Source organism: Callionymus lyra, chromosome 1, assembly GCF_982586985.1.
Source record: "Callionymus lyra chromosome 1, fCalLyr1.hap1.1, whole genome shotgun sequence".
NCBI classification, from domain to species: domain Eukaryota; kingdom Metazoa; phylum Chordata; class Actinopteri; order Syngnathiformes; family Callionymidae; genus Callionymus; species Callionymus lyra.
The window spans coordinates 39,575,834-39,713,504 of NC_141818.1; the positions used below are offsets into that span (position 1 = coordinate 39,575,834).

Genomic DNA, 137,671 nt, shown 5'->3' on the forward strand with positions numbered 1-137,671 from the left:
ATTATTAGAGAAGTTTTTTTTTTACTATTATTATTATTTTAAAGATGTTTTATCTATATTTATAGTCAAACAGGACAAAAAGACATATTGGCATGTGACTCATGACATGCTGAGATACTATTTCGGTCAAGTTTACTAAAGCAGTGAAAAAGCTGAAACACAAACTCTATACAGGATCTTGTGGTAGTGAAACCTGCCCCGGGCACTTGCTGACTCAGCGTTAAAGTAAGATGTATTTTTATGCACCTAAAGGTTTTTGAAGTTTGTGCCTTTTTATTTTTGTTTCATCTGTGAAAATAATAGCGTCATTAAACCGGTCTGCGGTGAAAAATGGGTTGGGGACCCTTGGTCTACACAGTATCAAAATCACACTTACTTAATGTACTAGAGTAGCTCAAAAGAATGAGGAAACTTAAATCTGACACCACGGACTAGAACCAGGAAGCTTAAGAAAGAACTGCTGGTGTTTATTACAGATGGTTCCAGGAAGAAGCAACACTAACTCTGAATCCAATCTCACAACACATCATCCCCTCAATCGTACAATAGGAATGAAAAGTTTTGCTATTTTTGTTTCCAAACCTCAAACAAAGGCCATAGGCTACTGATAGGAGCTTTAATTTTAGGATTCTATTACAATTATAGTGGCACTGGTCGTCTTAATCGTCGCAACCATACGACTCATATTCACATTTGTACGGGGACAAGTCGACGGAATCTGTTTTAAAGATGGTTTCCCAGATCACGGTTCGGTTAAAAAAAGATTAATGATATATTTGAACTTGTGGTCAGAAGCAGCGCGACAACCAAACCAGGCGCCGGCCGCAGAAATGTGTTGTTGAGTCTCCAAATCAGATTAATGGCGTGTCTGATCATCAGCGTCGGAGGCGGTTGGATCAAAATGGCTCAGCGTGAATAAGATAAAACCATTTGTGGGATTTTAATAGTACATTTAACGCTCAGTACTTTACGGGGCGTGTGGATAAATGCAAGCTTTATTACCGTCGTAGCATCACGCTGAACAGTCCTGACTGGTTCTGACACTAATGGCGTTTTAACGGAATCCAGCACCGGCCGCACGTACACAAGACCTGCGGCTCGGCTGCTAATCCAGAACCTATATTTAGCTTTCGCGTCCAAGCGCTGCTTCATAAATGTCTGCAATCATTGGAAAGAGGAATAATTTTCAGGGTTCGTTTCGCGTGACTCTGGTTTTCTGAGCCGCTGTTGACACGAGGAGATGTGAACTTGTTCGGCCTCAGCCAGATTTGTTGAAAGACGCTTTTGAGAAAAAGTCATTTAGCTTTAAATGACTAAAATATGTTTAATTCGACTCCATCGACGGTTGGAGGCAAAACGTGAAAATGACATTTTAATTTAGCTCAAAGAGTCAACTTTGAGGTGTCGACTGATCAACAACTTCTTTCTCTTTGTACTTTCTCGTTCCATTGATAATAGGACAAGAAAGCAATGATGCAATTTTTGTGGTGGCGTTAATTACCATCTGCTTCTAGGAATCTTTTTTTTTAAGCTTTTATCTTAGTGAATTCAGGACAATTTGACAAATACAAATGTGTATAAAACAGAACACAGAGAGTTGTTAAATAGTTCAGCACCTTTTTTTTTTGGTTCAATGTCTTGTTCTTTTTTGACGTCTGGTAGGATTTAAGTTACATTTGTTTTGACAAATATAATGATTAGAAGAAAAACATATCATAAGGGTTCATTAAAGAGCTGATAGTGAAACATGGTTTTCATGACTTCATAGCGACAAAAACATTGCTTTTAAGCATTACATGTTTCCAGAATACTCTTTTCTAACATGAGTCTGTTGGACTGAAAATCAGACATGAAATGAGAAAATAATAATAAAGTACTTAAAATAGCCTATAGATTAGAAAATCATCATTTAATTTGGAATTTTTTGTGTACACACAATATCAGAAAATAAATTTAAGTTAAATTGTAATGTTAGCGGGCGGGTTTGCTTCCAGGTCGCGGTGTTGCGTGGGTTTACTCCGGGAACTCCGGTTTCCTCCCACAGTCCAAAAACAAACAGAGGTTGATTGGGAACTTGGGGGAAATTGTCTGTAGGTATCAGTGTGTGTGTGTGAATGATTGTGTGTCTTTGTGCATCCCGCGGAAGACTGCCGTCCTGTCCAGGGTGTCCCCCGCCTGTTGCCCAAAGAAACTCCAACTCCCCCCCAACCCCATAAGGGAATAAGCGGCGGAAAATGAATGAATGAATGTAATTTTAGCAAATGTTTATTCCCGTGTGGTGATTTATTTTAACCTAATATTATTTTCCTAGATTTGGTTTAGCTTTTTGAATAAATAAATGACCCTTGTGTTATCTCTGGGTCAAGGTGAAGGAACTTGACCCAGAGACACCACAAGGGATAAAATAAACACATTTGTTTTGGGGCCATTGGTTCAACTTGACCCTGAGATAACACGAGGGATATATTTAAAATAAATAAAAGAATACATAAATGATCATTTTAGTTATGGGTTCAATGGTGCAACACTTTTTTAAGGGGACACAGTAAGGATGCAGTGGTTTGGATAAAGTTTATAATTCTTTTCACCCTTTGATCCTGGGTTCGGAAAAGTCCCTCATTACGGACCATTGACTCATAAACAGCTCTTCGTGGCTGTTCAGGAACTGAACTGTTACTGCCTACAACCAGAAGAAATCCTTCTTTTATTGTTTGCCTGAAAGGATATTGGGACATTGGCAGGGACATCGTGGTCAGAAACCAAGTTGAAAAGAATTGCCGGCGTCCACCGGGCCAGTTTCAAAAATGTTGCAAAAGCTAGATAATGAAACCAGCAACCAAACGTAAATCCTCTGCGTCCATTAATATTTCTTCCAGGCGTTTCCATTTAACAATTTGGACTTTTGAGCAAAGACAAATTCTCAAGGAAAAAAAAGGTTTGGATGAAGGCTGAGATGACAAATCATTTCAGGTCTCCATGTGTTAATCATGTCTACTGCATATCCTGTTTTCACTTGACTCTCTTTGTACAGTCATAGCTCCCAGCAACGCCACTGGTTTCCAAACAACCTGTCCAGTGAAGGACGATCTAACAAAGGGTCCGAAGCCGGGACGGAGATGAAAAAGGCCGTCACTCGCGCTTGACCGAGGAGCTGTGACAACTTCTAATACACAAGCTTTGTTTATCCGATGTGCTTGTCTGCATCTGGGTGAAGTTGTGAGTCCAGCGTTCGAGCTAATAATTGCCATGTGCCCCAATTTATACGGACAAAATCACCGGCTTGACAAATTAGAAATAAACACAAGGAATGACTGGCAGGTCTTGTGAGAGACAGTGGAGATGTGGCGTTCAGGAGCTGCTGGCAAACAAAGGCTTTAATATAAGTCAAAGTGACGTCGTGGTGAAAACTCGAGTCATTTTACCAAACAAACCAACTGTCCACGTACATATCTGTATAAATAGAAGCCGATGATGAGCCATGTGACTGGCAGTACCCAACCAGGAAATCAAGATGGAACAGGAAGTAGTTGAACATCAGGTCACGTGATGAAAACTTTCCCTCAACTTCGTGTTTTACTTCCTGAATTTCAAAATGCAGATTCATTGGGAATTCTCAGTGAAAACACCTGGATTCAAAGGTAAAGTCAAACTAACTATAATTTCAGTAAAAATATAAGTTAACCTTGTTTAAAGTAAAGTAGACATTTTTGTTAGTTAATTGTTGACATGTGCAGCTAGATAAGTTTTTACTTAACCCTTGAAAAAATATGTATTTGCGGTATCCCTTGTGTTACCTCTGGATCAAGTGTTTTCTGGCCTTCGGGTCACCTTGACCCTGAGTTAACACAGGGTTAGGCATTTTTAAACTAATTCAGATGCTTTATGGAGCCAGTCAAGGGCTACTTATCAACTAATGTGTTGATTTAAGTGTGCCTTACATTTATGTTGGACTCTATTGTATCATCAGTATGTGGCTGTTTGTGCAAAACTCTATTTCATTTAAATATTTACATTAGAAAATGATCTTAAGCCCCGCCCACTGAAAACAACGACATCAATCCCGGAAGTCGCCACCTTCGAGGGACTTGCTGTATAAACAAAGTTTGGTGAGATTTCAACTGTAGGAGGAGTCAAGCCATTGTCGCAACCTATTATCATTATGGACTCTGCTCTGGTAACCTCTCGTTTGCTGAGATTTCAGACGGGGTAGAACTTTATAAAGTAATAAGTTCAAAACATGGTCATGATGAGAGACTTACTGCATCTTGGAGAGAAAAACTTCCACATTTGAAACATGCGAGTGAGTATAATGTAACTGTAAACTTGTACCTCTTCACAGCCGTAAACAATTTGAAATAAATATGGTTTTGCATAGATTTAGAAAGAGTGTTTACACACTATATATAGTATGACAGTTTGTATTTACAGTAAATGCTCGACTACTGGAGGTCTCGTCCTCCAGCTAGAAGTCAACAATATTATTAGGTTCATGTTCTGGATGCTTCAAAACTAAAGACCAAAAGACTAAATCGAGCCTAAGGCCCATTTTTCCAACCGAATAGAGTTGGAACAGTTTTGTATTTATATTACAGATTAAAGAACAAGAGTAAACATAGTTGCATTTTTACGCAGATGGTTCACCTTGATGTCAGAAATTAATTTGAAAGGTATTTTGTTAGAAACGGTGTTTGTTTGTTTCTGGGGTAAATTCAGAGCTGATGGAAATAAGGAGAGTTGTTTGCATGAGTGCAATTTTGTGTTTGATTTTTAATTGTCGCGTGCAGACTTTGATGTTTCGAGTTGGTTTGTATTGTGTGTAATGTGAATCCAACAGGAGAATCAGTTTATTGACTTGCTAGTTTTACTGAAAGATAAAACACATTTTAACTACTGTGCCTCGATTTTTGAAATTTTTATAACATATATTTACTTTTCATCTGTCGACAGAGTTGATAGTTTAACTACATAATTTCCTTATTATAGATCATCTTAGCATCTTTATAAAAACCAAAATTGTTTCTTGGCACAAAATCAGGAAAATCCTACCAGAAAATATAGAATCCACATGTCTCAACAAAACTGCTTATTCGTCTTTTGTTGTATTATTTTATCACGTGACGTTTGTCACTCATGGAGTCAAACGTTTGGCGAAATATTTATCCGTCATTTAGTTTTTAATACAACTTTTATTGATAATGTATTTGTGTCAGTGTCAAATTAACTATTATATACGTCAAATGGAAAGGTGAAGGATCGAAGTTGTAAAGTGATTTTCCTGTAAGCTAACGACTATTTAGTGCATCATTTATTAAGTTTATTTCAATTTATTCATTATCTACTAATTATTCCATAACTGGAAGATTTCACTGAGCTAAACATGGGAGCATTATTTTCAAGTCTATAATTCATAAACCCTCTGCTACAGAAGTCCTCCGCTAATAAAGGAACATTAAGAGATCCCGGTGATGACTAAGGATGAGAGGATACAGTTGACTCCAGCATCTTTTAAAGTGGATGTTTGGACATATTTTGTCTCTGAGTTATATTAATTCAACCATAAGAGAGTGGTACGATCACAAGAATTCAATGTCCCCTAAAATCGATTCCAAAAATGCAAGGGGACCAAAATATATGGACTTGTATCATTAGCTAAATCTATGAGCTTTAATTTTTTAGGTCTATAATTCATAGACGACTGAGTGAACCGCCTGCTACAGAAGATACTGCCAGCAGTTGTTCATCATTCACACAGCAGTCAAAATGATTGGGAAATTCAGGATAACTGCGCTGTTTGATGGCTTCCCATAATGCAACGCAAGCATTTTACAACAAAGCTTTAAACAACAGCACCATCCCCCCGGCCACCCGTAACGCTGAATCACTGCCATATTTCAGAGGTTGTCTCAAAACCCAACTTTGATTTGTGGTTTTGTAAAGCGAACTTCAAGTATTTTGAAAAGCCCTATAAAAAAAAGTAAGAATTATTATCATTATCATTGTAATCTTGTCAATTATAAATAACATTTAAAGTTTCATTTTTTTCGGGTGTACATAAATAGCAGTAGTAAGTTGAGCAAGTAATAGTTATTAGTGTAACATAAGTGAAGTGAAGTAATCTGGCAGACGATGATGTTGAAGTTTTGTCTAGAATGACAGTGTTTGCTTACGTTGCTACTGCTCACACTTGAGTCTTTTGCATCCAACGGAATGATTTTGTTTTCTCGTAACTCCTCTGGATGCTTATTAGGGTAGTTGAGACATACCAAGAGCCTGAAGATCACTTTTAAAAAACAACACCCATTTTCTTGTCCAAGTCTCTGCGCTACGAACAACAACGATGATTAACGGCTGCACCCTGGAGCGCTCCCAATTTTATTGTCAAGTACGCTCGAATCAAAGCATCATTCGAGAGAACTGTGCGTGATCGCGATTAAATCACACACATAAATTAGTCAATTAGACTACAAACGTGTTGGAAACCATTTAAAGTGCCAGTAAATCAACAAGCCAATGTGCCTGTCATAGCTTGATTTGATAAAGGCAGCGTGTCGTTATTTTAAGCTGTGTGTCTCTTTGTCAAACAACTTTGTGTTATCGTAAACGTATGTTTTCAAACAATAATGATAGTTGGAGGGGGAAAACATATGAAGCCCATTTTGTGGGGACACCAGCTGGAGTCAAATGTCCTGCGCCTAACAAAACATGTTTCTGGTGTGTTTTGTGTGCAGTTTCAGTCACTGCATTAGCATGGACATACATGTTTGCCTCCTGAGGACAAGAGGATACAGTGGACTCCAGCAGCTGGAAGTTTCAGGACGTTTTGTCGCGTCGATTCCCGCTCTTGACATTTTAATTACTTGAGTTTTTTTTTTTGTGTTTTTTGCGTGTGTTTTATTTGTGTATGCTTGTGATTATTTGTTAATAGCTTTCCTTTAGTTTTTAAATAATTTAGTTTATTCTGTATGATGTATGTTATAATATAATCAAAATGTGTTTACATTTGTATGTCAACAAGGAGCATAATAAACATTATTATCCATCATTGGCGTTCAAAGTGTTGATTTCTACATGTAATATATAGGATGGACAGGAAAATGTACTGGAAAAGAGCGCCACCTAGAATATTTTTCACCAGCAGACACTGGTTTGGACATATACAGATCCTAATCGACGGCCCATAATACACAATAATACGTGTCTTTTATCTTTCTGTTGCATATCCACTTTTTGTTGATTGTTTGGTGATATCGCGTATTTATTCATTTACAGCGTGAAGACGCATTTTACCAAATCGTGTGTGCATCAGTTTGCCAGCACCAGCTAGTTAGACCTGCTTTCCGAGCTGCCAAGTGTTTTTTACCTATTCTCTAACCACAAGCCACACTTGACAGTTCTCACGCTCACTCATTTGTTTTAATGATAATACACGTTGGTCTTCTTTGTGTGAATCTAACCATGCAAAGAAACCACGCAATATTGAAAAAGATCGGAAGCAACATCAGGAGGGTCGATCTTTCATTACAGCGTCACTACACACATGCAGAAAACAGCGTGTTGTTGAGCCATCGTAACTTAATCAACCATAATCATCCTATTCATGTTGAAATGCATAATTGTAATACTGGTACAATAGACTGATCACATGATTTAAATTAAAACAGAAGCCTAGTCGCATAACAGAAAACTAGTCATATGTGTAAGGTTTTCCAGTAAATATTTCTTCGTATAGTTTTTTTATTTAATATCTTTACAGTTTTAAGTACAGATCTGATCATAATGCTCGTGCAATACTATAAACTGTGTCAACTGATATGATCATGATTTTCATATCGCTGTATTAAAGGATATGCGTAGAGCCAGGATTATGATATTATATATAGATCTGATATCAATGTCTGTCTATCAATTTGGTTTGATTAATAAAACTACTATTGAAACTACTTTTGAAAATATCCACTAATGTCTTACTTATTTTCCTTTCCCTCTAACTGAAACAAATGAGGGATATGACCAGAAACTGTTTCCGTCAACTGAGAAAAATCTCTAAATTTAGGAAAATGATGTCACAACATGATCTGGAGTTTATAATCCATGTGTTTGTGTCTTTTCGTTTATACTATTTTAACAGTTTATTTTGGTGTCTAAACAAGAAGGATGTGTCTCGCCTGCAGTTATTACAAAACTCTGCAGCAAGAATTCTGAGCTGCTCTAGTAGAAGAACTCATTTCTCCGATTCTTAAAACTCTGCATTGGCTGCCAGTTCCTTTCAGGATCAATTTTTAAATTCTGCTTCTCACCTTCGAAGCTATTCAAGGTCAGAACTTCCATCAGTGATCTGATCCAGACTTACACCCCAGCTCGGGCTCTGAGGTCTGTTGATCAGAATCTAGTGATGATTCCTGAACATGCTTCAGGACTAGAGGAGAGAAATCCTTCCAGACTGTTGCTCCTAAGCTTTGGAACGATCTTCCTCTCCCTCTGTGTTTGATGATCTACTGACTCCTTCAAGAAACATCTTAAGACTTTTTTATTTGTGCAGGATTTTCCTTGATTTTCTGAGACTCCTGTGTTTGTCTCGGTGTTGTCTTGACCTTTTAAAGTATATATTTTAACTGTGTATTGTGTTTGATTGTTAAAGCGCTTTTTGACCCTGGTCTAGAAAGGTGCTTTCCAAATAACCTTAACTTACTTACTTACTTACTATATGTTATACTATGCTAATGTTTTATGTCCCCTGTTTCTAAAGCTAGTGAGGGATCTGTCCCATATTTTCAAATTTGTAGATTAGGCTCTGATATTTTGGTATTTAGTTGTATTCATTAAATCGATCAAAACATGAGTGTGTGAATCATAAATATTGTATCAGATCTTATCATGAACTGTTTATATCGTATCTTGAGTTTAGTGTATCGCAACAGCCCTATTAACTAGTGATGGTCTGATGAAGCTTCATGGAGCAGTGTCATTATTTTCAGAGCCACTAGATGGCGGCCTTTGCATTATATTCCTTTGTTTTTAACAACTGTTCTAATGAAACATCACATCGTTTTTAATCTGATGGCGCCACCTACTGACCTCTAAACAACATGACACTGCTTCATCAAACCATCACTACTAGTAACCATCTTTTACGTTGCGCTTCGTCGTAACGTATTGTCGATGAAAAAATGTTGTCAGCAAGTAGAAGAGTAAAAATATATACTGAAAAATAATAATGAAATTAATATACTTCAAATATCCACTTCACCAGCTCAATTACACACATCAGTACATTTAGACTAAGACGTTTACTATTGAGATCAATTCGAAACGAAGTCTTTCCTTGTACTTGTCCTTCCTTGACTGTGGTTGAAATAAAAACATGGGCAAAGCTAATTCCCGGACTTAGAAATGTCATGAGTCTTTAAGTTTCACAGCAGCGTTCACTTGAAGAAGACAAGGAGGAATCTATCTTGTTACATGCTGGCGGAGGAACACTCCACATCACAGAGTAATGACCCCCCTTAGGTTGCTCATCTGATACTGTTGCTTTTCCCTCGGCGCGCTCGTGACGGGTTCTACTCACAGATCTTCAGAGCCATGTGTTGCGCAAGACATGTCGCACCATCTCTATGAATCTGAAGATTCATTCGATCTGAAAGTGATGTTTAAACTCTTTATTTTCCCCAGCAGAAATTTTCACAAGAGGAAAATAATGAGGAAAACCAATGCAAAAAAAAATAATAAAAATGATTAGACAAAACATAGTTGGAATGATGTTTCCCACGAAAACATATCAAAGAAAGTCAAGAGTTCAAATAGTCATTTACTCTTCATTTGTAAATCTTAGTCCATTTTTCTTCCTCAGTTTTTATTTTGTGGATGAGAAATTCAATACCGTACATCTAAGATACGATATTGATCCATTCTTTTAGCCACAAACAAACATTATCACCAGGTTTTCGCCAACACATTTTTTCTGCACCAAGGACCGGTTATATTCACAGAGTGACGTTCAGATTGAAAAAAGTAAAAATACAACAGCATGACCTGCAAAAAAACTGAAACTAAGTGCATGAAAACTCACCATAAAGCTGAGTCAGCAAAAGCTCTGGACTGGTTACAAGATATTTTTGTATTTGCATCTATGTATATTTGATTATATGCTGACGATTTTGTTCTGTATGTAAGTATGTAAGTAAGTAATTTATATTTGTATAGCGCTTTTCCAGACCAGGGTCACAAAGCGCTTAAACAATCAAAACAATACTCAATAAAATATATACTTTAAAAGTCAAGATAATACTAACACGTGTTAGTCTCCTAGCTTTTAGAGAGGTTGTGTTTAAGATGTTTTCATATGGAATGAGGACTCATAAACAGAGAAAATCAGTTTTCTTTCTTTCTAAATGAAACACCTTTTAGACAGAACTTCATTTATTGTTCTTTCTGTAGTGTTTGTGTGACATAAAATCGAATTTACCTTATGTTCTTCTAAGTTACATTCACGTTTCATGGACATTTTTTCTTGCTAAATGCCTCTGTTTTTTTTCCTACTTTCAAAATGTGCTGCATTTTGAATATGTTTGTCTGAACATCCTCCGCACACTTGGTTGCTGTTGGTGTTCGCGGCAGCTTCTCCTCTTCCACGCTGTTTTTCCCGAGCGAAGGATAAGGCCTCCAGTAATCACCGCAAGTCTTGATCAAAGTGAGAACAATGTCCAAGACAAACACAAGTGGGGCATCATATAGCAGGGCTTCTGATGATACGCGGGAACCCGAGAGGGCCCGAGTGCTTCGTGCCAGGGCGAGGGTTGAAACCTCATCAGCAAACTTTGTACCAGCAAATGGGGCTGCTAGTCAATCACGGGGCAATTATGTCTTCATCCTCGAGCAGAAGTTGTGAACTCGCAATGAACTGCAACGGGTGATTTATTGCCCTCAGAAGACGATAGGGGTCACCAGAATACAAACCGGATCGTGTCTTATAGAATATAAAGTGAAAATATGAGGAGATCCATAAGCTTGTGAGTCTCTATTCCTCTGCCAAGTTGTGTTTTAGTGCCACTTTGTTCCACTGATATTTGATGGATAGAATTCGAAATGTAAAGAAGCCCCCCCCCCCCCCCCCCTCTTAAACGCAGGTGAATGCAGATCCATCATTAAGATCAAATCTGTATTTTTATCCCCTTTGATCTCAAATGTTATGATATCATTCCAGTCATGGTGAAGTTGAAGTCGGAACAGGATGGTTGTCAACAAGGCTTTTCACTCTTCGTCAGCGGCACCGAAGAGAAAGATCACGGCGTTCTTCAGGATCACGCTTCTGGTTTGAATCTTCTCAGTGGAAGGATTTCTGTTACAGCAGGACAATGACCATACGTGAGATCCATGAGAACGTGTGGCGATGACAGCAAGACAAAGTTTTCACGTCATTTTGTATCAAAGAGTGAAAAGTGGTCGCAGGCGAAGATTTAACGCGTCAGTTTGTTTTGTGTGAACGTTGTTTGTTTCAACTGCTCACGGGGGTGATGGAGATGACACGCTTTCTAGTGTGTATATCAGTTTTGTTTTCTGTTCCGACTGTTGTTTTTGAATTACAGACCACATGACTCTTCGAAAACCAAAACCGTAACTGCTTTCATTTGTTTTTGAAACCAAAATAGGGCCAAACATCAGGTTTAAAAGCTGCTGGAGTTGACTGTATCCTCTGGTTCTCAGACATCGCCACAAATTCCATTTTCTCATGTACGGTAGGTTGGGATTTATCTGTTATGTTGACTCTACTTTAGTATTTGAAGTAGGTCTACTTGAATACTTTTTATAAATATTTTGTCTGAAACCTCCTGGAAGGGCTTTGCTTTAATGGGATTCTTTTTTCTTTTTTTTTAATGGAGACAGAACCCTCTAGTGGTCATATAGCACTCACTTTATGAACCTCCAATTCAATAACCAACTGGTACATTCTAATGTAAAATTTAAGATTCATCTTCTTCTGCTCAATTTCTTAAGAGGAAGTCATTCACTTGTTTTACTTTATTTGCGATATCAATACGGGTCAAATACAACAAAGGAGATGACTTTTTTTGCCAGAGCGATGTGACCCCTCCTGGTTCACTCTCACCGCTATAAGAACTGTCATTCTAAATAACAGATGAGGTGTTTAATTGTTTTTCTTGGAATTTCATGAAGTCATGTTTATAAGTCAAACCTGCTTCACTTGCATACCCTGCACAGCTGTACACTCCAGGGTGAACTTTAGGAACCCACATCGGGTCTCTGTGTGAAGGATGTGACGCATTTCCAGCTCATCTTGACAGCATTTCTGATGAAAAGCCTTGGATTCCATCTTCTTTCAGGTTATGAAACAGATGCTTTGCTTTGATCTGCTTCAAAATCTGTCCTGGATTCTTCTGTCTGATCAGCCCGAGGTGACGTCCTTCTGGCATCCTCGGCGTGAGCTCAAATCACAGGGAGAGTGTGATCCTCTTGTAATGATCCATGTGTGTGGAGTGTGTGAGGGATTCGCACCATTTATTCCGTACGTATCACCAGCGATGTGAGATTAGCTGTCACTTTCCAGTGCATCCGTTTGAGGAGAAAATACTTGAATTTAAGGTACAAAAGTAACATATCGTTATAATTCATACATTCATGATTTTCTTCTAACAGTCACTAAGATAACAACATAAAAATGGGAAGTTTTATTTTCAGGCTTTAGTTGAAAATCAACCAGTAATTGAGTAGTAGAGCAGGATTTGCTTTTGATTGTCTTGTAAACAGCACAAGTTAAATATTATTCAATTTTCAGGATTGTTTTGAAATGGGTTAAAATTGAGGTGTTGTTCTGTTGTTCCATCTGGATAAAGGAAGGTTTTGAGGGTTTCATCGTCGGCTTGTTCTTCGCTCCTGCTAGTTCTAATCTCGATATGGTTTTACTTCAACCGTCAACCGGTGGTCCACTGTATCCTCTCATCCTCAGTCATCGCCAGGATCTACTGGGATTCTTTTTTAATGAATACAATACAAATACAATTTCAAAATGTGCATTGTAATGAATAGTTTGCAGGTCTTTAGGTCATGTGATGCTGGACTGTGGAGTCGATAAAGTTTTGAAAACATAAATAGATAACTACAATGACTCGCGAAGTAAGTAAGTAAGTAACTTATATTTATAGAGCGCTTTTCCACACCAGGGTCACAAAGCAAATCAAATCAAAATAATACTCAGTAAAATATATGCTTAAAAGATCAAGATAACATAGAGAATAACACAGGAGTTCCAGAAAATCAAGGAATAGTCTACACAAATAAAAATGTCCTAAGTTGTTTCTTAGAGTCAGTAGACTCCATCAGTAATACTACGATGGTTCATGTAATACTACTGTGACTTGCTAGGTAATAATATGGTAACTTGCGGAGTAATAAAGAAGTTCAGTGATGCGTAATGAGCTCCTTGGTGGAAGTATTCGCTTTCCCAGTGCTTTTCTAGTTTATCCATGTGAAGTGGTGACCAATAGTTACTCACGGATTCAATGTGGAACCAACTTGTCGCCGAAAAGCCCAGTTTAGAAGGAGTTCTTCCAGCAGCTCATATTTGTGACATATCTAAGTCTCTTTTTATCAGGACTTACAAGCACAATTCAAGCCAGGTGGGAGGAAATTGAAGATGAGTGCAGCTGCAGTCTGATGCCACAGGACCAGTTCGCTCGTTGGTTTGAGACAAATATGTTAGACGGTGTCCAAATATCCATCAGGGTTTTATTGCCCTTCTTCTGCCGAATAAATAATAAAAGCAGGATTTTTTGCGGTTTAAAACCATTAGAGATTAAATGCCCTTTACGAAGGGGAAATTCTCAATTACAGTTGACAGCAATTCATGCTGCTTTGTTTTGTTTTGAGTCAGCGTCCATTTTTTGAAGCAATGTAGAAGAAGAGAGTGAGTGGATATTCGTATTGCGCTTTTCCAGACCTCTTTAAATTGATTTTTAGAAGTATACGACGTCTGAAGAACTCTTAAAATGTTGGTACACTACGTAGCCGCACCAGCAGCCCGTAGTTTTATCCCGCGACTCTCGTAGTATTACTCTTCTATTCTCATAGTATTCTTCTTCTATTCTCATATAATTACTTTTCTATTCTCGTAGTATTACTCTTCTATTCTCGTAGTATTACTCTTCTATTCTCGTAGTATTACTCTTCTATTCTTGTAGAATTCCTCTTCTATTCTCATAGTATTACTCTTCTATTCTCGTAGTATTCCTCTTCTATTCTTGTAGTATTACTCTTCTATTCTCGAAGTATTACTCTTCTATTCTCGTAGAATCCTCTTCTATTCTCGTAGTATTCCTCTTCTATTCTCGTAGTATTACTCTTCTATTCTCGAAGTATTACTCTTTTATTCTTGTAGTATTCCTCTTCTATTCTCGTAGAATTTCTCTTCTATTCTCGTAGAATTCCTCTTCTATTCTCGTAGTATTACTCTTCTATTCTCGTAGAATTCCTCTTCAATTCTCGTAGTATTCCTCTTCTATTCTCGTAGTATTACTCTTCTATTCTCGTAGAATTCCTCTTCTATTCTCCTAGTATTACTCTTCTATTCTCGTAGAATTCCTCTTCTATTCTCCTAGTATTACTCTTCTATTCTCGTAGAATTCCTCTTCTATTCTCGTAGTATTACTCTTCTATTCTCGTAGAATTCCTCTTCTATTCTCCTAGTATTACTCTTCTATTCTCGTAGTATTCCTCTTCTATTCTCGTAGTATTACTCTTCTATTCTCGTAGAATTCCTCTTCTATTCTCGTAGTATTACTCTTCTATTCTCGTAGAATTCCTCTTCTATTCTCCTAGTATTACTCTTCTTTTCTCCTAGTATTACTCTTCTATTCTCCTAGTATTACTGGGCAACCTTCGTAGTATTACTGAGCGACTCATTGTTTTACTCTTCTATACTCATAGTATTACTTGTCTATTCTCGTAAAATAACTCTTTTATCCTTCTAGTATTACTCTTCTATTCTCGTAGTATTACTCATAGTATATTCTCTTTTCGTATGGGCTCAGAACATGATAGTGGGGGAAGAGATAAAACTTGTACCAGTCATTTATTTGCCTCAACGTTTATTATTTGAGATTTAATAATAAACCATGTAGACGTGTTGTTTCCCCGTCCTGTTCTTGGGATGGATTCTGTCGAGTCACGGTCCACATTACGACTCTCGTGTGAGGTCGAGTATCGAGCAGTGACTGAGACACGATCAGCTTGAAGGAAAAAAAGGAATTCTTCTCAACTGGAACTGTTGTGTGAGAAGTCAGCTTAGGTGGCTGAGACGTCTTGTCCACGATAAACGTCTGCACGGTGAGAGATGGAACAAGTGCTGCAAAAATAATCTTCAGCTACAAAAGAACACAACTGTTTGAAGTAGTGCTAAGTTCCCATTGTGATTGCCATTTGAGATTCAACAAGATCTGCTGACAGGTTGAAAAAAATAACTGCTGGCAATTACATGTCATGAGAGAGAGAAAAAAAAGCATCGCGGCGACTATTCGACGGAGCCGCTCCTCCTGCTTCAGCCCTAAATGTTGCACTTTCTCCTGCATCTGGAAGCCAGCTGCTGCGCCGGGCCCTCCTTTACACTCGGGGAGTGTGTCCACGACTGATTGGGGTCACTAGAGGGTCCGATCCAACACACAGCTGATTGACCAACAGGGAGGTCACACATGCCACGGAAACTCAATCTTCGCGAGTGTTAACGGAGGAGATCAGACGAATGGTGACGCAGGAATCTCGCATCTCTCATTCTTTTTTCTCCATCTGAAGGGCATCCTTCACAGGCAGCAGGAGAAGTTCTAAGTAGGTGATGGTGATCACTTCTCTTCTAAAGCCATATGCTCGAGTGGTCACCGAGTGAAACGCAGGAGGAGAAGAAGAAATATGTTTGAAAGAAAACAATCGTTTGATACAAATGGTTTATTGGACAAGGAAGAATTCAAGGTGGCTCAATGGATGGAAAAATCCACTCTTCCAAGATCTCCTAATATATATATTTATATTATTTATGGACCGGCAGAGGGAGGAGACGCAAACTAAAAGCCGTCCAAACAAGTTCGGTATGACAAGAAGAAACAGTTAATACCAGCACTATTGTTAAAAACATGGTAAAAAATAAATACAAAATGAAAGAGTTAAAATTAGCATGACCAAAAAAAAAAACAATGAAAACATTCTGTACCACTTTAATCCAGGGGGAAGTTGTTTTGTGCACGATTGATCCACCACAACGGCAATAGAACCGGGACAGAAAGAGCGAGTCATCATAATCCATCACGTTTTCGAGACAAAAGGCACTCAGAGTTCACGTCAATTTCAGCATAGTTAGGAGGGGGACGCACGAAAGTGCAGCACAAGGTATTAAAAACGGTAATCCAACTCTGTGCTTGTCGCTAATTCAAAGTACAGAACGTTTCGTTAAAGCTCAGAGTTGTGTGAAGAACAAACGGAGTGAGTAACAGGTAAAAGTAACAAAGAGGATCTTCAAAGAGCTAAATGGTCCCAACATTCACCCAAACTATTTGTTGTGTTCCCATTTCTCACGAGCCTTCCGAGAGACACTCAGGCCTTCTCCAGTGACTTGTAGTACTCCTTCAGCACCGCCCAGGCCTTTGGGGCCATGAAGCCATCGGGAGGGTTGAGCCCCTCGCGGGCCATCTTACGCATCCGTGTGCCCGAGATGAAGTCGTAGTCTTGATGCCTAAGAAACGGGCGAGAAAAGAGGTTAAACCTCCGAGTTACGTTTTCAGCCCTTCGTGCCATCATGTCCCAAAACTCATGACCTCGGGTGGATGGAAACTAATCGGGAAAATGCCTCGTGGTGACAGTGCGGCGAAGAGATCCCATTACTGCGCCTGTCTCTTCGGCTTTCTAATTAATCTCTCGTCACCCGGCGCTGCCAGATTTCACGGTGGAGGAAAAGGTCAACAATAATGGGATTTTAAAAGCAATGAAAGCCTTATTTTTCTAGAGAATTGTTTCCTTTCTACAACACAGGTTTCAAGGAAGTGTTTAACAGGTGTTAACGGTTAATAAATTGACATGTGGTCATTGTGTAACCTCAGTTTAAGCACAGCAATTTTGATTGGTTAAATAATATTTTTAACCAATTAAAATGCATGTACTTAAACTAAATAAAAGTTGCCATTTAAGAAGATATACACATATACATCCCTCCCCAGATGCAACACTAATAGACTCAGGGACTCATTCATTTCTCGTGCTATTAAATTGTTTAATTCTGGGTTTGGGGGCAGGAGTGGAGTGAAAAGATGATATATTTCATATATATTATGAAACTTGCTGTACTGTACTGGAGACCCAATTCCCTGAAGGAGATCTCCAGAGGGATTAATAAAGTTCTATCTATCCATCCATCCATCCATCCATCCATCCATCCATCCATCCCATCCATAGTATATAGCCAAGTTGAATTTAATATTTTAAAAAGACTTTGAGATTTAAATGGAAACGTATTGCCTTAAAAGTTGACATCCATCCATCTATATACATGTTTGGATTACATTTTAAGGTCACCCGGGCAGTAGTACAGTCAAAATGTTAAGATGATATATATTTTTTCTACATATAATAAAGTCGTGTGTGATTCATGTCACTAACTGACGGAAAAAAAAACATGGAATTCCTAAAAACACTGGTTTTGTCAGTACAATGTCATTGATAATGATGTGAGAACTTAAATAGTTAATATAATTTAAACCATGTTTGGATATCATCTGTTATATTGAACTTTTATCATCCATTTTCCTTCTTATCATTTCATTCTTTCATCTCAAAAGAATGTAACTCCAGTTGTACTAGACCAAGTACATGGGTGGTCAAATAATTCTTTCCATCACTTTGGTTTCGGAGACGTCACATGCACTCTTTAAAGCACCTGTTAAATAGAGTTTTCCTTTTGGGAGGTTTTTTTTTTTGAAAGCATGTACCACTGTGAAATAGATTTTACAAAGAAAGAGTGCAAACAATCTCTGGAAACTATTTGTGAAAGTCCAAGTTGGGCCTGGATAAAGTCACGCTGCTGCAAATTCCACCCACTCTTCCTTTTTTTGGATGAAGGACTGGAAAAATTAAGTATGTAACAAAGCTTCTTTCCAATAATCAGATTTCCATTTTACTAAATATTTTTATACCATGGTTGAAGGTACTTTTAAGGGAAGCCTTTTCCCCCCACTCTGAAAAGACTGACATATTCCCACTGTTCCGACTTTAAATCTTAGGGAATATTTTCTGGAACATTGAGACAATGTGCTGGAGAGCACTCTACACGTGCGACTGCTGGGGCGAACCATCTCAAGGGCAGGAACTGTCAACATCTCCAACAAGGCAAGAGTGCATCTGATAAACGGAGAGGATTGTTTTAATATATTGGGGTTTGAGCAGCTGCAGGCAAAATTCTTTGGAGACTGAGTCTATAAAATGGCAAATTAGAAACATGTGAACCATTAGACTCAGGAGTGAGGGCACAGGGAACAGATGCCTCTCGGAGTTCAGAGCGAGTCAATCTCCGAATCTACCGACGCTTGCCAAAACAAACCGATATAATTGTTTAAAGAGCAACTAATGTGTTGATTTAAGTACGTCTTAAATTGATCTTGAATTCTATTGTATCATCAGTGTCTGTTTGTACAAAACTAGCTTTTCATTTAATGAAATATCTTTAAACCTTGCCCACTGAAAACAGTTTTTCTGGAGATTAAATATTGTTGACCATAACTACATCCACTCTGCTGCTATTGGTCAAGGATAGTCACCGCACATCATCAATCCTAGTGGTCTCCACCTCCAAGGTACTCGATATATAAACAAAGAGGGGCGTGATTACAGCTGGCTGGAGGAGGAATGAAGACATTGTCATGTCATAATGGAATCCGCTCTCGTAACCTCTTGTTCGCCCAGACTTCATGCGATAGAGAACTTTATAAAGAAAGACTTCAAAACATGGTCATGATGAGAGACTTACTGCATCTTGGAGAGGAAGACTTCCACATTTGAAACGTGCGAGTGAGTCAGGAAAGTTTTTAAATTAGTTTCCCATTAATCTCTAACTTTTGAGGAAAAATGTAATAAATCGGACAAATCAAGAAGTTAACACGAGTACTCACTTGGACTGGTCGTAGAAGTCCATCGCTTTCTTCACCTTGTTGTACGCGGCGACCTTGAAGGGCACAATCTCCAGGGTGATGAGGCCCGGAGCCATGGTGAGGACCTTGGCCCCGTGAGTGGGCTCATAGAGGTCCTTTCCTGTGGCAGGGTGGGGCATCCCGGCTGGGTCGCGGCCCACGATATAGAAGTTCGCGCCGGCCACCATTCTGGCTCTGCAGTGCCATTGTACCTGCGGGCGACATCCGGAGGTAGTTACTTAAGAGGAACCCCGGTGATTAATAGAGTTGACCCTTCATTTTTCAGTTTCTGGGTAAAAAGGAAATTCTATCTGTCATCAAGTCCCCTCTGCGCCGGACCTTTTGGTCACGCTCATGGTCCGGATCAGGCGTCGCCTCGGCCTGTACGTCTTGTTCAATCCTTCATGTCAGGACGCTGCGCAGGTCTGACGACACAGATGTTGTGCATTGACCTCACTCAACGTTTGTCTTTCAATAGTTACTTCCTTTTGGATTCTTTACCACGTACACGACTTTTGCATGAACATATTTTTGAAGATAGCAATCTGAACCGTCCCATGAATACTTCGTTGAAAAGACAAATGGAAACATTTTTATCATCCTTTGATTTTAAAGGCCTATGACACGATCTGTCATGACATGAGTAGAAGAGTTTTAAACCACATGCACTTGGTTTTTTCAATCTGCTCTCAATATCTCTACAGTGTGCGATGATCTTAGTCACTGATTAAAAGACCCTCAATGAGGGTAAAATAAAACCTCTCAAGATGAAACGATGACGTCCCGTCAAGATTGGGTTCTTGGAGTTTACGTGTCATGGGGGTCTTGCTCACGAGTGAGGGAAAGAAGGACTGTGACATCACGAGTCTCTGCATCGTCGTGCTGAAGAAAGAGCTGAGCCAAAAGACAAAGATCTCCATTAACTGGTCCATCTATGATCTTACTCTCATCTAAGAACTACCCAAATGCCTCGTCTCTGCCATAGTGATACAGGGGAGGAGCTCCGTCATTCAGGAGAGACTCAAAGTAGAATGACTGCTCCATCACCTGACCAGGAGCCAGTTCAGGGTCAGCCACCTTTTTTAGGTTTCTCTTTGGAGACCCAGGACATGTTGGTGAGACTATATCTTCCACTTTTTCTGAGAACTTTCACCCAGAATAACTGGAAGAGGTTTCTGGGGAGAGGAGAGTCCAGACCTCTTTGCTGCCCCCACGACTTAACCTCTGGTGAGCAGTAGAAGATTTTTGAATGGATTTCACCGTAATAAAAAATGTATTTGGCATAAACATACTACAAAAAACAACATTCGAGTCTGCTGGTAACAACCCGGCATTACCTCGGTGGGGCCGGCATACATCATGGGCGAGGGAAAGATGGCGACGATGGTCGTGTCGGGGTTCAGGACTCCCTCCTCCAGCACGGCGGCGTGCTGCTTCATCCGCCAGGGCAGCGGCACGTCGTCGTCTTTGGTCCAGCCCCCGAGGGGGTGGAGGAGCAGCACCGGCCGGCGGTATCCTCGCTCGATCAGACGCTTGTGCGTGTCCTGCATGAGGAGAGCGTGGCCGTTGTGGACCGGGTTGCGCAGTTGGAAGGCGAACACCGCATCTGAAACCAAGAGAGTTCATGAGACAAACGAGGACTTTCACCGAGATACGCAGCTAACTGGATGGTGAGACACGCTAACCAAGACTTTAGCTAGCTCTGACTTAAGTTGCATTTAATTAATTTTACATAAATAATTAACGATTAGCTCCAAGTTAACCTTCTTACTCAGGGCTCATGATCTCTGTACGCTTATGACAGAGTATTAACTGGAGGTTACACGTATCGTCACTTGTCTGGAACGTTTAAAGATCTGTTTTTGGAAACTTCTTCTGACTCAAGTATGTCAGATCTGTGAGCTTTGTACATTTTCACCTTGTCTTATCTTGTCTTTAAAAAGAAAAAAAAAGGATTTGGACAGGTCTGCTGAAAGGTTTCTGTGCAAAACGAAGACAAAGTAGGAGCAGAGCAAAGAAAAAACAACAAAAAAAAACAGACAATTCGTTTCTCACACTGCCGGCTTGAATTATATCCCTCCCGAAAAAAATTCTGGCTTCGCACCTGCATTCATCTGCTTGAACTTATGCTTGAGCTCAGTCGGAGTCAGCCTGTACTGGTCGAGTCCATCTTTCCAGTAGATCTTGTCCAGAACTTGCAGGTCTCCGCCGACCAGCCAGTCGCCGCTTTCCAGCACCATCTGCAAGAAGAACCGTTTTGACAGTGAAGATCCAAATATAAGCCAGACTTGACGGTGTGTTCGAAGACTCTGCCAACAACGAAACCAATAAAACTGAACTGCTTTTTTACCGAAACGCCTTCAAGATAAACCTGGAAGTTGATGAGAGAGAAATGAGAAGAAAAATAATTGGCAATAAAGATATAATTAAACAAGCTTTATAGAAGCACAATTATTACTCAATGTGAGTCATATACTGAGAAGATTAAAAATATTTACATGTGTAATATATATAGTTCTTGTTATGCTTCTAGGGACATTTTTCAAGCAATCGTGATCCAATAGCCTTTTACGACTATTAAAAGTCTGTAAGAAAAATCTCTTTGTGCTGAGGTCTGTTTGATTTAAATATAATACAAAATGACAATTTTAAACATGCAAAGCAATGAAGCAGAAGCAGAACGAGACATCAACAGGAGGAGGTCAAACAAAAAGCCTCAAATTCAACCGGAAGTTTTCAGTACTTCCAAAGATGCTGCTTTTGATTTACGAGAAATGTTTACATTTCCTGTATCTGTCTCAATTTTTACTGACTCTCAGAATCAATTATATCTTATCACATAACGGTTTCTATAAAGTTACATTTCTAGATTTGAGTATTATGGCTCTATTGTTTACATTTGGTAAGATTCAAAACATGCGAGGCATTTGTTACTGGACTGCAAAGAAAAAATAAATTCTATTATTCCTCTTCTATTGATCATTACCGTCTGGAGGATGATTTGTTTTGGAAAAAGATTGTTAGTTTTCAGTAAGTTACACTAGCCTGTGATGCTCCTTTCTGTCAAGTTTACTCAAAAATAAACGACAGAAATGAGTTAAACACAAACCTCTGATACGATTAATATTCACTATATTTATCTGAAGGTCTGTACGTGAATATAATGCCGTCATTAAAGCCGTGTTCACTTGTGCTCTTTTACAACTGCACGAGGGAAACCCACTCTGAGCAAATAAACATTTTCCACACCATAAGTTCCGGGTGAGGGGCGCCTGCATGACTGACGGACAGGTAAACAGGAAAAGGTGGATTTAAACAAATTACGTGAAGCACATTGCAAAGAGGCCTTAAAGTCACTGCTACCAGAATGGAGGTGTGTTGAAAGACTGACTCCGGTATAGAGCTTAAAAAACACACTTTTGTATACACACACTTCCCCTACAATGACAGACACCCTAATCACAGCAAGCTGAGCACACACACTCTGCTGCGACAAGTCAGAGTGAATGAAGAACGACAGTTGTGGCTTAAAAGCATCCCGCATTTTTGGAACATCATTATCGGCACATGAAGGATTTAACAAGTAGTTTGCATGCAGAGTGTATTCGTCTACTAAGCTGCCAAAGATGAAGTCGGAATTGCATATGGCCAAAACATTTTTTGCAGAAAAGAAATGGAATCGAATCCCAGATCATGCGCTTTATTTATCCAAATGGCCAAAGTCCAAGAAAACAACTCACAAATTAACCACAGGTGAATCGAGCTAATTCCACTGAGCTACCCAGGATCATGCCTGAACCTTATCTCACCACGGAGTCTACCTGACTCCCTGAGCGCTTAATAGGACGCAGATGCAAGCGATCTGTGTGTTCCACTGAGAGGAACAATCTTGGACCGAGAGGAAAAGAGTGGGAATCCAAATCCAACACTTGCAGGACAAAGCTGAAGCATAAGATAAGCTTGGCAATCAACTCCCCACTTTCCACAAGTCAAATTAAAAGGAACAAATCCATCCCAGGTCGATTAAATCACACACATGGAGACATTAGACGTGTAGCTTTTTTTTTAGGATTTAGAACCACTGACCTTAATGTGGGGATGGTCCTTGCAAGTGGTGCCCCACTGGCGGGCACAGCGCTCCTCTTTGCGATGCTCGTAGAACTCGGGGTTCCGGAGAATAGCGACGCGTCGGCCTTCGTAAACCAGGGCCATAGCAGTAACTCCATCCAGACGCTCCTTATCAGCGGCAGACACAGGCAACACTATTGGCACCGAGAGGTTGATCACACCGCCTGAAAGAGAGATATAAAAGCGGAGGTCCTAGAGGAGTTAAAATTTAAAAATACCCAATTTCAAAATATCTCGATTGGCTTTCTAGCAAAATTGTAACTTGTGTTTTGTTAGGTTGAAACAAGGGGGGAAAGTTGGTGACTCTTTTGCCCCCATTTCTCCACTAGTGTGTTTGAAATGAACAAGTACCAAACAATGGAAATAGATGAGCGTGAGAGATGGTATATTTATCATGTACTACAAGCACAAACATTTATGATACTTGTACATTAAGTTTACCTATGTATGCTCCCAAGTTACCCGTTGGTCTAATCCTTTCCTTAGGTCACCTGTGCAGCCGTTATTATTATTGTGTAATATTATGATTTTGTCAAATTAAACATCATTAATATCAAGAGGTTTTAAACAGTGAGCTACGATTCCCTGTAGAGAGCCTTTCGATGAACAATTGTCTCCATCTAGTGGCCGTTCTTAGTATTGGGTTAACAGCTCACCATCCAGCAGACAGTCGAAGTGAAGGCACTGGAGAAACTCTCGCTCTCTCATGAACCCATTTAGAGGAGTCGCCCAGCCTTCAGCCAGAACCTGCACCCACTGCATGTCCACCTGTAAGACACCAGATCGTTGAACACATCTGGACCTGCGTTAACTTTAATAAAGTTCTAAAGAAGCACCTTTCCGATTTGTACAGCGGGTAGAGTCTCTGCGTCCGCTTTAGCGAGGTCCAGTTTGTTCTCGTGAACATAGAGCTCTTTCACTTCATAGGAGGCGTCCACTGGCACAATATCCTTTAAATATAAATCAATAATGCCAGGTTCAGTGCTTCTCAATAGAACGTACGCCACAGTATTAATGAAGCTCATAAAAACCACGTATTACCTTCTCCTGAAGTAGGTCAATGAGCTGCTGTATGCACTCGTTCACACTGCAGGAGTCCGTCTTCAGAACAAGTTCAGGAGATTCGGGTTTTTCATACTCCGAGTCAATGCCCGTGAAACCTATGGAAAGGTTTATTGTAAACAGATGTGTTACAAAGTTAATCAACAATAGAGATGCATGAATATTGATAAGGAAGGACTGACTTTAATCGATATTCAACAGCAATGCATCGATCGAAAAAAATGTTCATACAGTATATATATATATACACATATATATACATATATATATATATATATATATATATATATATATATACATACATACGTACATACATACATACATACATATATATACATACATATATATATATATATATATATATATATATCCCTTCCTAATTGTATTTTATTTTTATCATAAATATTTGATTTTTTAATTATATTATACATTTCATTATATACAGTCATTATGTCTGCAGCTAAAGGAACCATTCAATCCTGCAAGATCCCGGTGATGACTGAGGACAAGAGGATACAGTCGACCTCCAGCAGCTTTTAAAGCTGATGTTTAGACAAATTTTGGTTCAAAAACAAATGAAAGCAGTTACGACTTTGTCAAGAGTCGTGTGATCTGTTAATTCAGAGAGTCGAGTGTTAAGACAAAACTACAAATATTGTTCCTTCAGTATCACAATATATTGTATCGTTGACCCTGTATCGTGATCAGGGCTGCAACAAACGAATAATGAAATACTCAACTAGTCACCAACTAGCATTGACTTGAATTGTCATATCATTGTTTTAATATATTTTAATAATATTAATTAAGATGGTACTTCAATAAACAATGCATATTTTTGGAACATTGCTCCTTATAGGCTTTCTCTAACAAAAATGTTTTTTTTTTTTTAATTAAAAAATAAATAATCAAATATTAGCAGAACTTCTGCTTTTGCAGAGCAGGCTCTGTTGGGATTTAACCACGACAGTGTAGGTCGATATTAGGGCTGTGTATTGGCTAGAATCTGGCGATACAATCACGATACATGTGTGACAATAAGATAAAGTGCTTCATAAAATATGAACAAAAAATAAACAATGAAGTGCATTATCAGTCTCAAACAACCTGGAGCAACATTCAATATCCAGTATCTGTCAGTGTTTTTTTTTTAACTTTATATTTTGTTTTAAAGCCAAAATGAGTCCAAACATCAGCTTTAAAATATGCTAGACTCTGGTGCATCCTTTCTTTTTCAGTCATTGCTGCCTTTCGACAGTTTTGTTGTCACTTTGGCATGGAGGAAATGGGGAATGCTGCCATCTAGTGGCCGGAGGTTTAAATTGCACCACACATGAACACTGAATACGTGTCAAATGTAAAATAAAACAGTAAATTGTTTGTCTTTTATATACTATTGAAATATAGACTCTAGAAAAACTTTTAATTAAAATAAAAGGTAAATAAAAATCGATACAGCGCTATTGACTATTGATACAGTATTGGGAACAAACATATTGCTATATATTTACATTTTCTTACACCTCTAGTTGATATGGATATTCAGTTTCATCAGGTAAAGATGAGAACTTCAATCCAGTATTGCAGGCACTACAATAATGCTGACATTGTAGAGCGTGAAAAGAAGTGGTTTATGTGATAAAATAGCTCAGTAACATGAAGTGTTACTAGAAACGTATCTAAAAATGAACATTTAAAGAGCACAGAGCATATAGACAGGCCAGTGAAGATAACAAAATATACGATACTGCAGAAAAAGTGAACACAAGTCGTTTTTGCACCGGTCGATACCGAGTGAAAACCACAGCTGATTAGAGAACATGAACAATATTAAAGGATCATTAAACTCGCCTCTGATCTATTTTTGTATATTTTAGTAGCGTCTTTCCTGTTCTCAATGGCAGTTACGTCATTTACGTACGTTGCCAGTCTGCAGTGAGGGGGAGTCTCAACAGGCACTCTTTGTCAGATTGCAGGAATAATATTTAAAATACTTACATCATGCAAAACATTAAAACTCTCTTTTGAAGACAAGATAGTTATGAAATTAATATTCAAGCCTTAACGTTTTATTTAGTGAATTTACTAGCTCAACGACATTCCAACGAAGGGCAGATTATTTGGAAACTCTCCTGACAAACGTTCGATCACAGCAGAGAGGGTGTGGTTATGGTAAACAAGATTTTATCTCCAGATAACTAGTGTTTTCAGTGGGCGGGTCTTAAGACCATTTTCTAATGTCATCAGTGACAAAACTGACAGTAATAACAAAAGCATATCTAACATCAATAAAATGAATAGTAAGAAAAAATTGATGACAAGTGAAAATATGAGACTACAAAAAAGAATAATATAATAATAATTAGTATTATTACTTTGTAGATGATTTAAAACTAAATTAAACTATAAAAGAAATGTTTCACAAATCGCTAAATTACCTCTGATTTCTCCGGCTCTGGCCTTCTTGTAAAGGCCCTTCACGTCCCTCTGCTCGCACACGTCCAGCGGTGCGTCCACGAACACCTCGAAGAACGGCAGCCCTGCAGCCTCGTGGATCTTCCTGGCGTTGAGGCGATCCTGACGAAAGAAACACATCCCATCTTAGTTGCAATACACAATGATTCCACCATTGGATAGCGCCATTACTGTATTATTCTACATTAAACAACCAGTTTTCTTCGTAAAAATTCTGCTTTCCTGCGAGAGAAACTCAACTACCGTATTTTCCGGACTATAAGTCGCAGTTTTTTTTAATAGTTTTGCCGGGGGTGCGACTTATACTCTGGAGCGACTTATGTGTGAAATTATTAACACATTATTACCGGTCTATCATTTCACATGTTATTTTCACATAAACCGCAAGAGGGCGCTCTAGGCCTGTGTTGATAATTTCGACGTAGAAGAGGAAGCGCCGCATCTTCTACCTCCCGAATTACGGGAGTTGTTTAAAAGTGACACCGAGGATGAAGATTTCATTGGATTTTAGTTATTTGGAGTTACACAGATGGTTTGGTAAACTTCTTAGCATGTTATTTATGCTATAGTTATCTGAATAAGTCTTAATATGTTATGTTAACATACCAGGCACGTTCTCAGTCGTGTCATGTAACGTAAGCATACCGTATTATTCAGCCTGTTGTTGCCTCGATTCTATTTTTATTTTAAATTGCCTTTCAAGATGACATGTCTGTTCTTGGTGTTGCATTTTATCAAATACATTTCCCCCAAAAATGCGACTTATACTCCAGTGCGACTTATATATGTTTTTTCCTTCTTTATTATGCATTTTATGTCTGGTGCGACTTGTACTCCCGAGCCACTTATAGTCCAGGGAAATACGGTACGTTTCTCCCGTCACTCACCTGGCTGTAGGGGGAGATGAAGCTGGCGATGCAAACCAGCCCGGCGTCCGCAAACAAACGGGCGACTTCGGCGATTCTCCGAATGTTCTCCTCCCGATCCTGAGGACTGAAGCCCAGGTTCTTATTCAGACCCTGGCGGATGTTGTCGCCGTCCAGGGTGTAGCAGGGAATGCCGTGACAGACCAGGTACTCCTCCAGGGCCATGCTCACGGTGGTCTTCCCGGCACCAGACAAACCTCAAGGCAAAAAAAAAGGAAATATCAGAGAATGTTTATGACCTTTAAACAAAAAAAGCGTGGTTGTTTTTTATCTAAATTCGTGTTAAAACATACCACTGAGCCAGACCGTGCATCCTCTGAAACCTCCTCTCGTGCCCACAACCTGACCTCGCTTGTTCCTGCTGACGTGGTGGGCTTGATAGGTGACATTGGTGGCACGTTGCTTTCCCTGTAACAGATCCATATTAGAGACATGCCAGTGGAAAAAGTATGACACGCAAAACCAATTTTAAATATTATTAATATTATATATTAAAAAATATCTCTTAAGACGTTTTATTTGTTCAGGCTTTTCCTTGATTTTCTGGAACTCCTGTTGTGTTATCAGTTTTATCTTGACCTTTAAAGTATATACTTTATTGAATATTGTTTTGATTGTTTAAACGCTTTGTGACCCTGGTCTAGAAAAGCGCTATACAAATAAAAATTACTTACTTACTTATATTGTGGTACGGTTGCGTTCTTCTTTTTTTTTTTACCAGAAAGATGCGTACGTCGCTTTAGAGATCGGAAATGTGTTTCGTCTCAATATTGCTCTGAAATATTTTTTAAAATAATAAATGTAATTTAGTTTAAGCAATGGCAAACTTAACATTAAGGCTCACAGCAAGAAGGTTGCTGGTTCGATTCCAGGCCGAGGGTGTTCCCTGGGTTTACTCCGGTTTCCTCCCACAGTCCAAAAAACATAACGAGATTAATTGATAACTTTGGGAAATTGTAAGTAAGTAAGTAAGCAAGTAATTTTTATTTGTATAGCGCTTTTCTAGACCAGGGTCACAAAGCGCTTAAACAATCAAAACAATATTTTATAAAGTTTATACTTTAAAGATCAAGATAAAACTGATAACACAACAGGAGTTCCAGAAAATCAAGGAAAAGCCTGAACAAATAAAAACGAGAGCTAGTCCTGTCCAGGGTGTCCCCTGCCTCTCGCCCTAGGACACTGGGATAGGCTCCAGTCTCCCCACGACCCCGGGATAAAGAAATGAATGAATGAATGAACAGAGCTTAAAGTGATCATGAATCACAAACAATGATGAACCAATTTTTTTTGGTGTTATAAACATGTTTGATCATTTTATTTGTACATCAGTCTTGTGTGATTGACAGCGTCTTACGAGAGAAAAAAAAATCTTTTTTTTGACATATACGTTTACTTTCCTACGTTGTCATTGTTAATGCATGTAAGTACAATATGTTTTAATGGCTGATATCGTGAATTATTTCGATTGTTTTGTAGGATTTAGTAGATTATTTGGGGGTTTTGAGTGAGTGGAACTTTTGAAGTGGTTAAAAGGGAGCGGCTGATCCCTGCTGGAAGAAGAGGAATTTCGACACAAATAAACATGACTAACACAGAAACATTTTTTATCACCAAGAATGTGTTTTTTTAAAGGTCTTGTTGGATGAATGGGATTAACATGTCCGCAGGAACTCACCCAGCTCTCGGCCGCGTTGTTCAGCTTCGGCTTCTTGTTAGAGTTCGTCTCCATGGCGGCCGCTGGTCCACACCCGGAACTACAACAACCGTTTCTTCTCGAGGTCTTGTGGTTCGGGGTGAAGAGAGAGGGTCCAGAACCGCGAACCTCGTCTGTGTTTTTTTTTTTTCACTGCGGGTTTACCGACCCCGGCGAGCGGAGGAGACACTGAAGCCGAGAGAAGAACCGTTTCCTCTCCGACGTGCGCGTCATCAGTAACGTGATGACGTATTTCCTTAGTGGGCGAGTAACGGAATGCAGTTTATCTTGTTTAATTTTTTTAATTTACTTTTCACATGGATATTAAACGTGTATTTTTTGCTTCTATGTTGACTTCATTATTTCGTGACAGACGCTTTTAAAGAATCTAATCATTTAGATGCAATTTGTTTGTACGATAATGCTTCAATATTCAACAGCACTGTATCGAAAAAAAAAAAAAAAAATCACAATCTCACAATTTATATCAATATAAAAGATTTATATAACCTCAAAGAATATATTTATATGTATATACAGTGGCTTGCAAAAGTATTCATTCCACATTCTGTCACATTACACGCGACAAACATACATATATTATTATATTATTATTGTAATTTAATGTGAAAAGACCAACACAAAGTATCACACAATTGTGAAGCACAAAGAAAATTATACATGATTTAACAAGTCAATACTTTGTGGAACCGCCTTTTGCGGCAATAACAGCTATTAGGATGTGTCTCTACCAAGCTTTGCACATCTAGAGACGGAGATTTTTGCACATTCTTTTTGTTGCAAAACAGCTCAAGCTCAGTCAGATTAGATGGAGAGCGTTTGTGAACGCCGGTTTCAGATCTCGGAATTTAGACCTGGACTTTGACTGGGCCATTCTAACACATGCATATGGTTTATTTTTAACCATTCCATTGTAGTCCTGGCTTTATGTTTAGGGTCGATGTCCTGCTGGAAGGTGAACCTGCGCCTCAGTCTTTTGCAGACTCCAACAGGTTTCACTTAACGTTTTGCATTTAGGCCAAAAAGTTCAATTTTGGTCTCATCTGACCCGAGCACCACCTTCTTCTGTCTGACATGGTTTCTGGCAAAAGGGACTTCTTATGGTTTTCTTTTAACAATGGCGTTCTTCTTGCCACTCTTCCATAAAGGCCAGATTTGTGAAGTGCACACCCAATAGTTGTCCTGTGGACAGATTCCCCTCTGGGCTGTGGATCTCTACCGTTGGTCCACAGTCAAGTTTAGGTGGACATGTCTTGGTAGGTTTGCAGTCGTGCCATACTCCTTCCATTTCTTTCCATAATGGATTGAACAGAGCTAGGTGAGATGTTCAAAGCTTGGGAAATCTTTTTTTTAGCCTAACCCTGCTTTAAACTTCTCCACAACTTTAGAAGATTCTGAACAATCAAATCAAGTAAACATTAGCAGACTGTCTGCTTCTTTTGCAGAAAAGGCTATGTTGGCCATTAACCCTGAGAATGCTGGTTGATATGGATTATTTATTAATTATACTCCAATGTTGTTTTACATTTGTTGATTATTTGCAGTTAGTCATATTGTTGTAAGTCCAATAATGTAATATTGACTGAAATATAACAGAGAGACAGAAGATTAAACCTTTATATAATTCTTAGACAAACCCAAATACATTTATTAAGATGTCGATTGTATTATATTTAATTGCATTACAATACATTACAATAAAACATGATATCCGGATCACAAATATGATTTATTGAAATTTAATGTATTTTATTTGTGTTGATTCAATATTTACAGTGTATTTCATGTTATGGCCATCCCTTTTTATTTAATTTTATTTATTGTATTTTACTAATCTCTTTTTATTTCATTCATATTGTTTCATTCATTTATTCTGTTATACCATAACAAATAATCCTGTCTTGTGTCATATTTCTGGAATTCATTCTTTTTTTCTGTATTTATTATTTATTTTTATTTCAATATGTATTGTTTTTATTATTTAGTCAACTAGGTTCAATAATATATGGATATATGGTCCGTGTAACTTTTGGTCATTGGATTTTTAATTTAATAGATGTTAAAAATCATTTGTTTTTGGATTCAAATAATGAAAAACGTGCTGCATGTGATATCTGGTAGACTCTGGGACGCGAGCACAAGTTCCTCTCATTTATCCATAACATCCCGATGGATGTGACCTCATTCTCATTTCACCAACTAAAAGGACACACGCAAACAATCATGAGGATTAATACACTTTTTGTAAATTTTAGATTTTAGTGTGTTTCCCTAACATTACGTCAATCTCCTTCTTCTTTGGTCCTGCCAAACCTGAAATTCACTCTCTGGCACAGCCAGAATCTTTCGTGCATTTTGTTTCCAGTAACGGGACCCTTTGGGACAGAAATAACAATTAAAAAACATTATTTATATCATGAACCAATTAATATGTTACAATAACAATCTTATTAACACAAAAAACAATCTTAAACTTATTTAACCTGTTGTTCCTTCAGATTCCAGAATTGCATTTCCTTGTGTCTCAGTCAACACTATAGGGTCAGGACTTCGAATGGCATCTTGCACTTTTCCAATGATCTTCCATAAATCTGATAATCACTATTATGATCTCTTGTTTTGAAAATCCATACATCCTGTTCAAGGGAATAGAAAAATGACCCGTTTTTTGTTTCAGTGCTTTAGTAATTACATTTTTTATTGTTCATTTTAGAAATAAAAAAAATGATTTTTCTATTCTGATTACTCGTTTTGGATTCTAATAGTAAAAAAAACTCCTTGTATTTTGTTTTTCGTTGTTTTGTTTTTAAATGAAATTTGAATAACCACTCGTTTTTTGTTTTTTAACATCAAAAAATCCAATGACTAAAAGTTACACGGACCATCTACTTCCAACAACCCAAAATATATAAAATATAAGTAAAATTAAATATAAGAATGTTTCTTCCCGAATAAAAAAATAAAAAAGGCTTTATTTGAATTCCTTTAAGGAACTCCTTACCAGCAGATGGCGCCAAAACACATTTAAACGAATGACTGGAGACGCTTATCGAAGAAGTACCCCGCCCAATGTTTTTATTTGTGTAAGTTATTTAAGAAACAAACCCCCAATACGAATATAATTATTAAAATATAATCCGATATATTTTTTTAAATTAATTCAATATTTATTTTCCCTGTGACAAAATCTGTTCGAAAGCTATACATTGATCTAATATAACGTTGTTGTTGTTTATTTTAACTAGTGTAATAATTGTAAACATGTGTTTTATACTCGCAAAAGGGAAGATGAAAACGAACTTGGATTAGAGGACGGATACTTTAAATGAGAGAGGATGCTGAGGGCGGAGGCTGGGTGAGGTACATGGACGTCCTTGGGCAGGACCGCCTCCCCGAGAGACGACTTCCAGGATCAAGTCACGTCACAGTCCAGCCGAGGAGGACCAGGGAGCAGCATCAGGTGCCCGCAGCCGCTGGAGGAGCAGGGAGGCCGGCAGAGTCAGGGTGAGGATGCTGACGCCTTTATAACGCTGGTACACTTGTTTAATATTTCATGGAAACAGCCTCGTGAAAACTAACTTCAATCCTCAAACTAGTCCAGTAGACCTTAAGAAAAACATTAAAAATGCTAAGATAAGTAGTCGAGGGGTTGATCAGAAATAGATATGATCATTTTCTTGACTTTTTTTTTTTATTATTGTTGTTTTTTAAATGTTTGCTTTCTCAAAAGTTGTATCTCATGTTATCTTAATGTGTCACATTGACTTTCATCATCATTTGAAAATACGATTATTATTAAACTATTCAATTGTCTTTCAAAACTAAAACAAAAACAACAAACATAAGGTATAGTCGTGGTAGAGGTTGTCAAAGTAGTTTGGGTCTGCACGGAAGAGCTGGAAGACTGAGCCTGGCATGTTTTTAAACCAGGTGACCACTTCACAACAAAACCTTTCTTCAGCACGAATATCCGTTAAGAAAAAATTAAAGATGTTCTTCACGTCATTTGCTGAAGTTACACAAATGAATCCTGTTACTAAAGTGTGTTTCAAAAGAGCTTTAAATCAGTGTATCCAAGGTTTTGAACCTTGACCTCCATGTAGTCCGGAGAAGTAAATTTCGTTAGGTAAATTTTGAATGATGTGTCCTGGGGTATCGTTTACAGTGGCTTTTGTCTTATTATTGACATTAACAGTTCGACAAACAGCAGCTGCTCTGTCTTCAACTGAAATCTATGGGGATTTAATTACAGGACAAGTTGTGACCCACCTTGTGGCCTCTTCATATAGAACATGAAGTTAAGCACCGCGTGTGGGGCCATCCCACTGGAACCTAAAAGTCAACTTCAAAACCGGCTGCTGCGCACACATCACATTTGACAGGCAGCCCACTGCTGAAATAATTAGGAGACTCCCTGCCCTCCCTGACATTAACCACCAGGATGCACTCCACATGTGGTTAAGACACCCACGATGGCCAGTCCTCGCACATGGTGCCCATTTCCCTTTGTCGACTTTTAGCCATCTATTTAAGCTTTTTCATCACGTACCGGTGACATTGAGGAGCAACATTATCTTATTATTTACAAAGAAGAGACTTTATTTTATTTGGACTTTTAATTAACATACACTGTTGTTTTCTCACTTGTAGTCCATTTATTTTATTACATCGACGGGTTTACAAGGTTGGTATGTGCAGGACTTAGTTTGAAGGCAAAATTTATCTTGAGATCTGCAAATGTCTCCTCAATAAAACAGACAAACATTCAGTTCTGGTTTAAATATAAATATTTATCTCTCCGCTTTTTTTCCTCCATTTCTAACTGAAATTCCTACAATATACCAACATAGTGTCCTTTTGAAAATGTATACAAAAAAAGTAAAGTTTCCATTAATAGATAGAATAGTTGTTTTTTATCTTTCTATAAATTAAAAAAAATAAATTCACAACATTGTTTCAGCCCAAAATTAAATTCTTTGTTTATTTGCTTAAATCATCTTACATTTTTCACCTTTTTTAAAGGTTTTTGTTACTGTTTTAATAAAAGGATCCTCTAAATATTCTTTTCATACTCATATCTTCTGTATTCATATTATTATTGAATTACTTGTAATAAGATCCCATTCCTGATGTTTTTAGATTAGATAAACTTTCTTATTCCCACTGGAAATCTCCTTCACAGTAAACAATGTGTGTGTGTATATAATATACATATTTTAACATATTTTAACGTATTTTATACATACATTTTTTAAAAAGCAAATAAAATGTTTCAGTAAAAAAATATTGGTCAAATAAAAGCTCTACATATTAAATAAACATAAATTATAAAGATACAAATATCCTAAATAATTATAAAGGATTGCTAGTGAAAGTACACTGTTTGGTGTTTACTTTTCATTTCCATCTCAATTTAAATCTAGTTTAGTTTGCCTTAAATACCACCTTTAGTGTAATGAATATGACCATTAAGTATTCAAACACTGGCCTATAACATTGTTGCCATCTGATACTTTGAAGCCAACACTTATGTTGAGAAAATACTTCATTTTCGCAACGTTATTTACATTGAGAAACCGGTAAAGCTCTTATAGCGCTCTGGTCTCTGGGGCTGGGTCGCCTCTAATGAGCCTTATTTTTATCACTCCCTTTGATGAAGACGATCCATGTGGTGCCAAGGAGAAAATGAGTGGACAGCTATGGCACTGTGTTATTACGGAGGCCTCAAAATGGATTCAAAGTTGTGGTTCCCCAGGAGTAAAATACAGCCTTCACAGAACTGCACTCTCCTGAAATAGCTCGGGTAAATGCAGGCGGCCAAGATATCCATTATAGTCTGTGACCATGTGGAATTTTTTTTTTTTTATTCCGTTTTTCCATCACCACCCAACTGCCTGGTGGGAAAACAGTGTACACCGGGGAGGAGGGGACCAATGGAAAAGTGGCCTAATGGACGATGACCTCGCATGAATTCTCACACTGGATATGAGCGAGTATTTCTCAGTCATCTCTTGTGTGTGTTCATGTTCTATATGTTCTAAACTATACTGTTATTATGGCTCAGTATAGACAGTTCATCAGCAGCCACAGCGCTTCTGTTAGCCTCGAGCTAATGATGGGATTTCTTCCTAACCCCTCAATATCTCACCAAGCTAGTTTGACCTTTGGTATTGCAGTTTATTTATATTGGTCGGTTCACATCTAAGCTCAAATCAAATGCAAAGTTTTAGTTGCAAACATGACAGAAAGAAGGTAAAACAAGTGAATAGGATCATGTTACATGTGACACATTCAGCCAAAAAAACCTTTCATTTCAATAAAAAAAAAAACTCAGTCATCAGAATGATTGGCCATCTGGACCAAAAGAGAAAAAACATGGGCCTCCTGCCCAGATCCCCAATGTTTCTGAGGTGCCCGAATTCTGCTGATGGAGAACAATATTAACCAATAATGTAATAAAATGAACATTTGGACGAGCTTATGATGTAAATACCTTTGCCCTGTACTTGCTCTAATTAGATCATCCCTGCTGTTTATTGTTTCCTACTTTCATTACTAAACCATTTTTAAACATAACTTCCTAAGGTTACTTTCAAGTGTTTTGTTTAATTAATTAATATGTAATATTGACAAATAATGCTCTTTATATTGGCTAATAATTCCTTATTATTATATACATTTCCATCCAAGATTTATAACTATACACTTTCCCGAAACAATTTCCCGAAGGAGACCTCCTGAGGGATCAATAAAGTTTTACCTTACCTTACCTTACCTTACTTATATCTCTGACAACTACAAGTATTTTCTAAAGTTTAAATATTAAAGGCCCTATCTGTAGTCCCTAAAATTTGGCGTCCATGGCTCCCACTAGTGTAAGGAGAGTGGAACTGCAATGTTGTAAATTCTCAATTCACTTTTTATTTTCGTTTTAAAAAACAAGATTAATGATCTGGCGGTTTCTCTTTTTTTTTTGGTTGAACTTAAAAAAGTTTCTTGACCTCTCTGATGTCAAAATGTTAAGACCTCAGTCGCCGGGACTTAAACCGAATGGATACTAGATGGCCAACAGGTCGAATTGGACGGACAGGGACGTCTTATTCTTGTCTCTTAGGTCGATGCAAAATGAATAGATGCATAAACATCTGATGTTGTCGTCCGACTAAAAGCGCAGATGTAACATCATCTTACAGGAGAAGCTCGACTGCAATGACGTCTGATTGTTTTCCGTCTTGATCCCATTTGCTCTCCTGCTCAGTTGTAATACACTTTGTTCCTCATTAACGTCTGCCACGCTCCGTCATCGCTCGCCATCCATCACCTGCTAAACCGGAGCAAATGTGTCTCGATATCGTTTTCCCAAACATTGATTTTTTTTCTTTTTATTTTGTGACGCTTGCTACTTTTAGCCTGGATTTTCAGGCCTGATCGTAAAACCTGTTGTTGTGCATCTGTAAACATGTGATGGTGTGGTGTTGTTCACAACGCCGCTCATTACGGTGCACTTCAGGAATCAGCGCGACGTCCTCAAAGCCGTTAATGGTGCTGTTAAAGGAAATGGAAGCCTTTTAGATGCCAAAGAACAAAAGAGATGATCAGGAAGCTCTCTCCCAGACACAGGCGAAAAGGCGTTCAACAACAACAACAACAAATATTGTAACATCTCATCTATATTTGTAAACATTTTCAGCTAAAAAAAAAAGCTTTACAATCATCTTTCAATTTCAGTTTGCCATTAGAAGAGTCATTTGAGTGTGATATAAGTTAATTGCATCAGTGGTTGTTGCTGTTGTATTACTCCGCTGACTTCTTCAAGCAGCTTCTTAAGACCTTTTATTAGTTCAGTTTTCTTAATTATCTTGGGGCTGCTGTGTTTGTCACTATGTTGTCTTGACCTGTTAGAGTTTTTTAGTTTGTATGTATTTTTAACTGTGTTTTGTTCTGTTGTTTAAACACTTTATGACCCTGGTCTGAGAGAAACGCTTTACAGATATAAATGACTTACTTACTTACTTACTTATAGTATTATTCCGCGACGCCAGTTAGTATTACTTCACAAGGCTTCATAGTACTAGCGTGGCTCCGTAGTATTACTCTGCAAGACCCTAGTATTACTAGGCTACTTAGTGTTACTAGGCTCTGTAGTATTACTCCACGAGGCTCCGTAGTATTGCTAGGCTCCATAGTATTACTAGGCTCCATAGTATTACTAGGCTCCGTATTATTACCCTGAATGGCTCCGTAGTATTGCTAGGCTCCGTATTCTTCCCCTGCTAGGCTCCGTAGCATTGCTAGGCTCCATAGTATTGCTAGGCTCCCTACTATTACTAGGCTCTGTAGTATTACCCTGCAAGACTCCGTAGTATTGCTAGGCTCCAAAGTATTGCTAGGCTCCATATTGTTACCCTGCAAGACTCTGTAGTATTGCTAGGCTCCATAGTATTGCTAGGCTCCGTATTGTTACCCTGCTAGGCTCCGTAGCATTGCTAGGCTCCATAGTATTGCCAGGCTCCCTACTATTACTAAGCTCCGTAGTATTACCCTGCAAGGTTCCCTAGTATTACTCCACGAGGCTCGGAAGTATTACTCCACAACGATACATAGTATTACTCCGCAAGACTCCGTTGTATTACTCCGCAAGTTTCCGTTGTATTACCCTGCGAGGCTCCCTAGTATTACTCCACGAGGCTGGGAAGTATTACTCTGCGAGGATACATAGTATTACTCAGCGAGGCTCTGTAGTATTACTCCGCAAGGTTCACTCTGCAAGGCCTTGTAGTATTTCTTGGCTTCATAGTATTGCTAGGTTCCATACTATCACTTTTCAAGGCTCCGTTATATCACTTGGCGAGGATCTGTAGTATTGCTAGGCTCCATAGTATTTGTTTGTATAGTATTACTCCGTTAGGCTTCACAGTATAGAGCCTGACGGTGTAATACCACAAAGCCGCACCACAGCTTTCAGTCAGAGAGAAGAACAAAATGAGCCTTAAGTATGGAAGTAGACCTCATTGATAGTGGTCCTAAAGGTCAGAACAATACGGTAGGTCAACATAGGTCGATGGTTTTATTCATCTGGTTTTGCCATTTATCTTTTTCAAGCTTTTCAAGCAGTCCCACTGAGCTCTTTGATCGCAGCAGTATCTAATGCTTAAAAGCTTTTCGAATGATAAATGTCAAATAAAAGAGCAGCTTGGTGGAGTTTTACTGTCTTTTCCACATAATGGTTCAGGTGTTTGTAGAAGGAACTCAAGACACTCCATTATAATTCTAAACAAACATAGAAGCTCACTTGATAACATTATGAACTTTAACAGAGTCAACACTTTCTGGCTAATCCTCTAATGCTAACATTAGCATAGGTTAGTCAACAGAGGGAGGTTTTACACAGACATGGAATGAACATAAAGACATTTGTCTCAAACTTTCGGCCTGTGGGCCATTTGTGGCCCATGAGATGATATTTGATAAATTGTAGCAAACAGAAGTCAGGAACGGAAAAGCTCCTGGTTTTGTTCACTGTTTAACAAACAACTAATTTACAGAACTTAGTGGGAGGCACTAATGAACGCACCCACCTTCTGACCCGCTCTAGTAGAAGAACTCACATTTCTCCGATCCTTAAAACTCTTCACTGGCTCAATTTTTAGATTCTGGTTCTTACTTTCAGATCTATTCATGGTCAGGCTCCTCCTTACATCAGTGATCTGATCCAGCCTTACACCCCAGCTCGGGCTCTGAGGTCTGTGGATCAGAATCTACTGATGGTTCCTGAACACGCTTCCGGACCAGAGGAGAGAAATCCTTCCAGACTGTTGCTCCTAAGCTCCCGAAGCGCTTTGTGACCCTGGTCTAAAAAAGCAGCTTTCACAAAGCGCTTAAACAATCAAAACAATATTCAATAAAGTATATACTGTACTTTAAAGGTCAAGATAAAACTGATAACACAACAGGAGTTCCAGAAAATCAAGGAAAAGCCTGAACAAATAAAAACGTCTTAAGATGTTTCTTGAAATGTAATAGTTTTTTAATCAATTTTTTGATGTAAAATGATGTAGGTTTTTTTTGTGTTTTCTGTGGGTCAAGGTGAACAGCTTCCACCACTGCATATGTATTACTAGAAGGTTGTTAAATTAAAATTAAAAACATTCAATTTTGCCTATAAAAGAAACAAGGATTACTCTGAAAATATTCCCAACCCTTAGTGGACATGAGGGTGGGTAGAAAAGCTTGAAATCTGGGTGAACTATCACTTTAAGATGTTCTCCAAGGACCCGCAATGCAATACCCTACATTTATAAAGATTCACCAACATCTTTAATGATGTTTCCTAAAATACTTCAAAGACTCCTCTCATGAAAGATGGATGCGGATCAAGCTAGAAATCAGATTCTCCGCCATCCAAACCTTCACCTGACTTTATTGCTTTTTTTATCTGCCTCTTCTCAGCTCTATACTGGATTGGTGTATGTGGATGGACACAGCAGGCGTCCATGGCATCGCAGGAGATCATGGATCCCTCTGACAAAATAGGTCCAGAGATGGAGGGAGGACATGGGGCCAGCGGCGGTAAAAACTGTCCGGTCCACACCTCGGGCGGAGACGAAGCCAAGCGAGGATTTCGGAAGGGGATCGGCAGACACAACGACTACGTAAAGATCAAGGTGCCCGAGACGAAAGCCAGTCGCCTGCCCATGGAGTGGTGGAAGACGGCCATCGCTTTCGTCTACGCCGCTTTCAATCTCGTGCTGACGTCGGTCGTCATCACCATCGTCCACGAGAGGGTTCCGCCGAAGGAGAGCAGCCCGCCTCTTCCTGACAAGTTCTTCGACTACATCGATCGCGTCAACTGGGCCTTCACGGTGACAGAGATCAATGGCATGGTCCTGCTGGCCATACTGATCGTTCAACTGGTCTTCTTCAGATACAAGTAAGGACGCCGCTGTTCATTCCCTCACACTTATTATTTATGATTTCACAGGAAGCGGGGCACCCCTTGGACAGCTTTCCCGTCCGTCAAACCGCACATGTAGACATTTAACATACTTGTACTTTTGTACTTTTGTACTTTTGTACTGTTGTTCTAATTCTGCTTTTTATGATGTCTGCTGGGAACTGGTAACCAATTTCCCGAAGGAAACCTCCAATATTATTATACTTTATTTATCAAAACCTCCATCTTCTTGAAACAAATATGTTTCCATTGGGGGAAAAAAAGAGAAACTGGGGCGTCAATAGCGCTTTTCTTTTATTTCCCATCGTTTTGTAAATAGATTTGTGCAGAAAATATGTGCATTTACATAATCCCGACACTTGGGGGAGCTAGAAACATCATTTATTTATAAACCTAAACAAGGGGTGAAGCAAACGTTTCTTTTTCATACGAACTTAAGAAATGTTTCTCTGTAATTAAGTAAGTTGCAGATGCCAAAACCAAAATAAGTTGTATTTGTTGAACGAGTTTGGGAGTTTCTTTCTAAAAAAAATCTGACATTGTTGCCCTGCAGGTCCATCGTGAGCCGGCGTTTCTTCTTCATGATCGGCACCCTGTACCTGTACCGCTGCGTCACCATGTACGTCACCACCCTGCCGGTCCCGGGCACCCACATGACCTGCGCTCCCAAGGTTGCTGGTCAAACTCGACAATCTCTGACTCAACAATTCAAAGGAGCTTCAGGAAGTTTAGAAAAAACTTATGATTGTCTTCATGTCCCACTGACAGCTATATGGAGACTCACATGCAAAAATCCAGCGAGTCCTGAGGCTGATCTCGGGGGGCGGCCTGTCCATCACTAACTCACACCTGATGTGCGGCGACTTCCTGTACAGTGGACACACTGTGATGCTCACGCTCACCTATCTGTTCATCAAGGAATGTGAGTGTTTCAAAGTGTAACTTGTTTAAAGTGAACCTTGTTTTTTTTTTTTAACTCTGGTCTGAACATCTCTGCCAGATTCACCGCGGTCCTTCTGGTGGTACCACCTGATCTGCTGGCTGCTGAGTGCGGTGGGAGTGGTCTGCATCCTGGTGGCACATGACCACTACAGTGTGGACGTGGTCGTGGCTTACTTCGTCACATCCCGCCTGTTCTGGTGGTACCACACCATGGCCAACCTGCAGGTTAACACATTTTTTTGGGATTGTTACAAAATATTCAGACGTTCGAACAAACAACCTTTGATCAGGATGACAAGTAGGTGTCGTCCTCACTTCAGTACCTCCAACACAAGTCATTCTTTCTGAGATATTCACTAAAAAAGGTCCCCTGAGAAGAACCAGTAAAGGTCTTTCAAAACACTTTTATTTTTCATTCAATGTATTTATCTTTTCAAGTGGAAACTTATGAGACGGTTCTTGCAACCAATACCAGGGTGGGCGGGCGGAGAGAGGGAGAGAGGGAGAGAGAGAGAGAGAGAGACGGACGGATGAGATAAAGAGAGAGGGAGAGGGAGAGAGAGAGATGGATGGATGGACGGACGGACAGAGAATGATAACGAGATAGAGAGAGAAAGAGAGAGAGAGAGAGAGAGAGAGGCGGACGGACGGACGGAGAGATAAAAAGATAGAGAGAGAGTGAGACAGACGGACAGAGAGACAGACGGAAGGATGGATGTATGGATGGACAGATGGATGGATAGAGAGAGCAATAAAGAGATAGAGAGAGAGAGAGACAAAGAGAGAGAGAGATAGATGGATGGATGGACGGCAGACGGATAGAAAGAGAGAGAGAGATGGATGGATGGACGGAGAGAGAGAGATCAAGATATAGACAGATAAAGAGATAGAGAGAGAGAGAGATAGATGGATGGTTGGACGGACGGACGTATAGAGAGAGAGAGAGAGATAAAGAGATAGAGAGAGAGATAGATGGATGGTTGGATGGATGGATGGACGGACGGACGGAGAGAGAGAGATAAGGAGAGAGAGAGAGAGATGGAGGGACGGACTGATGGAGAGAGAGATAAAGAGATAGAGACATGGATGGAGAGAGAGAGATAAAGAGATGGATGGATGGATGGACGGACGGATAGAGAGAGATAAAGAGAGGGAGAGAGGGAGAGAGAGAGATAAAGAGATAGAGAAATCGATGGGTGGCTAGAGAGAGAGGTAAAGAGATAGAGAGAGAGAAAGAGAGATGGATGGAGAGAGAGATAAAGAGATAGAGAGATGGATGGATAGACGGACGGATAGAGAGAGAGAGATATAGAGAGAGAAAGAGATGGATGGATGGCATTTTCGGGCCCTCACAGGAACATTTTGGGGACTTTAGACCCTCACATACAGAAGTTAAAAAAGCTTCTGAGCGTCTATTTGGAAGGTCATGGATATTTGTGTTGTTCTTATTTACTTAATACGTTTTGTTCACTGATTAACACACGATTGTGTTGTGTCTGCAGACCCTGAAGTGTTCTCCCAACAACTATCTCACCAACACCTGGTGGAATCCACTCTTCAACTTCATGGAGAGGAACGTCCAGACGGCGGTGCCGTGCTCCTACAGCTGGCCCTTCACCTGGCCCCCGGCCTGCCTGAAGAACTCCTGCAAGAAGTACTCCATGGTGCAGAGCGCTCGCGAGGAGTGAGCGTCCAGGACGTGTCTTACCCTGAAAGTGCATCTGTAATTTATATATTTATCACGTACGGTCGAGTCGCCGTCTTCATGTCAAGTGACGTTCGGACCAAATGTCATACGAAGCATCCGTTTCCAAATGATGTTTTCACGATGTGCCTTATTGTGTTAAATGTTGACGAGTTCAACATGAACTGCCTTCAAAGTGTTGCCGTCCTTCTTTTTATTCTATTTTTATTTGATCCAAGTATGTTCGAGCTGTAGTGCTGTACTGAATAAAGTGACTGGTTTGTCATTATTTTCAAGTCTGTTTGCAAATAAGTCATTTTATCTCCCAGTTTCCTGTCGTTCCCGATCATTTATTGATTATTGTGTGAATGCTGAAGGCGAGATCCACTGTTGCTGTTCTGACTTCTTTGTACTCGATCTCCTCCTACACATCTGATCCCATTTGAACCATTCTACTACTTCTACTACTTTTACTAATACTTCTGCTTCTGCTACTTATTCTAATTCTACTACTACTTATAATTATACTTTTAATAATAATTATACTACTACTTATACTTTTACTACTAATTCTACTACTACTTATACTTTTACTACTAATTCTACTACTAATTCTACTTGTTCTACTAATTCTACTACTACTTATATTAAACTTTTACTACTAATTCTAATTCTATTACTACTTATACTTTTACTACTAATTTTACTACTAATTATACTTTTACTACTAATTATACTACTATTTATACTTTTACTACTAATTATATTACTACTAATACATTTACTACTAACTCTACTACTACTTATACTTTTACTAATAATTATATTACTACTAATACATTCACTACTAATTCTACTACTACTTATACTTATACTTTTTACTACTAATTCTATTACTACTAATACATATTCTACTAATTCTATTACTACTAATACATTTACTACTAATTCTACTACTACTTCTACTACTAGTTCTACTACTACTTGTACTGTTAATTCCACTACTATTGTTTCTACCTCTTCTACAAATTCTTTTTTTAGTCCTATTCTTTCTTCTTCTTAACCTCTTTCACTTTATTTCAACACTGCATTTTCTTCTGAAAAAAATCTAGTTTCTGTTATTATTGTTTTATTAGAGTCGCTACGTCAAAGTGCGCAGTGGATTGAAGAGCAGCGAGGGGGCGTTAACACAGCGTTACACGACTAGCCAATCACAGTAGTTCAACGTGAATTTCCACCAATAGGAAGAGTGATGCTGAGTCCAGGAACAAGACTTGTGTTTGGAGTTTTCAGTGTTGCCATCTTGGCGTCTTTTTTTAAGTTCTTAGCGACCAGAGAAAATTGATGTTATCTTTAGACAGCAGGGGTTTCAGCTGTAACCCTGCGTCAAAAGATAAGAAAATAACGCCCCTCCCTCTTCTTCCCGTTCGACCAATAGCAGCCCTCCTTACTGAAGCGTTGACAACACAGGAGTTCAGACGCGTCTCCTCTCAGGTGCGTCAACATGTCAGAAGACCTGCACCTGTCATGGAACCAGAGCAGTTTCCAGGTGAACATAGTGGCTCTGCTGGTCTTTCTGCTCGTCTATCGGCTCGTGCTTTACTGGCAGAGACGCCCGCAGCTTGACAACATACCCCCCGGTCCAAAGCCGCTGCCCGTCGTGGGGAACTTCGGTGCGTTTCTGGTTCCGTCCTTCATCCTCAGGAGGTTCCGAGGGGTCCCGGGGAGTCCCAGGGGTCCCGTCGAGGGTCTGGCGGAGCTGGCGCGGGAGTACGGGGACGTGTTCAGCCTCTTCGTGGGGAGTCAGCTGGTCGTGGTTCTGAACGGGTTTGACGCGATAAAAGACGCTTTTTCGAACCAGCCGGACGTGTTTTCAGACAGACCGGACATCCCAGTGGTCTCCATCCTGACCCAACGCAAGGGTGGGTCTCATGATGTTGTTTATGAATAAGTGTATTTACTTTTCATAGCTGTAGAAAAGTTTCATTAATGCACACAAACTTCTTATATACTATACATTTTTTTGTGTTTTTTTTTTTTTTTACCTCTTCAAAACTTTAAAACGTTAAAATATTCTTTACTTTTCTTTACCTCTTCAAAACTACAACATTAAAATAAAAATATTTTACCTCTTTAAAAATCTGACGTTAATTTTATTTATTTATGTACTCTTCAAAACTTTTTTTTAATTAATTAATTTATTTTTTACATCTTCAAAACTCCAACATTAATTTTTTTTTTTACATCTTCAAAACTCCAACATTAAAGATTTTTTTTTTTTTGTTTTTACCTCTTCAAAACTCAGACATTAAAATATTCTTTTATTTTATTTATTTTTTTACCTTTTCAAAACTACAACATTAAAATATAAATAAAACACGTTATTTTTAAAAACTAGAGACAACCTACTCTCTACTCATTATTGAAAACAATACATTAAGTTTGTGAGTATTTACAAAGACAATCACACACTGCAAACAAAAATACCAGCACTTGATTCAGTAGAAAAAGTTTATAATTCAGTGACAATTTATGAAGTCTTAACTATAACTATAAGCTACAAATATATATATTTTTTTAGGGAAATTATTTCAAAAGTAAGGACTGAGCCTGTGGGCTATATTTACGTGGAAATTATGAGATCAAAGAACTAACTATCATTTATTTATTTAAAAGTTTTTAAGTGTCCAAATATAACTATAGAGTTTTTGATTTAGGATTTTTGTGAGTATTTATTTCCCTTAAAGAGTATTTAAAGAGATTACTTACTCCAAAATGTAAATTGTTCTACTTTTATTTTCATTTTGTTTTCACCCACATGTCAAGGGTTATTTTCAGAGTAATCTGTTCCCTTTTAGAGCTGTAGCCAAAATATGTTTGTTCATTTTAATGTAACGATTGGAGCTCAGTTGTCATCATCTTCATCTTCGTCTATAGTGTAATGTCCATTTTTTATATATAAGTAAGTAAGTAATTTTTATTTATATAGCGCTTTTCCAGACCAGGGTCACAAAGCGCTTAAACAATCCAAATTCAATAAAGTATATCCTTTAAAGGGCATGAAATAAAAAAAAGTTACGTAAATTACAATAAGATAATAATATGAGCAAATTGATCTTGATTTTCATACTTTATTTCGTAATTTTCCAACCTTTATTATTTCCTGACGGCCACAGTATAACACGTGGCCCCTAAAGATATTGAATTGCCCAACTGTTCTAGAGTGATCATTTATGATACAAGAGCAGGGAGTTTCAGTTTATCTTTTAGGCACAGTTAATGATTTTCTGTTCCAGTTCAGGTAAGGGTGAGGATTTCTCTTCTTTTGTTGATGAATAACTTTGTTTCTCTGGGAATCCACAGGTATCGTCTTCGCTCCTTACGGGCCCGTGTGGCAGAAACATCGTAAATTCTGTCACGCCAACCTGCGGAACTTCGGCTTCGGCAAGTTGAGCCTGGAGCCGTGCATCCTGCGGGGGCTGAGCGACGTGAAGGAGGAGCTGCTGCGCTCGGGCGGCGCCGCCGTCGACCCGGCGCCCCTCGTCGGCAACGCCGTCTCCAACGTGATCTGCTCGCTGACCCTGGGTCAGCGCTTCCGGCGCGACGACCCCGAGTTCGGCGCGATGCTGCGGCTGATGGTGCGAGGCATGGAGATCTGCGCCAACAGCGCCGCCGTCCTCATCAACGTCTTCCCGCTGCTCTACCATCTACCGTTCGGCGTCTTCCGGGAGCTTCGGCAGGTGGAGCGAGACATGACGGCGTTCCTCAAGGAGATCATTGCGGCGCATCGTCGCACGCTGGACCCCGAGCAGCCCCGGGATCTGGTGGACATGTACCTCATCGAGATGTTGTCCCAGGAGGCGGCGGGACAGAAGGACGGCAGCTTCACTGAAGACTATCTCTTCTACGTCGTCGGAGATTTGTTCATCGCCGGCACCGACACCACCGCCAACTCTGTGCTGTGGGTTCTACTCTACATGATTCTGCATCCTGACGTCCAAGGTCGGTCTCTCTGTTTCTCAATCTGTCACTCCATTTGCTGTGTCTCAAATCGCATACTTGCGTACTCAAAGTTAGTATTTTTAGTGCGTAAGTGCGTCTCAATTTTTAGTATGCGAAATTGAGTTCGCCATGCACACTAAATTGGCGTACTAACACGCCCACAAAACTGATGCTGTGTCTCAAATCGCATACTACTCTTAGTATGCTAGAAGTTAGTATGCATCAGTTTAGTGTACGTACGTTTAGATAGTATGTCTCAAATCAAACACTGCCGCTACACACTAACCGGAAATCACATGACAGCTTCTTCTTCTACTTCTATTTAACGATGTTTCAACCAGCTGTTTGAACGCTATCGCCGACACCTGCTGGCAGCAAGTTTTGTAAGTTTGGAAAAAGAAATAAAGAAAAAATATGAGAATCGAAATAATCGCGTGAATATTTCGATTCTCATATTTTTTCTTTATTTCTTTTTCCAAACTTGCAAAACGTGCTGCCAGCAGGTGGCGATAGCGTTCAAACAGCTGGTTGCAACCATCGTTAAATAGTAGTAGAAGCTTTTGTGTCCTTTCCTGTTAGTGCGTAGCGGCAGAGTTTGATTTGAAACATACTATCTGTGGAGAATTTGCGTACTAGTTAGTACGTACACTATCCTGATGCATACTAACTTCTAGTATACTAAGAGAAGTATGCGATTTGAGACACAGCACCTGTCTGCCTGTCTTTCTCTCTCTCTCTTTCTCGCGACTCTGTCTATCCGTCTCTCTAGCTGCCTCTTTCTTTCTTTTTTCTTTTTTCTCGAAACTTGTTTCTGCTGCCCCCCAGTGGCGGGTTGAAGTGCAATTATGTCCTGACAAATAAGCGGAACTTTCATTACAAGTTTATTATTTAATTATATTTATTTACATATAACAACTGGATCAAAGCATATACAGACGTAAGTGACGTAAATGTTATATATATATATTTTTTTTAAATAAGTAACACTGCTACTACAAAAAAGAGTATTGTTCTAAATAAAAGCATAAAACTGATCATGTTATAGGTTGAACTATAAAGATTTTTTCTATAGCCTTCTAAAACATTTAACATGACCAGTACAATTATAATTTTACACGGGGGTTATTTAAAGGTCTGCATGTTGTTCTGAATGCTATTGCTATACAATAATAACAGTAATAACAAGTCAACTGTGAGGAGATAAAACTGATAAACCTTCTCTCTCGTCTCAGACCAGATCCAGGCGGAGATCGATCAGGTGGTGGGAACAGAAGGCTCGGTGTCGCTGACTCATCGTGGAAGTTTGCCTTATACTCAGGCTACGATCATGGAGGTGCAAAGAATGGCTGTCGCGGTCCCGCTCGGGATCCCGCACATGGCCTCCAAAAAAACAGGTAAAAACCATGCATTTTCTGAGTCAAAATATGTCGCATGATAGTCTCAAGTTCTCATCTATAGTTTGCATATAATGGTACTAGTGTTTAAGCTAAGATAAGAAACCTAGATGATAAATTATTGTTAGTTGTTAATAATTGTGAAAATAACATTTGTTCACACATGTGCTGCTTCTTAGTATATCAATGTCCAAAGAATAATGAATGGTTGAATTAGCATTTACACATTTTTAATTTACATTTTTTAACTTTTTCTTAACAACTGAACTTAAATGTTTATTGAAAGGTTGAATTAGTTAATTTTCAAGTAATCAAATAGAGATTGATATTTTAATTCCAATATTAAAAAAGTAATAATTATCTGAATGTAACATTTCTTAATTCATAGCATTTAAATTCTGTATTAAAATGTTGGTATATTAGTGCCACCAGAATATACTGATTTAAAAGGCTACAATTTTCTTTTAAAAAAAAAGGTTGATGTGACCTTTCCTTGACCCTCATAAGGGAATGATTTGTAAAAAAAAAATGAATGGATGAAAATAGATTATCAATATTCATTTGTAATAAAAAAAAAATATATTTTGAAATTACAGATCTTTAAATGTAATTATTGAAAAACAAAACAATTCAACATTTTCATGTGTACACTATTAAATCAAATGATTAATTAAAAGCTATATATCTTGAAATATAGATATTAATGAAACTCAATTGTCCAGAAAATAATTCAATGCTTAAAAGAAAGTTTACATTTAAAATAAAAAAGTTTAACATTTTTGATTAAACCGTTTTAATATATTCTGATATACTTCTCTCATCATCAAGCCACCGTTAATTCAAGTCATTGTCTTCACAGATTTCCGGGGCTACACGATACCTCAGGGCACCGTTGTCGTGCCGAACCTCGTGTCCGTTCACAGAGACCCCGCCGTGTGGGAAGACCCTGATTCCTTTAACCCCGCACGGTTCCTGGACGCAGAAGGGAAACTAGTTAGGAAAGAGGGCTTCATCCCGTTCGGAATCGGTAATCGAACCCGTACTTAAAAAATAGTGTTTTTGATTGTAACAGTGCAACTCTTCAGGGCGCAGGGTGTGCATGGGTGAACAGCTGGCGAAGATGGAGCTGTTCTTGATGGTCACAAACCTGCTGCAGGCCTTCAGGTTCAGACTCCCGGCCGGGTCGGCTCCGCCCCCTCTACACGGACGCTTCGGCCTCACGTTGGCGCCGCACGCCTTCGCCGTCGCCGTCAGCCCTCGCAGCTGAAAAACATCCCTGAGGACATTTCAAGAGTTTAGCTGGAAATATTACAAGTTTAATATATATATTTTTTAATGTTAAAGGATTTCTTATGAGGCGTTCGATTGTGTAACAATATATTGTGAGACGTTGCTGGACTTGTTTTTAAAATTCAAGGTCAATGGACAGAATGTGTTGATTGTAAAAAGTCTAAATACTTGTGTATTTCTAAGTGGTTAACATTAAACACTCCAAACTGGAGTCCGTTTCCATCGCTCCAATACACCGTCACTTCCGGGTCTTAATACTTTGCTTTATGGAGACAAATGGTCAATGCAGAGTGTAACGGGTCGTTTATTCGCCGCTTCAAGTCAAACAAAATACAAGCTTTTACGATCGATCGGACACGCTCTCTGCCGGCAGCTCTTCAGGTCGATAGCTCCGGGAGAGACGGTCTCGAACTGTAGAAACATCGCTATATTTAAGGCAAATTTCCGGACCGAGAGGTCCTCCCCCTATCGCCCTATTGGTTCCTTCAAACTCCCTGTGTCGCGATCTCCTGTGGAGAGTTCTTCATACTTTGTTTCCTTTTCTAATCATTCAAATGTTCTTGGGTGGGGGTTCCTGTCTCCTAGCCCCCCCCTTACGGATGTGTCCCTGCTTCGTTCTTTTGATCCACGACCCAAGGTGTGAAAAGGGCAGACAAACCGACGTTTAAATAACCGGTGTCATGTTTCTAATTCTGTTCCAAGCTTGTCTTGAAAACAGTGTGTCAGTCTGAGTGAAATGTTGATTTTGAATGTGTATTCGAACGTTTAAGCTCTTAGATGAAGCTAGTAATTTATACTTTATATTTTGATTATCTTTTAGCATTAATTTAAGTATGGCATATACGTATAGTGTATAATAATTTTTAATAACATATATAACAACACTTTAAATATATATATTTTTAAACCGACTTCTCCCTATATTTTTTTATTTATTTATTGTCCCACCACACGTCTCAAAACTGGACGACTACATTTTATTTTTAACTTTTATTTAAAATTCTGACCTTCAAGAGTTTTCTAAGTGGGTGAAAGGTGACGCGACGTCGACGTGATGACGTCATCAGCCATCGTCCTTCCTCCACCACTCCGTGTCCGCCGCCGCTACCTCGAGCTGTCAAGAGTTGCTGCAGCTTCACCCTCACCACCACAGCCATGGCCTTCTTCACTCGGCAGATCTGCAGGAGCTTCTCGTCGTCGACAGTCCGACATGTTGTCATTAAAAACGTCATGATCGTCGGCGGGGGGCAGATGGGGGCGGGCATCGCGCAGGTAAACCTTCGGTTAGCATGTGGCTAATCAATAACCGGCTACTCACTGTCTAAACACTGCAGAATGCATTTGTTTTTCTAAATCATTTTAACTTTAAAGACATCTTTTCTCAACAGTATGTGTTTCAGTCATTGTTAGTTGGCACGTGCTCTTTTAGTTGGAGTTTATTACTTTGGTGTTTACCTTATGCTAGTTCAAAAAAACAACGATTGAAGTTTAAATAACTAAATCGTTAACTTTTGTTTAACCGTTTCGAGTCTATTTTTTTTAAAGTGCTGGTCATAAGAAATATATATTTTCTGTTCCAGTTGATAAAACATCGTTTTTACAACTTTAAAACTTCACTTACAATGTGTGGCCACAAGGTGTCGCCACTGGCCGTGTTTTTACTTTCTGAGCTTTCAAACGCTATAAAGTGTTGTAACCTAGTTGAACTAGGTTTTAAAACTATTACTATTACTACTTTTTAACCTTTTTGAATGAAGTTCCTACTGTAATTCACTCGGTTTATTATTTGCTTGTAATATTTTATATAATTTAAATAAACAAATCAAGGAAACGCCTGAACAAACTCCTGTTGTGTTCTCAGTTTTATCTTGCCCTTTAAAGTATATACTTTATTGAATATTGTTTTGATTGTTTAAGCGCTTTGTGACCCTGTTCTGTAAAAGCGCTATACAAATAAAAATTACTTACTTACTTACTATAAATAAACACATTTAGGAAGAACAAATGTTGTTTTTTTTTAGGGATTTTTACATTTTCTGTTGCTTATTTGATGTGTTATCGTAATTCATTCTTACCTTGTGTTTAAGACGCTGGTCATAAAAGTTACTGAATGTTACGTATTCCCTGGAAGGTTGCTGCATCGACCGGCCACACGGTGACGCTGGTGGACACCTCTGCAGATGTCCTGAAGAAGTCTGTCAAAGTGATCGAGGGAAGCTTGAAGCGGGTCGTCAAAAAGAAGTTTGCAGATAAACCAGAGGTTCGTTTTCCTCCTTCAGATGTTCCCCTTCAGAATGACTCGACGCACTTGAATAAAAACGTGTTTTTTTTTACTTTTAATTATTAATTTCTGTCTGGATCGACTCAGGCAGGGGAGGAGTTCATCCAGAAGGTTCTTCAGAATGTGTCCACCTCGACCGACTCCGCCTCAGCGGTCCAAGGTCAGGACCTGGTGTTGGAGGCCATCGTGGAGAATCTTAAAATCAAACAGGACCTCTTCAGTGGACTCGACAAGGTGGCGGCCTCGTGAGTTCTGGGGCAGGTTTTGAACTTTAAGCGCTCCGACCCCTGACCCGCCTCCCGTCTCCAGACACACCATCTTCGCCAGCAACACGTCGTCTCTGCCCATTGGCGACATCGCCAGCTCCACCGGCCGCCTGGACAGATTCGGCGGACTCCACTTCTTCAACCCGGTTCCCATGATGAAGCTCGTGGAGGTGCGGTCGGCGTCGAAGATCGACTCAAAGCAGCTCAAACTTAAAGTTCTTCTGCTGATTTTCGCAGGTGATCGGAACGTCTGCGACGAGCCAAGAGACGTTTGATTCTCTCCTGAACTTCAGCAAAGCTCTCGGGAAAACTCCTGTGTCCTGCAAGGTGACGGCTTTTGACACACTTGCGTTAAATCGGCAAGACTGAAAACATGGTTTATGGCTCCCCCTTGTGTTTGTGCCGTGCAATAACGATGGAATAAATGGCGCGGAAATGGTACATAGGTTTAATTATAGAAGTCCTGCAGATATGATCTGCTCTCCATCGTGAATCGTTCTCATAGTTGTCGACGCTTGTTTGTTCAGGACACGCCGGGGTTTATCGTCAACCGCCTGCTCGTCCCCTACATGATGGAGGCCGTCCGCCTGCACGAGAGAGGTCGGTGCGACTACCCTGGTCAAGTTAATCCGATATTATTATTTTTTTAAGTTAACAAGAGTAATTCAAAGGCGTGTTTACCTTCCCTTCATGCAGGTCATGGCTCTAAAGAAGATATCGATATCGCCATGAAACTGGGGGCCGGTTACCCCATGGGTCCCTTCGAGCTCCTGGACTATGTTGGACTAGACACGGCGAAATTCATCATCGACGGTGAGTTGATTTTAAAGAAATCATGAATAGATGGTCATTATTTTGTGGGGGATTTGTGTTGAACAGTTTCAATAAAGGGGGGACGACTTGTGCTAGCTAATGTGTTGTTAGCGTTGATGTGTGGGTGACCTCTTCGGTGTGCTCGCAGGCTGGAGCGCCATGGAACCCGATAACCCTCTCTTCGGCCAGTCAGAGCTTCTGAACAAGCTGGTGTCGGAAGGCAAATTCGGAAAAAAGACCGGAGAAGGATTTTACAAGTACAAGTAAAATCTACGAAGGACCGAAGTGGGAATAAATCTTTCTGACACTGTGCTCTTTTTTTTTTGTGAAATATGGATGCACTGCATGATGGGAAAATAAGAGCCCACCTCATAGTTGGCAACAGCGCCGAGGAGCTCTGACATCCGGTAGAGACTCAAGAGTCGACCCCAGCGTCTCCCATAGATGATCCAGTAGAACTGCTTTATTTCTTTATGGTGATTACATTTCACACTCTAGTTGGGGAACATCTCATCCTCCCTCAGTCAGAGCGAAGCTATTATACTGAATCAATATCACTCAATATTTTTGTGATGAGAACTGTTTGAAATACAAGAGAACACATATATATGTTAAATAAAAATTCGATTAAAACGGTAATTAAATAAAGGAACATTTTGCATGATTCTAAAACATAATAAAAATTGTCTACATGCCGCCCTTTAAAGTATAAACTTTATTGAGTATTGTTTGGATTGTTTAAGCGCTTTGTGACCCTGGTCTGGAAAAGCGCTATAGAAATAAAAATTACTTACTTACTTACTTAAAAACTCACCTGCATTTTAAATGTGATTGTAGCTTTGAAACGGTTATATTATATACGTTTTATGGAAGGAAACGAGTGAACGAAAACATTTTACACCAGTAGAAAAAAAAAAAGGAACTTTTTTTCCCGGTGTTTGAGAGGTGGTGACCACACGGGGGCGCTGTTCACCTTCCTTGCAAGAGGCTGAAAGGTCTGATGAGGCGAAGCTCCTTTGATGTTTCCTCTGCATTTACTAAAGAGATTTTTTTTTTCTTCTCAAACAGACTTTAAAATAATCACTGAGCTATTTTTAAAAGACCAGAGAACTCGCACCTGTGACGATGACGCCTTCATCCGGGTTTCTATATTTAATCATCTCTCTTCTGAACTGAGTTGTTTATCAATCTGTCGTTGTTTTGTTGTTTCTTTTGCGATGACGCGACTCAGAAAAAGTCTGGTGCGGGGGCTGTTTGAAGCCCTTAATCTTCGATCCCGTGGTCCACGGCCTTTTGTCGAAAACATCAGTTCGCTACATTTTTAACGACAAATAAAACGATAAGAGAAATAAACGACAAGTGTTAATATGTTGATAACAACCACAAGTTCTTACATCAATAGAAATTATATTTTAAGCATGTTTTCTTTCCTGTCATGCGGTAAAAAAAAACATCAAACGCACACATAGAATTGTTACCGCTGCGCAGCCGCTTTTTTTTATTTTATTATTATTTTTCATTAAAAAAAAACAAAACAAACCGTTCAAATATGACAACTCGTTGAAGCTACAGCAACAAAAAAAATAATAAAAAAAATGACCCAAAAAATATGACACAACATAAAAATAAAAAGCATTTCATCAAGTAATACTAAAAAAAAAAAAGAACAAATGGAAGATTGTACAGAGATGCTCGCAGGAACTCAACGACATGGCTAAAGAGCACACTAGTAGCTACCAGAGAGAGAAAAGACGAAAAGGTCCATCGCAACGAAAAGAGAATGACTGCCAAGTGCTGGGTAAATATATATCTGCTTCATTTGTGTCCGAACAATAAAATATAGGCCTCGCTCTCGTCTTGTCCCGACGTCGCTCTGCGGACGGCTGTGGGAAAACAAACCAAAAAAAAGTACACGTAGTGAGAATGTACATCTGCGCGAGACGCGAGCGCACGATTTGTAACAAATAGTTATCAAAAAAAAACCATGTTTTCCGCGATGAATGGCTTTCCTTGTGTCCAGAGCTTATTTTTCACACATGGTAGAATCATCAGTAAAATATACACCGAAATCCAAGAGAAGACAGATTTCGGAGAGAGAAGAGAGAGTCCCCGGACGAAAACGTAAATGGTGGACGATGCGTTTTGGACGATGTGAGTATCCCTCCGTCTTCCTTAGTGCAATCGTTTAAAAAGAGGTGTTTTGGTCAGTTTTGGCGACGCCCCGATAAATCCAGTGAGAGTGACGGTGGCGTGGAGGGAATGTCGGTCCGATGACTGTACACAACAGAGGGGAAGGAATAACTTACAATAACTTAGGAATGGGAGTGTTTGTTTTGGGGGGGTGTCGGGGTGGGGGTGGCGGGGGGAGCACATCCAGGTGGGGGGGGGGCGGCTGATTCTCAGTGCAGTGCGCTCGCCGGCGGTGACTGGACGAAACATGGTGAGAGTGATTGTCTGGTTCAGTTCAGTGTCGCTACAGCAGGCGCCTTCCCGGAGGGTGGTGGTGGTGGTTTGGGGGGTCGGGGTGATGTGGTGGTGAGAGGTGAGGATGTGGGAGTAGTAAGGAGGGAATAGAGGGAGGGGTTCTTCGGAGAACTGGAGGCTTCAGTTTTGGAGGTTTTTAATGGAATCTAGCAAGCCTCCATCTCCAGCAGAGGCCCCGTAGCTGCTGCCTTCGCTTTGCATGTGGAGAAACTGGTGCGCTTCCCTCCTCCTGCAGGGGGAGACAGTGAGTCGTGAGTCCAACAAACAAGAAACTCGGAGAAATCCACTTCGTTTTCCAGAGGGGTGAAAGGTCAAAAAGTTCTGATTCTGGTGCTTCTGGGCGAGTTTTTTTTTATATAACTCGATGATGTCACCAACAGTCCTGTGACCTTTCACCTCTCGTATTTAAAAGTGGAAATAAAAACAAAGAGATAACAGCATATCAAATAGCACTTTTTCTGTCGTCATGTGTGAGACATGGTGTTCACACATAATCGTAATGGTTCCAGCGCCAAACACGGTCCGGAAGTTTTCGGTCGTATATGTTTCCTTGAACGCAGCAAAAAAAAAGGAAAACTTCAACTTCAACTCTCCTGACTCACTCAGATGTAGTAAATATCGAAGTCTTCCTCTCCAAGATGCAGTCACTCATCGTGACCATGTTATTACTTTATCAAGTTCTCCCCCCGTCTGAAATCTCGGCGAACGAGAGGCTACGAGAGCGGAGTCCATTATGACGTAATAATGGCTTCACTCCTCCTCCAGCCGGCTGTAATCACGCCCGCTTTGTTCATACAACGAGTCCCTTGGAGGTGGAGACTTCCTGGCTTGATGACGCGCCGTGACAAACCTCAAAGCGCCACCAATCACAGTAGAGTGGGCGGGGTCATGGTAAACAAGAGTACATCACCAGAAAAACTTTTTTCAGTGGGCGGTGATCATTTTGTAATCTAAATATTTCAATGAAAATGTAGTTTTTTTTTTACTAAACACATTTTGTCAACACTTACAACATGATTATTTAATTTTTTAGCAAAATAAAATACACATCTGTAAACATGTTTCGAGTGCAATACATGTAGTATTCTGTATTCCTCACAGTTTTTGGCTAAATTGGGAGGGATTTTGAATGTACTTTTGAGCAAATGTTGAAGAAAAGTTTATTTATCTTCAACTGCAATTTGGGAACCAAAAAACCTGAGTGACGCCGAGCTAGCTGGAGACGACGCTAGCAGGAAAATAGAACACCTCATGTTATTTTCATCGTCTTATTTATGCACCGATATTTGGTTTGATCGGCGACTGACCTCCAGGTGAGCAACATCTGACAGCTCAATCTACTTCACAGGCCTCGGGAGAAACATTTGGAAAGCTTCTCTGATGAAGAAATCAAGAGTGATGCCGCGAGAGTTTTTTTTTATTTTGGTCTCTCCTCTTGTGATCTCGGCCTCGGCTACGAGAACGGCGCTGGCGTGCGTTATTGACAAGCTGCGGAGTTTATTTTAGACCTCAAATAGAATCTGTGATCAAAGTGCAGGTGAGGTGGACGGATGTCTCCTGCCACGAGAGACGGATGTTTAGTGAAGACAAGAAGGAGATACACACACTTGGACACACACACACTTGGACACACACACACACACACACACACACAAAGACACAACTGACTAAAATGTTAACCATTAGATAAGAAGGAAGATTTGCTATCACAACCTTTTAAAACATATTTTCAATCAATAATGCACATATTTTAAACATTAATCTTGATATTTTGATTTTATTACAGTTTGTATTTAACAAAGATTAAGTTTTATGTCTAGAGTTCACGCGAAAATAATAATAAAGAGAGCACGTTTTAAGGCTTGAAAAAGGAAAAATAAAAATATATAGTAATAAGTCTATGAGATGTACATTGTAGAAAAAAACACAATTAATTAGAGGTGTGACTAATAAAAAAAAAGGGTTGATATACTAAGATGTCTTAAATGCATGTTATTTAACTTTTGACAAAACTTAATATGGTATAAAATAAATACATTTTTCAAATATCTGTTAGGTTTTCTTTCCATTTTATTTTTAGCGACAAGAAAAGTAGTTCTACAAACCCTTTAACAAGTCAAGTTGAGAATTTAACTAGTAATGAAAAAATATATATATAAAAGTAAGTCTTCTTTCAGTTTTATGGCCCGTCCCATAAATACAGTCCCATGTCCACGTTTGGCCCCCGGGCCACACCTTTAAATAACCTCAATTATTTACGGTTCAATAATTCTTTCTTGCTTTTTAATGTTGTGTATTTGTAAGTTTAATTGTCAGAAATCATGTGATAATACTTGATCACACCTTACTGTAAGTGGTAAAGAGATCCGAGTCTATGCAACGAAACATACAAGAAATACAAGATATTTGGAGGTTTTTACGAACATTTGAAGTATCTCTTCTTTTTTTTTAAACAATTTTTTTGTCGAGTCTTCGACATAAGAGGTTACGGACGAGCAGTATGAAGGTATTTGGATGATTTTAAGTTTCCTTTTGGAGGAAGATCAAGATAAATACAACTGAGCTCCAGTCGCTACATTAAAATGAACAAACGCTTTTGTCTATAACTCTAAAAAGGAACAGATCACTAATAATCCCAACCCTTAGTCTAAATCTTTTGGGGGTCAAACGAGTCGCTCGTTCTTGTCAGTTCTCCGTCAGACTCGGGGTGACGGTGACGCCTCCACACTGTAGCAGAAAACTGCGAAGCTGGACCTGGTCTATTTATCTACCTTCTCTTTCATCCCTGCATCTGAGCTCAGAACCTGCTCGCCCGCCACGACTCCCCTTTTCCTGGACCTTTTTTTTTTTTTTTCTTCCCCCAGTGCAGACATGAAACGCTCCGGCCTTTCCTGCCGGGGGAAAAGGTTTTGCGGGCGTGAGTGAGTGTGTGCTCTTGGTGGTCTCAGCGGGGGTGTTCGCGGTGGTCATAGGGGGCACCGGGCCAGCGCTTCACAAGGTCCGGGCCCGACACAAACACTTGGATTGAGCGGCGTCCCCCCTCCCCATCCTCCTCCTCGTGCTCAGGAATGCCGGCTGAGACTTTTTTTTTTGTTGCAGGAAATGAAACGCTCCTCTGTTCAAGGGGGTGAGAGGAGGTTCGGAGGGAGGAGGAGAAAAAAAAAAAGGGGGTCGGGCCAGCTCTCGTTTGAAGTGTGGGAGGTTATGATAACTGGCAGAACCTCACGTCTCAATCGCCGCTTTCACCTCCAAGGCCGAATCAAAGGAGCCGCAGCTGGGGTCCGTCCTCCTCGGCGGCCCCCCTAAACCTCCTCGCACTCCTCCTCCCCAAGTCCTCCTCCTGCCATCCCTCCTTCTTCCTCGCCGTTCACCAGCTAAAAAGCTCAGCTGACGAATAGAGTCCGAGAAGGAGGTGAAGAGTTCAATCAGGACCTCAATCCTGATCAAAGACCCTCTTTTTTTTCGGGGTCAAGAAAGTCAAGACGTGAAGACACGGAGCAAACTTCTAAACTCATCGCATTTATAATCGTCAAAACTGACTGATTACTCACTTTTATTTCCTCTCACAAAAACGTTTATTGTCCTCTGCGGCTCAAAAGACGCTTTTTTAAACACGAAACGTTGCTTATTTTGAGAAAACAAGTCACTAAAGACAGCTTTTATATGTTTTAATTAAAATCATTATTTGGGTTGATTCGTCAGAAGATTATCTCGCTCAAACCCTCTGAAGGTTTTTTTTTTTGGTGGGAGGAAACAGGAGTATCCAGAGTAAACCCGGTGAGTAAAGAGAAACATTACATCGGGGAAGTGACCCTGCAACCTTCTCGCGTGATCTTCTCGTGAGCGCCTGTTGCGCCGCTCGAGGTGTAAAGCAGCCACAGGTGCGACCCATTTCAGGGTCCGACTGGGGGGGTGCCGCTGACCCCTGCAGGAACAGTCTCTCCCAGTGACACCTTTTGACAGCTGGACTTTTAAGCTGCCGCTCACGAGGACCCCGAGGGAGGAATAAAAACAAAGCGCGGTTGTAAAAACATAAATGGAGGAGAAAGTCGAGAGCGAAACTTCATATTTTGCCCACTCAGCACTTCCTACAGCTCTGGAGATGAAAGCGTCTCTTTAAAAAAAACAAAACATGTGGGACTGAAGCAGGTATTGAACCGTCGAGGGAAGGGGTGTCGCCTGGTTGTGGTCAGAGGAGACGGGGTTCAGGCATGTGGTGGGTTAGTGCAGGTTAGTGCGGGAGGAAGGGGGGAGGAAGGGGGGAGGAAGGGGGGAAGTATCGCCCACATCAGAGGCGGCATCGCTGGGGGCCCCCGGGCAGCTGAAGTCTGGCCCCGTGCCCCGGCACAACTCTGTCTGGGGGCCGGGGAGGAGGGAGGAGGAGGGAGGAGGACGGAGGAGGAGGGAGGAGGGAGGAGGGAGGAGGAGGGAGGAGGAGGGAGGCGGCACATTCAAAGGCACAATGACGACTCCCTCCTCTGTGGTCTGGCTTCAAAGGATCACATTCACCAGCGGAGCAAAGAGGCAGAAAATGAGTGGGGGGGGGGGGTGGTGGGCCCCGGGTTGGGTGGGGGGGGTCAAGGTGTGGACTCTTTTAATAACGTCCAGACGAATACAAATAAACGCAACTTCCTGCAGCCCCGATTTCCTCTTCCTGTCTGGCCGTTATCACCGGTGCTGTGTCTCAAATCGCATACCTCTTAGTATACTAGAAGTTAGTATGCTTCAGGATAGTGTACGTACTAACTAGTACGCAAATTCTCCACAGATAGTATGTCTCAAATCAAACACTGCTGCTACACACTAACAGGAAATGACGCGACAGCTTCTTCTACTTCTATTTAACGATGGTTTCAACCAGCTGTTTGAACGCTATCGCCACCTGCTGGCAGCACGTTTTGCAAGTTTGGAAAAAGTATTAAAGAAAAAATATGAGAAAGGAAATATTCGCAAGACATTTAAGCTGGTATCAGCACCGAAGACGTGTCATTATTCTACTGCTGCTCAAAATGCACCTGTAAGTATATGAATATATATGCATTTATATATGATGTAACTTCCGTTTAAAACATCATTAAGATGGCGGCACTTTAGGGTGTTTAGTGTCTATCGAACTATACTCCGTTTTGTGGGTGTTTTAGTACGCCAATTTAGTGTGCAAATTTCGCATACTAAGAATTGAGAGGCACTAGAAATACTAACTTTGAGTACGCAAGTATGCGATTCGAGACACGGCAAGGGAGTCGGTCAATGACTTGGGCAGGAGAGAGTCCCAGGGCGGAAGTGGACGAGATCCCCCACCCCCCCATCCCCCCCCCCCCTTAAAAAAATGTGATCCGGGACCCTCATGCTGTTGCTGCAGCTGGCCCAGACCTCCTCACAATAGACCCGTGACTCTAAACAAGCGCTAGTCAAAACAAGGCTGCGTCAGTTATGAGGGTTGTTTCCTCTTCTTCGACCGGCACCTCTCTCTCTGCTGACCCCCTCAGGCCGAGACCCTCTCTACCATCGAGTTTTTGTAAAATCCAGGACGACTTCTCCCACCGTTTGTGATGTCAGAACGCAGCTGGACGGTCTCAGTAATTAGAACGAAAGGATCTGTGCCGGGAATCTTAAGCCTCGCCTCTCTCCTCGGATGACACCGCACTTGACAGCCTCGGCGTGTTTCGTGCACCAAAGTGCTGAGGAGGTCGTTTCTGCTCACAGTGGGAGCTTTGTGGAGGTCAGTCGGTGGGAGGATGTGTGGTGATGAACGCTTCCTCTTTCCTCGGAGCCACGATTGAACCGCGTCCGCCAGTCAATCGTCGCTCCTTCTTGTATATATATATGTCGGTTAAAAAAAAAAAAGTTGCTGTGAGCTACACCCAGAGTTAGTTTCAAGATACACATTCCTTCCCCAATTATCCCGGGTTGGCTAATAAGAGGGGGTGGCGGGGCCGCCGTGGCCCCCGCAGGCTCGGAGACAAATTGGAACAACTCGGGGAAGGAGACGCTGAGGAGGCTGAATTTGGGCTAATTGAAGCCAGAGAGTTCCACAGCACTTCACACAGCAGCGAAAGGCTTCGTTCCACACAATCCTTCCCCATTCGTTTGATCGCTATGCGGCAAGGACACCCTGGACAGCGACCCAGCGAGACACAATATACATCATAGTGAAGTAAGCGTGACAGTTTGTTTGAGTGTAGACCAGATAACAATCAACCATGGTCTGAAAAATGTAAAGATAAAAATGTTAACTAATATTGTCCAGAATCGATGGCAATATATATTATATATTTTGATACTGTAGTAACGAGGATATATGTGTAGTATTGTCGAGTACTTGACTCTGGTGTTCCAGAATTTATCAGACCCCATGACCCTGACGAAGTCGTAACTACTTTCATTTGTTTTTTTAAACCAAAATATGTCCAAACATCAGCCTTTAAAAGCTGCTGGAGTCACTGTATCCTCTCGTCCTCAGTCAACACTAATCTAAGCGTTTCTTTAGCTAAAAGTACATACAATGACTGATGCCATCTAGCAGGCGGAAATGTATCGCAACAAAAAGAAATGTCAATACAATCATAATCATATTGATTTTAAACTCACTTTAGTTATTGAAATATCAACATTAAATTAGATTAACTACTATGATTTTAAAAAAACTTAATGAATACAGTGCTGTTGAATATATGTACGGTATCCTAGTAAACAATATTACGATAATTAAGTTTTTTTATATTATATTTATATATATTTCATATAAACAAAATGAATTAATTATCCTTTTATTAATTCATCAACACTTTCAAAAATGTAAAAACATGTATTGGGGTTGTTAAATACAGTGAATACTCTCTGATTTAAAAAATGAATGAAGTGTGGAATGAAGGACGACGTGAGGATCGACCTTCAGGATTGGTCGAGGTTAGCATCGGAGTCTGAGCTTAGAACTGCATCATGGGTAGTGATGTGCTGATGACGCTTCATGAAGCAGTGTCATTATTGTCAGAGTCCACTAGATGGCGGCACTATTTTCCAACAACTGTTACTAATGAAACATCATTTTTAAACTGATGGCGCCACCTACTGACCTCTAAACAACACGACACTGCTTCATGAAGCAGCATTCATCAATGACGGACACTTTATAGAATAAAACTTGTGTTTTTCGTGCAGTCTCGATGTTGGCAGAAGGGGGCAAAGGTCAGGAAAAGATGAAAAAGAGAAAAATACAAACAAGTCATTTCAAGACGCGTCTTGGCATCCCAACCAAGCTAACCTCAATCCGGCTCTCTGGGATCTGCATAAATTGAGTCCTGGGTATTTTTCCTGCATATTATTTTAGGGCTGTCACTGAGAATCAGCGAGGGTGTCCGTCCCGCGGCGGCTAGGCGCTGCTAATTATTGGATCAGAGATAAAGTGCTTCTTAGCCCAGTCGGAGAGGGGAGGGGGGGGGTGGCAGGTTGAAGTGATGAGAAAAAGCGTTTGTTTTTTGGTATTGGGTGGGTGCGGGGGGGTCTCGAAAAAAAAAAGCCACTGGGTCAGAAATCGATCGAGTGGGAAACCCATTGTCTGGTCGGGTTGATTTAACGCGAGAGCAGATTTGTCACATCTGTGCAGCTTTTTTCCAGCAGCAGAAAGGGAGCGGAATAACAGGATGCTGCCTTGCTCATGGGGGGCGGTGGGGGGGTCCGGCGAGAGGAGGCCAAATAGAGTTGCCTCCTCTTCTGCCACATATGGAGATCCCTAATCCCGGCTCCGACGGAGAGAGAGGACAGGTGACAGTTCAGGGAGCGTCATGAATCAATAACCTCATCATATCGTGAACGGGGGTGGGGGGGGGGGACCTTTGTTAGGGACGCGTTAAGGATGCGGTGGAACCCCAGATAGCATGAAATCTTGTTACACTCCGGCATCTCATTAAGTTGCTGCCAAAATAAGAGGTTTTTTTTCTCGACGCAACAAAAGAAGAGACACAACACATGTAGGAACATATGGAGCTGGTAGTCCTGGATCAGCAGCGACGCAGACTTGAATCATCAGATTTAGAGACACAATTACGTGGGTCTATGACTACAGTTTTTAATGATTTTTTGCATAATACAAATAAGTACATCTCTACATGGGTCATAAAACTATTTATTTTGTAGTTATTTTTCCCAAAACCCTGCCTTAAATCAGGCTTATTAATAATGTCACCGGTTAATTATTATTAATTAATATTATATAGAGTAGAATGAGAATGAAATAAAATATAGAAATAAACCAAAAAGTGAAAAATAATTAAAAAAATTAACAAGTTATTTTATATTCCATTTGACGATTGAAAATGTTAAACAGAAACTCTATGTTTAATCGACCAAAATCGAAAATTAAATGTAATGTTTAAATTTAACATAATTTAGACGTATCACATAAACAATTAATAATATTGATATGTTAAAAAATATATATATTCAAAAAAATCAATTGAAATATTTTACAATATGACATAACTTTTATTAATATTGATTCATGAATAAGTCTTAAAATATAGTCTTAAAGTTGTGAGTCATGCTCAGATAAGTAATAAAATAAAATTGGTTTTTGGTTTATTTTTGTTGTGTTTTTGGACGCGTTACAAAACGAGTCTTATTATGATGATGATGATGGACTTAAATTCATAAATATAAAAACAATCAACTGAAAATTGTATTTATATCCAGTCTGATGTTTTTATATGATTTAATTTAGGAGGAAAAGTACACAATGAGTGAAAGATGTCTACAAAAATCAGTATCACAACAAACGATTGTCACATGTGTTAGCACAGACCCGAACCAACACAAACTTGTGAGTAAACACACACAAAAAAAACAACCTCTCCGTCTCACCGCTGACAATGGTGTGAGGTTTGAGGTGGACCTTGTTTTAGGATTAGTCTGTAGGTGCTCGAGGTCAGGGTCAGAAGCACCACTGACCACACAGATGTGGAAAAACAGGAGCAGACATGGAGTGGATTTTTGTTCTCTTACCAGTTTCTCAGATGTACGCCGTTTTCATTCTCTGGCCTGTACCTGCAGAGAATTGCATCTTTTTAAATAAAACGTCTCGCCAGCACAGATCTCGGCGCAGACACCGAGAAGACCTTAAGTAACGACACCGAAGGTTCGATTTAAGTTGTAATTCGGCGTGGATTAGTGAAGCGGTGCGGCGGCTAAACAGGGTCAGCAGAAAGACACACAGGCAGACAAATAGTTGGGGAAGCATCGGTCTATAAAAGGGCCAGACTAATCCTAAAGTAGGCATCGTGTGTGGAGATGGGGATGAGAGGGAGGACGGCGACAAACAGATGGTGGGACCAGCACAAAGAAAGAAAAAAAAAAGGCAAACCAGCTGATGAGAGCAGGTTTGTTATCACGTGCATGTGAGCAGTTTCACAGATTTGTTTTCCCTCCAGGCCTACGTTCAGTGTTGCCGGATGTATATTTTTACATCTTTATTTCTCACTTTTTTTAGTCGTATTGAGGCAAAATATAAGATTTTTAGACGTTGACATTCCCACTGATTTTTATTAAATATCCCTTTTATATTCTAGAGAAAAAAACATCAACGAGTTTATCAGTGACGTCGAAATAATGAATAAAGTTTAATTTAACAGTTCAAATGTTTAAACTTTCAATTTGTTATGATGCATGTTGTTGTTTCCTAAGCACTTAATTTCCTTTTTTAAATAATTGACTTTTTATTCTTTATTAAAAGGTTTGATTTAATTGTAATAATAATTGAATTCAATAAATTGTAGATTGAAAGGTTATGATATTTTTTATTTGAATAATTGACTTTGAAAATAATAATTTATTCTACAAATATATATATATATGGTTTGGAAGTCCAAACATCCCAATAATAATAAATATATTTTCTAAATTTAAAATATTCCATGTGTTTTTAATCCAATATAATGTTTGTTTGTATAATAGTCGCATCAGACAACAACAAAAGAGCAACAAGCTACTTGGTTATACTTTCGGCCAATCAGGCGACGCGCAGATGATCACGTGACAACGTGGAATCAAACAATAAAGTATTTTATCATTTGGTCCATTTATAAAGCTTGAACATTATTTTGAAGATATCTTTATGTAATGTTCATAATTAATACTCTGCTTTCTTCTAAGTTTTATGCAAAGAAATCCTAAATATTGAAGCAAAGTAGATGAATTGAGATTATGTTTTCATGAAGGTTTTATATTTCCAAACAAGCGGCGTCGGGAGGAAAAAAAGAAAGAAAAAACTCGACGATTGGTTTGCTTACCCGGGGCCGTTTCCTGCATCTTCTCCCTCTTCCGCTTCTTCTTCTTTCCCTAAAAATATACAGAGGAACACATAAAGTGTGGCTCCAGCACTCACGCTCACTAGACCACTCTTGATTTCTTTCTGCCGACTGCCATGCTCACTCATCCCCTGCTGGGCAGCCGAGCAGCATCCCACGGACCCGCCGGTGCCCGCCGACCAACCTGCCACGCTGAGAGGGTGAACACACGACTGGTGGAAGACCATTTTTTTAGGGGGGACTTTAATGAAGTAGACGATGTTTGGGGGAAAAAACCCATCGAGTGCTGCAATTAGACAGTTGAAGTGAGCCAGCGAGAGTGGGAGTACACTCGGGTTTATGGCTTATGCTAAATCCCGAAGAGGGGGGGGGGGGCTATAGGTAAAGATAGAAAATGAAGAGTCGTGCTAGTCAAATATGAGCAGCACTTTGGTATCCTGCCGCAAAGTCTGCTAATCCACTTATTCATGAGCTAATCTTCCTTCTACTGCTGAGAGTGGGTGAGACGAGGCTGGAGGACAGAGGGAAGCTATTTTGATGCGACTGTAGGAACATCCTCGCAGGAAACATCAGGTCGTGTCTCGCTGGTGATTCTTATCGCAAACCTTGTCTCTGGTTTTGGAAAAAAAAATAAGATAAAATTCTGGGTCAGATTTTTAGGAAGAGTACTGCTTTTGTTCTTCCTCTGAATCAAAGCTTCCGGGAAAATACATAAGCGGGCTCTGTTTTAATCTAAAACTGCTGACCTCAACTATTTTTAAACTTTAAAAATGTTATATATTATTCGCTAGTATTGAAGTGGGGGCACGGCGCAATATTTTTTTGTCACGATACTGTATCCACTTTCTTTTGTTTTTGGCTTTTATATCAGATTTTATTTTTCATCATAGTTATTTTATTGTTTACAGTTCAATAAGGTCTGTTTAAATAAAATAAAAAATCTTATTCAGAATTATTTTAAAAAATACCTTAACAAATTAAAGGTTATGAATTTATTGGATGGAGTGTTCAAAAGGAATACTTATGAAATATGAGTTTTATTCAAGAAAATCATAAATATTTACCATATCTTAGCAAATTAGATTAATTAAGAATGTCGTGTTCTTCTTTTCCTGTAGATGTTGACGAAGTAAATTAAGTTATCAATTAATAATGTGTTCTCACAAGTGAGTTTCCACATTTTCTTTTTAAATTCATTATCAACCATGAAATATTCTCAGTGTTTGTTGCTTTTTCTGTTGCATTTAAACTACAGTCATTACGTCATGCGCGCGAGATCCCGGCGATGACTGAGAACGAGAGGATACAGTCGACTCCACCTAGCTTTGGACCTATTTTGGTTTCTTAACAAACGGTAGCAGTTACGACCTCGTCAAGAGTCATTTGGTCAAGTACTCCACAATACTACAAATATAACCTTGTTACTACAGTTTCACTATATATCGTATCGTTGCCCCGTGATATCGTGATATGTATCGTATTGATATTTAACAGCATAAAATTGATAGAAGTTCTCTTCCTAGTTCTTTAATGATTTATATTTCAGTGGTGTACTCAAATTATGGTTATTTTTATTTTTATTTGCAATTAAAATTATAATATTCCAAGCGTTTGTTCATTTTGTGTTGAAATTAAACCTCCGGCCACTAGATGGCAGAAGTCATTACGTCATCAACAGGTAAAGCAACGTCCGGGAGATGACTATGGACAAGAGGATACACAGTGACTCCAGCAGCTTTTAAAGCTGGTGTTTTGAAATATTTTGGTTTCAAAACAAATGAAATCAGTTACGACTTCGTCAAGAGTCATGTGGTCTGTAAATACTGCAATACCAGAGTCAAGTACTCGACAATACTACAAATAAATCCTTTTTACTACAGTATCACTTTACATCGTATTGTTGTCCCTGTATCGTGATACGTATCGTATCACCAGATTCTTTGAATGCAAACCCATATTATTTCCTAAAACACATTTTCAACTCAAGGCCACGGGGCCTAAAACTGCCCGCCAATTAATTTAAAGCGGCCCGATGGATGGTTAATCTTAATAACCTATAAATATGCCCATATTTAAGATAAGATAGGTAAACATAGATCATTAATATCAACAATTCTGAGTGATAATGTTTGCGTCAGCGTGGCAGGTTTGTTGGCAGAGAGCTGGAGGTACGAACAGGAGCGATGCTGCCGGTGTCCGAGGGGAGGCAGATAAACACCGCAAAGCACTTTGGTGGTGGAGTGAACGTGAGTGCCGGAGCCACACTTTAAAAAAAAAGGTCCGGTGCTTTCTTTCATAAAGTTCACGCACACCCCATTCACAACGACACACATGTGGCCAGATCCAAAATAGAAAAAAACTAGGCTAATGTAGCTCTTGCTAACAAGCTTCATAAAGCTAAGCTTTAGACAACAAACGATGATGTAGGCTTTTGCTAAAACAAAGGTTATTTTGCTAATTCATGTTTTCATTTATAAAAGTTAAGTTTTCCTAATTGCCAAAATGGCCGCTTATATTATTATTAAAAAGTGCACAGTCAGCAACAGTCCTTACCTTGAGTGGAGACGTTTCTGGGCTCGTATTCGGAGCCATAAAATGTTCCTTCTGGGGCTTATACGTGATTTGTTGGGCAGTTATGCTTAACCACCATCCTAACATTTCACTCACTAACACTAACATCGCACGTAGCTAACGGCTACTAGCTACGTGCGATGACTAAACAGTTATCAGTATAGTTTTTGACGTTATTCATTATTTTTTCTGTAATGATTACTTTAATTTTGCCTCCTGCAAAGTCTGAGAGTGTCCAGACGGGGCACAGTGTACATGCGGTGTTTGGCAACAGAGGTTCCACGACATTGCAGTTACACCGATACAACACTAGGGGGAGGCAAAAACTTTCCTTTTTTTTTCTTATATATAGATATATAATATCTAAAATATACTTTTCTTTCTGTACTAGACAAGGAGTTAAACATATTTTTGGTTTTGCGGTTCTTCGTTTGATTTGTATCTTAAGAATAAACTGACAAACACCATTCACGCGCACCTTTGCAGATCTGTTCTGTAGATACTTACATAGTTGTCTCGGGCAGACCAGCCGGGGTAGAGCTGCATGTGGAGCTGCCGTTCCTTGCGAGCTAACTCATAATACTTAGCTTGCTCTTCCCGAGATAATGCGTGCCACTGTATGAGCAGAAAGAAAGTTGGGGAAGAAAGTGCATATGGTCAATTACTGGCTCGCAGATGTAAGTTCTCGGCGAAGAGAATTTATGTAGGAAAAAAAAAATCCATGTCAAGTAGAAGAAGAAAAAGTGGGATAAAAGAGACAAGAAGAAAGGAGGAAACATGATGAAGAGATTAACATACACACTAGTCAGTGAAAGAGAGACGAGAAGGGAGAAAAGAAACTTTGATTTCATATCAAAACACTGGTTCCAATTTAGCAGCGCTTTTTATTCAAACTATGTCAGTGAGTAATTACCCGACGCCGACCACAAACGCGGCTTTGCTGTGGCTGCGTCAACCGCTGTGCCTATTCGTTAAGGCTTCTACATGGCTCTGTGGTTCCACTCTTTTCCCAATCTTCAAAAGGAACAAATTTTGTCATTTCCAACCGTGCTATTATGCAGGCATATTTTATTAAAGCCAATTTGATTAAATGTCAGTTAGATGGCGGAGATGAACCAGCTGAGAGGGGGGAAAATAATTGGCCGGGGCCAATCAGTACGGCAATAATCACGACCCGGTCGGCGAAGAACTGTATGTTAATAAAGATACTTTTTTAAAAGAAAAAAAAAACACTAATTGGGCCGGAGACACAAAGAATGATGTCTGTTTAGGGCCCCGGGTTAAAACCACCAGGGTGATTTTTGTCTTATCCATAGTTAAGCTGCAGAGGCGCAGGCGTCATCATTAGCGTGTGCGCGAGCATGTGACATACCCTCCGACCGAGGATCTGATTGATGGCGGCGCTCTCTTTCAGCGTGCACTCTGCCACCACGTTCGCACGCATCTCTTTCATGTAGAGCATGAAGGCGTTTAGCGGCTTCTTGATGTGCGGTCTTTTGGGTTCCTGCTCCTTCCTTTGTTCGTGCTGAGGTTTCCTGTGGAAACAAAATAGAAAAAACAAACCGGGACGGAGGTAAAGAAAGAGAAAAACAGTTTGAATCGAAAATAGTGAAAAAGAGGGGTTGATTTAAAAGGGGGGCGGGGTTACGTGGATAGGATGTAAATGTTTTTCAAAGTCCGGCACTTTAACAGATTTTCAAAACGGCCAGAGATCTTCTTTATATTATACAGAAACGGTCTTGCAAATGAAACTTTATAAAGATGCTAATTGCTAAATTGCTAAATCTCAATGCTGGATAAAGATACATTATTTTTACACTTGTAAAAAGATGCAACTCTAGGTATATTGTCCAATGATTTCCTCTCAAGTTGGGAAGGAAAGTGCCACATATTTCGTCAACGATACGGTATAAATATATTGGCAGATATTACAAAGTCAATAATAGAAACCAAACTTTTAACTCTCTATGAAGATCTGTGTCCAGCCATGAAAATATCAGCCACTACCCAGGATGTGTTTGTTTTTGTTGTTGTTGTTTTTTTTATCAACATAGCTTCACCAGGTACAAACAGATGTGTACAAGGATGTGTTGTGATCCCTAAGGCCTGTTATCGGAAGATGCCGGCTAGCGCCGGATTATCTCCCGACGGTATATATTTTTTCTGAGCTTGTGGACTTGAAATGTGTGAAAGTTTGGGGGTTTGGGGACGAGTCGTAAGGGCGTACTCACATGTGCATGATGTCCGTTTCATGCAGAGGTTCGTGTTTGACCTGCGGATTGACGATGGCCGGGTGCGGTATCCCCGTGGCATGAGGACCAGGGGGGCCCGGAACCATGTGGTGCGAGAACCTGCAAACAAAAGCGGAATTACAAACGATCCTAACAGATGTTTTTTTTTTTTTTTTAATTATACAGTGTATTTCTAGCTAAGCAAAACATTAGCATTAGCACTAGCTTCTTTAGACCAAAGCGATAAATGACATCATCATCCCTCCTTGATTTAACAATGAGAGAGTTATACAGATAAAACTTGATAGATCTGTTGGGAAAATTCCTTGGTAGACACATTTTTTTTTGCAGTTAACTCTTTCATATCTATCTAATATGCAAAAACATTTTCTAATTTGATGTTTTGTGTGTGTGTGCCAAGTCAAGTGTGAAGTCATATTGAACCAAGATGGAAAGTGGACCACAAGTTTGAGACCCTGGTACCAGAGCCAGACCTGATATATATTTTTTTCATTAAAAAAAAAGCCTCAACAAAGAGGGTAAAAGAAGTCAGAAGGTTCTGAATGTGGGCACGATCACAAACACAAGTCTCAGACACAGACACGCAAAGACAGATTTGGGAGTGGAGCCGCCATATGGAGAGACTCAGGGCACGTATGTGATGATGTGTCTGACAAGTTCTGGGCACAGAAGAGCTTGTGTGGTAGACGCCGTCGCAGCAGAAGAAGCTGGAGGCGGAACCTCCGAGCCTCGGCTGGTGTCACTTCTGCAGCAGGTTTTTCTGCTCAATCCTCCGTCAAGTACGCGACGTGGAGATCGTGGCTTGTTTACATGAGCGTGCGTTTTTTTTTTTTACTTACCATCCCAGAGGTGGTGTGATCTGTCCCACCCCACCGGGAGACAGGGAGTAGAAATTGGGCATTTCGGATCCGGGGTGATGCCTCTGCATTCCTGGACAGACAACGGTTCAACGTTTAAGATTTGATGAAAGTAACACTCAATATGATTATACAGGTTAAACAACTGGAGTGTGCAAGTTACATTTAAACTTGAATTAGTACTTATCAGCTAGCATTTATGAAATACTTGAAGCTCAGTACATCAACTTGTTCCTTGTTATATGAAGGACTGATTAAGAAACTCAGAGAGTGCAGACCTCTGCCAAGCTGCTCATTTACACCATTTTTACTCCACTTTTGTATAACTTTGGGTTTATTTTTTTCAGCTTTCTTTAGCATTAAGATACCAATGTAATAACACACAAAGTAGGAGAGAGGAAGAAAGGGAGATTGTGGAGCAGATCTCAAACCCTTCAAAAGATATAGGGGTCCAGATGGTAAGTCAGAACTCTGCCAGAATGTTACTTTATAGTTGTCCACCTTCCGCGGTCAGTTAGGCAGATTTGAGTTTGGCTCGGAGTGATGCATTAATAAATATACAGTGATAAACTTCAACAATAGTCACCTCACTAATGGTTAGTCCCATGATGCCTTTCCACACACTATTTAGTAATGACTGATTGGTCACTACATTATTGTGTTTAAATCTTACGTCTATGTCGCTAAGTCAAAATCGATTGAAAGCTATGATGGGTTGACTGGGCGGCAAAGCATGGTGGGAGATGTTTGGGTCACCGTTTATGAGAGGGATGGAACAAGTTAAATCAGCAGGTTCAAATATATCTTGTAGAATACATGTTGTTGATTTAATCAGAAATTAAACAGTCACTGTTTTCTTTCATTTAAGAAAGAGAAAGAAGGACAAAGGATCACATTTTGAAGTCCTCTAAAAAACTTCATCAATAAATCGGCTTTGCAGAGGGTATAAAACTCAGAAGTCTGTGTCGGACTCGGGGGCCAGATGGAAAAGTCTGCCTCTGAGGTTTGCCGAATAATAAAGGTCCAACATTCCCTTCACACGACTCCTTCAAAGCACTTCAAGATGACATTAAAAAAAAAAAAAAAAAGTCCTCCAACGACCCATTTATTGTGGGACGCGTGATAGTCGCCCCCAAAAGAAATGGGATCGACTAGTTGTCTAGCACGAAGTCTTGGTTGCCCCCGCTGAGCTTCAAGGTTACGAGGTCCTCGTCCGGAGAATACTTTTAACCAACAACGCGGAGCACAAATCCACCCACATTGATGGCAGAAATCAGAGAAAATTGCCCTGTTCGTCTTTCTTTTTTTCTTCTCTCCCGGGGCAGTGGTCTAAAGAGGCCTGTCGCCCTGGAGAGCCAGGATGGGTGGGTGGGTAAGGGGGGTCTTTGGGGCTTATATATTTAAGTCAGTGCTGCGATGCTGGATTCACAGCGTGCACAACATCAACCCCCGGCCCACTAATCCAACGCCTCACTCTCCTCAGGGCCCTCCTCGGGGCGACCAAGGGAGTAACGGGGAGCCCCGACGTACCAACCTCGTCACTGTCAAAAAGTGGCTGCTTAGACACCCCCTAAATTCACTTGTTTTGTCATAACACAGGCAGCAACATTAGATGCATTGTAAAACCTGAGACTAATCTCCATTGAAATTAGCGCTCCGGTTCGGGATCTCTATTTTTAAAACGGAATACAATGAAGTTTAAATGCAAAAAAAATGTTCAAAGCCCCCTCCGCTCGACCTTGTATCCCGCAATGCAGCCCCTGTGCATATTAGATCTCCTAATGAGAAAATCCATGATTGTTTTTCATAATTAACGAGAAGATCAAAGTCTAAGCCCACTAAGTAACTCACAGCAGCCATTGGTCGATATATACGAGAGAGAGAGAGAGAGAGAGAGAGAGAGCACAAAGAGAATAAGAGAGATTTTCGGTTTAAGCATCTTCAGCCCCAGTTTGACTGGTACACATGCATGCATGCGCCTGGGGAAATCATTTGCAACTAATTCTGCGAGTGGATGGCTTGGACATGGAAGGCTGTTGGGCTGCGAGTGCAAAGATCAAAAAGAGAGGAGAAAGACCTCCGGGGGTCTTCGCTGCTTCACAATGCTCCCCTCGCCGGATGAAGCCTGAGCGCTGAGACCAACACCAGCGGTTTAATTATCCTCGCTTGTGCCGCGTGACAACAACAGTGCGAGGGATGGTGCACGTCAAAAGCATTTTTTTTATATAGTCCGCAAAACTGTGTCTGATCCAGCTGACATATGTGGAGCGAAGTCCCTTCGTATCTCTTTCCTCTCCTTTTGTGCCCAGTTTTACATTCTTATTTATAGATGCTCCCTCTGAACCAGCCATCTTCAGCGTCGCCACGATCTTCTCTGATCACACTTTTAACGTCGGGCTGACAGCTTGCAGAAGAAGAAGAAGAAGAAAGCGGCAAGAAGAGTCACACAAGTGTGCAGGCGGAACGTGATTCTTTTCTTCTTCCTGCATGTGAGATACTGCCAAAGACTCCAGCTGTGAAGGTCTGCAAAAACTGGTCCACAGTACTTATGTTTTCCTCTTCAGCTGTCAGTTTTATGTTCTTCCAGAGGAGGGAAGGAATGGACTCTTACCTCCACATGAATTTATTTCAAGCCAAGGTATGATGATTTAGGATTCGCTACTTAGTGATCGCTAATGCTAGTTTTGTTAACAAGCAAATACATTCTGAGAAATGTCGGAGAAAGCTATGGAATTTTGGAAATATGATAACATATGGCATATGTAAGATTATTAACCCTTGTGTTGTCTCTGGTCAAGGTGACCCAAAGGCCCGAAAACTAACATGTTTTTGGTATCCCTTGTGTTGTCTCTGGTCAAGGTGACCCGATGGCCCAAAAACTAACATGTTTTTGGTATCCCTTGTGTTGTCTCTAGGTCAATGTGACCAGAAGGCCCGAAAACAAACATGTTTTTGGTATCCCTTGTGTTGTCTCTAGGTCAAGGTGACCAGAAGGCTCGAAAACAAACGTGTTTTTGGTATCCCTTGTGTTGTCTCTGGGTCAAGGAGAACAACCTCGACCACTACATATGGGTTGAGAAAGAAGTTTTTCTTGATAAACACTACAATAGGGTTTTATTTTTTCATTAAACCTTCCAGTTCCAAGACACACTGTTCCAGAGAAAGAAGATCACGTCGAACTTTGGTCCTTTTTGGCACCAACAGAAATGCTTCGATAGTATCATGTATTGAAACATCAGCTTTTTCTTTTGGTGCCAAGTTTCCAAAGACACGTGTGAACAAAACGTGATAATGTGTGAATTTTCATGAAGGAAAACTGACAACGACTGACTGAGAGACGACATCAGATTCAAGTGTTCTTTGGCACCTATGTGTTATTTTCTTCAAGAAAACAGCCAATTTACTGCTATACAATATAGCTAAAGATTTGTACTGTGTAATCTACTTTTCTTTTTGTTTAAAAATTTGGTATCGTTCAAGAACCATTATCGGAGTAAAGTGATCAGTACTAGTGTTGAAAGTTTTTGATGGATACCCAGCCCTCGGTGGAATCAAAATAAATTTTGAAAGGTCAGAACTATTTTAATTGTTGAAAAAACCAAACTAAACTTCAAACTGTACTTCCGCCTTTTCTTTGATAGCATTTATTTGTGTATTATTATTACTTTTTAACTGGACTTAAAGACTGCGTCAACATTCCCCACATCCCATAAATAAGTAGTGTGTAGAAAAACACATTAAATACTAGTAAACTGGTTCAATACATTTCAAGTATTTTGATGTTAAAAACAGCAGAAAAAGAAAGAAAAAATCACAAACAAAAGCCCAAGGCCCTATCTTAAGAGCGATACTAGATGACACAAAATTACATTTACAGTTAACTAGAACAGGTAAATAAGGATCTGTGTTTACTTCGAAGAGCAGTTTTATGTTTGATTTAGTAAAGCCATGATGTGAAGACAAAAAAGTTTGGTGCTTTCTTTCAGTAGATCAAAAGTTTTCTCTTCTTTAATTGTCTTGTCTGACCTGTATTATTGAACAAAGCTACACAACACCATGTGATGGCAACTTCCCAAACAATTTCCCGACGGAGACCTCATGAGGGATCAATAAAGTTTCTTTTTTTTGTTTTTTTTTACCTTACAAGAAAACACATGCGTGGAAATCTAAATTCTTTCTCTTTTCGATTTACCAAATTTAAGAGATTTGTAAGTTTTTAGAAAAGACGCTCAAATTATTACATAATAATAACAAATATCCAAACAACAATTTAGAAGTTTTCAGCACCTATTTTAACACGAAAAACAAACACATTAAAGGTCATTATAATGCTAATTATAAGGGATTGTTCAGGATTGTCATTGTACATTTTTCTAATGTGATGGTCGAGGTTTATCGGTGTCAGCGGCATAACTCAAAAACGGTTTTCCATATACATCGACTTACAAGTACAGATTATCACATTCTTGTTGTGTTTTGATTAGTCTTAATTTAAGAACTCAACAAAAGTCTTCCTCACTTACTGTGGCTTGAATTCCATCCGTTGCCCAATTATTATGTGATCATTTAATTTATAAAATCATGATTCAATTAATCAAAAAAGGTATAATCCTATAAAGATTAATCAAACTTAGCTTTCTGGGTGCTTATTAAACTGCCTAAAAAAGCTATTTTACCAAAATAAATAAATACATTTTGCTTCATATGGGCTCCTTCGATTAATGTCATTCTGTTCTACCAAAGAGATTCAGCAAGAAAACCCCCAGCATTTCCAAAAGACTGATAAAAGATAATGACCTTGTTTGTTGTTGTCCTGGGGATGATGTCCAGAATGCGAACCCGGAGCGAAGTGCTCGTCGCTGTACGTGATCAACGGGGTGAGAGGGTGGACGGCGTGGGACGGCTGCACCACTGGAACCTTGTTCGACTGCGGAACACAAAAGAAATCCGGATTAAACACAATAAACACGCGCGATGAAGGATCGGGAAAAAAACACGTATCATTAAACACATGTGGCGGAGGTGGGCGGAAGTTTCTGTGAACAAAAACATCTAACATTGGCTCGTTTTTTGTGAAATAATTCTTGACAAGGGAAAACTTTTGTTTGTCTGGGTCAGCAGGATAAAAAAAAAAAAAGGCTTTTACTGTATGAAAGAAAAAGAGATAGATGAGGGAGCAAATAGGAGCGATCAAGGGAAGAGAAAAGAGAGACTCGCGGGGTAGAGTCAGAGCAGAGGTCTTAGGCGGGAGATCAAAGGCAGTCATTAGCTGGTGAATAAGGGGAGTTCATTACAGAGCAAGAGCCGGGGGAAGGAGGGATGAGGGATGGAGGCGAGGTGGGGATGGGGGGAGTGTGTGCGGAGAGAGAGAGAGCCCGCGTGAGACAGATGTCTGCAGCAGTACTTATTGCCGGGGTAATCACGTCAACAGAGGCCTGGCCACTCGCCTTCCCCCCCCCACCATCCCTGAGTCACAGACCTGCATCCTGACAGGCAAAATAGACTGAGCCCAAAAAAAAAGAGTTAAAAAAAATCCTGGCCTTAAAACTGACCATCACATGCTTCGGCGGCGCCGAACACATGGTTGTGTTTAGCCGTGCTAAACGTAGCACTCATGATCTTGGAGCTGGCGGTCGAAGCATCACCTCTGTGGGGTGATTCAGACGGGGCTGACCAGACGACTCAGAAACGGCGGTTCGATAATTCGAGTCAGATGCTCCCACCGACTAATCGCTCGCACGTCTTCGCTCGGATCCAAGAGAACATCCTTAAACTGGGGATTTTTTTTTATTTTTGTTCTCTCGCCTCGTGAGTTGTGCGCCACGGTGACATTCCTGCTGTTCTGAAGGTGGTGAATTTTCGCCGTCCCACCCCCACCGACCCCTTCGCCGTCTTAACAGGGGGCGGCTGGAATGTCTGAGAACCTCTCGCGGACTGGCACAGAACCTTCTTAAAATGTTCCGGGAACATTGAGATCGGTCACAGCGAACCCTCGTCTGATATCGTCTCGGTCCACGATATGTTTACGCGCGACCACGAAACAAAAGGCCGCTGGTCCGACGAGTGTTGATGGAAGGCTTCGTTGATGTGAGCGCAGGTGAGCGGGGATCCTTTGACCCTCTCAGCAGGGGTCAAAGGTGAGAGGGTAATCTCTTACTGTGGGAATGTTGGACTCCATCCTACAGAGAGGAGCGCTTATTAGTCGGGTTGTTAACCCTGAAGGAGGGCTAACCAGGGTCCACGACAAGCCTACACCAGGGGCTGAATGATAGCGTTCTCGCCCTCATTATTTTACGCCTCTCCACTCCCATTTGTTATCCGGCGGGAATGAGATAAGAACCTGTGGGATTATGGCTAAAGGCTTTCTCATACACACAACCTTCTTATAGCGTCACAGGTGTCCAGACTTATTTTTTTGGAAAGTAGAGGAGAATTTTATTCTACTGATGTTAGGATTTCAAACAAAAAATAAAGCCATAACTATCCATTGACTGTTTGTTAGAGACGGTTTTTAATGCCTTGTTATACAGCAGAAAACATTAGATTGAATGAACTTTGTTCCTAGTTATCAATCCATTTAATTAAAAGAAAAAAGCTGGTAAGACCAAGACGTTAGGCGCCGCAGAATGGCTGTCTTGGGGTTTTGTTCTGTTTTTCTATTGATTATTTTGTGGCATTTTGTTTTTATTCTGACTAACAACACAAAAAAAATCCACATGTTGTGTTTACAACACTGGAAATAAAAGTTGACTTGTATCTATTTTCCCTACTGTTTAATTGTATGTAGACATCTTGTTGTACATCTTGTACATCATTACCCGGTAAACACCTTTACACGTAAAAACATTCAAAGCCTCACCAGCATGAACATTTCTCCAACAGAAAAGAGAATCATGGGAGATTTAGGGGAATCTTAAAAGGTAAAAAAAACAATACAAACCAGTTATTGTTCTCAAAGGGAAGTTTATCAGGTGAAATAAAAGGTAGTCCAAACAAAAACCCCAAGGAAGAAGCATCGCATCAAAGATAATTTAGGGATGAGATCAAGCTTGTATGTTCACAGCTGACAACGACATGTATCAATCAGAAATAAGTTATGAAATTCTCCTCATGATGTCATATAGATGTCTCGAGATACCTCGCAGAAGTATTTTTTCACTTGTTTAGCATTTACATTCAAAAGTACCAACCTTTTGGACGAAATAAAAATCATATATATAATGATATATAATGACTACAACAATCCCATTTAATTTTTCATCACCAAAAACTAAAAAAATAACCAGAAACCAGAATAGGACATTTTTAAGGACATTTTGCTTGGTTCATTCAAGAACCAAACCCAAAAATAATATTGTGATCATCGAGTCCAATTTAATGCTCCGTCAGCATATTGACTCTGAAAACCCACGACAGGCGTCACCGGCGAAATGATGTCACAATAGAGGGCGGCCATATTGGAGGTCCCTTCTTTTTGCAAAGGAGAAATAATAGGCTTAGGCTTTTATTCATACTTCCAGGCAGAGAGAAAGGGGGGGAGCGGCAGCGAGGATTGGAAAGAAAACATTTCATTTGTAATTTCATATCGAGCCTTTTGAAGAAGCCCTTAGATGTGGCTTTAAGAGAAATTCATTGTGCGGAACCGGAGCTGGCGAAGCGCCATCTATGGAGGAGTCCCTTCAGTGTTTTGAGCCAGTAACTCGGCCTCAAGTCGGAATTTGTGGGTGGGAAATAAAAGTGGGATGTTTCGTTATTGTTCCTTTTGGTTTCACGAAAACACCGCTTTTGTGGCAAGTGATTGTTTTTGGTGGTATATAACTTTACCATCCAGCTATAGGGTCTTTTTTTATTTTAGTTACCATCGCTTCTGCTCTCCCAGCACAGCTTTTCTACTCCACTCAATTATAGCACTTCTGCGAAGAGGAGTGGAAAAAAAAGGGAAAGCGGGAATTTTATAATAATCACTTCCCACTTCTGTAATTTATATGCAATGAGGACTCTTCACGCCCGCAGCTACAATCAAGTGTGCAGAAACCATGTGAGGTGTTTCAGCAAACAGCTGGGGAGATGGCGGCTCCAGCGGCGGCGGCTACGGATTCCCATGCCGCTAAATCTTTTCACTAAGAAGGCCTTCTCACCCCGTCTCCAGAAACCAACCTCACAGGATTTTCTGCACTCCAAAAGGATGGGATCCATGGAGGGGAAAAAAAAAATGACTTGGGATATTAAGAGAGTGGGGGGGAGGCGTGAAATTGATGTAAATTTACTCCTAAATTCCAATTAAATGACTCAATCCTACCTGCTGAAACCATTTCAAACTGCTGTAAATCACTGCGGAGAGCAAACACGCTCCACATTGTTTGAACACGGACCTTCCTGTTTTCCATTAAAATACTCCTCAATCATCATCAAATCTGACTTTATCACTAAATAAATTGGGATCTGACTGCCTTGAAAACCTGTGCGTCACCGATGCATCATGGGAAGATTTGACATTTCGGGGGAAAGGGCAAGAAAATCCCAGTCACCATCTGCATTTCTGATGATATCGCAGAGTGAAAACAAAGTGACGTCGTGCCCTGATCAACAGCCCACCATTACTGCAAATGTGCGCTTAATAACAAACATGTGATGGTGAGAGAAGCCGTCAATCAAAGAACAATCGATCGCAGATGCTCATCACGTATTCGTTCCTGCTTTGTTTACTGTTCACTTGTTGCGTTGTTTTTCATTTTTTACCTCTGCCAGGGAGGCCTTACGTACGCTATCTTTCTATCATGTCTGTTTTTTAATTACATTCTGGTGGGGGGGGTCTACCATCTGGATCCACAAACCTTTTGAAGGTTTTGTCATGAATGAGATCATTTCTATCCCTGATGTTTCAAATAATTTGACCATTAGGTCTATTTTTAACAAATGAATGGTGAAAATATTGAGTTAAAATTATTATTTTAAATGAGCCACTTGTTAATCTTTCTACTTATATAAGTTATTTTCGGGCATTTGTTCACATAGTGAGGATATAATATAATGTTTCACCAGTAATCGCAGCCACACACAAGCATGGTTACAGTCAATAACTAAAATTAACGGGAAAGATTTGTATCAGTTTATTCATTTTAATATGCGATGAATTAGTTTTCTACTTGGAATGTTGTTGTGTTAACCTTGGATTTTCATTCCCAGCTGTACATCCATCATTATCCCGACAAAAGTGAGCAAACATGACCCACAGTAGTAAAACTGCATCCTCATTTCTTAACCAAACCAGCAGAGACCAACCTGAGGAAGCTTCAATAAATAAGGACTTATCGTCTGCGGAGTGGGAGGATGCTCACTCGCTTCCAGTCGCATGCTAAAAATGGCTTCCTCCATTGCCAGGAAAGGCCTTTTGTCCGAGAGGCTTAATGTAACCAAACCCAATTAATATGGAGAAAGCCCGGCAGCCGGCAGAGACGTGCCACGTGCCCGAGGTAATGACGACGACGAGCGTAGGGACGGGAGTGGAGGACGCTCGCAATAACAGAGGTCTGCCCTGGAGGAAAACATTTCCCATTGCTGAGCCTCCCTGCATTTTAATCATAAACTGTAGTCATTAAATGTTACTCAGAGTTAAATAGTTACAGGAAACGGCGTTGCCTTCTTAACCGCTGTTTTTTTTCACCAAACTGTCCAACTGTATTGATGGGAAAGTCCACCAGACATCAGCTTTGTTCATCACAAAATATCCGTGTCAAAATAAGGAAATGGGGATGGAATACAAAATAAACTTCCCAACAAGACAGAGACCAAGAGAAAAACAATCTGGATTGGAAAAAGGATATTAACTATCAAGCTCTTAAAACAAACACCCTGATTTTAATCATAAATATTAAACCAGTCAACACTTTTCTTTTTACACTGAGAAAGCATTAGTTATCTTAGTGAGTATCTGATGCAGAAAACAAGACAAAAGCCCATTAAAATCCCAGTGATTTAGGAACTGATCGAAATAAAAGAAGAAAGAAGAAATAAAAGTGTTATGTTTTTGTTTTTACCCATTAATCCAGTGGGTCTGCAGTACAATAACTTCTAGTATATATGGAACAAATAAGTAGATAAATAAAATTGAACATGCTTGAATTGAACAGAAAAATATGAGGAAATACTGGGTAATGTTTCTGTTAAACCTTTTGTTATCTGAGGGTCAAGGTGACCCGAAGGCCCAGAAAACAAATGTGTGTGAGGTATTCCTTGTGTTGTTTCTGGGTCAAGTATATAATCAAATCAATTTATTTTTTTGGGACCATTTTACTTATAAATCATAAACTACCCACCATTCTCTAAAATACACAGGATTTAATTAAAATTAAGATGATATGATATTACATTAAAAATGAAATAAAAAAAATTGAAAGATAGATTCTCACACTCGTTTCTGCCCACTGCAGTCAGACTATGTAATAAAAATATACCATTTTTTTTAATAAAATGATATAATAATTATATATAATAGAAAAAATTGTATAGTTGTTATTGATGAATTTATCATTATTATAGTTTTTATCATTATAATATATTTCTTATATTTATTAATGTTAGCATTTGTACTTAATGTCGTAATATTATTTGTATGTATTTTTTAATATTAGAAGCTGCTGTTTCAACTATAATTTCCCCAACGTGGAAAAAAATAACCAATGAATCAATCAATTGATTTAAACCATTATTAAATGAAAATGGCTCAAACTGGAGATGCAAGAGTCAAACATCTTGGCAGAGAAAGTTTGATTTTATTCAGCACATTCTTATAATCCATATAAATAATACTCGTTTCACAGGTTACCAGCCAGTTGATGGCCCTGGAAAGAGGTTTTACTATCTCACTTGAGTGTGTGAAATCTGTGTGTGTTGTGGGGGCTGGGACGGCGCTCTGGCAGCCCCGGGCGAACTGCAGGATGTTCACCTTGCGACGGGGCACAGGGCTCATTATCACAGCGGGACCTGGTCACATCAAAGAACTGAGGAAAAGGGCAAACATTCTGCTGAAGTGCCACTGTCAGCAGGCCTCTGAGCACACACACACAAACAAAACCACCAAGACGGACCACACATACACTCCGGTACCTGGCAGTCGTTCGACCGTAACAACGGAAAATATTGGTTCAGATTTTACGATTATGATCAGATATTTCTACTGTTATCTTAGCTATGATCCAACTACGAATCTCCATAAAATATGACAGTGGAGTGGAGTTGTTCAAGATTTTGAGGTTTTTTATGGGAATCTTTTTCCAGTTTAACACATATTTGGAAAACCCCAGAAAAGATGCTTAAAGAGTTTCCTTGGAGGACCAAGTTGCGTTTGTATTCTTTGACTCAAACAAATCTATCGTTAAAAAAAAGTTGTTTCTCTTCAACAAAAGTATGGTCTGTAATTTTTCCTGCATAAATACTCAGATTCTTCACAGATTCTAATATTTCACTTCTTGTTAAAAAAAATCTGAGGTTGTATTTTTCAGAATAAAAAATGCCTAAACCAAAAAAAAAAAGAGGTAACCTATTTTTCTGTGTTTAGTTATTCCTCAAAATAATGTTTCTTATTATGTATATGGAAAAAATATATATGAATATTGCCATGGTATTGTTTCATTGAAATCGCAAAACAATAAAGCCTCTATAATAACATTGTAAAATTACAATAAAGAGAGCTGGGCTTGAATTCAACAACATACTAGCAGAACATTGCTAGCACACAAGTAAAAAAAATAAATAAAGAGACTTGAGTTTAAATGTCACTATTTAGGTTACTATTTAGTGCATGTTTGGCAAGAATCTGTTTATAAGATACATATCACAATACAGGGGCAACAATACGATATATTGCGATACCCTAGGATTTGTGGTATTGCCAGAATACTTGACTCTGGTGTTGCAGAGTTTGTTTTAAAACCAAAATATGTCCAAACATCATCTTTTAAAAGCTGCTGGAAAGGATTGTATCCTCTCGTCCTCAGTCATCGCGGGGATCACACAGGATTTAATTATTCCCCGAGCTGCTGAGGACGTAATGACTAAAATAATTGCAACACAAAAACGAACAAACGCCGTGAATATTTTCATATATTTTCACAAAAATGGAATTATATTATTCGAACACACTTTGTTATACTGTGAACCATTAAAGAACCATGATAAATAAATAAAATATGATTTTTCAAAGAATCCATACAGTGCTGTTGGATGTCGATACAGTATTGTGGAAATAAACATTGCAATATTTAACGCCGACATTAACACATGGCAAGATTAACCATTAGGAGGCAGCTCTGGTCTGCTGAGTAGCTACATTCATGCCAGGCGAGCCTCCATGCCAACATCTCCATTGAACAACAACAACAACCGTGGGCCCAGAGAGGTATACACAACAAAAAAAAATGCACCTCAAGCTAACTTCATGCAGCTAGCAACACAATGCCAAGGCGAGAGAAAGCACACGTATGAATGCAAGGATAGAGAATGGAAAAGTGCTGATGAGTTGCCTGGCGCGAAAGCTTCATAGATCTGTCGAACAAGAGCGGATTTGCCTGCTACACCTAGATAGTGCCCCCCTCGCGAGCCTTTGCCCAGGTATTCTGGGCATGAATGACTGTCAGTTTGGATTTAGGAGCTCAACGTTGAGTGGGAAAATAGAGTCTGGTGGGGGTCTTTGTGTGCCTCTACCTGTGGAGACGGAATCCCACCGACAGATCCTTCGATGGAGCAATATAAGGGAAAGGAAGACGTAGCATGCGATAGTGCTAACAAGCAGGAGCTGCATGACACGCGTGTGCTGGAAGCGATGGTTATAAATGAAATATACGGAAGGGATTTGAAGAGAAGCTGCTGTCTGAGCAGAAGAGACAACTGACCTAGATTCCTCTGTATTTAACCCAGTATGGATGAACATTGTGTCACCTCCATAGGTTGTCAAAGTACATGAAGCAGTTCATTGAAGAGGAAACCACGTTTTTTAAAATTAATTTTGTAATAACTTTGATTTAATTCTTCATTAATTCAAGACGCACAATGGCAAGAAGGCAAGAAGGTTGCTGGTTCGCTACCAGGTTGGGAGGAAGCCATTTTTACTTCAGTAAAGAAATGAAATATGCAGCAATATATATATGTATATATATATATATATATATATTAGACTTTAGACTTTCTTTTATTGTCATTGCACAGGAAACACAGCAGTGAAACTGGCAACGACATTTCGTTGCTTGGCAACCGTTAAAAAACACAGCAGAGTGAATGAATATATAAAAGTATAACTATAAATATTAATAAGTTAAAAATAAAAATAGTGCAATATAGTATAAACAGAATAAATAAATAACGTTTTAAATATTGCATAGAATTAATGTATATAAAAGTATAAATATGAATTAAATTAAGCTAAAATAAAGTGCAATAGGGTATTAATAGAATAAATAAATAAATATATATATATATATACTGTATATATGTCCAAACATTAGCTTTAACAAAAAACTGCTGGAATCGGTTGTATCCTCTCGTCCACGGTCATCGCAGGGATCTGACAGGATTAAATTGTGAGATTATTGTTTTTTTTATAACTGATATCAGCATTTTCGTTTGCTTTTGGGAGCCAATTCGTTCTCCAACCTTCTGACTCAATAACCGTGTCACGAAACATCTACATTATGATAAATTAATCTATGTGATTCTTTTTCTGATTTCCATTAAGTTATAATTCTAACTATCCAATGGAAGGGATATAGGATTTGCATTAATGATAAAGTCTTATTTATTGTTATTGTTGTCAAAAATAACCGGGGTACCATCGTACAGACGAGTCTACTCGAACCCTTTAGGCTTCAAGAAAGCCACTGATTGGGTGTGATCAAACCTTTTAAGGGATTATCGGGCTAAAGAATGGCAACAACTGCCATTCAGCCCAGATTAGTCATTAATCAAACCACAGATTATATGGTTTCACTTCAGCCAGCAACACACGCCCCTTTCTGGAGTCTGAATGAAACGCACAAAGCTTTTTCTAATCTCACCCCGGACGAAACAAATAATTTCTACTCCCTCCGTCAGGCGCAGGAACCACCTCAAGAACCTCCTCAAGACGAGGAGCGCTCGCACGATAACCACGTCTTGACAATTTGCGGCTTTTGTGGCGGAGCTTGGAGGGGCTCGATATAAACAAACCGATGACCAACACGGTGTCTACTTATCCCCAGATATCTGTTAAGACATGGAAATGAGGAATGTTTCCGAGCTCAAAGGACCTTGTTAAGCCTCGAGCATATGGTCGCAGGAACACTGTGGAGGACAAGCTGCACCTGATGCCGCTAGAGCTAAATGGCAAGACTTACAATGCAAACAATGAGCTTTAATTCAGATCTGCTGGGGAGAGGTATTATGAATGTCCACTTGTCCGAGACGGAGAAGCCACGTGGCACTCCAACACTGGAAAATAATTAGTTTACCCTCTTCTCAATCAAAATTATGAATGGCTGGATCACTCCGGATACTTTCCCCAGTCGGTTGCTGGTCAATTAAAAGCAGAAATGATTCAAAAGAATGATTCACATTTAGCAATAATTGGACAGATTCTCCTCAAACGTGCATCTTTGTTGTGAGATCCGTGACGACCCCAGAGTGCATCGAGGGCGATAGGGGTCGCCTGTGGTCGTGCACCTTTCATCTCCAAAAGATTGGGGGGGTACAGTGGGGGCGGATTGATTTGATGTTCTGCTGCGGCGTTTGATGACGGCCAACTCAAAGTGGGGGATCTCTTTGTGATCTCCCTCCATTGGTCCACATGAAAAGCATCACCTGGCCTCTGAGCCGAGGGTTACGGCGGCTTGTTCGGTTCCCCGCAGGGGAGGCAGCTCGATGCCACCATCGTCCTTATTTTCCTTTTTGCAGGAATATTTTTTATCATTATTATCCAAGTCCAGCGATCAAAAAGGAGGGAGTACCAGGCGTACTCCCGAGTCGAGCAAACACATTCTTGCTCCGTATTTTTACGAGTTACATCACCCATCAAGTGACTGCTCGAGTGCAACAACAAAGCCTTGTTTCCATGCGTGTGACATTACCGTCAACGAAAATGAGGTTTATTTCTCTAAATAAATCTTGATATCTCGCATTAAAAATCCACACCCAAAGACAAGAGGACGCCGTCGATCAAAACCCTTGTGTGCAGAGATGGTTGCAAAGAGCAGACAAACAGCAGCGGGAGGGTAAAGCCTTTTTCTAACGGCGCAGGTTTTTCGTCGGTGACTTCGGGAGTTTATTCCCAAGCCGTGGTAAATTGGGCGCCCGTGGCAGTAAACTTGGCCTAGCTTGCTATTCAGCGCCGGCTGTGGCGGGCATGAGGGATAGCGATATGGCACTGGAGGGGGGGGGGGGGGGGGGGGGGGGGTTAGGACAATGAATGATGGGGGTGTGCTTTAACACAGAAACAACACGGCTTGCTAACTAGCATGTTGAGAAAGCGTTCTTTATCGTCGCGGTTCTACGGCACCTAAATCTAGAAGAGGAATCGGTCCATTGTACCGGGATTTTCCGCTCTGCTGGACGGCGCTTTTTCCCGCAACCCCTACCCCTCGAGTGCCCTCGCCCCTATTTCTACGACCCCTCACGCCGGGGCCCCGTACGGACTGAAAAACACCATCGGCCCAGGTAACAGGAGTCGCTAATCTAGTCAGGGTTGAATTACACATAATTGCCTCGGCACCGTGATTGATTTCAGCTCTGGAAAGGAAAAGACGGCTCCCCCCGAAAAAAAAAAAACACCCCCTCTCTGAATCCCCTCCCTGCCTCGCTGCAGCACTCGCGAGCGGCAGCCAAGACTCTCCATCTAGTAGGAGGCAGGAGGCTTTGAAGAGATCAAAGCCAAGGCCGGGAGCAGTTGCGCGCCCTGGGAATATACGGCAGAGAGGCTTTCTGCTCCTCGGCCTTATTTTCCAGCGTCATGTCGGATTGCAGCTGTATTGCATTTCGCCAGTTTTCTTAATGCTCTTGGTTTTGACTTTGACATCAGTGATCCCCCCCCCCCCACCACCCCGCCCACCACCACCCCTCGTTTCTTCAAAAACAAAAGGGCTGGGTGGCGGGTGAGCGAGGAAGAAAGGGAGGAAAGAAAAGCGGTAAGGGGTGAAACAGATCCACAGACTTGATTTTTATTTTCACAACTCACATAATTGGCCCGGTTCAAAGGAGAAGCGGGAGAGAATGAAAGCATTTGTTTTCAATTCTACGGCGATATATGAAAGGAGCGACAAACTTTTTATGGGTTTCCCAAAAAATTGAAGGCAGGCTTTTCTTTTTACAGTCAAAGAACAGAGTGGTTTTTATGGCCGAGACCACACAAAATGAACTGACGGCTCAGTGTTATATTTGTCTTCGGAGTCGTGGACCATTCCTAGCAAACGAGATAGAAACTTAACGTGTGTCGAGGTGTTTGGGTTGAACATAAACAGCCACGTTCATTAATCCCTCTTGTATATAAGTCAGTAAGCTAGTTTTAAAAGATATATTTAGGGGAAAAAACGTTTTTTTTAGATATATTTTTACATTATATTCACACTAGATATTTTAGTTCATATATAGGGTTTGTATTACATGCATACAACTAATAATTACAACATATTTTATTATAATAATTGTGTCTCACAATGACTGATATAACATGTAAATATCAATGTGTTTTCACACAGAATTAGCTGGTATATTCTATGTTTTATAAAATATATTTACTTTGATGAATGAAAAATATAAAATTAAACAAAATAATAATTCATCATGATCCATTGTGTAGAGAAGAGATGTTCAAAGCTTTTTTTTTCGAGAAGGGCCACATTTAATGAGGGGAAAACAAGCAGGGGCCAAATTTGAACCAAGACATCATATCAAGGGTTATCTCACTTTTCAAAATAAAAGCACCTGTATCATCAACCTGTTCAACACATAACTTCTTCACAGACGTAAATAAATACTAATTTATTAGAATTGCTTTGTTTTTTTTTCCATTTTACTTGTGACTTGTTTTTATTTTAACAATGTTTTAATTGTCTCTGGTTCAAAGATATAGTTTGTAATGAACCTCTCGGCCCACAGATGGTCCGGGCCTGACTTTGGAGTCTGGAGTAGAGTGGACGATACAATCAGTGATTAATGCTTTATTTTATTCTTAAGAGTAAAACAATAACAGGGACAAGAAAAGCAAAACTAAACCAAGCCTTTTATGTCGCTTACGATTATCAACCTAATAATAATATAATAATAAATTTTACTTTTAACGTAAAAGGTTTTAAGCATCTAAAACATCACCATTATGTTTCACTTTCGAATGAGCTTCGAATTCTGACAGTTTTGCGTAATATATTATAGTAATAAATTACTGTTAGCATCATCTTTCTTTCTAGCTTTCCTTTATGTATTACATTTTTTATGTGTTGTCTTCTATCCTAGTTTATCATAATTTATTTTTTGCTTTACTGTTTTTAATTTCTTTTATTTGTTTCCTATTTATTAACTGCCGTAAAGCACTTTGGTTCACCGATAGGATTGCTGTAAGGAGCTTTATAAATAAAGTACATTTAAATTAAATAAAAAGCTTATTTGTCTTCTATCTTGATGCAACTTATATACTGTATATACATACAAATTCGATTTACATTGATAGTTCTAATCACCCTCATGTCGAGTTGTTGGGTTGAGATTACAGTAATTTGTTCCTTTTTTGAGTTAAAGAATAAGATTAATGTTCATTTTAACGTAGCGACTAGAGCTCAGTGAACAAACTTCGTCCAAAAAGTCGCTTAAAAACCTCCAAATACCTCCGTACTGCTCGTCTGTAACATCCATCTTGGATTGAAGCCTCGACGAGAAGAATTGTTCCAGAACAAATCAAACAAGTTTATATTTTAAACTCGTTTGTGGCAGAAGTTTAAAGAATCACAAACAATAGAGACAGGAAGTACTACGGGGAAATATCGGAGGGCTTCCATAGCACATACATTCTACAATGTACAATTGAAATGCTCGCGATATTTACCCCGAGTACTTCCTGTCTGTATAGTTTGTGATTCTTTAAACTTATAGAAGATGGACGTTACAGACGAGCAGTATGGAGGGATTCAAATGTTTTTAAGTTTGTCTTTTTGGAGAAAGTTCGTCCAAAAATAAGAAAATAAGTGACATTTGAAACAATAGCTTTAAGTCAATCATTTTTCTTTTACATTTTTTGACCGTTTTTCGCTCATATTTGTCTAGTAATTTATTATTTTGACATTACGGTCTTTACAACAATCCCTGTGTTTAATGTGGAGGACATTACTGACTTTTGATTAACATTGTTTTATAAGTACTATAAACTTTTGAGCAGCATAAAGTATGATGAGCCTGGACACTGGTGTGAGAGTCACCAACCACCTAAAACAAGGGCATCTATTGATCACAGCTCCGCTGGCAACAAAGTGAGAACTGTTCGTCTGTCCTTTTAAGACTTGAAAAGGGGTTTTCACCCAGTTTTTGACTGATCCGTTCCCATTGTTCCCCCCCCCTTGCTGTAGTTTACCAGCCCGAACACTGTCTGTCTCTATATTAGAAGTTTGAGCTGTCAGGCGGAAGTCAATAAACCGTTTCATGTTTTTTTTTTTTTACTCGTTTTATGGCTGTATCAGCGAACAGTGAGGCTCTTGATCACATTTGAGGGACTCCAGTCAAGCTGCATCACGCTTAGGAAGTAAAGCAGGCCAAACAACCGCTGTGGGGGATTTTCAGGTTTTCATATACTTCACTCTGGAGATTTTTATAATGAAATTCTACTTTATGACTAAAAATAAGTCAGAGTTTCAAAATAAATCAACTCCGAAAATGCTACGTACGCAGTGGATGTTGTCAGATGTTTCCAGCTGGACATCCAATCTTCCGGTCATGAGAGAAAACCCTGACGGGGGTCCTGCGCTGACCCCCCCCTCGGGGCTATCAGCGGCAAGTGAAGAATGAAAGAATGCGAGCAGGTGTTATAGGCTTCGGCGTGAAGTCTGACTGTCTCGCTCCCGGCGAACCTTGCCTGATTGGCCGGGCTTGAACCAATTGAGTGGGAGGATGAGGCGCAGAGGAAGTGTCATCATCCCCGTGTGTTTCACTTTAGGCTCAACACATTGGCGGAAATAAAACTTCAAGGAAAGGTTAAGTGTTGTTCTGCACTCCAATGTGCCTCCACCAATGTGTTTTGTGTTTGTGCTCCTCGTGGTTCAGTCCAAACACTATACGGTGTAGAACAGCCATGTCCGCGACCTCCATTAAAAACTGTATTATTCAACTCAAAATTGTCTTAGAACCCACTTTTATTCCCTGGCTTTTGACACTGCAAAATACTAGTTCCTTTTCCTAGTTTTATTTGCTTTTATTGCATTTTCTTAGTGTTTTTATTTTGTGTGAAATGTATGTTTTTGTAAAGAACTTTGTGTCAACTGCTGTTGTTTTAAAGTTCAGTCGAGTTAAAAAACACTGCAACGTGAAGCTAGGTGTCGTTTTAAATCTCTAAATACTGAAAATGATAAATATATTGAATTTCTGGTCCCTGTTCTTTTTTGTTGTTTTCATAAAATGTGTCTCTCTTCTGATAAAGTATGAAGACCTCTGCTGTAGAGTGATGTTTTTACACGCTACTAGAGTTATTTTCAATTAAGATGTTATTCTCGTCATGCTTAAAACCAGGTTGTAAACATTAACTTTCATTTCGCCATTTTATTCTTGATACTACTGGATAACATTCTTAGGAACGCCTTCCACATGTGTGCAGTATGATTCATTATTATTAATGAGTCATGTGCAGCAATATCGTGATATTTATTATACACATTTGAGTCAAACCCTTTAAAGTTGATAACATATGTGTGGGTGGAAAAAGGGTCTCTACTGGGTTTCATTAGGCAAGTCGAGAATCGGGCGATAGGAGAAAATTGCGACCACATGGCATCATTATCACGAAGCACATGGAGTGAATGTGTCGAGCTGCCTTGCTGTACAGGGGAGGAAGAAACATGCGTGTTGAGACACGGTTAACGGGCCGTAACATTTGTTCAGTCCTGTTGAAAATGATGACAGCATCTTTTTTTTTTCTTTGATTTGTCTGGTACAACTAAAGTACATATGTGTCTCATCAATAGCTATGATATTGTGCTGTCAATACGTCCTTGTTTTCTTTACAGCGTTATTTACATGATACACACAGAGGTAGGATTTTTTGTTTGAAAAAAAAAAGTCAATTTATTCCTAATTTCAATCCAGTTTATTTCAACTTTAAATGTAGGGTTTTATTTAAATTAATCCCTACCACTTCGCTCACCTCTATTGCTCTAAATCTAACGCAGTACTCTGTTTACGCTTAACTGTTCTTCCTGATGTACATGTGTGTTGACTATTATGTTATTTTGTGTTTGTCTCGTACTTAAAGGGCAACTAAAGTGTTGATTTAAGTGTGTCTTAAATATATGTTGGACTCTATTGTATCATCAGTATGTTTCTGTTTGTACAAAACTATCTTTTGATCAAGATATTTACATTAGAAAATGTGCATAAGCCCCGCCCACTTAAAATGTTGTTTTTTTTGTCAAGCTAAAGTCTTGTTGACCATAACCACGCCCACTCTGCTCTGATTGGTCAAACGTTGTCAGCGCAGCGTCATCAATCCAGGAAGTGTCCGCCTCCAATCTTAAATTGGGTAACTTGGGTCTAATTATTAGGACGTAGGTAGGGACATATTTTTGAATAAACAATAAACGTGATTAAAAAAAACCTCATAAAGAAAATGTTTCCAAACTTTTGTCGACAACTGACACATTTGATGAAGTGAATACAAGCGGGGCCCTAATGTGAACAATGTGAACCAAACATTTTAATTAAACCAAAATGAATTTGTTATTTTAATTTGATTGTCAAGGAAATTAAAAAGAAATATATTCTATTATCTTTTCTTCAGATAGACCACTCATATCTCATGAAGGGCCTCAATTGGCCCCCCACGCCAGAATTTTAACGTGTTTGTGGCTGTTATAGCTGTAATATACCACAATATTTTGAGATATTAACGCACAGTTTGAAATGTAAACTTCACAACTATTGCTTAAAATTGTTCTGTAAACTTCCGGTCTCAAGAGAAAACTGCCGTGAGCTGTGATTGCAAACATGAAGTGTGGGTATGGAGGCCCTGATGCTCAACTGTACTGTTCTCTCTAACAAGGATCTTCCACGGTCGTGGTGGGGGCACGAGCTCGGGACAAACATGGCACCGAGGGACACCAGAGCAGACTTATCAAATCCCGTTAGGTAAGCCCGGGTTAGTGATTCCACGCTGCGAAACACTGGCGAGCAGATCCGTCACGTTCTCACTACATCAAAGGGAAGTGCAACGCTGCACCCCCACTTTCACAGCCACTATTTCTGCCATGAGGATCTTCAAGTGAAGGTCCACGGGGGGAGAAGAAAAAAAAAGAGAGCAGAGCACAGAGGAGGGCGTTCTCTTCGCTCACTCCATCCATGCAGCAAAGCCAAGCCTCACAACAACAAAAAAGTTCAACACGACTTCCATGTGGACCCGAGCATAAAACCTCTAATCAAACGTTGTGATTCACTCACAAATCATGACTTTAAAACCACAAAATCATCTTTTTAAATGCGCTGACCTTGCAAATAGGTAAGTTATACAGGTGTTCTCTCGTTCGTTTCGGGGGGTTATGTTCTCATTTTTTAACTGTTTAATTTTAAATATATCTGCATTGTAAGTAACTAAGTAATTAATTTTTATTTGTATAGCGCTTTTCTATACCAGGGTAACAAAGCGCTCCAACAATCAAAACAATATTCAATAAAGTATATACTTTAAAAGGCAACATAAAACTGATAACACAGTGCAGATATATTTAAAATCAACATTTACCTGCTCTTAATAATCCCTCCAGTCACGGCCGACCTGGAGGACACCTAAAATGCTTTGCCGCCCAGCAAACCAATTGCAGCTGACATTTATTTGTCACTATTGTAAGTAAGTAAGTAAGTAATTTGTAATTATATAGCGCTTTTCCAGACCAGTGACGAATCTGCCGTCACTCAATGAGCAGCGTGCAGAGAGGCATCATGGGAGTTCCCTTGTTTATTGCGCCATTAGTACCGCCATGTTCCGTTGTTGCTCAAATAAATCCCCTGTTTGTAACAGGTTGAACAATGACGTGAGTGACCACTGTATACCACAACTAGAACATTGTGGAGTGAGAGTATTCAAATACAAACTAAACAAACGTGCCAATCCGTCAATCAACAGTATAATTTAAAGCACTTAATAACACTTTTTTTGTACACAGAGCTCTATTTCCTGTGCATAGCACAAGTTCTGTTGATAACTTTTGGTAATTTTGTTTTTTGAATTCGAAGAAAACATGGAGGACGATTGAAATAATTGCTGTTGTTTGATTTCATCAGAACGGGTTGAGATCTTTTGAAGTGGCACGAGAAGATTTCAAGCTAAATTAACTGTTGAAGAACGAGTGACGTCCAACATCTTTGACGGCTCTTGCGGTGATGGGGGGGGGTTAAGGGGTGGGCGGGCGACTGATGGAGCTTGAACGTCTTGAAAAAAAAAAAAATCTGCTGACAATCATGGACTCCCAACAGCTCCATCATGACTGGACGGCATGTGCAGGAATGTCATGGTCAATGGAAATCAATCCAAACTACGGGGATTGGTGGTGGGGGGGGGGGGTTGGGTATGGAAGAGAATGAAAGAGAATGCGCCTTTGATGTGAGTGAAAACTGATCCCAGGCCTGCAGATACTGTGGCTGCGGTGGCCATCAGTGGAGGCAGCGAGGCCGACATCAATGAGAAAGCCAGAGGACTCGTGTTCTGTGATCCCTCACCGAGCTGCGACTCTTTATTAGATAAGTGAGAGAAACCTATGGAGGACGACTACTGTTTTATTGAAGACAGAGGGAGGGATGGGAAATTGGGTGGAAGGAGAAGCAACCCTGGGAAATGAGAGCGAGGCTTGGAGAAGTTTTTGGCAGGGAGTACACAGCCTGAACGCATCTGCTGCGAGGGGTAATTTCCTTCACTACAGTCAGCTGGTCTCCATACACACCTCCTCAAATCCTTCCCTCCTTCATTTTTTTTGTTAATGGGCGAGAAATCTGCCAGTAGGCTATTTTAATTTTCTCTTTTTTTTTTTTTTCTCTGCCGTGACTCCGGTTTTACTGAAGTCTGTGTCGCAAAAAAACCCAAAAAAAAACGTTTTTATTTCACACGTGCAACTTTTGGCAGAAGAAACGCAACGTTAACATCATTTCGTGGCGCGGTTGCGTGTGACAGAGGAGACGCTTCACACGCAGCATGTGGCGTCTGCCGCCGACAGCCGCAGCCAGAGCTTGCACTTCGGAATCATCGAACCAAAAGAATTTGCAAGACAATACACCGGGGGGAGCGATCTAGGACCCCGTGGTGCGACAACTTTGTTGCTTTTGGTCCAGTCATCGGCTAGAGGTGCCGAAGAAGAGCCCTTGGAAGAACCGAGGGGCCACATCTGTTATCGATGTGTTCGCAGACTTCTCTGGTGACCACTAATGGAGGAAGACATAAAGCTAAATATGTCTATTATTTCCCTCACTGTTGTTGTTGAACCTGGTGTATTATTCCAATGTACAGTCATGTTCAAATGATTAGAACTGTCTTGTTTTCTACAACCAATGGTTATAAAGTAGAAAGTTTGTATCACGTGACAGACAGAAAAGAAAAAAGCACAGTTTTTTATCGTGAAAACATGATTAATGTCTAGATATCATCCTTTAAATTTAGCTATTATGATTTATTTTTCTACCTACCATTATATTTGTGCAAAAAAAAAGTATGTTTCGTTTTTGCAGACTTTCAAAATCAACAAGAAATTGAAGAAAATAAGTCGATTATTTGTTACTGGACTCTATTTGCATGTATGGAAATAAGCTCCAAATACAATTTTTACTTTTTTTTTTTTTTTTCATAGGCCTTTAATATGTTGAAGTCTAATGTAAAACTTTTATAATGTCAAACATTTCAGGACTTTTTTATTCGTGCTGGTTTTTCCTTGATTCTCTGAGACTCTTGTGTTTGTCTCTTTGTTATCTTGACCTTTAAAGTATATATTTTTATTATAAAGAGTATTGTTTTGATTGTTTAAGCGCCTTGTGACCCTGGTCTGGAAAACGATCTATAAATATTACTTACTTACTTACTTACTTAAATTTCATCAGAAAGAAAAAGACCAGGATGCCTTATTTATCATGTGCCACAACAAGATTTGCAATTTATAAAAACCAAGATTAAAGCCACGAAAATCGATGACGCAAACTGCAAATTATATTTCATTAAGGTCATAAAACACAGATCCTGAATCCCAGATGAAATTAGGAAACACGTTCTAGTCTGGAAAGAAGTCTGGTAATTAACAGAGACCGTGTACAGTATGTTGTTTTATGTTATTATCCAACTACCACTGTTCATATACTGTCATGTGCCTGGGCATAATAGGATTAGGTCGGACAGCTGCTGGTGTGCCATTCGCTTTGTGTCTGACCTAAGAGGCTGAAATTTGCAAACGCGACAGACACAGGAAATCTGCCATTGAAAGACCTGCAGCTGGTCTGAAAACGATACTGGTACAAGGGACGACAAAACATCCTCGCTCGGTCCCCTAGAAAGACCTCAGTGGCCTCTGAGCCTCGAGGACTTGGCCATCTTATTAGAAGAGCGAGAGGGAAATAAACACTTCCAGCTCATAAACAAATGCATCACTCTTTTTCGGACACAGATACTTTTGTCGTCAGAAAGATCAGAAACTTAAGAAGACGATAAACACAACATCGAGTCTTCAATCAACAAACAACGACCATACAATCCAGGGAAAACTTCTTTTTTTTTTACGGGTACTTACCGTTCTGGGCATGGGCGGCGACAGGGAGCCGTTGTTCATGTACGAGTCGTTGTTCATGTTGTTCATCATGATGTAGCCGGGGTATCCTGTGTAAGGGTGGCCTTTACTGTACAAGTCTTGAAGTTTTCCTGTGAACATTTAAAATGAAGAATAGTGTCAACACCCTCCATCCAACAACTGTTTAAAGTTCTGTTTTTCAAGGTCTTTTAACCATTTAAAAAATTGGTAATAATACGATTTTAGGCCCAGAAGAGACGCTGTGGTTAAAGGTAATAAAAACTGAAGGTGACCTAACTGAAACTAATGTATTTTTCAACGTAAAATGAACTTGAATATTAAATAAGGTTGCTATAGTATCATTTTCCATTGCATCGACCCTTGCCCTTTTCCGCCGGTGGCCTTTTGTTGGTGCCTCTTTTTCCTCTTCTTGGAGAGGAGAGTGATATTATGCAGCGGAACAATGGAGTCCCTCTGTGCCAATTAGCACCAATTAGAAGAACATACAGACTGTGTCAAAACAAGAGACGCCCCAACTGTTCCTCTACGCCTTTGACCTCACGGAGGGCTTTATACAAGAGGCCTCAATTCATCACCGCCCGCCAATGAACTGCTGTCTAACAAAGCCAGGGCGGGCGGGAAGGGGCGGGGCGGGGGGGGGCGGTGTTTGAGGTATTTATCCTGATGGCATCGTGGATCTTGTTGAGAAGAAAAGCCCGTGTTTGGTTTGAAGGAGATTGTTTTCACCCATGAAAGAGTGAACAAAGAGGTGACACACTCCCTCTTCAGAGTCCTAATGATGACCTGCAGCAGCAGGGGTCACGCTACAATGGAAGAGGGGGGGTAAAGCCTCGAGCCACAGCTGGAAAAGCAAAATGATGAGTTGGCTCCAGACTGGAGCGTTCTCTACCTGTGCTGGTACCCACACCTGTGCAGGTAACAGGTTGTTGTTGCAACGAAACGTGCGTGGACAGGTCGAAAAAAGTGATGCAGGATTTATTTAATAGAATAGAATGCTTTTATCCGTATAATGAAATGATGTTGACAGCAAATTAAATAAGGTTAAATAATATGTCGTTTATTTCCTTATTTTTTCACATTTAAATAGTTTCAAACTCATCTTTTCATCTGGACATTTTACATCTATGGTTAACATACAATTTTCTTACTCTTTTACTGAAAAATATTGACCATGTCTTCGAATTTAATTGATGTTTCGCCGTTTGTCTTCTACGACAACGCTTTTTTCATTTATAACAATCTTGTGGTTTTTTCCTATGATTTTGTTTATATTGTTGTCCATGTTATTACTATGAGAAAGTTATTTTCCTGCTATTGTTGATGTTGAGTTTGATGTAGACGTAACATTTTTGTTATTTTATTCGTTCTTAATATGTCTACGAATATCACATTATTCTTTTCATTCATGTTATTGTTGTTCATTATTCTATGACCCGCTATTGACAAAACTATATACTTCTTTTTTTTTCATTTTGTTAAAAAAGACAGCGAAGAATTGATGATTATCCCAGATGAACACATGGATGTCACATTATGCTGTCAGATAAGGTAAGTTAAAATGTTGTCTTGTAATTGCCGAAATGATCTGTTTGTAACATTTCATTTAATCTACATCTCATATATCAGAGTGAATCCTTTAACGTGGTCTTAATGGAAAACAACAGACTCATTAGCTTATGTGTAATAAAATGCTAACTCAGGAAACTAACTTTGTTTCAAACAATATCTAAAAAAAACAAGTTGGAAGTCACTTACCATCATCTTGATGATCTCTGTGTTTTTCATGATATGAATCTTGTATTTGGGACTGTCTAGCTGCCTGTCAAAATGTGGGGGAGAAAAAGAATTAGTCTGTGAATTGTTCAGACAGTAAAGGTCAAAATAATACACAAAAGCATGTCAGATGATCAGAAATCCATCCAACTAACCCCTCAAACGTGACCCAGAAACATTTGATCTCATCATAATAAACCAAGAAGATTGTGTCAAGCCAAGCTAGTCCTTTAAATGAAAAGAAAATCCTGCACAAATCCAACTCCTACACCCATTATCTTTTTTATTTTGATAGCAGAACTGGGAGGATGAGCTATTTTTTTTTTTTTTTGGGAGAGTTCAGACCCCTCAGGATGGCTTCAAGCTGAGCGAAGGAACTTCACTGGATTCCTAATTAACATCTCCCGGAACATTTTTTTAGGGAAGGTTTTTTAAAACCAGTCTCTATTATTCCATCGACGACGACACACTTTGAAAGAGTATAAGCTGCCGCCAGAATCGCAAACTAAATGATTGATTACAGCATTTTTAGAAGTCAGTCTCAAAAAAAAACAACACCAGCATCGAGACAATGGGAGACGAAAATCTCAATCGTTTTTCCGGGTAGATTTTCCCGAACATTTGCGTCGTCATCACATGGCTGTACGAGTTCGAACCGTCTTGTGAGACACTTGGTGTCGATTTTACGTGCTTGTGTTTTGGGTCAAACACAAGGCCTCACATGCTCATCCTCGCCATTAGAGACGCCATGTTTCGACTTGATGGAAATACATTTTAATGAAGATGATGCCTGTGTTTTATCACTGGTTGTGTTGGATTTTTTTGTATGTGTTGCTGCCACAAAGGTGTATTTATTTATAAACAAGAAGTGGGAAAATGCGGTGTTTATAAATCAATATATGGGTGATTTTATGGTGTGAGAATGAAGGAATATCTGGTGATTCCAGGGGTCAATCAGAGGCCCTTCAGGAGTTGTTTTTGTGTCATGTGTCAGAGCATCTTCTCACTGCCTGCTGTGATGGAGAGAGTTGGAGACTCATTTCAAAAACACTCACATCATGGCTGTTGCTGTTGGGGCTGCTCTCCGACTCGTGGACCAGCGAGGACTTGATGTCCGCCAGGTCTCCCTCCTCCTCCGAGTTGCTGAGCTCGGCGAAGATCTGCTCCTTCTGCGGGTCGCCCTCGTCCTTGAAGGGGATCATCTCGTCCGTGGCGCACAGCTCCGGGTCTCCACCGCCTGAAAGCTGAGGCATGTTTCTGGATCTTTTTTTTTTAAGGAGCGACTGCGAGACTGGGAGAATAAAAATAAATAAAAATAAATGGGGAAGGGAGGGGAAAAAAAACTCCCACTTTAAAATCCAGATGGAGGACGCGAGATATAAAATAAAAAAAAGAGCAACAGGAGAGTCCGAGAACTTAGATGACTTGAGTCCGCCTCGGTGTCATGAGGGGAAAACTAAAGAAGGCGGTCACGTGATTTAAAAAAAAAACATCGCATGTATCCCTTGTTATAAGTGCCTTTTTTAGTGAAGAAGAAATACGTCCTTGAAATGTGTCCAAAAGTTGACGCGTCCCCTTCTGGCTCGACTGTGGACAGTTGCGTTCAGTTCAGGAGATGACTCGGGTCTGAACACATCCTGAAATAAAAGTCAAAAAAAAGAGGAAAAAAGAGAGAAAAAGGTTTCCGCGGACAAGACTTGTTCCCACTGATCCCGCCGCGCTTCCACGGTGTAATGTAACCAGCGTGTGTGTGTGAGTGTGTGTGTGTGTGTCGGTAATGTAGCCGAGCTCCCTCCTCCTCCTCCTCCTCCTCCTCTTCCTCCTCCTTCTTCTTCTTCTTCTTCTTCTTCTTCTTCTCCTCTTCTCTCCGTCACTGGGAGGAAAGGAGAGATGAAAGAGAAGCCGCGGCTGTGATTGACAGTCCTCCTGAGAGAGAGGTTTACACCGCGATCGCAACACACCGACACACACTCGCACACACGGACACACACTCGCAACACACGGACACACACTCGCACACACGGACACACACTCGCACACACAACATCACAATACGTGTTGGATTCGGATAAAATGAGATTTACGTCATCTTATCTCTAGTTACGTCCACTTTGTTGTTTCTACTTGTGTGACCTGTGAACTTGAATGACCTTGCCAGCGAAAGAGAGGTCAAGGCCAAAGAAAGTCGTAATTTTTTTTATTTATTCTGAAGCAGTCTTGATGTCACGTGTGGTGACGTCGTTAACTGGATTTTTTATTTATTGAATTTGATTTTTTTTTTGTATTTACCAATGAGTACGAAAAGTTTCATCCCAGCTCTGACGTCAGAGTCAAACCTACTTCGTTTATTTCGCTATTCTAAAATAAAGAAATTAGAGTTCAATGTTTATGACATTATATTGAATATTTATTCAACTTTTTTTATTTATTTTTTTAAATCACGGCAGGCGCAAGTTCAGGGGCCCCCCATAAAAACACTTGCCGTCCACTGAGGGGCCCTTGGGCCGGTGAGACTATTTGCTAACTTAAAAGTGTCGCCATCGAAGGTGTACCGTCAGTCAATGGAACCTCCTCGCGAAAATGTTTTATATTTTCATCGATCCGAAAATGATTCTTAAATTAAATGAATGAAAAATATATAAACACGTTCAAATATCAGAAAATGTATCGAACCATTTAATCCAGCATATAAATATTCCACTATTTCGAATTATGTGTACTTAAAATTAAATTTTAATCTTCCATCTGATCATTAATAATCCGTTGTTTTGCCCCTATATTTTTTTTGTATATTTTTATATATATATATATATATATATATATATATATATATATATATATATATATACGTTATATGTTATATAATAACTTTTAATATCAAATATGTGTCGCAAAAAATGTAAGGGCAAAAAACGAATGATTAATAATCAGATGGGAGATTAAAATAGAATGATACGAATATATATATATATAACGCCAACTGTTATTACTATTATTTTGAATTTTACAATTGTAATAATAACGTGTTTGACTTATAAAATACATATTTGTCTCATAAACAAGCTCTGAGGATGGATTTTATTATTATTATTATTACAATTGTAAAATTGAAAATAATAGTAATAACAGTTGGCGTGACGTGTAACACAAATATGGAATCGAATATTTCTGTCATTTTTTTCTCCACCATATTAAAGAATCTCGTCATAACAGGGAACGACGCTCGAGCGCGTGCACGACAGGAGAAATGGTGGAAGAAACGCTGGACGTGTCGTGAGTTCTGAGCGAGAGATTGCGTGAGAATCGCAGTCGGAGGATGGAGGCAGATCTTTATAAAGCGCGGAGGAGGGGTTAGCGGGGAGGAGCCGCGGCTCCCTTTGATCTCGCGGCGGCAGGCTCTTTCATCCCCCCCTCCTCTCCCCCCTTTCACCCGCCTCACCCACTTCCTCCCCTTCCTCGCTCCCCCCTCGCCTTTGTATGACTAAATTTGGAGCGAGTGTGGATCGCGGCCAACATTTCCACGTGTGCCTTCATCCCAGCTGAGAGAGAGAGAAAGAAAAGGGGGAGAGAAAGGGGGGGAGAGAAGGGGGTTCTCTTCCGGGTAAGGAGAGAGAGAAAAAAAAGATCAAAGGCTTTCGGGTTTTGGAAGCCGCGCGTGGATTGAAGAGAGACTGGCTGCATTCCAGCGGGGAGCGCGCAGCCACCGCACGCGTGCGCGCGCCGTGCGCGACCAGACAGAGCTAATTAGAAAGATTTCACGCACGCAGAGCCCGAGAACCAAAACCTATCGTTAAAAAAAAACAAAAAAACATTTCCCTCTTTTTTTTTTTTTGGTCTGACTTTTTTTAATTCCATTTGCTTGTTTCCTGGCGCGCCGTGAAGTTGTCGCTCCATAACCCTGGATCTACGCTCGTAGGGACGACGTTAAAAACGGGCGTTATTATCCCTGGCTCCGTTTTTGACAATTTCACCTTGGATAGGGATTAACGAAGTGTGAACATTGAAGGGACTATTTATAGGATCGTAGGCCTGTTAGAAGAGACAGAAACACGGGGGCCTTGAGGGACGATCCAAATAGAACGGATTAAACCATACACACGCATTAAACATCCCATAGTATAGCCATTTAGACTAAATCTAATTTAATAATAATGTAGATTTGAATCCTAACAAACTCTCAAAAACATGCAGTTGATCGCTTGATAAAAGGTTTGAATAAGGTGTGTCACTTACCTGTGGATTATTGGTTCTCTCTTGTACTTTTGTTTATAAATAAAGTTATATTTGTCAATTAAATGAAAAAATTGCAGCCTTTTTTTTTTTAAAACTCTATTTTCATGACACAAATAATTATTCTACTTGACTGAAATATGGAGTTGGATTCCCTACCCTTAAATTCCCTTAAATAAAAACAAAACAATTAAATGTAATTTTATATATTAACAATAATTATTTAAACAATACTTTTTTTTTTTTTTGTTGCTGCAATGATGACGCGACTCCTTCCTTACTCACAGTATGTCATATATTAACAGCTTTGTTTTCCCTAAAATATTTTGGGTTATGTTTTTTTTTTTTTTGGTCAAATGTTCCTTAAACGTGGACTTAAGTGATACAAGAAAAACATCAGTTGATGATTTTTGTGGGTGAGACCTTTCAGGCCTCCAGGGCCCATGATGTAAAATACAGTATACAAGTGAATATTTAATTAAAGAATAAATACTATTTACTGTCTTAAACATGGATTCTATAAATAACAATCATATAATGTAGACATGTACACAACTCCATATGTGATGATGCAGCAAAATATAAAACATGAAAAGCAAAGAAATTGAAAACGACTAATATATATATAATCATAAATAATTAACAAGTCAGCATCATTTTTTGTATTTACATCGTTCTTAAATGAAAGAAATAAGAATACATGAATGCAGTAATCATATACATTATGTTTTGTAAGTTGGTTTAAAAAAGAAAAAAGGCCACAAAGACATTGATTTGACCAAAAAAACACACACACACACACAATCAATAACAGACCATAATGCGCCGATATTACATAAAATGACCCCAAAAAAAGTAATTATTAAACAACAACGTTGACTACAAAATACTTTAAGTTACATCAGAAACTGACTAAAATTGAATAACAACAAGGACACAAACCAATTCAAATTCAATTCAAAGCGTTTATTGTCATAGGTACATACATATATATAGATATATATATATATATATATATATATATATATATATATATATATATAGATATAGATATAGATATAGATATAGATATAGATATAGATATATAAATCAATATAAATACATTTGAAAGAATAAAATCTAAAAACACAGCAACAAAAGTACAAGTAGTGCATGAAACCTATAACAATAGTCACACACTCATATTCCTGATGTAATTACATGTATCAAGACACATGTTGAAGAAGAAAACAAATCTGCTCACATCATGACATCATGACATCATGACAGGACCAGATAAGAGTGAAAAAAAAGAAGTCATTTCTTATCTTAAACATCGATGAATAATTGATCATTCAATGTCCTCCTATATGCAGCCAAAATACAAATTCTTCAGGGGGAGAAAAAAAAAAAACCCAGTCCATTTGTTATCCACTTAATAATAAAACCGTGACAGACGCCGCACAATGTGACTTTTCTTTCTTCCCCTCATTTGTTTATTGTTGGTAGGAAAAACGAGCGGCGGCGTGTTATGAATCCAGACACGTCGCCGGGCTTTTGCTCTGCACTGTAATGGTTTGTGACTCGATGACAAGCCGCACACGCCAGCCTCGCTAATGAAGCCGCTGTCAGAACGCCTCACGCTTCCCCCGTAACTTCCTTCCCTCGCTCTCTCTCTCTTTGTGCAAATGAAAGTTGGACGGAGAGGCGAGCGAGGCGTAGGCCCAACGCAGCGACATTAGCATTTCCCTCTTAATGAGTTCATAACAGTGACCCCTCTGGATGGCACATGAAAAAAGAAAGAAGTCCTGCTGCGCCGTGACCTGGATCCAGTTGTGTCTCTCATGTAAGCTGCTGCGTTTTCAATGTTATATAAGGGATTCTTTAGGATTCTTCTTCATGATCGTCTGAAGGAATTCATAATTCAAGTCCTTGCATCGTTTTTTTCGCATAGGAGGCATCATTTGTCTTACACGCTGATGGTAATGTACGACAATAAGCAAAAGGAAGTGAAACAGAAATCTATTAACGTCTTTTCTTTTATCTGTTTTATTTGCAGTTGCAGGGATTCTTCAAACAGAAATTACCCTAATGATCTCCAGTTCACTCGGCTTTGGCTTCCAAAAGTCTGCGTCTGTTTATCTGCGAGATCTGCTCAACTTTGTCCAGGTGAGCAGATCTCTTCTCTCGCTTCCTTTCAGAAAAAAAAAGAAATGATAGTTGGTCGCCAAGAAAACGACAGGAAACAAACACCGCGTTACGATGATGAGAGGTTGCGATTGAAGAAGCCATCCATCACAGGTGCGGTGGGAGGTCCCAGGTGAGTGATAGTTTCGGTGCTGCTCTTTGATTGACAGCAGGTGAGTCGCTGTCTCCAAAGAGGAGGAAGTGGGCTCGGGGGTAAAAAGCCGAGGAAGAGCAGGGCAGGACGTGTGATCTCTAGATTTATAGAAGCGCTGTCAGGCGGCTGTCTCCGCCGCGCTGTTATTAAAAGTGAAATTATCTCCTTGATGGAAGATGAGGGGAATTTGTCGTGAAGTGTGGACAATTTGGAAGTGTTCTGTTTAGAAAGTTGTGCGTGAGGAGAGAGGGAAGCTAGAGAAGGAGGGGAAAAAGGTGGATGCAGGTAGCAAAGCTAACATGTGATTAGAAAAGTGATTACAAATAGTTCAGTCTAGACACGTTTTCTTTCTCTGACGCTTTTTCTACAAATGATAGATGGATGGATGGATTGATGGATGGACGGACGGACGGACGGACGGACGGACGGACGGACGGACGGACGGACGGACGGACGGACGGACGGACGGACGGACGGACGGATAGATAGATAGATAGATAGATAGATAGATAGATAGATAGATAGATAGATAGATAGATAGATAGATAGATAGATAGATAGATAGATAGATAGATAGATAGATAGATAGATAGATAGATAGATAGATAGATAGATAGATAGATAGATAGATAGATAGATAGATAGATAGATAGATAGATAGATAGATAGATAGATAGATAGATAGATAGATAGATAGATAGATAGATAGATAGATAGATAGATAGATAGATAGATAGATAGATAGATAGATAGATAGATAGATAGATAGATAGATAGATAGATAGATAGATAGATAGATAGATAGATAGATAGATAGATAGATAGATAGATAGATAGATAGATAGATAGATAGATAGATAGATAGATAGATAGATAGATAGATAGATAGATAGATAGATAGATAGATAGATAGAATGTGTCAAATAAATCCTTTGAAGCTCGAGAAAGACTCGTCTTGGAGTTAGCATAACATGGACTTTAACAACGTCCAGCGTTTCTTGAAAAGTCCTTCTTAAAAAATGGCTTTGCAAGTTTATCCGTGACCAGATCAATCTCTTCAGCCATTGTGTGTTGAAAAACAAATTAAAATGTACTAAAATCACCGTTTTAGCTCCATGTGACAGGTCTCAGTGCTATCCAATCAGAGGACATGAACATGTCACGTGTTCAACGCATTCAGCGTTGTGGAAGCTATGACGCGTGTAGCTTCCAAAGCGCTGACGTTGTGTCGCCAACTGGAATCTGATTGGTTAACACAACCCTTCAGCTGCCGTTGATTTCAATGGACAAGAGCCACTTCTGAAACGACTGAAGGCCTCGGGTAGATTTCTTCTGGCAACACGTGACAGCTCAAGTATGATTGGACGAAAGCTCTCACATGAACGTACAATCCTATCTATCTTATCTTATTATCTATTGTACAAATCAAACACACCAATAAAAGCTTGAACTAGAACTATTTTTTATAGATTTGCTTCACATGAGGAATATGTTTAAATTAACCAAGTGTTGTTCTGACATCCTTCACATCCATTCACTTCAAGATGGTAGCTGCTCACACTAAAGCGCCTTCAAGAGGTTTCATGAGAAAAGAAAAATCTCAAGAAGCAGATTTTTCTCTTCTTCACTCGTCTCGACTGCACCAGGCTGTCACCTGTGAAGATTGATGGGCAGGTTGACACTTCGCTGCGCCGAGCGCCTCCAGGATCTGTTACGGGGTTCACTTACAAATTGGGAAAAATGGGAACGACCCCTTAGGAAGCCTGTAGGAAATCTGCTCAGCGCACATTGAGGAAGATGTTTTAGTCCAACGTTATAAAGTTTAACATGCGACAGCATTTAACGTAAGTCCCAATATTTTATGGTAAAACAGGTACGTACTCGGAATACCTGTTAACATGAACTCAATCTGTCTCTTTTGCATTCCTTTATCGGTTGGCTGCACAGGGCCTGGAAAATCTGGTGGAGCTAGTTTTTCTCAATCATTAACCACCATCACGCCACAAAAAATCTATTGTTCCCATGAAGGGGAGCCGAAAAACGACCGATCCATTTTATTTTAGGTGAAATGTTTTCGGTTTAGGAACTGATTGAGGTTCATTCTTCTCGACCACTAAAGTTTTGCTGAGCTGGATTTATGCGTTTGTGCACTTGCTGCGACAGAAAAACACAGCAGAGTAAATTCACACATGGATTGGTTGTGTATTTGATTCCTTCTTGCAACACACACCACAATGTTAAGAATTCTTAACCCAGTTTAATCTTACCTGACAAGGTTGCCATGTCATGTTTTTATTTTTTAAATTATGTTTACATCATTCAATATCAAAAGAGGATAAATTACATTCAGATTTGTTTTGTCTGTCTTGAGTTTTAAAAGCAAGTATTGACAACTTTAATAACAATAACTATAGAAAGAAAACAGATTTTGGCCAATTTCAATATATTTTGCCATATTTATATATGATTTGTATTTTAAGTCGGTATTAAATAGATTACTTTAACTTACTGTATTTTGGTTTCCAGTGAGAAATAGACAACATTTGTTATTGGCTTTAAAATCCTTTCCACATAATATCATTCATGATTCCAATTTTTTATGTATTTGTGTTTTTTTTTTACATTTAGTAGTATTAGTAGTTATTAACACTTGGTAGTCCATAAGAAGAGAATTCATATAAATTCATACATGGATCAAGCACTCAAATTTAAAATGACAAAAAAAAAGTAGTTGAGGGAAAACCATCAGTAGTTCTTACCACAAGGAAAAGTTGATCTTGTTGAACCAAACTTTTAAATCCACAGGAGATGGACTCTCTATATATAGATCTCTTTCTATATATATCTCTATATAGTCTACTCCCATTAAAGGCTTCGAAGCGCTTTAAGAGACGCACAAACACCATGAAAGAGGTAATTTGTCGGACAGTGGACCACAATGATGATGGAGCAACAGACACGCAACACTGTTATTTTGGCAAGTAGCGGTAAAAAAAACGTGGCGTTGTGTAAAACGGTTTCTTTTACCCGCGAAACCACAATATTCCCCTCGACATCCTCCACCAGCCTCGGGTTCAGTTGTGTTGCTTACTTCAGGTCCGAAGCGGTTGCAGAAGTCTTTCATCCTACTGTGTTATTGAAGAACACATTGGGCATTGCATCATGGCCTGTGGTGTCGGAGTCAGGGGTCAGGACTGACCTGCTAAAAGGTCACGGGGCCCCCTGCCAGTCGGTAATCAGGCACACAGAGAACCTCCCTGACCTTTCTCCTGCATGAGTGTCCGTCGCCTGGCCCTCCTCCGCCTCCCCTGCTGGAGATCAAACAGAGATGATACTTCTGGCCCAGTGTTATCAGTCTATGTGTCTCATCGCATCAGTGCATGATACTGGATGTTAAACAAGCTGGCGGGGCTAGCTGGTCCAGTTCTGGGCACGTATGTGAGGAAATAAAAGAAAGGGTTGGGGTAAGTTAGGTTTGGTTAGGTTAGGTTAGGTTAGGTTAGGTTAGGTTAGGTTAGGTTAGGTTAGGTTAGGTTAGGTTAGGTTAGGTTAGGTTAGGTTAGGTAAGGTTAGGTTAGGTTAGGTTAGGTTAGGTTAGGTTAGGTTAGGTTAGGTTAGGTTAGGTTAGGTTAGGTTAGGTTAGGTTAGGTTAGGTTAGGTTAGGTAAGGTTTGGTTAGCTCAGGCTAGGCTAGGCTATGAGTTTAGGGTGTGGGTTTGGTTTATGCTATAATTAATGGTTATGGTAATGTTTAGAACTAGGGTTATGCAAAGCTAGGGTAAAGGTTTAGGAATGGGTTAGGTTAGGGTTTATGTTTAGGTTTAGAATATGCTAGGGTTTATTGTCAGGTTCATTGATGGGTAAGACTAGGGTTCGGGTAAGACTAGGTTTAGGGTTTATTGTCAGGTTTAAACATAGATAAGACACGGGTTAGGGTTTTTTTTCAGGTTAAATGATGGGAAAGACTAGGGTTAGGGTTAGACTAGGTTAAGGGTTTATTGTCAGGTTTAATCATATGTAAGACTAAGGTTAGCGTAGACTAGGTTTAGGGTTGATGGTCAGGTTTAATCATAGGTAAGACTAGGGTTAGGGTTAGACTAGGTTTAGGGTTTATTTTAAGGTTTAATCGTAGGTAAGACTAGGGTTAGGATTAGACTAGGTTCAGGGTTTATTGTCAGGTCTAATCATAGGTAAAACTAGGGTTAGGGTTAGACTATGGTTAGGGTTTAGGTTTAGGATGAGGGTTATCAAAAGATAGATTTTTATTATCTCATGACAAAGATATAATAATCTATTTATATACAAAAGTCTGGTGTTGGTTGTGTGGAGAGTCAGGTAGACATGTTGGATAAAAATGTTGAAAATGACTGGAGCAGGATAAGGAAGGTTTACAGATGTAGCAAAGGAGGGATGAGCAGTCCATGTAGAACCACGGAAATAACTATCAAGAGTTTATAGAGTGTATTGTCCACATTGTCTATATCTTGTGTATATCTGAATTGTTGAGCAGTTCCCAACGTCCCACATAAGCATGTAAAAAGAACTCAAACAGAATATTCAGCTTCGTTAGAGGCTTATTTTACTTGTCTCTCCTGTTAAAAGCACTTGCTCGGGCTGATTGATTTGCTGCAGACGCACAAAGAAGAGAAGACAATTCCCCAGAGTTATCACTAGAGAAGAACGCACGCTGCCAATTTGACAGCTTTACTTCGACACCTTGGCTCCGCGCCTTTGTTTTTATTTTAAAAAAGCATCAAAGGTTTATTTTTACATCATTCAAAAGTGGATAAAAATACATTCAGGTATTTGTCTGTCTGGAGTTTTAATAGCAAACACAACATCGAAAACTTTAAAATGACAATAACTATACAAACAAGAAAGAAGATGTTGTTTTTTTAATGAAAATACTAGACTCGACAATGTGTGTTCAGGTTATGGTTACTTTATATTTTGTAATGTATTTTCTAGTGTTGTTAAAATAGGGAGACCAGCATAAGCCTGTTTGGGTTTATTGCTAATTTTATTTGGGCCAAATAGCGTGACCGCTAGTCTACGCTCAGCCTTGTATAATCCAATACCTAATTTGAGCAAAATTTAAAACAGTAAAAATCCCAGAGGAAGTGTAATGAAGCGCTTGGGCCGAAAATCCGTCACGCCGTGCCTCGCCCTGCCATCTGCTTGGAAAAGTGGGGTCAGAAAAAGCACGCAAGGGTGAAATTTAGCGGCACCACACCTCAAAGAAATTTTGGGATTATTGCAGGACAGTTGTAGCACGATTATTCCAAACACTTTCGGAACGCAGATATTTCAAATGTGTAGAAAAATGCCGTCCATCAGAGGCTCTGACTTATTGACCCTGTTTATGTTTCCTGTGTTTGAACCTTTTTTCCGCTGCTGGTAAAGTCGTTTCCACCTCGCGTTACACTTGCTACGACTCTGACCCCCAAATACTCGCCTCCCTTTTGAAAACCACCACCGTACTTGCCAGGGAAGTCTACACTGGGTCAGTTATCCAACTGCCCAAATCCTCCGAAAGACCCAAATATTAACATTTGTCTATGCAAACAGGAATCCAGATGTAATTATAAAAAAAAAATACATGGATGTTGTTACAAGTATAACCAGCATTGATTATTTTTCATTGCCGAGATCTTTTGGGATTTCATTATTCCTTTATCTGGAGGAAGTAATGACTGCTGCCATCTATCTGCCGGAAGTTTAATTGCAACACAACAATGAACAAATGCTGTGAATATTTGCATTGTAATTGTAAAATGGTATTATTTTAAGCACACTTTATTTAAATGTAAACCGTTAATGAACTACGGTAAATAAAAATGATTTCACTGAAATGTATCCTCTTGTCCTCAGTCATCTCCAGGATCTTGCGGGATTGGCTGCAGAGGATATAATAACTGCGGCCACTGCTGAGGTTAATTTGCAACAATAATAATCCAAAACTGTGAAAAAAAAATACATGGATGTTGTTACAAGTATAACCAGCATTGATTATTTTTCTTTGACGGAAAAATTGAAAATGACACAGAGAAGGAAGTGTCCGTCATTGTCATTTATTTAATGATTATTTTTATGTCTTCTTTTTTACTTCCTTAGCCCGCAGGAAAGTTCCTACATTTTTCTGTCTTTGTAAGTCAAATAAAAATAAAATAAAATGGATAAAGTAATCATCAACAAATTAGAGGAAACCAAAAGGAGAAAACAAATAAATTAAATTAATAATAAATAATTGGGGAAAAGCACCAATAGAGTCGTCACCATAACTTGACTAACTTAACTTTTTCTGAAAATCTTTGTTAATTTAAGTACAATTTTTTGTATTCTCAGGATGTGATTGAACGACCACAACAAAATGCCATCAAAATTATTGTTTGATTTGGTCCATGTTTCTTCGCTAAAGTAAAAAACTCTTTAAAATGTTCAGATTTGAACTCAAAGAAACTAATTCCTTCCCTTTTGCAGCGTTCATGACATTTGCATATTATCTCGGCTAATCATAGTATTTACGAGCTTGATGGTGGTGTGGCACGACTAAGACGGGTCGAGAGAGGGTCTCCACTGTGTGGCAGTTAATGATGTCCCTTTGTGATAAGACGGGTGCGAGGGCTGAGGACACTGGTATAGACTCGGAGAAGCTGTTGTGTAAGTCTTAGTGTGACTGGCAGCTGCAGTAATCCGCCCTTTGTGTCTCCAACAGGGCCCCACTGAGCTCCCCTGACAGGGACGATGTTCCCCACCACGCTAGACAGCCCAGATGGGCTGAGTGACGGAGAAGATGCGAGATGAGCATCCAGAGAAAACCTGGAAGAGAAAGAAGTGATTACCGAGGAATAAACTTCATCATCACGGAGTGAAGTTAATTGGAGGCGTAAAAAAACAGTTAAGATTAGAGCAGTTTATTTGAACGAATCTGACGATATAATACGTATCAGGATTCAGGGACAACGATACGATATATTGAGATACTGTAGTAACAAGTATATATGTGTAGTATTGTCGAGTACTTGACCCTGGTGTTGCAGAATTTACAGACCACATGACTCTTGACGAAGTCATAACTGATTTCATTTGTTTTGAAAATATGTCCAAACATTACGACTTTGCCTCTCGTCCTCAGTCATTGCCGAGATCTTTTGGGATTTCATTGTTCTTTATCTGCGGAGGAAATAATGACTGCTGCCATCTAGCTGCCGGAAGTTTAATTGCAACACAAAAATGCAACAAATGCTGTGAATATTTCCGTTTTAATTGTAAAATTGTTTTATTTTAAGTACACTTTATTTAACTGTAAACCGTTAATGAACTACGGTAAGTAAAAATGATTTCACTGAAATGTATCCTCTTGTCCTCAGTCATCTCCAGGATCTCGCGGGATTGGCTGCAGAGGATATAATAACTGCTGCCACTGCTGAGGTTAATTTGCAACAATAATAATCCAAAACTGTGAATATTTGCCTGTTAATTGTGAATAAAAATAAGTCAATATATTTTATTTAAAGCACACCATAATATAACTATAGTAAGAAATTAAATATGATTTGAAAAAAAAATCAATACACTGCTGTACATTGCCGTATTAATATTTTCCTCTAGTAAAGAATAAATAAGACGATATTCACGTCCCGTTTATTCCCAATGATTATAATAAATGCACGATAAGGCAAAACTTGCGTTAAAAAGTTGCCATAGTAACCAAACAAATACTGCAGGAGCTGAACAAAACAACTGCTGTTTTCTTCTTCTTATAATTACAAAATTACTGACTGAAAACCATCTCTTTAGCATACGTGAAAAAAAATGTCTTGACAACTCTTAAATATGACCAAGGCTCAAATACAATGGAAACCATGAATTATGAAGCGACAAGCGGCGTCTTCGCCAGTGTTGTTGCTCAACCTAAGACACTAGGTATTAACATTTTTGCATGAATGAGCTCCTCACTTGAGACTTCAAACAAAACACAAAGCAACTAGGATTAGCCACTAATGGAAAACTCATTGATCTGCCGCTTTCTTCTTAATTTGTATTAACCATCGCCTTGAAGTAAGAAACAGGGAGTTTATAGCCTTATTTATTTAATCACTGTTGATCCTAAACCTAACAATTCATCAATTAGAGTAATTCTGGATTTTCAACCTCGATGATGCCCTAATCACTTTTATCATTTCCTGCCATTTCCTTCATTGTAATTAGTTTATCAGTCAATTTGAAAGGAAAGATATTTTTAGATGAACCACCATTTTTGTTTCCATCATTGTTGCTCATCCATGTCTGTGTTTGATGTCAGATGTGTTGAATCAAGGGAGGAAATCAATGGAGATTTGATACACTTGGGTGATTAACTTCCCAGTTTGGAAACAGATTTTTTTTGACTAAACAAAGAGAAGCAGATCAATTATTTCCTGTCAGGTTAATTGGCATCATGTCGGCAGATTAGAACAGCTTAGAAAACAAGCAAAACATTTTTAAGCATTAGAAAAAAAGTATTTATAGTCTGATTAAAAAAAACAACTTATGTATTAAACACTTATTTCAGTATCGACACACACTTTCCCTTTTGAGTTGCTCTATCGAGGATGTGGTTAACTTTATTAACAAGTGAAAAAAAAAGAAGAAACGAAAAAAAGGATCGTCATGAAATAATTTATAAACCTTCAAAACCTAAAAGAAACTTGATATAAATAACTTTTTATTATTAATATATGATCTCAATATTAACTCAATTTTTTTTTTACAGGAACAGAACTTTCACAAAAAGGATGAAGAAATTAGGAAAAAAGTAAAGAACTAGTTCACGCAAAAGTCAAACAAATTTTCTACTTCATGTCGACCGAGGGTAAATATGAGTTCTCAGTGTAGACAGTATACTCTGAGAGTTCTGTAGCATGAGTGTGTAGCTTGTTAGCCTTCTAGCTTTTGCGATGAACAAGTATAAAATGAAGACTTTTTTAATTTATTATTTTTCAAACAATTCCACTTGTCGAGGCTTCAATACAATACAATATAAGAAAGACATTACAGAAGTAATTGGATGTTTTTTAAGTTTGTCTTTTTGGACAATGTTGACAACTGAGCGCTAGTAGCTACATTAAAGTAAACATATGTTTCTGGCTATAACTCTAAAAATAAAGATATGACGAACTATTCACTGAACCAGTAGCTTTATAATAACTTTTGAAGTACTTAATGACGTGCTGTGAGGTTCATGAATGAAGTATATTATTTAATTATTCATACAACAACATAAATCTCATAATGGTTGATATCAAACCATCATCATTTCTCTAAAAATGACACTAAAACAAACACACACAGGAACAGTGTTCAAGTATAAAGATGACATTTATTTTAACCTTTTTTTCTTACTTTAAATTCTGGCGATTAAAATAATTGAAATCAAGGTTTTCTAACAAAAATATTAATGGAAATTGTATGTAGTGTCAGTGATCAAAACAATCATAAACCTTGTGGACGTGATAACACATTTTAATGAAGGTCATCGTTTATGTTTCTAATGATAAAAATGTTTGTTTAGTAAGTATCACGTCTTTTATAATCAAACAAATTATTGTTGATCTAAGGAGACTCCACACAAACACCAACAGCAGCACTGACACACAGTGGAAACAAAACTCATCGCCACAATAATGTCTAAACAAATCACTTCTTGTACCTTCAACTTATAAGGTTGTGTTTTAGATGGAATGCACTTGTGCAAAAAGGTCTTCAGTGAATACTGTAATTGTGTTAATCCTGTCCTGACAATGTCCAACTTTTCTTGAAAATGGATTTGATAGTAAATCATAAAAAAGTGAATTTCTTCTCCTCCTTCAACAACAGAAAACACAAGTACGCCATATTTCTGTTTGTCGCTGCAGCTAGCTAGCTCGCTCTCCGATTAGCCTATCAAAGGACAGGGATACTCACCATCTGATTGTTTCAAGCGTCCGTCTGATCATCATCTATGTTATTTATCAGGGCCCACAAAACTGGTTAGTTGTCGTTAACATTTTCTACATGTTGTACTCTCAACATGTGTCGCCTGATTCACAGTCTGCAATTCCAAGATGGCCGACCACTAGTTGGCTAAAGTTACAGACGGTTGAACTCCCAGATACTTAAGTCTATTGCTGTGTCTCAAATCGCATACTTGCGTACTCAAAAGTTAGTATTTTTAGTGCGTAAGTGCGTCTCAATTCTTAGTATGCGAAATTTAGTGCGCCATGCACACTAAATTGTCGTACTAAAACGCCCACAAAACTGAGTATGGTTCGATGGACACTAACCACCCTAAACAGCCGCCATCTTAGTGAAGTTGTAAACGGAAGTTACATCATATATAAATACATATATATTCATATACTTACAGGTGTATTTTCAGCAACAGTAGAAGAATGAGACATCTTCAGTGCTGATACCAGCTTAAATATCTGGCGAATATTTCGATTCTCATATTTTTTCTTTATTATCTATTTATCTTTTTTTTCAAAACGTGCTGCCAGCAGGTGGCGATAGCGTTCAAACAGCTGGTTGCAACATCGTTAAATAGAAGTAGAAGAAGAAGCTGTCGCGTCATTTCCTGTTAGTGTGTAGCAGCAGAGTTTGATTTGAGACATACTATCTGTGGAGAATTTGTGTACTAGTTAGTACGTACACTATCCTGATGCATACTAACTTCTAGTATACTAAGAGAAGTATGCGATTTGAGACACAGCACAGATCTTATACTCTCAATGAAGGCAATCGTGAAGAGGAGGAAGTCGGCAAGATTTGTTTTGTTTTTCTCCATGTTTTCTCCAACTCTCATTCAAATGTGCAGCCTCTTGTCCTCAGCAAACACACCGGCAGCCTTTAAAGGCAAGACAATGTGTGTATTGAGCATCTGAAGGAAACTCACTGTTGAAATCTTCCACACACACACGGAGAGAAGTCGTGCGAAACTGTCAAGCAAGCAGGAAAACTTTCCAGGGAGTTTTTCTTCACTTTCACAAAAGTCATATTTGAGCTCGGTCTCAAGTGCTTCTTCATGAACATGATGAAATGGCCTTTTAAAGTACTCGCAGAGGAGCTAACACTTCAAGGGCTTCTTAGAACCCAAACTCCTGCCTTGTATCACCCCTGGAGAGGCAGCGAAAAAGAGGACCAAAGAGAACGCCAGACAGAGAATGCTCTAAAAACTAAAACGTAGAGTCATAGGGGCTGAAATAAGCAAAGAAATCCTCACAGCGGAAAGACGAAAAAAAAAAAAAGAAACTTGGAATGAAAGAGCTCTGAGCCCCCCAAAAACTTTATTCAGAAGTGATCCTCTGATCAGACAAGATAAGAGCACAGTGAGTTCAACCTTTGTTGGCAGCCAGTTAACGCCTTTTCTGTTTCCAACTCGCTGGATGTAGGTCTTAAAGGAGGACCAGAGGAAGTCGACGGCGAGAGCAGCACGAGCAGCTTTTAGTCGGGGAGACTAATGAGTTCCTGTGGGTCCGACCCGTCAATCATCTCTCGATACGATGTGGTCGTAGACATGCGTTACTAAAGACCGCGAAGCAGCGGCGTTTTTTTTTTTTCGTGATGCGTCCCGGCGTCTTGTTGTGACAGGGATTCCTTTCGGTGTTTCCACGTGTTGCGTAATGTCACCGCGAGTGAGGGCGCCGACCGGGAGACTGGGGCGCAACGAGATCGGCGGATGATGAAAGTGAACCCCCTGCCGACGGAGGGCAGTCGGGGTGACTCCTTTCAAAATATACAAAAGGAGAGGAAGAGCAGAGAAAGTAGCATGTTGAAGTAATAGTTCCTTAGCAACCACTAATCAAACATTTTGAAAGTCTTGCTTTAAGTGTTTCTTAAATAGACGTCGGACTCTATTGTACTCATCAGTGTCTGTCAAAAAACTCTCTTTTTTTTGTTAAAATACTCACAGTAGAAAATGACCTTAAGCCCCGCCCACTGAACACACATTTTACTGGAGATTAAATCTTGTTTACTGTAAGCAAGTCATCAATCCCGGAAGTCTCCACCTCCAAGGGACTCGTTGTATAAACAAAGCGGGGCGTGATTACAGCTGGCTGGAGGAGGCGTGAAGCCATTATTACGTCATAATGGACTCCGCTCTCATAACCTCTCGTTCGCCCAGATTTCAGAGCAACTTTATAAAGTGATAAGTTCAGAACATGGTCATGATGAGGGACTTACTGCATCTTTGAGAGGAAGACTTTAAGTTTTTAGCTTTCCCTTTAAGGACCAGGTAGAAAACAATGTAATTCTTGTGTTGTCTCTGGGTCAAGTTGACCCTGAGGCCCCGAAACACATTTTTCTGGAGATTAAATCTTGTTTACCATGAGCCCGTCATCAATCCCGGAAGTCTCCACCTCCAAGGGACTTGTTGTATAAACAAAACGGGGCATGATTACATCCAGCTGAAGGAGGAGTGAAGCCATTATTACGTCATAATGGACTCCGCTCTCGTAACCTCTCGTTCGCCCAGATTTCAGAGCAACTTTATAAAGTGATACGTTCAGAATATGGTCATGATGAGGGACTTACTGCATCTTAGTTTTTAGTAACTTTAAGTTTTTAAGTTTCCCTTTAAGGACCACGTAACAATGTAATGCTTGTGTTGACTCTGGGTCAATTGACCCTGAGGCCCCGAAACAAATGTGTTTAAAGTATCCCTGGTTTTGCCTCTGGGCTAAGGTGAATGACCAAATACTAAATATTAATTGAAATACATATGCAGTATTGGAAGACACATTTGTTTTCGGGCCATCAGGTCACCCTGACCCAGAGATAACACAAGGGTTAAGACCTTGAGGTACCGGGTTTCCAATTTAAACACAGGAAACACTTAAAGTAAATCTAGATCCCAGTCTAGACAGTAGACACTTTGCCCGATGTTTAGTGTTTCCTGCCTGAGCAGCATGTTAGCATTTTAGCTTCTGCTACAAACAAACTTGAACTATAGACTTGTTTAACTTTCTTTAAAAATACTTTGATTACTCTTGAAATAATCCACATAATAAAATAATAATAAAACACAAAAGGATGAGTCGAAAATGATTGACATTTTAATTTTGGGTGAACTATCACTTTAACAGTACTTACATGTACATGGACCAAAAAAAAAAAATCGACCGTCTGACTACCTCTGAACAACACACTGTATTCTACTCTCTTGTTGAAAAGTTGGCTGCACATAGACTTCGGGGTGTGCTAAGCGTGGGGGTACGGCCATGAGAGCCAAGGTTGGTGGCCAGACAGGAGACTTGGCCCAAGATCTGAGGCGCTGCAGCGAGGACATTGGGGAGTTAATTGGTCGATCTTTGGGCTTCAAGCCAGCGAGAGAGAAACACCAAAATGATATGCAACAAAGCTTTCTAAAAAAAAATGTTTTTTAAACACCGGGGTAGGTTGTGCAATGACTCACTTTTACTCCGACCGTCGACTATTTCTCCCTCGGTTTCTTCATTTCGCTCCCATTTTTTTTCCTCAGCCCTCGCTGTCCGCGGGGGGTACGAGCGAGGCTACGAGTGTTGCTGTATGCGTCACTGTCATGGCCTGAGCTCCAATGATGAGGATCCTTTGATGGTGTTTTGGATTCTTCATCCTGTACACTGTGCCATGTAGCGCCGTGACACGGAGACGGCCCGGAATGGATGGTCGAAATTATAGATGATGTTTCTATAATGGAAAACTGAAACATTTTTAAGTTTAAAGTCGATCCTGGTATAATATATACTATTTACATGCGTATTTTATTACACATTTCACTGTACTTTTAATTTTATACAGGCTGTAGGTTTGTTATTGTTACGATCAACACTAGCTACACAAAATATATCTGAGTCTCAATATAGATAAATAAAAAAATAAAATCCTTATTTTTATATATTTGACCGGCATATACATTTTTTTTAAAGATTTGTTGAAACACAATAATAAGCAACATTTAAGGATAAACATAATAATATCCAGGGGGAGTTAACGATCATTATTAAACTGTTTCTTTTATTTAAAAAAAACTTTTTAATCTAATCTCATTGAGAAAAAAAGATCTTTACTTTTTTATATAGGGAGTGTATCACCCGTCAGAAAACCTATGAAAAAAGTATATGTATAAGTTGTCAGAAAATGTTTTTAAAAGTACATGTAAAAACTGTTTTATGAGTCTAAACATTTAATACTAAATTGGCAAGAAAATTCCACCAAGCGCAGACCTCCCCCAAGCAGCTAATTTCTGAACATTTTTGTCCAATATTATAAACTCACATTCATGTCATTGATCTCAGACCATTATCGGTCGGTAATGTATTGGTGACACAATGAAATAGTAATAAAAAAAAAAGGTTCTATTGATTGATTTACAAAAAAAATCTTTTTAAAGATGGTATTTTTTCTGAAGTAATATAAGCCTGTGACTCTTGACACGTCAAGACATTTGTATTAGGCAAGTTTACTCTCAAAATAAACCTGTAAAAAAGTACGAATGAGTGAAAAAACAATTTATTTTTGCTGTTTTAATCCCGTAAGACTGGTCCAAGTATATAATTCTGACATTATAACAGTCCCCAGTATAAAAAAGGGTTGGGTATCACTGAGCTATCTTCTTCTCAGCATTTGAAATATCACAAATAACTAGTGTGTTACTCTCGACACCACCAGTACTTCATTATTTCCCCCCATTATCCTGGAAATGTCACGGGCATAAATTATCAGGCAACTTCTCAAGTTATTTTTGCCAGCAGGCAGACAGACGCAGACAGAAACATAACCTCCTTGGCAGAGGTAAATATCGCCGTTAGGTGAGACTCTTTGAGTGTGTTAAGAACTCTAACTGGATTTTCACGGATCTGTTTTCACGAGAGGAGGTGCTTCACTTCTAACCTCAAAACCACAGCAGACATCGCGGAAAACATTCGGGTTTCTTTTCTCTGTGTGTAAAAGGGCTGTTGTGAAATACATTTTACACACTGACTGCAGGGTGGCTGCCTTGGCAAACCGAAGCGTAATCTTTCCACCCAACTCCTGTGCGCGGCTTCTTTAGGGTTTTTTGCTTTCTTTTCTTCCAGGATCCCTGGAGGAATTTGGGAGCATCTCCATCGTGATCCCGAGCCGAGCAGCAAGTGCAGTTGTGGGCTGCGGCGTGTAGGCGATGGGAAGCCGGAGCTGCGGCTCCACAGCAACTCATTAGGGCCAAGACTTCCGAGCTGGAGCCACATTAAAGAGCAGCCATGCCTTTCAACATGTGCCGCCCGGTCTAACTCTTTCCGCTTTCCCCACCTCCGAAGCAGACGCCCACATTTTGAGATGCGGGCCCAGAACGGGAAGAAACAAGGCTTGACATAAGGCTGATGAAAGTCGATGCTGGATAATGATGGTTTTGTTTTGGCCAGTTTGGTTTACTTTTCAGATGTGTGGATAAACCAGAAGATGCCCTCAATGAAAGGCACTGAAGAGAATCAAGTATTAAACAAGTATACCTTCAAATGGTGCATATCATGGGTGTATATTTTTAAAGTTTGGTAAAAATGTAGGCATCGCAGAATAAGTAAAACATGGATATGACAAACGAGAAATGATGCCTATGACAGAAATAATGGAAGAAATTGAATGGAAAAAATCTCGCTTTTTAATTATTTTTTTTATCTTAACGTTTATTAAACCAGTTTAAATGACCCATTGAGATCAAGTCAACACATCATCGTTGAACCAAAGGAAGGCAACAAATACAAAAGAAAAAGTGAAATACAAAAGTGCAACTAGACAAACATAAAGTGCAGCAGTTTTAAAAACCTTTGTGTTGTCTTTATAAGTGAAGTTAAAGTTTGCAAAAGTAGTTTTGAGTGTATTCCAAGAAAACCTTTTTTTTTTTTTTACCATTTCTGTCCGAACAAACATCATCAAACAAAACATCATTTGATCGCAAGACCTAATGACTTCTGGTTTGCTGATATAATATCATTGTAAAAGATAAAAGAAATGTTCGCAAAAATGCTATTAATTATTTATTATTATTTCACTTTGTTCTTGTTTTTATGAAACTACCGTCTGCTGTGAAGTTTGTCTTTTCAAATGAAATAACATATAACTTCGAAACTTTTTGTTTTTTATGATAATAAACAAATGAGATATAAAGTTATACGCCAGAAACAATCACATAAATTGAATGTAGCCCTTTGAAAGTACAAACTACTGTCCGGTTTAATTCAGGAAAAACAATCTATATGTTTTTTTCTGAGCTTGATAAATTGGATCCCACTTCACAGAACACGTTTTCAAAGTGAGACATAACATCAGTCCACTAACTTGCCTACTTTAACGCTTCAAAATAAATGGAAAGACAAAAAGAAGTGCAAAAAAAAACAACAAAAAAAACGCCACATAAACACACAAAAAGTGCCAGAAGGTTTTCCCCTCAATAGTGAGTCGCTGTCGCAAGTGACAAAAGAAGTTATTTTTCTATTTACTGACTATTTCATTAAAACTCCCATTCTCTGTCTTGGAAATGAATATTTGATCTTTTCCCCCCAAAACCTGCCATCGTTGGGCCTTTGAAGCTTCTAGACACACTATTGTGTTTATGACACTCCAGGAGGAAAAGATCAAACTCCTGCGCGTCGCGAGAACATGAAAAGGTAAACACTGCACATTGGCAGTTTACCTGTTTAGAGGCTCCCTTGGTTTTTTTTCGGACCCCGCATGTATCGGTGGGGGGGGCTAAATGTTTTTGCAAAGTTTTTATTCTGGGAGTATTTAGTCAGCGTTAAAGTTTTGTCACTTCTTTGGCTGAATCCGAAGAGAACTTTCTGTTGTTGGCAGCACTGGAGGTCTGTTCGGTAGCAACTCGTGGAATTCCCCCCCGAGATCAAATGCGGAAAAGAACGGAAACGTGATATTTACCGCTTTCAAATTAATACTTCACCTGTCATCCGTCGACTCTTGGGAGGGATATAATAACAGGGAGAAGGGGAAGGGCGTGTTGAAAGGGAAAGTGATGCAACGAGGAAAAGTTGGTTGAAAATGCGATGTTCAAGGGGGGAAAGGCAACAAAGAGGCACTTCAAGGTGTGTTCCGAACGTGTTGATTCCAGGTGATAAGTCCATGTAGAGTAAAAAACATGTATAAAGAGGTCTCGCGAAGAAGTAGGAGCCGAATGCCCTAGTTAGTCGTAATGGGCTAATTTTTTTTGTAAGGTCATGATGGCACTTAAAGCCTCTTTGGATCTCATCCCGCAGAAATGCAACACAGGCAGCCCTTTTGTGTGCCAACGAGCACTGATGTGCTTTCTGTTTCCATGCCAACTCACTTTCATCTTTCTTACCAGCTCATCCTACGCTTCAGATGAATTAGGTTTGTTACAAATTCTTTTGAAGTGCGCACACAGCCCCCCCCCCCCCCACACCCCCCTTTAGCACCCCACTTCAGCGAAACAAAACAAAAACACTGAAGAGCTACAAATGTAAGCCAGTAATCTTGCTCGTTTCACCGCCTTGGCGAACCGATGCCGCCACGGACGCGATATTTACCCTTCATTTCAATTTGGAACACATCCTCGCCTACCATCTACCTTTTTTTTTTTCTTGGCTTTCATTCGTGGCTGTTTGTGAGCGGTTTGTCTGCCGCACAATCCATTTCCATTAGGGTGACATCGCTGAGAGGGTCGCATTAAGAGTCGGTAATGATCTTCAAATTACTCCGATGCTAAGAACCTCTGGCTTGAAAGGGAGGTCGACGTCTCTCGGTATCAAAGGATCAGAACCTCTAGAGACACATTTTCGTTAAGATGTAGCGAAAGTCTACCTTGTATAATTTCGATATAAGATCGATGCGTATCGCTGGAAATCATTTGTAATATTTTTCCTAAGTGAAGGAGAGAAACAGCTGCACATAAAGGGGACAATGACAACATGAGGAGGTTTTTCCTGAGTGTCCAGCATCTTGTTGTTGTGTGTTACTTTTTTGTTTCAGCCTGTGTGTGTTTCTTTCACTCGCTTTTAATCTATCACCACCATCTGGTCATTCCTTACTTCCCTTTTCCCCTTGCGAGGGAAACGTGGGATCATTCATCCCTAAAATCGCTTCAGCCGAGGCTCGACGAGTGAAAATGAAGCTTCCAAAACCAACCTGATCCAGAGCCATGTTTCAAACATAACATCGGGAGTAAAACGGACACACATGAGCAATAAATTAACCCTTGTGTTATCTCTGGGTCCATTTGACCCGGTGGCCCGACAAAAACAAATGTGTTTGTGGTATCCCTTGTGTTGTGTCTGGGTCAAGGTGAACGACCTCCCTGGCTTCCATACATACATATGCAGTGGTGGAGGCCGTTCACCTTGTCCCACAACGCAAGGGATACCACAAACACATTTGTTTTCAAGCCTCCGGGTCACCTTGACAACTAGATAACACCACATAATGGTTAAAACTAACTTCGACAAAATAATCAACACAATTCAAGACGAGCCAACAAGTATCATGTAACTATGAAGCAAATATTTTGTTAGGTGGTCCGACAAAAACAAATGTGTTTGTGGTATTCCTTGTGTTGCGTCTGGGTCAGTCGTTCACCTTGACCCAGAGACAACACAAGGGATACCACAAACACATTTGTTTTCAAGCCTCCGGGTCACCTTGACAATTAGATAACACCACATAACGGTTAAGAAAAAACTAACTGTGAAAAAATAGTATCATGTAACTATGAAGCAAATATTTTGTTAGGTGTTACTTTGACCTTGACATATTTTATGAAACACTGGCTTGAGGAATGTTCTCATCCCAAAATATTGTTCCACTATGTCACCTGGATTATGTCTGTTTGGACTTTCCATTTGGCTCTCTTGCCTGTACAATCACAGGTTCTTGTGTAGAACCTTTGCTATGTTGCACCTGGTAGCTCCAGTTGTTCTGGCAGAAGTACGGATGGACGTTATGGAAGAATGACTGAAGGACTTTCTTAGGCGATCCGTGTTTTACTTGGATGTTCTCGGTCGCCCACTCCTGCCTCCATCCAATCCAACACTTTCCCCCGTCTCCACATATTTCCTGTTCCATGTAGGGATTGAAGGACGTCATGTTGGATCTCTTCCATACCTTGTTGTGTAGTTCCTGAGTCAGCACTTTTGATTTTGTCTCCGTGTTACAAACTGTGCCTTCTCTTGAGGAGAAGTCTTTTTTTTTTAAGAATTTAAGATTCACCCATTTTCTACTCGCCCTCATGTCAGCTAAGGGTTGAGATTATTTCCAGAATAATCTGTAATCTTTTAGAGTTATAGACAACGATGTTTGTTCATTTTAATCTAGCGACTGGAGCTCAGTTGTCTTCATCTTCGTCCATAAAGACTAACCTAATAATCGAAATACCTCCTTTCGCTCGTCTGTGACGTCCATCTTGTAATGAAGCCTCGACATTAGAAATTGTTCCGGAAAATACTATATTTTAAGGTTGTTTGTAGCGTTAGCTAAATGCTAACATGCCACACAGACAAGGTACAAGTACAAGAAGGTAAATATTGCGCCGTAATGGACGTGAATTTTTGTTTTTAAAAAGTAAGTAAGTCATTTTTATTTGTATAGCGCTTTGCCAGACCAGGGTCACAAAGCGCTTAAACAATCAAAACAATATTCAATAAAGTATATACTTTAAAGGTCAAGATAAAACTGATAACACAACAGGAGTTCCAGAAAATCAAGGAAAAGCCTGAACAAATAAAAACATCTTAAGATGTTTCTGGAACATCTTAAGACTCTGAAAATAACCCCAACTCTTAGTGGGGGTGAGTAGAAAATGCAATACACCTTCAACCAAAATAATACTTGAAACACAAAACACTGAATAAAATTTAAAAAATCTTGTAACGATATATTATTAACTGACCTTATAATACATCCTTGAGAATTATTACAAATACTTTATGGACATTCAGTGAATAAATCTTCCATTGTTGATCCAACGTTACACGTCCACGAGCATGTTGTCGACACATCACGTCGTCATATATCTGGATAAAAAAAGGATGAAGTTGAAGTCTCTGCTCAGCTTTTTTTTTTTTCCAGAACCGGGCGACAGCGCCGAGCTAATTCTCTCGATTGCAAAGCAATTCTGCGCTTCAATTAACTCCTGGTTGATTTGGAATACATTACGAGAAGACTGATTTATTTAGGTTAAGCTCGCAGGCCTGTCTTCGCAAGGCGAGCGCCGGGGCTTTACCAGAGTGATATTCTACACTTTTTACAGAAAATATTCAGACGCAATGAAAAGGCTTTAAAAAGGAGCACAGAAGGAGAGCGAAGGGTGGAACTATAGCCCAACAACATTTGCTTAATTGGAGATTGGTCACGCCTGTAATATTTGACTGTAATCTGAACGGAGTGTGCAGCTGAAAAGAGAGAGAGAGAGAGATAGTGGGAGAGAGAGATCGGCACTAGCTGTGAGGAGCAGCAAGTGATAAGATTAAACCCATTCACAGCAAGAGAAACCAGCACTGCTTCTTCTTCTCTGTTCTTTTTTCAAGGCCATAATAAATGACATTGTTCTCACAGCACATGTAGAGACTGTACACGTGAACCCGTATGTGTTGCTAGCTATTGTTGTTACTAGCGACCAAACTGACTCATTATACACTTCAAAGGCACAGATTTTTAATTAAGAGAAATTCTGCAGAGTAGTCGAGATAAGTAACATCCCGGGTTACCGACCCACCCCCCACCAGTACCTCTGCGCTCGTGCCCACCCCCTTGTGATCCGACTACATCATTAGGATTAGAGGCGTGGATTGGCTAGAATCTGGCGAAATGATGCGCATATATCACAATCCAGGAGAATTTCAATTCAATTCAATTTGATTGACACAATATCATTTATTTTAATGGCACGATATATCCTGATACTGTAGTAACAAGGATATATTCGTAGTATTGTTGAGTGCTTGACTCTGGTGTTGCAGAAATTACAGAACACATGACTCTTGACGAAGTCGTAACTGCTTTCATTTGTTTTGAACCAAAAATATGTCTAAGCATGAGCTTTAAAAGCTGCTGGAGGCAACTGTATCCTCTCGTCCTCAGTCATCGCCCTGATCTCTGTGTTTTATCTCATTGTTCCTTTAACCTCGGATGAGGTAATGACTGCTGGCATCTAGCGGCCATAACGTTTAATTTCAATACAATCTAACACAAGCAGTGACTGAGGACGAGAGGATACCGTCGACTCAATTCAATTTTATTGACACAATATCATTTATTTTAATGACACGATATATCCTGATACTGTAGTAACAAGGTTATATTTGTAGTATTGTCGAGTACTTGGCTCTGGTGTTGTAGAATTTACAGACCACATGACTCTTGACGAAGTCGTAACTGCTTTCATTAGTTTTTAAACCAAAATACGTCCAAACATTAGCTTTAAAAGCTGCTTGAGTCACTGTATCCTCTCGTCCTCAGTCCTCGGTGAGATCTCATTCATCCCAAATCCTTTTACAGACCACATGACTCTTGATGAAGTTGTAACTGCTTTAAAATCAGCTTTAAAAACTCCTGGATTAATATTACAGAGCGTACACAGACTTTCAGAGTAATACTACGGAGATTCTACGAGTAATACTAGAGGGGCCTTCTGGAATAATAATCTAGAGACTCCCGGGGTAATATTACGGCTATTTCAGCAATACTATGGTGCCATGTTGAATAATATTACATAGGCTTTCTAAAATATTCTATGAAGACACTTCAAAAATACTATAGAGGCTCTTGCAATAATATAATGCAGATTTGAGGAGCAATACTGCAGAGTCTCATTTTAAATATCATTTTAAATATCACTGTCTTGGAGTAGAACTATGGACCCTCTTGGAATAATATTATACTTAATCTAAGAGTAACACGTACTACGGATCCTTGTGGAATAATACTAAGACTCTCAGAGTAATACTACTTAGACACTCAAATAAATCCAACCCAGCTTCTTAGAATATTATGCAAACTCAAGGAGTAGTGATGTGTTGATGAAGCTTCATGAAACAGTATCATGTTGTTCGGAGGTCAGTAGGTGGCGCCAACAGTTAAAAAATGATGTTTCTTTAGAACAGTTGCTCAAAACAAAGGAAAATAGTGCAGAGACCGCCATCTAGTGGACTCTGGAAATAATGCCACTGCTTCATGAAGCTTCATCAGACCATCACTATCAAGGAGTAATACTATGGAGTATGGAGCCTTGCAGAGTAATACTATAGAGAGAAATACTACCCATCTTCTTAGACTCGAGGAGTAATACTTTCTATTCTATACTATGGAGTATGGAGCCTTGCAGAGTAATACTATAGAGAGAAATACTACCCAGCTTCTTAGACTCGAGGAGTAATACTATGGAGTATGGAGCCTTGCAGAGTAATACTATAGAGAGAAATACTACCCAGCTTCTTAGACTCGAGGAGTAATACTATGGAGTATGGAGCCTTGCAGAGTAATACTATAGAGAGAAATACTACCCAGCTTCTTAGACTTGAGGAATAATACTATGGAGTATGGAGCCTTGCAGAGTTATACTATAGAGATAATACTACCCAGGTTCTTAGACTCGAGGAGTAATACTATGGAGTATGGAGCGTTGCAGAGTACTACTATAGAGAGAAATACTACCCAGCCTCTCAGACTCGAGGAGTAATACTATGCCTACTAGTCTTGTGTAAAACATTCTGGAGCATTTTGGAGTAATACCACAGAGACTCTCCGAGTAATACTACTCAGCCTGGTGGAGTAATACTACAGAGTCTGGCTTAGTATTTCCACCAAGCCTGTCTTCGTTGCTTACAAAAGTCGTTCTTGAACTTTCTGACATATTAGACCAAATAAATCGGTTTATGGTCAGCAAGTACAACCCAATACTTCATTAGATTAAAGGATTTTAAGTACACCTTATAGTCCGATAAATACGGTTATCAATGCCTCTTGATTTTGTATTTGCTTTACTTACTGACCGTGATTATATCTCATAATACAGTAGAGCTGAACTTGTGTTGACGTTGTACCTGATTGTACTTCATTAGATATTATTTGCTGCTTTAATCAACTCTTTAACCAGGATTGTTGCAGGTCTAGGGTGCTCTGCATCCTGACTACATAAAATAGGTGAGTTTTTTTTTTTTTTTTCTTTCCCGCCCACACACCCCCGGGCCCGCTGTGCGGCATAGATCAGTAGCAGCGAGAGATATCTGCCCCCCTTGGGGGAGGACCTGATGTTGGAGAGATTAATTGCAGACTACAGCTTCGGCAGCATGCTGGGAGCACACATCGCTCGCAGGCTCCGATGCATCTGCGCATCACACTCACCCCGCAAACACAAGAATTCTCCCTCGCTTTCCTTTCAGGCAGATCCATCAGCATGTTGAATCCCAGGTGAACATTGCACCGCCCCCCCCCCCCCCCACCACCATAGAGGTGCCGCTCTTTTGTCTGCAGGTAGACTGCCTGGCATCGTGCCCGCAACCTCACTGCTTTCATGTGGGCTGGAATTATCCTTGATTTTTTTCTGTGTGTGTGGTTTGCACTGGAGTATGACGCCTTAACAGGTACTACATCGGATTTCTGTTTTGGCACCGGGCCAGCTTGAAAAAAAAAAAAAAAACCACACAGGTGTCTGTTCGCCCCGAGAGCTCCTGAGCAAGGCAGCGGGGCTTAGGGTTCAGCCGACAATTATACACGAACACTCAGAACTTCCTAGACTGTTAGCGGTGAAGGGGTTTTAGGAAGTGGTCGGCCATCCATTGCGAAGTGTGTGTAGGTGAACTGTAAATGGCTGCGGTTGAGTTTTCATCTCTCGGCGTGTTTTCGTTCTGCTCGTGTTTTATTGTATTTGTACAAGGGGGGAAAAAATTGAAGGTACAAACCCACAGTGTTCCTCCGCTGCTTATTTTTAGGAAAACATAACAACCGGTACTTCCCGATCTTCAAAGGAAACGATATAATACTTGGTTTTGCAGGCTTCTGAGCATGATTTGTGGAGATCCCCACTGTGAATCCAGTATAAATGCTTTTCCATCCTGCAAACCCCTCTCTGAGCTCTGCGGCTGGCTGGGCCTTGAAGACGGCTACAAAGACTTTGAAAAAAAAAAAAAAGAAAAAGATCTTCAGTAGCTTCAGAATATCACCAACTGATGAGTGGGTTGTAATTAATGTTTCATAAGAAAAAAAAAAGGGAGGGATTCTGTTTTTGCGTTCCATGTTTTTCTCAAGAAAAACAAACGTTTTTAATGTTTGTTTGGTCGCAGCTTTGCTCAGTTGACTTCACTGTGAGGAACTTGTAGAGAGAGAAGAGATGGAGCAGATTATGGAAACATTTGCTTTTCCAAAATCAAAATAATATTTTTGTGGTTTGCAGTTTGAAAAAAAAGGTTGTAAACACTTAATAGAATGAAATAATTCGATTTATCTTCTTTTCTTTTTCTATAATGTGTTAAGGTAAACAAAACTTTGAGAAGAATCCCATTCATTCAGCTTCTATTTTAAAGAACTGCTTCCTCATTATTATAAAACTGTATAGTCTGAGGTAGAAAACAATAATACAAACATCAGCAATTGTATTCACTTCCGTCAGTATTTTCCAGATGATCCACACAGATAAAGAAAAAAAACTCATATTTTCCGCGAGTCACAAGGTCATCATCGCAGTGATCCGTGAACGTTATCTGGTATTACTGCTTACTGTAGAGGAGGCTCAAAAACAAAAATGTTTGTGGTATCCCTTTTGTTGTCTTAGGGTGAAATTGCACAAGGGTTAAGAAGGAACAATAAGTAATGGATAAATGTGAAACCATGGAAGTGTCATTGGAATATTGAAAGGTTGAATTTAACATATAAATTGTTTATTTAGTCCCCCCATTATTGGCTTCAATTTAAGTAACCCAGAGTAAGTTTTGTCTGGTGGAACTATTACACCAACATTTTTATATTGAATTTAAAAGGCTACAAATCAAAAAAAAAATTGAATTAGGAGTGTATGTGTTATTAAATTATTGTTATTAGATTATTAAATTCCATGTGTTAAAAGAACATTAATTAAGAAAATAATTGATTTAATCTTTCAATTGATACATTATTGAATTAAATTATTAAATTACATACAATTCCACCTTTGAGTCTTAGAAATTATTCAATGTATTCAATGGTAACAATAAAAATAAAATAAAAAAAATTAAAGTTTCAAAATTTTAAATGCTAAATTCATGTGTTCCGATGGCACTCATAGACTTCCATAGGAAACCTGTACAATTCCGATCAATCATATTAAAATGGAATAAAAGCAATTCAATTAAAACAACTTTGAAGTTCTACTTCTGACTCCATATTAAGGGAGAGATCATGTTTCCATACTTGAAAATGTCAAATAGAACATATAGAATGGCAGTACGCCTGAATCTCTTCAATGCCTGGAGTCAATATTTCTGTCCAAATAGAAATCCATTCTCCCAGCCCTCAGTAGCCTTTGATGTGGGGTGTCTGACTCTTACATCAGACATCAGGGTCAATCCTGAAAAGGCAAGTCAATTTAGAGACAGACATCAGAGGAAGAGGCTACTCCGAAGCCCAGGTAGAGCAACGGCGAGCCCGGCTCCAGCCTCTCCAGCTGTCAAATCTGAATAGAACAGACACTTTCGGCAGAAGCAGCTTCGTTGTGGTGGTTTGTTACACATCGATTTGCGGGTGAGAGAGCCGACACTTTGGTCCTGAGACCCGGGATGACGGCGAGCACCAGCAGCTATAAAGGTTTGTGTGTCGGCAGATCAAAGCTGGGCGAGAGAGCCCCGGTCAAACAACCTGTAGCCCTTAGCAGGAAACAATTTACTTCGTGTTCCTTCATCTCCGCGGCTCTTTAATATTAGCAGCTCGGCTCTTGACATGTGTGAAATGACACGGACTCACTGTCTCGGATGGAGTTGGTCGACCCAGATGTTTGTTTCCAAACATAAGATGCAATACAGCCACAGGTCTGGCTCATTCAAATGCCTGCGGCAGGAAACAGTTTATTCTCTGTTTTGCTTCAATCTTTAACCCATCAGACCAAATACATTCACTTTGAACTCCGTTAATGTCTTTTAGAATAGTTTGCCTGTCAATCAAAGGTTGTCAGACGTCAAATAAACAGCTAGAAAGAATACATTGAATTTTAAAAGTTAAAGTTATTAACTTTGTTCAAAAGGATATTATCAAAGGAATACCTTTCACCAAAAAACACAAGAATTCTAATGAGATGTTTTGCGATATTGGGGGTGTTTAGATCCACGAAACATGGACATACAATTTCTATTTTTGTCAACCAAACACTGCAATCATCTGCATACCGATGTAACACAGCAACATAGCATAGCGATTATAAATTTAGCTTTGGCTTAATGTAGCATTTTGTGTTTTAAAAAAAAAAAGTTTTAATATTTACTTACGCTACCCTTTAGCGCGTGTATTGGTAAGAATCTGATGATAGGATATGTATCACGACACAGGGATGACAATACGATATATTGTGAAACTGTAGTAACAAGAATACATATTTGTAGTATTGTCAAGTACTTGACTTTTGTATTGCAGAATGTACAGACTCTTGATGAAGTCTTAACTGCTTTTATTAGTTTTGAAACCAAAATATGTCCAAACATCACATTTAAAAGCTGCTTGAGTCACTGTATCCTCTCGTCCTCAGTCATTGGTGGGATCTCGCGGGAACTCATTTATCCCTAATCCTTGTGTCATCTCAGGGTCAAGGTACTCGGGTCACCTCAAGACAATACAAGGGATATCTCAATGTCCAAACATCAGCTTTAAAATCTGCTGGAGTCCACTGTATCCTCTCATCCTCAGTCATTGCCGAGATCTTTTTTCGGATTTCGTTGTTCCGTTGGCTGCGGAGGAAATAATAACTGCTGCCATCCAGCGTCCGGGAGGTAAATAAAAACGTAAAATAAAAATGATTTAAACTTCCCCCAAATACAAACCTGAAAAAAATAGGATTGTAATAATAATAATAATAATAATAATCATGAAAAAATATCACCAATATATCACCGTATACTTATATTTAACGACCCCTATTATTAATTATCTTTTAGATCTAGTGTCAGATAACAATGTACCTATCGGGCATCTCTGCCTCAAAAATCAATCACAGAATGACAGTTTTTAAAACCAGGTCTGTCAAAAAAGGGCAAAATTCCTTCTATACGAACATCAGTTCAACACATGGTCTGACAGTAAACGTAATGCTAGATAATCTGACAGGTTGTGAACAACTGAACTTGATATGATGATATGATAGGACAGCAATCACAGATAAAAATAAAATAATAAAAACATAAAAAAACAGTTTTGTCTGCATCCACTTTATAAAAACCAAGAATTTATTACGATTTGATTTTCATATCTAAAAAACATAAAATTTATTCAACTTTTTTCATAAGTATTCAATGCATATAATAAAAAATAAATACTATTTTGAAATAATGGAAATAACAAATTTAACAATTTAATATTCTGATGCCAATTATAAAGCTCCATAACAAAAAGTTGAAAGAGCAGTTTTTCCTCACACCGTCCATGTACAAAATACTAAACTAATGTGTTGTATTAGTGTCTTAACTGCTTTGATGTCGACTTCGTTCGTGATCATTTGTCAATCAATTATCAAATCCTAATTTTGACATCAATGTTGCGTTAATACCTTTTCTTTGGCTCAAAGTGCGACGTAAGTCCTCATTGTGAACCTAATCACTGCAATTATTTTGCAGAATCTTATTCCGAAAGACAAACTCTGAGGCCCTGAAGCCAAAAACGACGTCTGACGTTGTTATCCAGTGCAAACCCAGAAGGTGAAGGAAGGAAGAAGTGAAGTCTCTTCACCGCGGCTTTGTATTTTGTATGTGCCTTTACATGCAGCCGGCTCATTAAACTGAGTACGTGAGGAGAGATGAAGGCTCCACTATTGGGGGGATTTCCCTGAGCATAGTGTCTGAACTTGACTTCCCAATGTCTTCTAATGCTCTACAAATGCATAGCTGAGGGCGCACTCTCATCAGGCCTCAGATCCTGTCGTCCCTCCACAGATGCCAGATCCTTTTCCTCTTCCTCTTCTGGTTTTAATAGCACAGTCAATGAAACGAGCCTTTGATAAGAATGGTAAATTGATTTATGACCCGCTTTTATCAGCGCTTCACTCATATCCCCGCTGCCCTAAAGCAACACTGTCCTCGAGGTTTTTAGGGGAAGGAAAACACCTGCTATGATTTACAAGGTCTAAGAAAGTGCAAGTCTGGAGAAAAATAGGAAACATCTTGTCTCTGAGATGTGTTTGAAACTTGGTGCGTAAATTATGAAAAGGATTATGGGTTTCCTGCAAGAAAGATTACGTAAGGCAAGTGAGTTGGAAGATGATTTTATTTAAAAAAAAAAGGTTGGTCTCTCTGTGTGTGTGTGAGGGCAGAAGACCCTCATGGAAACTCAAGTACAATATCTATAGAATTTCAAACACATGTATTAGATTCTAAGTAAGAAATATTTGTAGAATTTCAGCCAATCATGGGAGGATGACACTCCAATTATGCTTTGGTTGACTTTCTATTTGAGTAATTTACTCAACGACAGGTATTTCAGCTTAAATATGTAAAGGATTGTGAGCAAAAAGATTGATTTTATGCAATGTAATTGTAAATATTTGTTTTTTAATACCATCAAACCAACAACATTGATTGGCATTAAGCCAATTATTAATATAAACGAAAAAATGTTGTTGCTAAAGATGGTATTCATGAACTTAATTCATTCAACTCCCACTGAACCTAATGCACTGAAAATGAATGTGCAATAATTTTAGGTGATTTGTATTGGCAAGAATTTGGCAGTAGCGATACAGTAGGAAACAATACGGTAATACTGTAGGAACAAGGATATATTTGTAGTATTGTCGAGTACTTGACTCTGGTGTTGCAGAAATGACAGACCACATGACTCTTGACGAAATCGTAACTGCTTTTGTTTAATTTGAAATCCAAAATATGTCCAAACATCAGCTGCCGGAGTCGACTGCATCCTCTCGTCCTCAGTCACCGCTGGGATCTCACGGGATCCGATTGATCCTTAACCCTGGTGATATCTCAGGGAGATGTGACCAGGAGACTTTGAACCAGAGACAACACGGGACAACACAAGGGATACCTCAAACACATTCGTTTTTAGGCATTCGGGTTATTCTGACCCTGATATTACACGGTTTAGCTGCGTAATGACTGCTGCCATCCAGTGGCTGGATGTTTTATTGCAACACAAACAATTTAAATATAGATAAAAATTGAATTATTTAATTGAATGAATACTTAATTGAAATAAACACCTTAAAATAACTATGATTCAAATGAAATGTGATTTGACAAGCGAGAATAAACCGATGCAGTAGTGGAAAATATCGATACAGTATCATGAACAAGAAAGTATTACAATGTATCGTGTATAAATTTTCTTACACCCGTACTTATGACCCGAACAATGTTTAAGTCAAACCTTGTCGTTGCTGCTAATATCATCATGTTCACGATTATAATCATTTGTACGTAGCAAAAAAAAAAAAAAGTGCCGGAGCCAATATGAGAAAAAGCACTTTGACTCTCAGGACTCGGGGGGGCCTCTCCTATGTTGTTTCACGGCTATCTTGACACCCACTCACCAGAATGGATTCAAGCCGCACGGAACCATGGGATCTGTGATCCTGCCACCGATAGGCACAGCAGTGCCACAGATTCCATTAAGCTCCAAATTAAACAGACACTTCAAAGGGGCCTGTGAGGAGGCAGCATGGAGATGTGACAGAGAGAGAGAGGGATCGAAAATGAGTGAGGGGCAAATGAGGAAAGGAAAAAAAAAGAAAAAAAGCCTCATTTATGCAATCCCCTAATGTGACAGAGTCTAATCCAAATCAATATCTGTGAGTGGCTGAGTGTTGTTACAAGGCAAGTGTGGATCATATTAGTGATAGATGAAAGCATCAAAGTGGTGAGCTTGATGAAATTATGGTTTTATATCATGAGAAATAATTGGCAAAAACTGGCATACATGTGTTAACATTTTCGTATTGTGGCCGACCACGCGTGCATTTTTTTTTTTTTTTTTTAGGCCAGAAAGTTAACTCTTCCCTCGCTTGTCTCTCGCTTTTACCCTCGGCCCAGTTCGCCCCGGATCGGTACCAGACAGTGAGGCATTTGTTACAGTAAAAAAAAAAAAGATTTATATATCATTTCTGTCTTAAAGTAAGTAAGTAAGTAATTTTTATTTGTATAGTGCTTTTCCAGACCAGGGTCCCAAAGCGCCTAAACAATCAAAACAATATTCAATAAAGTATATATTTTAAAGGGCAAGATATAACTGATAACACAACAGGAGTTCCAGAAAATCAAGGAAAAGCCTGAATAAATAAAAACGTTGACAAGATGTTTCTTGAAGGAGTCAGTAGATCCATCAAGCGCAAAGAGAGAGGAAGATTGTTCCTAAGTTTAGGAGCAACAGCCTGGAAGGATTTCTCTCCTCTGGTCCTGAACCGTGTGCGAGGAACCATCAGTAGATTCTGATCCACGGGCGTTTTGTTTAGAAAAAAAAAGTATTTTCTTTTAAGAAACATTTAGCTTGTGATACGTCCAGATGTTCGTTTCAGTCAAGTTTACTCCAAAGCTTAATATTTTTTATCTTGTCTTTGCTGACGCACACTTTTTTTTCTCTCATCTTAATGAAAATGTGATGATTGAGAGTCCAGAATACCCTTTTTTTTAAAAAAAACAAAAAAACAACAACTCCCTGTTGTCTCTGGTGCAATAATAACTTCTCAAGTATATCTTTTTACTGGTAGATTTTGCTCAGTTGTCTTTCAACATTTTTCACTTGGAGAACGTCCTTGTGTGAAGGTCACTTCGCACATGTCGTCCGATCAGATAATCTTTGTTTATTTTCGGTGTTTTATCAGCGCCAAAGGGAAGATTTAATTGAGCAATTTTGACGGACTACGTGATACCGTTCTCGTGATTTCCAGTAGCTATCCTGTAACTTCTCCACTCGCTCCATCTATGTGTGTTTTGGGAGTTTAAAAAAAAAAAAAAAAAAGACTCGGTGAGGAGTATCGGGAAGAAAGGGGCGTGGCTTCTCTCCGGCTCGGCCCGATTGCATCGACACACAAGCGTGCCTTCAAAGACGTTCCCATCCTTACCGCCCAGTCCGACCAGATAAGGCCTCCCTCATGCCGCGGTTCAGCTGGGGGACAGGAAGACACAGTGAAAGGTCAACGGTAGTGCCATCTGCTCTCCGTGCACGACCAACACCGCACATCCAGAGCCACACAAATGAACAGTGGATCCTGCGGATCCTGCTCTTTGATCGCACGAGACCTTATATTAGCGCATAAAGAGTGTGTAATACTTCCAAGATGTGGAGTCAGCTGCTCATTTAAGTTTCATGAGGCAATACTGATCAGGGCCAATGTGTTTGTTCTCCTTTTTTTTGGAAGCTCGACTCAAACGCTGTTGGAGTTTTCTCCGGCGGCCCAAATATATACGGCGTCAATGATGTGTATCAACGGCTCGCTGATGCGGGTCAAGTCCTCGCGACCGTGACGGGGGACGACAAAAAGATGATGTGGGCAAAGACAACGTTGTCTTGCCGTCGTTCGGATTGTCACGGCCTGTTTTTGTTTCTTCAGTCCGTCGGGTCTTTGCTACTGTTTCAATCAATGGCTGTTAAAGTGATAATTTCACCTTTTTTTCTACTCACCCTTCATGAAGACTGATGGTTGGGATTATTTTCATAGGAATCTGTTCCTTTTTAGAGTTAAAGACAATAATGTTTGTTCATTTTAATGTAGCGACTGGAGCGCAGTTGTCTTCGTCTTTATCTTTGTCCGAAAAGACGCTTAAAAACATCCAAATACCTCCGTACTACTCGTCTGTTGGAGATTTGACATTATTTAAAAAAGATTTTAAAAGTTTATATTTTAAGATTGTTTTCTGACTGCCAGGCAATCAGCCTAAATCTTGGCACTGACACTTGCAATTTGTTTTAAATGAGTTGCTGCTACAAAGAAAATCAATATTTAGATGTATTTATGTTTTTTCGGAACAATTTCTCAAAGCTTCAATACAAGATGGACATTACAGACGAGCAGTATGGAGGTGTTTGGATGTTTTTAGGTTTGTCTTTTTGGACAAACTCTACAAAGGAACAGAGTACTCTGAAAATAATCCCAACCTAAGTAGAACATTTGATTTATCATTCATAATCAGTGATGGACTGATGAAGCTTAATGAAGCATTGTCATTATGTCCAGAGTCCACTAGATGGCGGTCTCTGCACTACTTTCTTTGTTTGTTCTTTTCTCATGAAACATCATTTTTAAACTGATGGCGCCACCTACTGACCTAAACAACATGACACTGCTTCATGAAGCTTCATCAGCACATCACTGGTTATAATGGTATTTTTTCCACATCTGTTTCTGGTTTGAGTAGCTGTTAGAATTACGCAATAGATCTGATCCATAATGGAAGCCATTAAATGTTTAATTCATGTAACATATCTATAAGAGGGGATACAGTCTTGTTTGCAACACCTGGACTACCAATATATAGATATGCATTTGTAGGTATTTGGGATAATGTTGGAATCACAGAGCCTTTTGTTCAACTTAAGTTTAGGTTGGACTTCAGTGACCAGAGACAGGGTTCTATGAAAGTCCTGGAAGCATCCATACCACAATCTGGCCTTGA

General features: G+C 39.5%; 5 protein-coding genes across 6 annotated transcripts; 3 read left to right on the forward strand and 2 right to left on the reverse strand.

Annotated features, from left to right (window-relative positions):
* Positions 1 to 15,933: 15,933 nt before the first annotated feature.
* papss1 (3'-phosphoadenosine 5'-phosphosulfate synthase 1) lies at positions 15,934 to 29,683 on the reverse strand. The gene is made up of 12 exons (XM_087806975.1): positions 29,442 to 29,683; positions 28,057 to 28,171; positions 27,725 to 27,960; positions 26,801 to 26,939; positions 24,342 to 24,460; positions 24,137 to 24,250; positions 23,957 to 24,068; positions 23,259 to 23,464; positions 21,277 to 21,412; positions 20,510 to 20,778; positions 19,155 to 19,384; positions 15,934 to 16,729 (listed from the first exon to the last, which is right to left on the reverse strand). The coding sequence occupies exons 1-12, from the start codon at positions 29,493 to 29,495 to the stop codon at positions 16,591 to 16,593; spliced, it is 1,869 nt and encodes a 622-aa protein (XP_087663101.1). The 5' UTR covers positions 29,496 to 29,683; the 3' UTR covers positions 15,934 to 16,590.
* A 3,102-nt stretch (positions 29,684 to 32,785) lies between these two features.
* Positions 32,786 to 43,244, forward strand: sgms2a (sphingomyelin synthase 2a). The gene is made up of 6 exons (XM_087806988.1): positions 32,786 to 32,984; positions 39,930 to 40,410; positions 40,988 to 41,105; positions 41,203 to 41,356; positions 41,435 to 41,601; positions 42,879 to 43,244. The coding sequence occupies exons 2-6, from the start codon at positions 39,974 to 39,976 to the stop codon at positions 43,062 to 43,064; spliced, it is 1,062 nt and encodes a 353-aa protein (XP_087663114.1). The 5' UTR covers positions 32,786 to 32,984; positions 39,930 to 39,973; the 3' UTR covers positions 43,065 to 43,244.
* A 1,166-nt stretch (positions 43,245 to 44,410) lies between these two features.
* Positions 44,411 to 49,979, forward strand: cyp2u1 (cytochrome P450, family 2, subfamily U, polypeptide 1). The gene is made up of 5 exons (XM_087784033.1): positions 44,411 to 44,982; positions 46,424 to 47,062; positions 48,295 to 48,456; positions 49,316 to 49,483; positions 49,542 to 49,979. The coding sequence occupies exons 1-5, from the start codon at positions 44,565 to 44,567 to the stop codon at positions 49,721 to 49,723; spliced, it is 1,569 nt and encodes a 522-aa protein (XP_087640159.1). The 5' UTR covers positions 44,411 to 44,564; the 3' UTR covers positions 49,724 to 49,979.
* Positions 49,980 to 50,839: 860 nt separating this feature from the next.
* On the forward strand, positions 50,840 to 53,416 carry hadh (hydroxyacyl-CoA dehydrogenase). Its single transcript, XM_087784046.1, has 8 exons — positions 50,840 to 51,018; positions 51,878 to 52,006; positions 52,115 to 52,272; positions 52,337 to 52,463; positions 52,531 to 52,620; positions 52,821 to 52,893; positions 52,990 to 53,106; positions 53,255 to 53,416. Exons 1-8 carry the CDS (start codon positions 50,902 to 50,904, stop codon positions 53,371 to 53,373), a joined length of 930 nt encoding a protein of 309 aa, XP_087640172.1. The 5' UTR covers positions 50,840 to 50,901; the 3' UTR covers positions 53,374 to 53,416.
* Positions 53,417 to 54,137: 721 nt separating this feature from the next.
* lef1 (lymphoid enhancer-binding factor 1) lies at positions 54,138 to 100,102 on the reverse strand. 2 transcript variants are annotated; one of them, XM_087807019.1, is made up of 11 exons: positions 99,386 to 100,101; positions 98,313 to 98,376; positions 96,540 to 96,667; positions 76,369 to 76,498; positions 71,554 to 71,644; positions 70,694 to 70,813; positions 69,835 to 69,997; positions 68,970 to 69,077; positions 65,874 to 65,922; positions 64,591 to 64,632; positions 54,138 to 55,816 (listed from the first exon to the last, which is right to left on the reverse strand). In XM_087807019.1, exons 1-10 carry the CDS (start codon positions 99,581 to 99,583, stop codon positions 64,598 to 64,600), a joined length of 1,086 nt encoding a protein of 361 aa, XP_087663145.1. In that variant the 5' UTR covers positions 99,584 to 100,101; the 3' UTR covers positions 54,138 to 55,816; positions 64,591 to 64,597. The 2 variants fall into 2 exon arrangements, with proteins under 2 accessions (XP_087663145.1, XP_087663136.1); XM_087807010.1 differs by lacking the exon at positions 64,591 to 64,632 and having other exon boundaries at positions 99,386 to 100,102.
* Positions 100,103 to 137,671: the final 37,569 nt, after the last annotated feature.

Bases quoted from the DNA above. Each gene is read 5' to 3' on its own strand.
- lef1 (XM_087807010.1), bottom strand. From the start codon at position 99,583: ATGCCTCAGCTTTCAGGCGGTGGAGACCCGGAGCTGTGCGCCACGGAC. The intron at 65,923-68,969 runs GTAAGTATCTAC...GTATATTTTTAG, and splicing joins GGTCTGCCCGAGACAACTAT to GGAAAGAAGAAGAAGCGGAA. The intron at 55,817-65,873 runs GTAAGCAAACCA...CCCCTGCAGGAG, and splicing joins GATGCAGGAAACGGCCCCGG to GAGGGAAGCGCACCAGTTTC.
- hadh (XM_087784046.1), top strand. From the start codon at position 50,902: ATGGCCTTCTTCACTCGGCAGATCTGCAGGAGCTTCTCGTCGTCGACA. The intron at 52,464-52,530 runs GTGCGGTCGGCG...TGATTTTCGCAG, and splicing joins CCATGATGAAGCTCGTGGAG to GTGATCGGAACGTCTGCGAC. The intron at 53,107-53,254 runs GTGAGTTGATTT...GTGTGCTCGCAG, and splicing joins GGCGAAATTCATCATCGACG to GCTGGAGCGCCATGGAACCC.
- cyp2u1 (XM_087784033.1), top strand. From the start codon at position 44,565: ATGTCAGAAGACCTGCACCTGTCATGGAACCAGAGCAGTTTCCAGGTG. The intron at 44,983-46,423 runs GTGGGTCTCATG...GGGAATCCACAG, and splicing joins CATCCTGACCCAACGCAAGG to GTATCGTCTTCGCTCCTTAC. The intron at 49,484-49,541 runs GTAATCGAACCC...GCAACTCTTCAG, and splicing joins CTTCATCCCGTTCGGAATCG to GGCGCAGGGTGTGCATGGGT.
- sgms2a (XM_087806988.1), top strand. From the start codon at position 39,974: ATGGCATCGCAGGAGATCATGGATCCCTCTGACAAAATAGGTCCAGAG. The intron at 40,411-40,987 runs GTAAGGACGCCG...GTTGCCCTGCAG, and splicing joins CTGGTCTTCTTCAGATACAA to GTCCATCGTGAGCCGGCGTT. The intron at 41,602-42,878 runs GTTAACACATTT...TTGTGTCTGCAG, and splicing joins ACACCATGGCCAACCTGCAG to ACCCTGAAGTGTTCTCCCAA.
- papss1 (XM_087806975.1), bottom strand. From the start codon at position 29,495: ATGGAGACGAACTCTAACAAGAAGCCGAAGCTGAACAACGCGGCCGAG. The intron at 24,069-24,136 runs GTGCTTCTTTAG...GGTGTCTTACAG, and splicing joins CCGCTGTACAAATCGGAAAG to GTGGACATGCAGTGGGTGCA. The intron at 20,779-21,276 runs GTGCGAAGCCAG...TCTTGGTTTCAG, and splicing joins GTTCAAGCAGATGAATGCAG to ATGCGGTGTTCGCCTTCCAA.